The 144,179-nt window shown below is 45.0% G+C and overlaps 1 protein-coding gene and 1 long non-coding RNA gene across 4 annotated transcripts; one reads left to right on the top strand and one right to left on the bottom strand.

The window, feature by feature from the left end:
* Positions 1–16,310: 16,310 nt before the first annotated feature.
* LOC115466317 lies at positions 16,311–23,218 on the bottom strand. The gene is made up of 3 exons (XR_003941533.1): positions 22,998–23,218; positions 20,820–20,946; positions 16,311–16,352 (listed from the first exon to the last, which is right to left on the bottom strand). It is a non-coding gene; the product is annotated as an uncharacterized LOC115466317 (long non-coding RNA).
* Positions 23,219–56,275: 33,057 nt separating this feature from the next.
* On the top strand, positions 56,276–126,431 carry LOC115466315 (histo-blood group ABO system transferase 1-like). 3 transcript variants are annotated; one of them, XR_003941531.1, is made up of 9 exons: positions 56,276–56,511; positions 78,815–78,901; positions 84,049–84,078; positions 92,269–92,298; positions 107,143–107,172; positions 107,842–107,877; positions 109,378–109,512; positions 123,842–124,796; positions 125,170–126,431. XR_003941531.1 is itself a non-coding variant. In XM_030197486.1 (8 exons), the coding sequence occupies exons 2-8, from the start codon at positions 78,822–78,824 to the stop codon at positions 124,509–124,511; spliced, it is 1,011 nt and encodes a 336-aa protein (XP_030053346.1). In that variant the 5' UTR covers positions 56,276–56,511; positions 78,815–78,821; the 3' UTR covers positions 124,512–124,976. The 3 variants fall into 3 exon arrangements, 1 of the variants encoding a protein (XP_030053346.1); XR_003941530.1 differs by having other exon boundaries at positions 123,842–124,880; XM_030197486.1 differs by lacking the exon at positions 125,170–126,431 and having other exon boundaries at positions 123,842–124,976.
* The last annotated feature ends 17,748 nt before the right edge of the window (positions 126,432–144,179 follow it).

Genomic DNA, 144,179 nt, shown 5'->3' with positions numbered 1-144,179 from the left:
CAATGATACCAGGGAGACAGAAGATATCATATACACTTTATTCCTCAGATAAAATGATGACTCAACACGGCACAGTATTTCAGCTAAAGCGCCTGCCTCAGTCAGGAGTCTACAAAGTACAAGTAAATAAAAAAAAAAAAGTGAACATACATACATAGAACATAAAAAATAATAACTTAAAAATACAATACAATATAATATAAATACAATATAAATATGGATAAACATGTTAAATGAAAATAATTTCAGCCAATAATCATAATATAAATATGAATAAAACATAACCTTTAGAACCAGAAAACCATATATAAACATAGAAATATGTGTATTATATTGTTAAAAATGTAAAGTGTTATGGTAAAAAAATATGTATAAGAGCAATATCTATATATATAAAACTCACCCTCAACGTTCTATTGGCTTCTGACGTCACTGAAGCCAAGGTTCATATGTTCGAAGCTCTGAAGCCTCGAAAATCACAGTCTCTGGGCCCTGCCCTCGCGTCAAACGATATGACGTTGAGGGCGGAGGCGGAGCAATTCACCGCCCTCGCGTCAAACGTTATGACGTTGAGGGCGGAGGCGGAGCAATTCACCAACATCGACGACGGGTGGGGGGGGGCCAAAGGAAAGCCTTGCTAGCGCCCGTTTCATTGGCTCCAGAAACGGGCCTTTTTTTACTAGTATTATATAAAAATGCATATAAATGATATAAACAGAACATGACAACCAGGTGTTTTTGTGGCAAATAAATAGAACTATATCTCAGAGTGAAAAGTGTATAATTCACATATCTTAATGGAAAGAAAACAAATCCAAAGGGAAGAAAACAAATTGGCCTAAAAAATAATGGACCTTATGTTTTAGATTTATTTACTTTCCAGTAAAAAAAGGCCCTTTTCTGACCACAATGAAACGGGCGCTAGCAAGGTTTTCCTTGGAGTGTGTATGTTTGAGAGAGTGTGTGCGAGAGGAGTGAATGTGTGAGTGTGTGTGTGTGTGACAGAGAGAGAGTGAGAGTGGGTGCGAGTGTGTGTGTGAGAATGAGAGTATGGGCCACAGTATTCCCCTCCCTCCCTCCCAGTAGCAGGGTATTTCCACCCCCCCCGCCCCGCCCCCCGGTCTGTGTCACAGTTGCAGGTCCCCCCCCCCCCTCCTCCCTCCTTCCCTCCCTTTTTCGCTCCCTTCCTATTCCAGTGAATACATTTGTTGTCTGAGAAATTTTTTTTCTATTGGAGTCAGAGAGTGTAAAGTGTAGGTGGAACAGACTCATGTATCCTGCAGCCCTCGGACCCCTGTCCTCCCCACTCTCGGTGAATCTGAACGTACTCCCCCCCTGGTCCCGGCCATCCTTCCGTCTGAGTCATACCTGAGCTCCCTCTGCAGCGAACCCAGCGCCACCGTTTGCCTGCTGTTCCGCCCTGCCCCCGGCTTCTCACAGGGAACTTGGGAGGAGGAATGAAGCATCATGGGGGGGGGGGCGGTACACCTAAGGAGGGATGCGTCACGGTGTTGGATTGATGACAGAATGAGTTAAGAGGCCAGTGCCATTGTTCCGCCCTCAACGTCATCACGTTGTGACGCGAGGTTGTGGCAGACATATTTTGGTACCACCCTTGACACGCCCAAAACACGCCTAGACCAAGCCCCTTGCCATAGGGACATACAGCACTTTCAGTCATCCATATCCTGGGTTTTATAAAATTGGGATCTGAACATCCATGCAGTATGAATGTCTAAATGCTGGTGTTCAGAGTTTTTAAAAGACCACCTTTGTCAAGCAAGAAAAGGCCAATTCAGGGGTCCTTTTACAAAGCCGTGGTTAAAAAGTGGCCTATGGTAATGTGGTGCTGGGCCACTTTTTAACATGGCTGGGGAAAAGACCATTTTTAATGGGCCAGGAAACAGGCATGTGCAAAAATTAAAACTAATAACATACAGGGGCATAATCGAAAGGGGTGCCCAGGTTTTCCTAAGGACGTCCTCGCAGGATGTCCTGGCGAAGGGGCGGGGAAACCCATATTATCGAAACAAGATGGACGTCCATCTATTGTTTCGATAATACGGTCGGGGATGCCCAAATCGCGAAATTTAGGTCGACCTTAAAGATGGTCGTCCTTAGAGATGGTCATCCCCAATTTTCGGCGATAATGGAAACCGAGGACGCCCATCTCAGAAATGACCAAATCCAAGCCATTTGGTCGTGGGAGGAGCCAGCATTTGTAGTGGACTGGTCCCCCTGACATTCCAGGACACCAACCAGGCACCCTAGGGGGCACTGCGGTGGACTTCAGAAATTGCTCCTAGGTGTATAGCTCACTTAACTTGGGTGCTGAGCCCCCCAAACCCCACTCCCCACAACTGTACACCACTACCAAAGCCCTAAGGGGTGAAGGGGGGCACCTACATGTGGGTACAGTGGGTTTCTGGTGGGTTTTGAAGGGCTCACATTTACCACCACAAGTGTAACAGGTGTGGGGGGGGGGGGATGGGCCTGCTTGCCTGAAGTGCACTGCACCCACTAAAACTGCTCCAGGGACCTGCATATTGCTGTCATGGAGCTGGGTATGACATTTGAGGCTGGTGAGGCTGGCAAAAAATATTTTAAAAGTTTTTTTTAGGGTGGGAGGGGGTTGGTAACCACTGGGAGGAGTAACGGGAGGTCATCCCCGATTCCCTCCAGTGGTCATCTGGTCACTTCAGGCACCTTTTTGAGGCTTGGTCGTAACAAAAAATGGACCAAGTAAAGTCGGCCAAGTGCCCTTCTTTTTTCCATTATTGGTCGAGGATGCCCATGTGTTAGGCACGCCCCAGTCCCGCCTTCGCTACGCTTCCAACACGCCCCCGTGAACTTTGGTCATCCCTGGAATAGACTTCCTGAGTCAGTACATCACGCTCCATCTCTGGCCGTCTTCAAATCTAAGCTAAAAGCCTACTTTTTTGATGCTGCTTTTAACTCCTAACCCTTATTCACCTATTCAGAACCCTTATTTTATCATCCTCACTTTAATATTCCCTTATCTGTTGTTTGTCCTGTTTGTCTGTCCTAATTAGATTGTAAGCTCTGTTGAGCAGGGACTGTCTCTTTATATTCAAGTGTACAGCGCTGCTTACGTCTAGTAGCGCTATAGAAATGATAAATAGTAGTAGTAGTAATTTGTCAGGAAACAATTTACTGAGGGCCCCTTTTACTAAGCAGGGGCTTACCGCTCACTAAACAGGAAGTATCGCCAGGCTATCGCAGCAGCCTGGCAGTACTTCCCACTCCTAGCTCACCGTCATATCTGGTGTACCAGCAGTAATCAGGTAGTGCTGCACGCTGCCCAGTTACCGCCAAGTTAGCACGAGAGCCCTTACCGCCACCTCAATGGGTGACAGTAAGGGTTCCCCCCTCCCCCGAAATGGCTACGCGGCAAGTGTTTTACTTGCCACACAGCCATTTCCTGCAGGAAAGAGAGACTTCCCTTTTACCTGCTGCGGTAAAGAAAGCCTCGGCGCGCGTGAAAAACACGTGCCGACGCCAGCGCAGGCCCCCCCCCCTTTTGCCGCAGCTTGGTAAAAGGGCCCTCAAAGCGGTGTACAGTAAGAATAGATCCAAACATAAGCAATAGACAATTACAGCAGTAAAAATATTCAAATAACAATACATATGGCATAGTATGCTACTTACAATGTCAACACAATACGTAATAAAACATTTTAATAGGCATCTTAGGGTATAAGCAAAGATGGAACACTTTATAGATAGGTAAGAGAGTAAGAGGAGTTAGAAAATAAGGTGACTAATTTAAAGAAAGTTGTACATGAGGTCAGAGAGATGATTAAGTGTTATCTCAGCTACGGTAGAAGTGGATAAATATGGCCAATCAGCTGACCTTCTGCATGGATTTGTAATCTAACATACTTCCTGTCAGTTTGTAACTCTTACACACTACTTTGCAGTCTTACCGTGTTAGCAATAGACATGGTGGAACCAAATAGTGATCCTGAAGCAGTGAAAAGAATTGCACTTATGACAAGGCTAATAGCTCTTCTAGATCTAACATGTTTTTATTGCATGGGCTGGACAATTACCTTTTCAGTTTAAAATCTGCCAGTTTTGATTTGTTTTAGAAATGGATGGAAGCCCGTGCAAGCCTATAAGTGCCAGTACTGAGAAACAAATGTGTGCGAATCCAAGCAAACCCACACCAGCAATAAATCAATGAAAAGAAACATAGGGGCCCTTTTATTAAGCCGCGTGCCCAAAACCCGCGCCTACGCTACCTGCTTGTAAAAGAAAGCGGCAAATCTCCTCGTCGACGTTGCGACGTTGCGTCGGGTCTTCCCTCACTGGGTCCCGCCTCCGCGAGGGCGGGACCCAGTGAGGGAAAACCCAACACGACGTTGTGACGTCGATGAGGAGGTTTGCCGGCGCTTTCTTTTACAAGCAGGCAGGGCAGACACGAAGCATGCCTGCCATGCTGCTTTTCAGATTTTTCTTTAAGGCACAGCAGGCTGGAGGCAGGAGACGCGGGCTGCCTGCAGTGCCGACGGAGCACCCCCCCACCCACTGACACCCGGGGCGGACCGCCCCCACCTTGGTACGCCACTGCTAAGGTGCGCTGAAAAATGGCCTGCGCTGGTATAGACGCATGTATTGGACGCACGCAAGTCCATTTGTCAGCATGCCTGCAAAAAAGGCCTTTTTTGCCGAAAACGGATGTGCGGCAAAGTAAAAATTAGCGCCCGTCCATTTTGGGCCTGAGACCTTACCGCCACCCATTGACTTACCAGTAAGGTCTCAAACGTTAACAGGGCGGTAATCGTGAGCATGCATACACTGCCAATTACCGCCCAGTTAGCGCCACGCAGTAGAAAATAGAAATGATTTTCTGCCATGCATTTTGGTGTTTCTATTCTCATTTATAATATCATACCCTTTCAAATTACTTCCTCTCAATCAGACGTCAATAGGTCTTTCTCACTGAAACTAACTATACTTAACATATATGCCCCCAATTGTGAAGACCCTGAATTCACTTACACCTATATCACAATTGTTGCTTGTTCTTCATGATAGCTAGACTTTAATTTACCAAATGATCATACTCTTGATAGAAGTTCTAAAACTAAATTCTACAAATCTAAGGCGAGGAAAGAATTGACCAATATGATTGAATTATTATCCCTGTCAGACCCCTGATGATTACTGGCCTCCCACATAGCCATCTCTCTCCTCTTCAATCAGTCCAAAACTCTGCTGTGCGATTCATTTTCTGCCAGAGTCGCTATGCTCACATTAGCCCTCTCCTCAAGTCACTTCACTGGCTCCCTATCCGTCTCCGCATTCAATTCAAACTTCTCTTACTGATCTATAAGTGCATTCACTCTACTGCTCCCCATACCTCTCCACTCTTCACTCTCCCTACGTCCCCCCTCGGCTACTCCGTTCTGTAGTTAAATCTCTCTTATCTGTCCCTTTCTCTTCTACTGCTAATTCCAGACTCCGGTCCTTTTATCTCGCTGCACCTCACGCCTGGAATAGACTTCCCGAGCCTGTAAGTCTAGCCCAGTCTTTGGCCATTTTCAAATCCAGGCTAAAAGCCCACCTCTTTAACGCTGTTTTTGACTCCTAACCACTATTCACTTGCCCTGTACCCTTTTATCACCCACCTCTTGAATTCCATTACCTCTTAGTTGTTCTGTCTGTGTGCCTGTCCTATTTAGATTGTGAGCTCTTTGAGCAGGGACTGTCTTTTTTCATTTATGGTATGCCTTGTAGCACTATAGAAATGATAAGTAGTAGTAGTAGTACTGCATCCCACTGATGGTGATTACACATTCTACTCCTCCCCACATGATTCATACTCAAGAACTGATTTTTTTCTTATCTCATGTACTTTGTCCACTCATATTTTAAATGCTCAGATTCTACCAATTATATTATTGAACCATGCTCCTATCTTAATCTAGAAAAAGTACATTCTCCACAATGGAGATTTAATAATTCTCTTTTACTAGAGGATGATTTCAAACCCTGCATTTACAAAAGAATTTTTACAACACAATCGAATGTCCCAATACAATACTATATAAATTTATCTTCTTGGGCAGACTGGATGGACCATGCAGGTCTTTTTCTGCCGTCATCTACTATGTTACTATGTATTCTCCTCTGGGAGGCCTACAAAATATACCTTAGAGGGGAAATACTAAGTCGCATAAGCGTCTATGTGCGCCCAACGCGTGCCACAATGGAGTTACCGCCCGACTACCATGTGGCTCGCGGTGCACTGTGTCGGCTGGAGAGTGATTTCACCTGCAGTGATTTCTTTCACTCTAATTATAGTCACTAACCAAAAACTCTGAAATGCCCTCCAGGAGACTTGAGATTTCTTCAGCTTAACGCAACTGCATTCTAATGACTTAGTATTACATATTAAGTGGTGGGTATTCAAAGTGATTTAACCGGTCAGGAGAGGCTCCTGCCCAGTTAAATCATGTGTGCAAGGTGATCTGCTGATATTAAAGGGCAAAGCAGGCAATTTTGGGGGGCAGACTGGGGGCAGAGTTGGCATTTAACCGCTTCAGTTAGCCAAACAGGACTACATAAAGCAGAGCCCTATTTCTGTCCAATTTAACTTATGCCCTTTATTGGATAACTGACAGCCGGCCACACATAGCCAGACACTCAATGCCGATACCCAGATATGGCCTGGCACTGAATATTTAGGGGCCCTTTTACTAAGCTGCATAGACGTGTACGTGCATCCTATGTGCATTAGTTGGTAATTTCATTTTTTACACGCATCCTGCACGCTGCGGAAACCGGGCAATAATCGTCATTCTACATGCACAGACAATTACCACAGGGTAACCGTGTGAGACCTTACCGCTAAGTCAATGGTTGGTGGTAAGGTCTCAGACCCAAAATGGATTTGCGCCATTTTTGGCAAAAATTTTAAAAAGGCCTTTTTTTTACAGGCACGCTGAAAAATGGATCTGTGTGCGCCCAAAACACGCACCTACACTAGCACAACCCATATTTCATGCACCTTAGTAAAAGGACCCCTTATTTATTTATTAGCATTTATTTTCCACTCTACCTTAAAATTCTAGGCTGATAACAAAATACATAAGTAATCAATAAAACACAACATTAAAACAACTAAAATCAAATAAGACAAAAAGCAAATGCAGAAACAACATCACCAAACAGCTCATATCTTCTACAATTAAATTATTAAATTATTGGTTGAATTAATTAAATTATCATGCAATGCAGTTCAATTCTGTGCTTCATAAATTTTCATCTCATAAATAACCATTAGTCGATCAAATTAAACAGTATCTTAAGCTATCTCAATTCATAGTTCCATAGGCAACCTGAAATAACTGTTTTCAATGCAACCTTAAAGTCTTGGGCATAACGCCAGCAGCAGCCACAGAAACACTGACCATCGCCAGCTAAATTTTTACCCCTACAAATGTATAATCAAGTAATAAGATTCACCCTGAATCAGTAAAATTTGAAGTACAATCACTGTTTTATTTTAAATGATTTTCTTGCTCACCCCTCTTGATATTGGTATCCTTGTCTCCTCCCTCTAGCTGGTCCCAAACGTGAAGCTGTTTAACTTTCAGGGTATCCACTGTGGGGTCAGGACTGTACCCTCTTCTGCCTGTTAGAAAAAACAGGAAAATCTCTTCAGTTTTTAAATGCTCTTGGATATTGACTGAAATAAAACATTTGGCTAAAGTGAGATAATAGGAATCCTGGTGCTCTGGAAACTGTTTTTGAACTCTTTATCATGGAGGAACAAGAAAATCCCAAGTATCACATCAACATCATCATAGGATACAATAAGGGTTATTTCAGAAGCTTTATTCATGATTTCCAAGGAGGTCTGATGGACAGGAGACGGCATGACATCGCAAGGCTGAAGCCTGTCCACCCAAGGAGATTTTAATTCTCCCCAATGCAGCAGCAGCAGCAGCCGCCATGTTGGTACACTCAAAACAATGTAATTGATAGGGTGACAAACTCTGCCTACTTGCTTCAGGCCAGAAAATGGGTCAAGCATTCTCCTGTTGTTACAAGAAATTCTACCCACTTCTCCAGCAATTAATATGTTGGAAGAAATGATTTATTTTGGGGAAAATGGCTCGAGAGCAACTCGCCACTGCTTATAATTTAAGAGCAGGTGCTGTATTTATATTGATTTCTCCACCAATCACCAAAGGTGATAATTGCAATAAATTAAATAAATTAAGTATACTCAGAACACAAAGAGACCGTATTTTTAGCTTCAAAAAGGTTGATTTAATATACAATTGCACACGAGAGGTAGGTTTTAAAAGGAATCTTTACAGGTAATCTGTGCGTAAAAATAGAACAAAGTAGCAGGTCCAAGAGAGGCAGGTTTCCAGAGGAGGCAGGTCCCAAGAGAAGCAGGTTCCAAGAGAGGAGGCAGGTTTCAAGAGGAGGCAGGTTTCAAGAGAGCGAGCTGGGCTGTTTCCAGGCCTTTTATAATGTTAGCAGAGAAGCATGGTGTGTGCATGTCTTGGATATTTTGCAAGGCATTATGGTTAATGTAGTCTCATGTCTGCACACGACCCCTGAGTTGGTCTCATGTCTTATGACATCACGAGACTTAGTCTGGATTTTGCTGGCAAATGTCTTTTGATGTCCTGTTCAGTCTCTGGGGCAGATACACATTACAAGTCCTTCCTTTCTGCACATGTCTGGAAGCTGATGGGAGGGGCAGGTATACCTTTGACAAGCAAATGTCCTGTTTATGGTCCACCCTCTGAAGTCTTTGTTTTATTCAGGTGTCCACCTTAGTCCATCTTTTGTTAGGTGGGAGGGCAGAGGAAGCTCTTTTGTGTTTGTTAAGTGTGTGTAGTTAAAAAGGAATGGAGAGAGAGAGGCTTGAAATGAAACTATTCTCCAAAAGCTGCACAAACATATATCTTCAAAAGATACACAAATATATTGGTGTATATATAATCCAGCAAACATGCTACATATTTCAGTAATAAACTGATACCATTACACTGTTAATCAAACCTCCTTGAGGATTTCTATGGGGAAATATCAGCATTCGCTTAAGTATATCATACACACATGAAAACACTATTTCCGAAAATCACTATTTACATATGGAAATCCAGAGGATGTGGTTTAGGTACGACTTGGACAGGATTATAATCCATGTTGATCCCCCATTTCACAAAGACAATACATATACATAGGGAAAACACTCTACAGCCATTTACTGCCTAAGCCCTTAATGCCTACTATTCAGGAGGTGGTAAGTGCTCATGCATTGCAGTAATCAGTCAGCACGCACCTACAGCGCAGCCCTGCGCTAGAAAATAGAAAAATATTTTCTGTCACAGGAAATGGCACGTGGCAAAATCAGAGCTACCACCGGAAGCCTGGGCACATCCGGCAGTAGTGCTGATTTCCCTCATGCTACCCACGCAGTAGCCCTTCCGCCCTTTAATAAAAGGGCTCCTAAGTCTCTCCACATCAGAAGGTAGTGATGAGTCCAGCCACAGTCCGAGCAGGCACAAGACTGAATCCCACTACCATTGCTGATTTCCACTCAGTGTTGGCGCTAATGCAGCTCACACGTGGAAAAAAATAACATCAGTCATGAAGATGGGAACCTGTTCGCCCACAGCCTCGCCAACACATAGGATTACTCCCCCTGATATTCAGCCCATGGTGGTCAGTGTTAAGCCTACTTTTGGTACCAGACTAATTATCCAGGAATGTTTCAGCCGCTAAAAGTTATCTGGTTGTGGCTAATATTCAATGACAGTATCTGGACGATTATCTGGATAAGTTAGGACCACTGCTCCGTCTAAGCTAAGTTCTATCTACAGTCCTGCCAGTGGGGGGGTGCTGTTTCACTATCACATTTTCAATAGTGAAGGAAAGGTGAGATCTGCAGGCTTCCAGGGAATCTGTCCCTAGTTCCTGAAAACACAATATTGAAGGACCACCCCCTACTGGTAACAATGCAGTTGGAGAACACCCGCTGAGCTTAGAGGGAACAGTGGTTATGACTGCTACTTGTGCGGTTCTGCCTACCTAGATGGTTATTCAATACCAATGCTCGGATATCGGTGGTACCCAAGTAACTTCTGGACCACTCTGGCAATATCCAGAGTGTGCTTTGGAATTTTCTGTCTCGCTCTCTTAGAGCTGAATCCTCTTATTCTTTGTTTTGTACAGCCCTTAAGACTTACCTTTTCACCTGATACGTCTAGTAGCGTTATAGAAATGATAAGTAGTAGTAAGTAACATAGTAGATGACAGCAGAAAAAGACCTGCATGGTCCATCCAGTCTACTTTCCTATCCCCAAGATTTTGGAGTTCCTTTCATTTTTTGATTTTGTCATCATCTTTGTAAACCGCTCTGATTGCGTACAATATCCTTGAATGACCAACGCATACACTTATTTATTTAAAAATGTATAACCCGCACACCTGCAGTCCTGAGAAGGGAACAATAAACAGTGTTGAAGGCAGCGTTCAGACATTTCGGACATGGATCGAAATCAAGTATATCTTACCATTATACAAAAGTTTTGAAGTTTACTCTTTAAGGGGGAGCTCATAGGCTTACCGGAAAAGAACAGATTTTAGAGCTTTTTTGCGTATGGCTCAGAGCTGGTCAGGCAAAGAGTTCCACGGTTTAGGTACAGCAATGTGGAAGATCGAGTTCCTGTATTTATCTAGAAAAACCTTGAAAGAGGGATCATCGAGCAGATTAGAGGATGCAGACCTCAAGGACCTAGAGGATGCAAACTTGTTGAGATCACCAGCCACCGCTAGGTTAGAGTCTGTAAGACAGTCTGCTTTTTACTGCACTGCCCCGTCCCTGTAAAATTCTCTTCCACCCATGCTCCACCTCCAGCTTGCCTTTCTCACGTTTAAGGCAGCTCTCAAAACCCACTTCTTGAAGTTGGCTTTTAGTGAAAATTCATGACCTCTCCCCACTACCAGGTTGCATGTGCTACTGTCCCCTCTAGTTTGGTCTCTCTACCTCCTTATACCTATGAATGATTGTTGCAGTCCTATTGAACATTGGTGTACTTTTCTAGTTCCGTGATTTTAATTTTATTGTAAACCATATGAGCGGTATAGCAAGTGTTTAATAAACGATAAACGGTGGTCAGAGCAGATATTCAGCAGCGCTTTCCAATAAATGTCGTTGGATATTTGAACTCGGCACAGACAGAGCAATTTAACCATGTAGGAATGACTCAGAATATCAACCCTAGTCTAAATTTGGACTAAAAAAAGGGAGGGGGGTGGGTAATGATATGTTGCGAGGATCAAAGTAATGCAGCTTATAGTGTCTGCTTTTATCTATCTTCTGGTTTGAATGTAAAAGGCTAATAGCACTGTGACGTGTGACCGCAGCTAAAACAATGAAATGCTTAACAAGGCATCTTTTTTCCAGCAATGATGAGGATCCTTGTGAATAATACAATGAGGGCTGGCTGCCCTCATCTTTCTTCAGCGAAGTGGGAGGAGGATAGGAAGGGGAGGGTGTTGCATTTGGGAGACTGGGGAGAGGATCAGAAGGTGGAGCAGGGGGCTCTGGACCTGGGCAGATACAATTATGCGGGTTCTGGTTCAGCCAGGGCCTGCATAAGCACTGGCAGCACCTAAAGAATTAGCTCCAGATTTTCAATGCTATTGGCCGGACATGGCCCGGCATTGAATATCTGGGGCTAATACTGATCACCACATGCTGAATATCGACTGGATAGATTATAAAATTATTTAATTTGAATGCATATAAGTAAGCTAGGAACATCAAAAGACCATAACAATATTTAAAGTAACAAAAACAAATATACTAAAAAATACTTATATATATATTATATATATATATATATATATAGGGTAGTGCTCAGAATCAAGTGTATGTGATCCACCAAAGACTGATAATCACTAAATCAATCATCGCACCACAATCCTAACCCAGAAAAGCATTGTGATCACAATTCAGGCAACAATTCACATGGAAAATTATATCCATTTATCTGTGCTGAAATATCAAAACTAACAGCTTTCCGAGTAGGGTGGCAGTCTTTTATGTTGAAGACCAGTCCAAAGTATTCTGTGATGTGTCCAAACTCATAGGAAACCCAACAACTTCAATTATATTAATCCAACACTTGATAAAGACAAGAGTTCATAGCCCAATATTTTCCAATCCTTGATTCTGAACACTACCCTACTCACAATTTTTTTATGTTTACTTTTATTTGTTGTTTTTAATTTTTTAGTATATTTGTTTTTGTTACTTTAATAAAGCTGTTTGAATATTATTATGGTTTCTAGGTTATATTTTGAAGACCTATATTATAAATATTGTTCCCCCCTATACTTTTTATTTTTGCAAGTATACATATAAGTATACATAACATGTATTCCAGCCATGAAACTGATTTAAGTACCAGGGCCTACATGTGTGCATGTTCTTTAATCTCGTATTTCGGTCTGTCTGTGGTGATGCTTCTGTTCTTATGTTCATAACATGGGCGTAAAACATACACCACTTTATAAAAATTAGCTTATAAATGGTGCAGACAATAAGATACAATGTGCATACATGTGGAAATAAATGTATGCAGAAAGGCATCAAGCAGATATTAAACAGGGCAACAGAAAATGCGGAACGTTATGGAACACCTTCTGGACAGCAAAGATTAGATATTTGGTCCTTGATCATAAACTTCTCATTCTTGCTGTGCCTGGTCCAGAAATATTTGTAACAGCCTATGACTAGCGTTAAACCAAGCTACGTCACCTGCTTCATGCAGTTCTTCGTAAGTGCCTCTGATGGTAAGGCTTCCACTTTCTTCAGATCCCTCGGGCTCAACCCCAAATTCCTCTTGCTTAAATCGGATTACAATTTCTGGCTTGATATTAGAGAAGCCTATTAGGGGAAAAGATGGTTACAATGTACTCAATATTCAAAGGCCTTTGTTTTAAAATTAGTGACACTTATATGGATAACTTTTGTGCATATAAGAGAGGAAAAGAGTTTGGGCAGAGACCAGCTTAATTATCTGAAGAGCTACAAAATTCACAGGCCAATGCTCAGAACCCATACCGCTGTAACAGCGCAGAAAACTAGCTTGCCCAGGGCCACCGACGGGGTCGGGCAAAATTCCCCGGGCCCGCACCTCCAAGGAGGGCCCAATGCCGGGGTCTCTCTCTCTGTCCTGCTCCTGACAGGACCCGAGTGATCGCGTCCCGACAGGAGCAAGAGAGAGAAAACTCCAGTGTCCAGGCCCCCCTTGGAGGCTGGGGAGGACCCGGAGGAGCAGACACTGCAGGTCTTCCTCCAGCGCTGCTCTTCTGCCCATTGCTTGCTGAGCAGCTGCTTTTCCTCTGAGATGTGCATGCTTGGTTTTGAAACCAAGCATGCCCTGAGAGAAAAAGCAGCCGCAGGAGCAGGCAATCAGCAGAGTGAAGAGTCAGTGCTGGAGGAAGACGTCTTCTGCTGGAAGGGCCTTGGGATCCTCGCCAAGGTATTTGAATTGCGGCAGCGAACTGGGGAGGTAGGGCAGCAGTGGACGACGATTGTGGGGGGGGCCCTGCCCCGGTTCAGTCTCTCAGCAACCCTGAGCTCGCCAATGCTCAAAGGAAATTGTATTCAAATTATGTGTGTGCTGTTAAAGCAAAAGCAAGGGGGGATGTGTTTGGTACATGCAAAGGACAGTTTTGTGGTAAGGTCAAGTTGTTTGCTTGTTTTACTCGGAAGACTTTTATTTAAGTGCAGGAGACAGGCAGGCGCCAATCTGTGCTTTCACTTTCGGGATTCGTCTATCACCACCAACGCTTAGGGATTTGCATGGGCTTCTTTCTGCTTCCAAATTAAATTTTAAAAAACAGTAGATTTCAAAGAAAGAATCAACATTTTTTAAATCATATCATTTTTTTCCGTAAACTTTTCTTAAAAAGCTAAGAGTTGCCTTCCTTGAACGTTTCAAGAAATTTATGAAAAAAAATATATGATTTTAAAAATGTTGATTTGAACATAACTAAATGGAAAAGAAGAAAAGTAATACAGAATGTTTCCGACTAATCAGGAAGCAGCTTAGTAGCTGCTTTAAAACACAAGTGCGCCGGGAGCTGATAGGCACAACGTTTCTGAAGTCTTTTCCTCCATTAGTGAATAACATCTATTAAGCAATAATTCAAGCAGTTTTTCATTACTGAGTTCTTACTCTCTTTGTATTTTGTACTGTTGCCTACAGCAAGTCCTGGGACATTTAGTTTGAGAATTACAATTAATAAGAGCACAAGTTAATAAATTGAACTATCAATACAATCCAGAAATTATTACAGAAACTTCTCAAATAACCATATTTTGAGAAACTGTCTAAAACGCATAAAATTATCAGAAAGCCTAATAAATGCAGGAAGATCATTCCAAAATTTAAAAGAAGGCAAATGCAGGACTAATCTATTTCTCAATTTTATTATAGGAGCATAAGATGGGAAAGATAACAATGAAAGCATATACACTGGGGCAAGACCATAAAGAGGGTCATTTTCGATATGACATCTAAGTCCAACTTTGGAAGTTTTGCTGAAAATGTCAAAAAATCGAGTGGTCAAAATGACCATTTTCCAACCAGAAAAATCTTTTTTTTTCCCCAAAAATGTCTGTTTGCTAGATGTCTTTGTGCTGTATGTGTTTATCTTTGTGGTCCATTTTCAAAAAAAAACAAAACACATCAACATGAAAATTACACAAAGTCAAGTCACTGGGATGTAGGAGGAGGAGCCAACATTCTTAGTAGACTAGGCGGACAAACATCCAAGGAGAGCAGTGGGGGTACCCTAGGGGGCACTGCAGTGGACTTCACCTAAAACTCCCAAGTACACATCTCACTATAACCCCCTTATACTGTATGGTGAGCCCTCTGAAACCCACCAAAAACCTACTGTACCCAACTGTACACCACTACAATAGCCCTTATGGCTATTGGTGTCACCTATATTTATTTTCATTTTATTTTTGTTACATTTGTACCCCGCGCTTTCCCACTCAAAGCAGGTTCAATGTGGCTTACATATTATATACAGGTACTTATTTGTACCTGGGGCAATGGAGGGTTAAGTGACTTGCCCAGAGTCACAAGGAGCTGCCTGTGCCTGCAGTGGGAATTGAACCCAGTTCCCCAGGACCAAAGTCCACCACGCTAACCACTAGGCCACTCCTCCACTCCACTCCTCCACTATATGTGGGTACAGTAGGTTTTTGGTGGGTTTGGAAGGGCTCACACTTTCCACCACAAGTGTAATAATTAGGATGGATTACGGGCCTGTCTCCCTTCTCCACAGTGCACTGCACCAACCACTAGACTATTCCAGGGACCTGCTTGCTGCTTTAATAGGACTGGCTATAACATCTGAAGCTGTCATAGAGGCTGGTATGTACTGTTTCATTTACATCTTTGCAGGGTGAGAGGGGGGGGGTCAGTGAACACTGAAGGAGTAAGGGGCTATCATTCCTTTATTCCTCCAATAGTCATCTGGTCATTTAAGGCACTTTTTTTTTTTGGCTTATTCATTCTGAAAACAGGTCTAGCTCAAAACATCTTAGTTTTAGTCCTGGATGTTTTTATTTTGTTCCATTACGGCTGAAAAAGTCCCAAGTCTTAGAAACTCCCAAATCCTGCCCTTAACACGTCCCCAACACAAGCCTTTGAGATTTGGACATACTGAAGACAAACAGCATAGAAAAACGTCTAAAAAATCGGTTTCAAAAATACTGATTTGGACGTTGTTGTGAGAAAAATGTCCAAATGCTGCTTTATTCCACTTTTTAGACGTTTTTCTATTTTGAAAATGAGCCTCAAAATATCTTAAATATCAAATAAGGGAAACAGACACTGCAGGCAAGACAGAGGATCAAGTTGTCTTGCTGTATCAGTGTCAGAATCCAAATAATGTCAGCCAACCTTAATAAAGGAGTGCAAGAGAAAATTTACACTTGAGTCACTGTTCTTAGTACCACTTTCAACCCATTTAATGCTCAGTGAAAACACAGATTATACAGTCGGAAGACCTGTTTTATATTTACAAGGATACACTGAGAACCCACTAATGGTTTCCTAAAATAATTTAATTCTCCAGAGGTTTGATGTCAACGGCTTCTCTTCTGTGATCTCAAAATGTAAAAACCCTCTGAATTTAAAACATTTACTTACTCTTGGCGGGGTCATTCATGTTTTCTTTTCTCTCCCACTTATAGTGTTGAAAGAAATATTTCTCATCTTCCCTTTTAATCTTGAATATAACATCAGGATTAACGATTGAATAACCTGTCATTAAGAAATAGCAAAATGACATTTATACTGTATTTGTACATCCCTTAGAGCAGGTTGCAAATCAGGAAGCCAAATTCCAATTTCCTCCACCGACTCTCCTGGAGATCTTGAATAAATCCATCGTGTCAGGTACAAACTCGGGACCCTATTTACTCAGCATTTTTCCCCCAGACACCAACCCCCAAATTCTATATATGGCGCTATGGATTATGTGTGTAAATTTCTGAACACAATTTAACTCAATAACGAGTCAATGCCGATTAGGGATAATTGGCTTTAATTGAAATTTAGGGGCTTGGATTTGCAAGTAAAATAATTTACGTGTGGCTCCAAAAAGGGGGTGTGGCCAGGGGAGGGTCATTCCTCCAATTTACACGCACAGTTAGAGAATAACGAGGATCCACACCAGGTTTCAGGTGGTGTAAATGCTCGCACATAAAGTTAGTCACAGGTCTGGGAGTAAGCGCGATTCTATAAACGGTGCATAAGCACCTGTCACGGCCGTGGCCTTGTCCCCGCATCCCGACTCACTTTTTCTTCCGGTGATTGAGCTCCGTGGTTTCTCCAGATTGTCTCCCTGCACTACGTCCCTCCTGCGCTGATGCCTCAGCTGCCTGTTTTCCTGTCGGAATTCTATAAAGATGCGCGCGTAAATTTTTTCACATGGGTCCGAAAGGGGGGCATGGCCATAGAAGGGGCATGGGCGTTCTGAGAATTTGCACACAGTGTTATAGAATAAGGTACATCCGTACCTAATTTAATTTAATTTTTATTTTTGTTACATTTGTACCCCGCTCATGGCAGGCTCAATGCGGCTTAGATATTGTATACAGGTACTTATTTGTACCTGGGGTAATGGAGGGTTAAGTGACTTGCCCAGAGTCACAAGGAGCTGTCTGTGCCTGAAGTGGGAATCGAACTCAGTTCCCCAGGACCAAAGTCCACCACCCTAACCACTAGGCCACTCCTCCACTTCACGCAAGAAGTTACACCAGGTTTCAGCTGGCACTAAGCGCTAATATATAAAAGGAGTGTTTAGGGCTCAATTTTTTCGGCACCTAAATTTGAGCGTCATTTACACAATCTAGTCAAATGCGTGTATCTCTCGCAACTAGGAACATGCACCGACACTGGCTCTATGTCTTTTGTAATTGCTCACGCCTAAGCATATTTGTGAATATATACCTGGTTACTCTAGTATTCTATACTGGAAAGTAAAAATAAGCTCCTAATAGGTGCCCTCTGGGCGCTTAATTATAGTTGCTGATTTTCCTCTTGGGGGTAATTCTATAACATGGTACTTAGGGTAAGAGATATTGAGATAGACATGGGGAAAGCCACTGCTTGGCATGGAATCGGTAATATGGAATCTTGCTACTCTTTGAGATTCTACCTGGAACCTTGCTACTCTTTGGGATTCCGCGTGGAATCTTGCTACTCTTTGGGATTCCACGTGGAATCTTGCTACTCTTTGGGATTCTGCTTGGAATCTTGCTACTCTGAGGTTCTGCCTGGAATTTTGCTACTCTTTGGGATTCTGCGTGGAATCTTGCTACTCTTTGGGATTCCGCATGGAATCTTGCTACTCTTTGGGATTCCGCATGGAATCTTGCTACTCTTTGGGATTCTGCGTGAAATCTTTTTATTGGGGATTTTGCTTGGAATCTTGCTACTCTGAGGTTCTGCCTGGAATTTTGCTACTCTTTGGGATTCTGCGTGGAATCTTGCTACTCTTTGGGATTCTGCGTGAAATCTTTTTATTGGGGATTTTGCTTGGAATCTTGCTACTCTGAGGTTCTGCCTGGAATTTTGCTACTCTTTGGGATTCTGCGTGAAATCTTGCTACTCTTTGGGATTATGCAAGGAATCTTGCTACTCTTCGGGATTCTGCATGGAATCTTGCTACTCTTTGGGATTCTGCGTGGAATCTTGCTACTCTGAGGTTCTGCGTGGAATCCTGCTATTCTTTGGGATTCTGCATGAAATCTTGTTATTTGGGATTCTGCTTGGAATCTTGCTATTATTTGGGATTGTGTGGAATCTTGCTACTCTTTGGGATTCTGCGTGAAATCTTGTTATTATTTGGGATTCTGCGTGGAATCTTGCTACTCTTTGGGATTCTGCATGGAATCTTGTTACTCTTTGGGATTCTGCGTGGAATCCTATTCTTTGGGATTCTGCATGAAATCTTGTTATTATTTGGGATTCTGCGTGGAATCTTGCTACTCTGGGATTCTGCGTGGAATCTTGCTACTCTTTGGGATTCTGCGTGAAATCTTGCTACTCTTTGGGATTCTGCGTGGAATCTTGCTACTCTTTGGGATTGCTACTCTTTGGACTGTGCTCACTAAACTTCCTCTTTTGAAACAAATTACATTGGTTAAGATTAGAAGCACATATTCAATTTAAGATTGCTTGTCAAGTTTATAAATTAACTCAAAGACGTTTTAATAGCTCGGAGTTTATGTACATAAGAATATAAGAGTAGCCATATAAAGGGTCAGATTAATGGGCCATCTAGCCCAGTATCCTGTTTTCCAAACAGTGGCCAAGTCAGGTCACAAGCACCTGGCAGAAACCCAAGTTGTGGCAACATTCCATGTAGAACCCCAAAGAATAGCAAGATTCTGGAATCCTAAAGAGTGACACGATTCCGTGTAGAACTCCAAAGAGTAGCAACATTCCATACTACCAATCCCAGGTCAAGCAGTTGCTTCCCATGTCTGTCTCAATAGCAGACTATGGACTTTTCTTCCAGGAATTTGTCCAAACCTTTTTTAAACCCAGATAGATACACTAGCTGCTATTACCACATCCTCCGGGAAAGAGTTCCAGAGCTTAACTATTCATTGCATGAAAAAAAATATTTCCCTACTAGAGCATTAATCTGGTATTCAAAAGGGGAACCGGCACAATATGAAACAGATATGGTGGACTGTTGAGTTAGTCATCGAGCACACAGCACTTGTATTATGATGCATACAGATGATTGGAGGTGGCGTATTTAATCAGCCAACGGAGGGTCAATAGACATACAGTATTTTCCATGAAGTGCAGTCATCCAGCGTTTATGTGGAAACACCTTTACAGCGTCCAAGCGGAAGGCGTGGCGTCTGTAGGAAAAGGACTATCTAGCTAGCAGGACTGAGTTCTGATCATTTGTGCATGATATAATGTATAAGTATGGTAAAACATATATAAAATAAGAAACAGCATAAGTATGCAGTATAAAATGTAAAACCAGTTGTTTTGTATTCAAATACAGGTGGTGCAAGGTGAGTGGAGGAATGAATGTGTGAGGTTTTAACATTAGGTAGCAGTGCTGGTGAGGTTAGTGGGCAATGCAATACAATAAAACGTTTTTGTGATATGAAAAAAATACTGGAGTCTTTGTGTAATAGATTCAAAAGTAGGACCAGAATCCAAGATTATTCCAAGCACTTTATCGACCATCAGTCTTGTACATTTGTGCATGTAAGGCACAGATTAATGTAAAGGACACTTTTTCAAGATGGGCTTTTTACGAGTCTGTCCAACTCAGACCTCTGCATGTGCTGTAGATATGTTGCTCTGCTTATACATGCATGCCCATCTACATGTCTAAAGTGTGTAAATGCTGCCTAACCATTTCACAACCACCTCTAAAAGTCTGATATTAAATTACAGAGCAGCATCTTTTGCCAGGCCTGCAGCAGCAGTGTTCGTCACTGTCTATTTATTCATTGGGATTTATTAACCATCTTTATGAAGAGATTCATCCAAGGCGATGTACAGCAGGTACAGTTTAACATCAAACTTACAATTTTGTTAACAAAATAGTGATGACCTTAGACACCTTAAAGGTGTGTAAAGGGCTAACTGTGTCCTGGAGAGCCACAACAGATAGACTTGGGTTGACATCAGGAAGCAGATCATCAATTTCAGGCATCCTATTCTCCTCCCTATTTAACGTCTTTAGTTATCTCTATAGGTCAGTTCTTCCCTCTCCTAAATGGGCCTATTACGAGCACACACAAGATGTGCTGCCTTTTTCTTCATTGCACCAAAATTCTGGAACGATCTTTCCCCTCCTTTGAGATCTGAACTTTCCTTCTCCTGGTTTAAATCTTTGTTGAAGACTCATTTTTTTTTCTGCTTTGTTTTAGGCCCCTCCCCCTAGGACCCCCGAAAGGCAGGGGACATGTGACCTCAGCAGGAAGTTTTTCCACATGTTGGACTGTTTGGATGACTGCTCCTATGCTTACATGACCTCTTCTACCTTACTTTGGCGTTACTTTCCTGTTTTTATTTTTAGACTGTATAAATCGCTTTGACCTTGTCTAGAAATGGCATTATATTACATATAACAATATACATAAACAGACATCTGGCATAAGGGATTTTTTCAACCCTTATAAAAAAACGTCAGCTCTCACCCACAATATACTTGTGGGAGTCAGATGACAACAAATGCATATTTACCCCGAGACACGAGGATGTCATGAATCTCCTGGATGACTCTCTTATATATCTCTTTCTGCCATTCTTCCAAAACGTTCCATTCTGTTTCCAGGAAATAAGCAGCGACATCGTTGAATGTGATCGAGACCTGCAACAGCAAACAGGGCATCCTCAGCTACAGTTTCATTATGAGTTTTGTGTAACACACTATGCTATGTGACTTCTCTATCCAGGGCCACATTAAGCCATCTGATGCCAGGGCCGCCGAGAGACTGGGCCGGGCCCGGGACAAGGCCGCCCCCTGGGCCCCGCCCCCACTGCCACCCCCCCCCAGTTTGTCACTGCCCCCCCCCCCCTCCGAGGGGAGTCCGGTGCCACAGTCCCACCTGCCTCCGCCACCGGGCCGGGCCCCTTCCATCCGAACCCCCGCCAGCAGAAGTGCTGTCTTCTGACTCCGGCGTGCACGGCCCACACAGACGCGCTCCTCTCAGCTGATCTTCGCTATACTCTGCAGGGCTTCTGTGCGTCTGACGTTCTGCACGTGCAAGACGTCAGACGCACAGAAGCCCTGCAGAGTACAGCGAAGATCAGCCGAGAGGAGCGCGTTTGTGTAGGCCGTGCACGCCGGAGTCAGAACAGAAGACAGCACTTCTGCTGGCGGAGGTTCGGGTGGAAGGGGCCTGGTGGTGGTGGCGGGTGGGACTGTGGTGCCGGGCCCCCCATTGGAGGCCCGGGCCCCGGGAATTTTGTCCCCCCTGTCCCCCCCTCTCGGCGGCCCTGTCTGATGCCCCTTGGCCCTTCTGTTGCTTAACTGACAAGACATTAAGACTTAATCAGTACTAACAAATGTCATTATTGTACAGAACAAAACATTGTATATATTTATAATGATTAGAAAAACACTGAATATCATGTTGTATCCAATGGTGTGGCAGACAGCAGTGAATGAGTTAGGGGCATGATAGCTGAGGGAGAAAAAAAAACTCTGTGGTGCCCCCTCCCCTTCCCTTAGTGCTTATTTTGCTTAATGGTTAATCCAGGGCTGACTGTATCCAGCTCTCCACTACATTATAACATGAAGAGAACTCTGTTCTCTTAAATATTCAGTATTTTCTGTGGATTCTCTGGTCTGTACAGAAGGCAATCTTGGGTGCTGGCTGATTTCGCAGTTGAAAGGAGGAGACTGTGTCAAAACACCGGTGGCATAGTCAAGGGAGGGGGGTGGGATTGGGGAGCTCCACTTTAGGCTCAAGCCTTTGAAAACCGCTCGCCTCCTCCTCATGCTGCTGCCGTAAAGACAGTCGGCAGCGTGACGCCTGGATGTCTCGCATATGCGCAGCTCTTACGTGAACTCAGCAGGCATGAGGAGTTTCGGCATCAGTGGCTGGAATCACACCGCTGCCGCCAACTTGCAGGAAGAGGAGGGAAACGGCTCAGGCAGCAAATTTCTTTGCCTTGTAGGGCTTTGGCATCCCCACCAGCAAAGGTAATATTTTTATCGCATGGGGGGGGGGGGGGGGGGGGGAGAAATGGAAGAAATACAGTGCCTCCCCTCAATTCACCCTCAAAAACAGAGGGCTGGCTATGTCCCTGAAACACACTAGGACCTTAGACAAGAGAAGCAGACAGCAGCCACATCAGCTGAGCAGGTGAGGGTAACAGGGATGATACCTAGATGCAGAAAAATTGACAGTGTTAGGGTCAGACCTGGGGAATAGAAGGAGAAAGAGTGTTGTGTATGTTTTATGTGTAATATGGTATTTGTTTATTTAAAAATTTGATATACAGCCCAAACTATAGGTAGACCTAGGCGGTTTACAATTCTAAAAATTAGTTACAAATATGATTGATAGAAGAAAGGAACTACAATGTTCAAATAAAAGAAATAAATAAATTATGGTATTTGTGCATTAGTATGGTTGTGAAAATCATTTACATGTGAGGGTGCACCATACATGTTTGTATGAAAAGCAAGAGTATGGTTATAGGTGTGTACCTGTGAAAAAGTCTGCATGGCCTCCCCTCCCTCGATCCTGCTCTGCTGATCACAGGGTAACCAAAACAAAGCTGCCCAGACATGCAATGATTTTTGAAGTGTGCAGTGAGGAGAGAAGGCTGGAAGACTGAGCCCCACAGGAAAAAGTTGTCTTTTTACTACTGATGAGCTATAAAAAAAGAGGAGAAAGAAGAATTTCTTACCTAATCAGAAACCCGGGCAGACATTTCCCTCTGGACGCAGCAATGGAGATTAAGATTTCCCTGTTCTCGAAAAGATAAATCCGACAGGAGGAGACTGGGCTGATACCTTAAGGATCTCAGATAAATTCTGTCCTCTCACCTCTCTGCGGATTTAGGGATTTCCAGTACTGGGAAGGGAGAAAGTTTCTGCTTTTGATCTTGAGTCTTTGCAACCCAACCAACACAACAGAAAGACAAAAGCAGCAGAGCATGCGCAAAGCTCCGTCCTGGGGGATCCCACCTCCTTAAGGTGGAATTTCGAGATAGGGTGAGACACAAGGAACAAGCAGAGATCTCTTTATTCCAGCTGCGGTTGGGTTCAATATTCACCTTCAATCAATATGTATATTCTGCAGGGCTATCCATAATAACAGAACTGTTAAGTTACCATTCCAGAGGCAGATTTTTTTTTTGGCTGGTCCTGGATCTGCCAACCTCATACTGGGGCATTATGGGATCCGCAGCACTGATTTCAATTGGTAGAATTATGGACTACAAATACTACACTGCTTTGGGATGCAAGTTTAAAACCAGGACCAGCCAAAAAGTCTGCCTCCTGTAATAATAGCAACTCTATATATACATCAGGGGTTCTCAACCCCCAGCCCTCAGGACACAACCAGCCAATCAGGTTTTCAGGCTACCCACCACGAATATACATGACATAGATTTGCATAGAATGGTGGAGGTAAGAGGCATCAGAGATGCCAAGTTACCCAGTTCCAGGCTGGAGACTTTTTTGGTCTGTCCTGGTTTTGAACTTACATCCCAAAGCAGTGTGGGATTTGTAGTGTCTGATCCTGCCCATTGAAATCAGTGCTGCAAGTCCCATAATGCACCAGGATGGGGTGATCAGAAATCTAGGACTGTCCCAAAAGCTCCATCCTGGAATTGGGTAACTTGGCATCTCTCAGTGCATGCAGATTTATCTCCTGCTTATTCATTGTGGATATCCTGAAAACCTGACAGGCTAGGTGTATCCTGATATACATGAATGAGATGACCTTCAGAGCCGTAGCGAGGGGAGCTGACACCCGGGGCGGTTCGCGCTGCGCACACCCCCCCCCCCCCCGGGTGCAGCACGGCACACCCTCCTCCCGCTGGAGCGCTCCCCCCCCCCCGGAGCGCATACCTCCCCCCCCCCAGAGCGCATACCTGCGGCGAGGGACGGGCGGGAGGGCCAATCCGCCCCGACTGCACATTGCTGGGGTGTGTCGGCTCTGCGCTGGTTCACTGCTCTCTCTGTCCCGGAACAGGAAGTAACCTGTTCCGGGGCAGAAAGGGCAGTGCACCAGCGCGGAGCCGACACCCCCCAGCGGCGTGCACCCAGGGCGGACCGCCCCCCCTTCCTACGCCACTGGTGACCTTATCGGCATTATCCCATGTAGCAGGTTAATATGATTGCTCAACAGATACAGACCAACATTAAAAAGAAGTTATATCTTCACTAGCAGTCAATGAATGTCTAGCTTTATTATCCATTGATTTTTTTTCAAACTTACCTAATGGCGTTTATGTTCTGGGTGCCACCTAGGCAGTCACCTAGCTTGTACTTGGAGAGTGACTAACCTTGTGCGTGACCAGTATTTCTTAAAATTGGGGAGCAGGGCTGGGACTGGTATTCACCAGGAGGCCAGATAAGCAGCTTTCTCAGACTTTTATATAATCCACATACTCAATAACTCAGACTGCCAAATCGCGCATGCAACCTAATTGTTTAACAAGCTAATCAGCGCCAATAATTGGCGACTAGCAATGAATTACCGGCACTAATTGGCACTAATTAGAATTTATGTGAGCAATTTTCTAAGCGTATTCTGTAAAGTGCAGCATCTAAATTCTAATGCGCAAATCATGAAAGGGGTATGGCCATGGGCAGTTTGTGTGCTGCTATGGAAAACGCTCAATCCGCACCTGTTAGGTGTGAGCATTTACACCAAGTTTTTATTGGTGTAAATGGCCATGCCTAAATTTTAGTCACGATGACAGGCACTACACGTGTTCTATAAATTGTGATTTATTAGGTGCCCTTTATAGAATTTATTTCCGAATGTACATCCGAGCATTTTTTAGAATGTGGGCATTGCATGAATGAACTTGTGGGCAGAATATTAAGAGGTGACTTTAAAACAGTGGTTATCAACCACTGTGTCACCAATAGAAAGCAAGCCTGTGCCTACTGTCTATTGTAAGCCACATTGAACTCAAACATTTGGGATAATGTGGGATATAAATGTCACAAATAAATAAATATAAGCTGAGGCGACCAGAAATCCAGAGAGTCAAGCACTTGAAATCTCTTTAACTGGTCCCCATTTCTACTTCTCGGCTAACCCCAATAATAGCTGCTGCGACCAGACCCAAATGGAAATGCAAGAGAGAGTCCGAGGAGTAAGGCAGATGGACTCTTCCAGAAAACCAAGGGAGACATCAAAACGCCTGCATCAGGAGTCTCGTATTGTTCGTTGTACAAAGGTAGGCAAGTTCTGAGAGAAGAGGACATTTCTCTGGATCTACTGTGTTGATCTAAAGTTACATAGAGGGTGCCCCCGTTCAATTATGCCCCATCTATAAGGGCGGCCATCTCTAATGATGGCCCCGTTAAGCGGCGTACCCGACTGTATTATCGAAACAAGATGGCCGGCCATCTTTCGTTTTGATAATACGGTCAGGGCTGGCCAGATCTCAACATTTGGGCCGCCCTTAGAGATCGCCGGCATTAGAAATGGCCGCCATTGGTTTTCGCGATAATGGAAACTAATGGCAGCCATCTCAAACCCGGCCAAATCCAAGCCATTTGGTCGTGGGAGGAGCCAGCATTTGTAGTGCACTGGTCCCCCTCACATGCCAGGACACCAACCGGACACCCTAGGGGGCACTGCAGTGGACTTCACAAATTGATCCCAGGTGCATAGCTCCCTTACCTTGTGTGCTGAGCCCCCAACCCCCCCCCCCAACCCACTACCCCCAACTGTACAACACTACCATAGCCCTTAAAGGGTAACGGGGGCACCTAGATGTGGGTACAGTGGGTTTCAGGTGGGTTTTGGAGGGCTCCCATTTACCATCACAAGTGTAACAGGTAGGGGGTGATGAGCCTGGGTCCACCTGCCTGAAGTGCACTGCATCCACTAAATTCTGCTCCAGGGACCTGCATACTGCTGTGATGGAGCTGGCTAGGACATTTGAAGCTGGCATAGAGGCTGGCAAAAAAATGTGTTTTAATTTCTTTTATTGGGTGGGAGGGGGTTGGTGACCACTGGAGGAGTAAGGGGAGGTGATCCCCGATTCCCTCTGGTGGTCATCTGGTCAGTTCGGGCACCTTTTCAAGGCTTGGTCATGAACAAAAAGGGACCAAGTAAAGTCGGCCAAATTCCATTATCGGCCGAGGACAGCTATATCTTAACCACACCCCCTTCCCGTCTTTGGTACACTGCCGATACGCCTCCTTGAACTTTGGCCGACCCAGTGATGGAAAGCAGTTGAAGCCGGCCAAAATCGGCTTTCAATTATACTGATTTGGCTGGCCTTAGGAGAAGGCCGGCCATCTCCCGACTTGTGTCGGAAGAAGACCGCCCTTCTCCTTCGAAAATAAGCAGAATATTGCTTTGGAAACGCTGCCTACCTTTGTACAACGAACAATACAAGACTCCTGATGAGGGCGTTTTGACGCCGAAACACAGCAGCTGTGTCAAGTCTTTTAAGTTGTTTCAATAAAGATCGCCTTGTTGAACCAACGTCTCCCTTGTTTTTCTGGAAGAGCCTATCTACCCTACTCCTTGGACTTTCTGTTGTTGCATGTAGGGTCTTCATGTGCCTCTACTTTGTGTGGTTCTCTCCAAATGAAAATGCTACTGATCTGGTGTCCATACGTTCTGTTTGCTACATAGTTTCCAAGTAGCATATTAGCAGGGTTTTGTGTTACTTCAAAGTACCCGGCAGTAGAAGGATTCTGTGCTGCTATGTTAACATTAACATCCTATATAATAAAACTCACCCTCAACGTTCTGAGGACACTGACGTCACTGTCAGGTCCTCCAGGCACTTCCTTCCAGTTCGAAGCCTTTGTGGTGGTGAAGCCACCGAAAACACTGTGTTGAGGCCCCGCCCTCGCATCAAACGTGATGACATCGAGGGCAGAGCAATGGCGTCACTGGCTTCACAACCAACGACGCAGCAGATTGAAGGTGGCGTGCCAAGGACCACAACAATGGCACTCAGTGCCTTCAGAACGCCGAAGGGGTGAGTAGGGAGGGGGGGAGGTATGGAAGGAAAACCGTGCTAGCGCCCATTTCATTTCCGCACGAAACGGGCGTGTTTTACTAGTTAACAATAAATCTTGTATTCTGCCATATACCTCTCGGTTCAATGCAGATCACATCAACAAGAAACTGGACATTTGCAGGAAATACAAAAACAGATCTAATTTTTAAAAATTAAATTATGATATTGGCAAGATTAACAGATTTATTAGTTGTTATTATCAAAAACAAATTTTCTAAACAGATAGGGGGTCTTTTACTAAGGCGCGCTCATGTTTTTGACGCACACAAAACGTTAGAGATGCCAATGCATTCCTATGGGCGTCTCTAACGTTTAGTGTGCCCACAGTTTTAGCAAGCGCTAAAAACATGAGCGCGCCTTAGTAAAAGACAGCCATAGGGCGGGCCCTGTTTTTTTTTTTTTGTTACATTTGTACCCCGCGCTTTCCCACTCATGGCAGGCTCAATGTGGCTTACATGGGGCAATGGAGGGTTAAGTGACTTGCCCAGAGTCACAAGGAGCTGCCTGTGCTGGGAATCGAACTCAGTTCCTCAGGACCAAAGTCCACCACCCTAACCACTAGACCACTCCTGTTTACTAAGCTGCGCTAACACACTTACTCCCCAGGTTAAAAAGCCGTGCTAGCGGCTGCCACATGGCATTGCCGACATAGCCCATTCAAAGCGAATGAGCTGTATCGGCATTACCGCACTGCCAGCCGCTAACGCGGCTTTGTAAACAGGGGCTTTAATATTAAAGATTGAACTATAAGCTGAAAACATTCTTGATCATAATACTTCCGTATTCTTCGTAGGTTACGCATCAAACGGAATGATTTTTGAGTAAGATGGAACACAAAAAGGTCAGCACGCACATACCTGAATCTCCATTACCCCAGCTGTAAAGGTCTAAAATACAAATCAACATATGCATCCAGCTTCTCCTACATAAGCACACAACTATGGAATGCACTAACAAACATCATGAAAACAACGCATGAACTAGCAAACCTCCGGAAATCACTAAAAACCAATCTGTTCAAAAAAGCATACCACAATGATCCATCCTAAACACCAGACAATGAAACTTATACCAGGACTGACCAAAACTGAACTCTTTATACTTGACTGCTTAATTTACTCTGTCACTTATGAACTTTAATGCAATACCACTCTGTATTTCTCATTCCGGAAATGGCGATCACTATTACGGCATCATGTAAGCGGAAGGTGGTGGAGATGAAAACGGTAACGGAATTCAAACATGCGTGGGATAAACATAAAGGAATCCTGTGCAGAAGGAAGGGATCCTCAGGAGCTTAGCCTAGAATGGGTGGCAGAGCTGGTGGTTGGGAGGCGGGGCTAGTGTGGGCAGACATATACGGTCTGTGCTGGGGCTGGTGGTTGGGAGGCGGGACTAGTGCTGGGCAGACTTATACGGTCTGTGCCAGGGCTGGTGGTTGGGCGGCGGGGATAGTGCTGGGCAGACTTATACGGTCTGTGCCAGAGCTGGTGGTGGGAGGCGGGACTGGTAGTTGGGAGGCGAGGATAGTGCTGGGCAGACTTATACAGTCTGTGCCAGAGCTGGTGGTGGGAGGCGGGGTTGGTGGTTGGGAGGCGGGGATAGGGCTGGCCAGACTTATACGGTCTGTACAAATAAAAAAGTAGCATATATGAATTTATCTTCTTGGGCAGACTGGATGCACCGTCATCTACTATGTTACTGTGTTACTATGTAATAAATAAAATAAATAAAAATAATTCATCTGATGATCTAAAGAAAGCACATTGTCCAAAAGTACTCCTAATTCTCTTATAACAAAAGAAAATTTACAAAGAGTTTGGTTTAACTTCACACTAGTTACATTCTCATCTTTGGAGTGGCTAACCAACAAAACTTTAGTGGCCCTTTCACTAAACAGGAAGTACCGCCGGACTACTGCAGCAGCCCAGTGGTACTTCCCACCCCTAGAATGCCGTCATATCTGGCACTACAAAAATATATTTATTTTTGTAGCACCGGAGTGAACCCTGGAGTAATCAGGCAATGGGTGGCAGTAAGAGCTCCCCCCCCCCCTTGAAATGGCCACACGGCAAGTGCTTTACTTGCCACACAGCCATTCACTGAAGGAAAGAGAGACTTCCCTTTTACCCGCTGCGGTAAAAGGGGGCCTCGACGCCAGCGCAAGTCCCCTTTTGCCGTAGTTTTTTTTTAGAGTAATTTAAGTTTATGTTTTCGCAGCCATGATTCTAAAGTATCAAGAATATTAGAAAGTAGATTTGAGTGAAGTGAAACCTTAGTTAATGACACCAGAATCTGAAAGTATATTTGTTTTGTATGATAAACTGTATAGACTCTAGAGCAGCATTCTTCAAAGCAAGGCCCAGGGGCCAATGGTGGCCCCTGGAAACCTCTGGCTCCCATCTTCATTCTGTTTTTTTTTTCCCTGCTACTCTCTGCCTCTCTACTTAAGCTCAGGACGGAAAGGGTGAAGAGAATGGTCGGAGAAGCCGCATGCTTGAAGGACGAGGTATTTCTCAATAGAGAAAGAGAATGCGTTTGAAAATACAAACCTTCTTGAGGATGCCACCAGTAAAGAGTTTGATGACAGGCTGGATGTCATGGACACATACTGGCTGAGGTGTCACAGCCCTATAGAAAGATAGTCAGCAGCTCTCCTTCAGCTCCTTTGAATCCAAAATAGCCCTGGCTTGAAAATTAAAGACCACTTCGCTGGAAAGTACAAACATTTTTTTGGTGTTTACTGTGAATTTGCCTATCATTCATTTCCGTATGGAACAACTGCATCCAGCACATCAGTGGCAGATTTCTCATCGGCAAAGTAAGTGAAGATTAAAACTTTTCTGAAAAAAATAACTTTTAACAAATTTAGGGGCCTTTTTATAAAGCAGCAGTAAGCACTAAAGCATGCTTACAGAACGCTAATAAAGGCAATATCACGGGATGCGTTTAGGCGGGGGAGTATTTGCAGGCGGAGAGTAGGCATGTCCTCTGGGCAAGTCACTTAACCCTCCATTGCCCCATGTAAGCCGCATTGAGCCTGCCATGAGTGGGAAAGCGCGGGGTACAAATGTAACAAAAATCAAACATATAAATGGCAAGAGGTGTACTCACTCGCAAATGCGCAGTAGAGACCCTCTCTGTCCCGCCCCCGCGTCAATACGTGATGACGAGGGCGTGACAGAGAGGGAACCTGCACACCTGCGAGTGAGGGAACCGCCGTCGCCACTGCTCCCCCCCCCCCAGGGTTGCCGCTACCGCTCCCCCCACCCACCCGGAGTCCACTCCGCCACCCCTTCACCCGGGCCGGGTACCTGGCTTCACTATTCAAACCGCCGGAACGCAGCACACAGCTCATCTGAGCTGCCGTTGGCCTTCCTTACCTTCCTGTGTCCCGCCCTCGCCGACGTTACGTCACACGAGGGCGAAACACACGCAGAGAAGAAGGAAGGCCGACAGCAGCTCAGATGAGCTGTCTGCTGCGTTCTGGCGGTTTGAATAGTGAAGCCAGGTACCCGGCCCGGGTGGAGGGATGGCGAAGGGTACTCCGGGGGGGGCGGCGACCTATCCAAGGGGGCCTTTCAACCCCCCTTCCTTTACTAGCCCGTTTTTACGGGCTCAAAAGCTAGTAAAAAAATAAATAATCAAGTGCCTGATTAGCGGGGGGTTAGCACAGGAGACCTTACCACCTAGTAAATAGGCAGCAAGGGCTCATGCGCTAATTGGTCATGTGCTAATTACTGCAAGGCCATTAAGGGGAAACTAGAAATTGCAGGCATTTTACTACTGTGTTAAAAGTGACCACATAAGAAAATAAGCATTGCCATACTGGGACAGACCGAAGGTCCATCAAGCCCAGCATCCTGTTTCCAACAGTGGCTAATCCAGGTTACAAATACCTGTCAAGACCCCAAAACAGTACAATACATTTTATGCTAATTATCCTAGAAATAAACAGTGGATTTTCCCCAAGCCCATCGTAATAATGGCTTATGGACTTTTTTTGTTTTAGGAAGTTATCCAAACCTTTTTTAAACCCTGCTAAGCTAACTGCATGGGAAACCCACACACTAAAAATAGTGCAGGCCACTTTTTAGTGCTGCAAAAGGCTCTTTAATTTTAACAATAGGTTTTAAAAAAAAAAAAGTAAATTCCTTTAAAAATATTTTATATTTCCCTTGCATCATTTTTAACATTTTTAAGATTTTTTTTTTTTTGTTCAGCTGTGAATTTTAGTTGTCAGTACGTCGCACACATGAGCATGAGCTACCGGCTTCTGGTGCGGTAATGCCATTCACTTTGAGCTCCATCGGCATTGCAGGAACCACTAGTGTGACTTGATAAAGAGGCCCTAAAACAATCTAGGAACATAAGACCTTTGAAGTTAAGCTACCTGACATGACTTTACAAGGATCTAGACTTACTATCTTATTATAAACCGTAAAATTATTCTGCTTTCTCACGTTCTGATTATCCAAAACCATAAAATTATACTGCTTTGTCACGTTCTGATTACCCATCCACTTCTCCCTGTTCTCACTCCTTTCCCTCGAGATTTTCATCGGAATGCTTTTCATGTTTCAGTTGTCACCTTTTGTTCATACTTGACCTGAGGAAGATTATCACGGCAAACACATTGCATATCAGGTTGAAATCACCCTCCTTTACAATAAAAGAATTTGTGAAATTATTCATGTAAGCAGTATTTTATTGGTTGGGGCTGAGGGTCACCACTAAGCTGTGTACATAATCAATCTGTATTGTCTATAACCAAAATGAACTATAATACTCTTCACTCTCAACCTCACAGCACACAGACTGTTGAGGGTCCCCTGCACAGATTCTCATGGCCACTGAATCTCTCTGGGTGGCAATGAATGCTGGTCATTTCATTTCTCTGTGCTTTAGAAGTCACTTCTAATATAAGCTCTTTAGGATAGGGATTCATTATACTTCTATGAATAGAGAGAAGTGGTAGCCGTGTTAGTCCACTCTTAAAGGTAATCAATAGAAATAGAATAAAATAAAACATGGAAAAGAAAATAAATATGATACCTTTTTTATTGGACTAACTTAATACATTTTTGATTAGCTTTCGAAGGTAGCCCTTCTTCGTCAGATCAGAAATAAGCAAATGTTGATAGATGATAGTGTATATAAGTGAAACATCAAAGTATTTCAGTGACAGTCTAACAGGATGAGGGTGGGTTAGATGAGGGACAGGCAGATATGCATGGTGATAAGAGGGTGACAAAGCAGTAGAATTTTATGATTTATAATGGGCTATAAAATTGAAGTCTTGCTCCTGATTGGGCTCCTCTCTGTAGTTTTTATGGTATCAGAGCACTGCATCTTCATACACACCAACACTGACAGTTTCTTCTTACAAGAAATGCACTTGGGTCCAACCTAGAAGTCTGTCAGGATCAATGTTGATTAATCACATAGCAGGCCTACTGAGAGAGAGAACAAGGGGAGGCGTTGCCGGCTGAGAACAAGGGGAACTCATTTCAAATCCCCCCTATCGCTCCTTGTGTCCTTGGTCAAACAGTGGTGTACCAAGGGCAGAGCAGTGGGGGTGGTCCGTCCCAGGTGCACACTGCAAGGGGGTGCAGGGAGCAGCCATGCGGTTCCCTGCCCCTCCGAGTTACTTCCTATTCTGGGGCAGGGAACCGGCGGAGCCGACAGCCGCACCACTGCTCCCTGCACCTCCAGGAGGTGATGCGCCAAAGGGGGGTGGAGGCGATGCACCGGTTGGAGGCGATGCACCAGGGGGGTGATGCGCCAGGGGGGGGGGTGCATAGTGACGAGCCACCCCAGGTGGCAGCTGACTTAGAAATGCCACTGTGGTCAAATCATCTAACCCTCCACATCCTCAGATACAAACTTACCCCCCTCCCCTTTTACAAAGCCGTGCAGCAATGCTGACACGGCCCATTCAAAGTGAATGGGTTGTGTCGGCATCACCGCAGGGGCAGGCCACTAGCACAGCTTTGTAAAAGCCGGCCTTAGATTGTGAGTCCACTAGGGAATGCAACTTGCCCTGAAAAAAGGTGTGAGGTAAATGCTTAAATGAAAAATAACAGAGCCTCTCCTGCACAGCTCAAAACCTATCTGTCCACCTTAAAGGCAGGGGTCTTGTATAGTATATATTTCATTAATATTCATTATCAAGCAGTATATGCATTTTTTCTGTTTTTCTCAGCACCTTTCAGAATATGTTCCATAAAAGTTATAAATGGAAAATTTATGGTTACAAGGCACCTGTAAGTTAAAATTCCAGAGAATACCAGATAGTACACAATCCTTGACCTAAGTCTAACCTAACTCTGAATTAACCTAGTTTCAGAAATCTGGTTATGCAGGAAGCAAATCTGCTGGTTTGACAGTTCCAGGGAGCCATCGATCTCAAAACAAGTGGATCTGCATTCAAAAAAGGACTATTTCAGTAACAGGTGAAATGATCAAAAATTATATGCATTTGGCCTTTTTTATTTAAATAACAACTTAGGTAGGAATAGAGGAGAATTTACTCAAATTACTGGTAATTTAAATAAATAAAATTTCCTCCAAAGAGCTAACTCCATAGAAACACAGGGCTGCAATCCGTTGCACGACTAGGACATTGCACCATGGAGCCACAGGGAACAGAACCTTCCCTTGTGAAAAATCTGTAAATGACCAGGAGATGGCGCCAGTATCCCATGAAGGACAGAATTTTCTTTGGAAATGGTTTTCTCTATTTTCCGTATTTATTTATTTATTATTTATTAGAATTTATTTACTGCCTCTTTGAAAATGACATTTCACAAATGCTATTGTGCTCTTATCCACTGGACCCAGCTTTACGGGACAGGTCTCTACCAAGGTCATAGAGGAAAAGGAAGGGAAGACCTGAAAATAGAAGGTCTGACACTTGCAGGATTGTCCAAGTTGCAATTGGGCCTACGGCCTTGGAACCACAAGCAAAGTCCACAACCGACTGTCCTCGAATCACATCAACAACATACACTCACCTTCATGCATTCACACACTAAACGGCACAGTTACCAGTCGACTGGATACACCCTTGAGAAAAAGAAGCAGAGCATAACTGGGTACCATATCATAAACACCCACGAATTCATATACCCTCTTCCTTCATCATTCTCATACTTTTACACGCACACTCCTTCTTTACTTCACGAACTTAGTCCAAATAAATCCAATTCGACATACAAACGACAACTAATAAAGGTTCCCACTTTCACTATTACGGAAGATCCATACCTTACAATTCAAATAGGTTACTACAATGCCAGATCAACAGTAAACAAAACAGAAATTATAAAAGATTGGATCACATCAGAAACCTTAGATTTACTCTTCATCAGCGAAACCTGGATCCATGACCAAAAAGATCCCATAATACTGGACCTTTGCCCTCTGGGATACAATATTACACACTGGACCAGAATAGGTAAAAGAGGCGGAGGCATTGCTATAATCTGCAGATCCCATCTCACTTTAGAAACCACTGCTGAATCAATCACACCTCAACTAGAAATTGCCTCAATCAGATTGCAACATAAAAGTGTAGCTGGCAATCTAAATTGCGACCTATTCTACAGACCGCCAGGCACTTGGAGCGAAGCATATATAACCCTAATGGATTTCATATCGGCCACTTGTACATCTAACTCAAACATACTAGTCATTGGGGACATAAACCTTCATTTAGAAGACCCAAACTCAACTGGTGTCCAAGATTGTAAGGAATTCTTCCAACTATGGGATTTCGAATGGCCACATCCAAATGCCACCCACAGAAAAGGCCAAACACTTGACCTGCTAACCCATAAATTCGCATCAGACCAAATCATTAAAGTCATTGACCACAAATGGAAGGAAACTCCATGGTCAGATCACTTCAAATTAAATCTGACCCTACACTGGCTGAAGAATGGGCAAAAATCTTACCAAACCAGAGGTAAAGTGGACACAACTGCATTCTGGCAATCAATTTACAACAACAATTGGTCTATTCCATCTGATTCCATCAACTATCTTGCAGATTGGGAATCAAGATGTATCACCATTCTAAATGAATTAGCTCCTTTACGAACAAAAACCATTCACAAACCAAACAGGACCCCATGGTTCAACAAAAATGTGAAACAATTAAAATCTAGAACCAGACAACTCGAACAAGCCTGGAGAAAAAACAAAAACGATCAAAATCTAAATGCTTGGAAAGAATCACATAGAAAATACAAATATAAAATCAAAACATCCAAACGGAACTACTATAATGAACAACTAGGTTCTGACTACAAGTGGCGTTCCTAGCCTGGATGACACCCGGGACGGATCACCAATGCGCCCCCCCCCCCGGGTGCAGTGCGCCCCCCTGCGAAATGACATCTCCCCCCCCTGGTGAAATTACACCCCCCTGGGTGCACGCCGCTGGGGGGGGGGTGCCGCGGCACGCGCCTGTCAGCTCCCAGTTCGCTAACTTCGCTCGTTCGCTGCAGCTCCCTCTGCCCCGGAACAGGAAGTAACCTGTTCCAGCGCAGAGGGAGCTGCAGCGAATGAGCGAAGTTAGCGAACTCGGAGCTAACAGGCGCGTGCCGTGGCACCCCCCAGCGGTGTGCACCCGGGGCGGACCACCCCCACCGCCCCCCCCCCCCCTTGGTACGCCACTGCTGACTACAAAGACATGAAAAAGTTATACAAGCTACTGAATAAATTACTAGACACAAAACCAGTGTCCTCAACAAAATCAGGAATACCAACAGCAGACGATCTTGCTAACTACTTCAAAGGCAAAATTGTCTATCTACGCAAAAGTATGTCACAGAACTACACCAACCTTGATACCTTCCATAATGAGCTAGACCCACGCTCAGAAGAATACCCAACCGACCGAACTTGGACAAATTTCGCCCAGATCACACAAGAAAACATAGCACTAGCAACCAATAAGATCTCTACAGCCTACTGTCAATTGGACACCTGCCCCAGTTATCTAATGAAATCCCCCTCCCCCGCTCGATTCATCACTGAAGTTACCTTCCACCTCAACTTATTGTTCCAGCATGGCATATTCCCCAAAGACAAAGGTAATATACTACTCACATCATTACCACAAGAGTGGAGGAGCGGCCTAGTGGTTAGGGTGGTGGACTTTGGTCCTGGGAAACTGAGGAACTGAGTTCGATTCCCACTTCAGGCACAGGCAGCTCCTTGTGACTCTGGGCAAGTCACTTAACCCTCCATTGCCCCATGTAAGCCGCATTGAGCCTGCCATGAGTGGGAAAGCGCGGAGTACAAATGTAACAAAACAAAAAAAAAGACACCAAAAAGAAAACTAACGATATCACCAACTACCGACCTGTGGCATCCATCCCACTTACAACCAAACTGATGGAAAGCATTGTAGCTAAACAACTTATTGAATACATCGACAATTTCTCAATCCTTCATAAATCACAGTCGGGCTTCAGATCTCTCCACAGTATGGAAATCGTCCTGGTAACTTTCCTAGCCAAGTTCAAAAAGGAAATCGCATTAGGTAAAAACATACTCCTCTTGCAATTCGACTTGTCAAGCGCATTCGATATGGTTGACCACTATATACTATTAAGAATACTCATAAGTACATAAGTAATGCCATACTGGGAAAAGACCAAGGGTCCATCGAGCCCAGCATCCTGTCTACGACAGCGGCCAATCCAGGCCAAGGGCACCTGGCAAGCTTCCCAAACGTACAAACATTCTATACATGTTATTCCTGGAATTTTGGAGTTTTCCCAAGTCCGTTTAGTAGCGGTTTATGGACTTGTCCTTTAGGAAACCGTCCAACCCCTTTTTAAACTCTGCTAAGCTAACCGCCTTCACCACTTTCTCCAGCAACGAATTCCAGAGTTTAATTACACGTTGGGTGAAGAAACATTTTCTCCGATTTGTTTTAAATTTACTACACTGTAGTTTCATCGCATGCCCCCTAGTCCTAGTATTTTTGGAAAGCGTGAACAGACTCTTCACATCCACCTGTTCCACTCCACTCATTATTTTATATACCTCTATCATGTCTCCCCTCAGCCGTCTCTTCTCCAAGCTGTATAGCCCTAGCCTCCTTAGTCTTTCTTCATAGGGAAGTCGTCCCATCCCCGCTATCATTTTAGTCGCCCTTCGCTGCACCTTTTCCAATTCTACTATATCTTTCTTGAGATGCGGCGACCAGAATTGAACACAATACTCAAGGTGCAGTCGCACCATGGAGCGATACAACGGCATTATAACATCCTCACACCTGTTTTCCATACCTTTCCTGATAATGCCCAACATTCTATTCGCTTTCTTAGCCGCAGCAGCACACTGAGCAGAAGGTTTCAGTGTGTTATCGACGACGACACCCAGATCCCTTTCTTGGTCCGTAACTCCTAACGTGGAACCTTGCATGACGTAGCTATAATTCGGGTTCTTTTTTCCCACATGCATCACCTTGCACTTGCTCACATTAAACATCATCTGCCATTTAGCCGCCCAGTCTCCCAGTCTCGTAAGGTCCTCTTGTAATTTTTCACAATCCTGTCGCGATTTAACGACTTTGAATAACTTTGTGTCACCAGCAAATTTAATTACCTCACTAGTTACTCCCATCTCTAAATCATTTATAAATATATTAAAAAGCAGCGGTCCTAGCATGGACCCCTGAGGAACCCCACTAACTACCCTTCTCCATTGTGAATACTGCCCATTTAACCCCACTCTCTGTTTCCTATCCTTCAACCAGTTTTTAATCCACAATAGGACATTTCCTCCTATCCCATGACCCTCCAATTTCCTCTGTAGCCTTTCATGAGGTACCTTGTCAAACGCCTTTTGAAAATCCAGATACACAATATCAACCGACTCCCCTTTGTCCACATGTTTGTTCACTCCTTCAAAGAATTGAAGTAAATTGTTCAGGCAAGGTTTCCCCACACAAAAGCCATGCTGACAAAATTACAGAGCACATCCGTAATCCATGTCCTCGGATGTGCTCTGTAATTTTGTTTTTGATAATAGCCTCTACCATTTTCCCCGGCACCGACGTCAGACTCACCGGTCTATAATTTCCCGGATCTCCCCTGGAGCCTTTTTTAAAAATGGGCGTTACATTGGCCACCCTCCAATCTTCCGGTACCACGCTCGATTTTAAGGATAAGTTGCATATCACTAGCAGCAGCTCCGCAAGCTCGTTTTTCAGTTCTATCAGTACTCTAGGATGAATACCATCCGGTCCAGGAGATTTGCTACTCTTCAGTTTGCCGAACTGCCCCATTATGTCCTCCAGGTTTACCGTGAAGTCAGTAAGTTTCTCCGACTCGTCCGCTTGAAATATCATTTCCGACACCGGTATCCCACCCAAATCTTCCTCGGTGAAGACCGAAGCAAAGAATTCATTCAGTCTCTCCGCTACGTCTTTGTCTTCCTTGATCGCCCCTTTTACCCCTCGGTCATCCAGCGGCCCAACCGATTCTTTTGCCGGCTTCCTGCTTTTAATATACCGAAAAAAATTTTTACTATGTTTTTTTGCCTCTAATGCTATCTTTTTTTCATACTCCCTCTTGGCCTTCTTAATCTGCGCCTTGCATTTGCTTTGACACTCCTTATGCTGTTTCTTGTTATTTTCAGACGGTTCCTTCTTCCATTTTCTGAAGGCGTTTCTTTTAGCCCTAATAGCTTCCTTCACCTCACTTTTCAACCAGGCCGGGTGTCTTTTGGACTTCCGTCTTTCTTTTCTAATTCGCGGAATATGTATGGCCTGGGCCTCCAAGATGGTATTTTTGAACAGCGTCCACGCCTGTTGTACACTTTTTACTCTCTCAGTTGCCCCCCTAAGTTTTTTTTTTACCGTTCTTCTCATTTTATCATAGTCTCCTTTTTAAAAGTTAAACGCTAACGTATTTGACTTTCTGTGTACAGTTACTTCAAAGTTGATGTCAAAACTGATCATATTATGGTCACTGTTATCAAGCGGCCCCAGTACCATAACGTCCCTCACCAGATCATGCGCTCCACTAAGGACCAAGTCTAGAATTTTTTCTTCTCTCGTCGGCTCCTGCACCAGTTGCTCCATAAAGCTGTCCTTGATTTCATCAAGGAATTGTATCTCTGTAGCGTGTCCCGATGTTACATTTACCCAGTCTATATTTGGATAATTGAAGTCACCCATTATTATCACATTGCCCATTTTGTTCGCGTCTCTGATTTCTTTTATCATTTCTGTGTCTACCTGCTCATCCTGGCGAGGTGGACGGTAGTACACTCCTATCACCATTTTTTTCCCTTTTATACATGGAATTTCAACCCACAGTGATTCAAAGGTGTGATTTGTGTCCTGTTGAATTTGTAATCTATCTGAGTCAAGGCTCTCGTTAATATACAATGCTACCCCTCCACCAGTCCGGTCTACCCTATCATTACGATATACTTTGTACCCCGGTATGACAGTGTCCCACTGGTTATCCTCCTTCCACCAGGTCTCAGTAATGCCTATTATATCCAATTTTTCATTTAGTGCAATATATTCCAACTCTCCCATCTTATTTCTTAGACTCGACAAGATAGGCATAGGAGGGAATATACTCAAATGGATCAAGGGTTTCCTAACCACGAGATCTTATCAAGTAAAAGCAAACTCAAACATATCACCATCATAGAGTGCTGATTGCGGAGTACCCCAGGGTTCATCTCTCTCACCCATATTATTTAATCTGATGATGATCCCCCTTGCTCATGCCCTATAGAAGCATAATCTTAATCCTTTTCTGTATGCGGATGATGTCACCATTTACATTTCGTTCAACTCTAATCCAACAGAAATCACTGTTGCAATAAATACTAGATTAAGCTTAATGGATGCCTGGGCATCGGCATTCAAACTCAAACTGAACAAGGAAAAAACTGACTTCCTTATTCTCTCTTCTCACCACAAAACAAACCTCCCTTCATCCATAAAAACCCCGGAACATACTCTCCCAATATCGGACAAACTGAAGATCCTTGGAATTACTACTGACACCAACCTAACCCTGGAGAGCCAAGCCTCTGCCACCATGAAGAAAATGTTCCATGCAATGTGGAAACTCAAATGGATCAAACAATTCTTCCCAAGGGAAACTTTCCGTAACATAATTCAAACAATGGTACTATCACATGTTGACTACTGTAATGCCGTATATGCGGGATGCAAAGAACAGATCTTACGGAAACTCCAGACTGCGCAGAACACGGCAGCTAAACTCATTTTTAGAAAGACAAGATTCGAAAGTGCTAAACCCCTACACGAAATACTGCACTGCTACCAATCAAGGAACGAATAGCCTTCAAAATTTGCACTCTGGTCCACAAAATAATCCATGGTCTGGCCCCAACCTACATGACCGAACTTATCGACTTACCAACTAGAAACATCATTGAATCATCAAGAACGTTTCTAAATGTATTCTCTTGTTACTATGTAAGCCGCATTGAGCCTGTGATGAGCGGGAAAGCGCAGGGTACAAATGTAATAAATAAGTAAACCTGCATTACCCAAACTGTAAAGGACTAAAATACAAATCAACATATGCATCCAGCTTTTCCTACATTTGCACCCAGCTTTGGAACGCTTTACCTAGAAACATTAGAACTTCAAACACCCATCTAAAATTTCGAAAAGACCTCAAGACTCAAGCCTACCCAGCAGACCCGAACTAATTCATGAACAATGCATCACATCTTTTGATCTAAGAAATGAACAATACCCCTTCCACATAATCCTATTACTTCAAACTATATGAATTTTACCACTCCAGTTATACTTAAGTATACTTCTACCTTTATCCTACTCTGTATTGCTCACTAGAAGCTGTAGTCCCATCCCCGGAGACTTATCAGCCTCATTGGGATTACTTTTTTATATATGCTACTATATATTCGTCCCAGAGTTGTATTCTCTTTTCCGGAACCTTATCAGCTTCCTTGCACCTACTGTTACTCTATTTTCCACTCTGTATATATTCCCGGAGTTGGTACTCTCCTCTCCGGAACCTGTAAGCCACATTGAGCCTACTGCTATGCGGGAAAATGTGGGATACAAATGTAATAAATAAATAAATAAATGTATTGCTTGAGATTTATTAACCGCCTTTATGAAGAGATTCACCCAAGGCGATGTACAGCAGGAGCAGTTTAACATAAAACTTACAATTTTGTTAACAGCATAACCGTAGTAAAATGACCAAATATAAACAAACACAAAAATTTTGATATGGGTACAGGAAATATCTACCCAGCAACTCCCTTACCCCACTGAATAGCTATTTGTCTTATTTTATCAAGGCATTTCTTTCTAAAATACACAGAATGAGATTTTTTTTAAACCCACTTGAATAAATTAAGGGCCATGTTTACTAAGCTGTGCTGTAGGCAGGCTAGCGTTTTTAGCGCACGCTAAAAATGCTAGCTCACTTTAGTAAACAGGGCCCTAAGGTTGCTCTAGGCTAATTACTAGATAACTAGGGCATTTATTCTTAGCTTTTACAAACTGTCAATTTAGGTGTTTATTTTCAAGCTAATTAGGGGTTATTTGAGACTTCAAAAAATATATTCAGCTGGAGGCGGTCAGCGTTTTTTGGCCACCAACAGCATTCTGCATGAATATTCAATGCTGGGCCATGACTTGCCACCAGCATTGAATATCCGGGTTGAAGAACATAAGAATAGCCATACTGGGTGAGACCAATAGTCCATCTAGCCCAGTATCCTGCTTCCAACAGTAGCCAATCCAAAAGATAAAGTCCTAAAGATAGTACTTTTAGCCAACTTGGAAGGATAGGGTTCAAGTGAGAGGGCCAGATTCATTGAAGACATTATTATTATTTTTTTTTTTTAGTGACTCCAAAGTAGGGAGATAAAAATTACACCGTTGATAGTTTGGAGATGTGGTTGGGGTGATGGGAAGGGCAAGGAATATTTCAATGTTGAAAAAGAAGATTCCAGCTAATTTCCCTATATCCTACAGGCCCAAAGCCGCCCCAAAACTAACTGTAACAATCTCAGTAGCAACAGATGTATACAATAAAGAGAGCAAAAAAAATGATTTCTACTTGCTGTCCACTTTTTAAAAAAATAAGCATAATGGGAGCTGCATGGTCATTCTAGACTTTGTTGAGAATTCAGGTGAAATATTTATTTACTAGTAAAAAAGCCCCGTTTCTGATGCAAATGAAACGGGGGCTACCAAGGGTTTCTTCTGTGTGCATGTGGGAGTGTGTGTGTCTCTGCCCTCTCTCCCTTCCCCTGTGCTGTCTGTCCCCTCCCCCCCCCTCGGAGTCGAGTCCTTCAGTGTTGTTTCCTGCTGTGCTGTGTTTGTGTTACAGAGATAGTGAGGGCTTCTGCCCTCTCTCCCTTCCCCCCTCTGAGTCCTTCACTGTTACAGAGAGAGCGATTTGATTTCGTGCTTTGCTGTGTTTTCCTTCACTGTTTGTGTTACAGAGAGAGTGAGGGCGGGGCACACTCATGGGGAAACCGGATATCTCTCCCCCTTCACACTTCCGGCTGGAGGCTTCATTTAGAACATTGGTGGTGCCTTTTATATATAGAGATTTTATTTTTATTTGTTACATTTGTATCCCACATTTTCCCACCTATTTGCAGGTTCAATGTGGCTTACATAGTGCCGGAGATGTGTTTGCAGACTCTGGTGTTAACAAATACAGAGTGATGTTGAGATAAGAAAAAGTTCATGTGGTACAGCCACACAAGATCATCGTGCAGCGGGAGAATTGTGTTTTGTCCATTCCGGAATTACTGCGCACTCATCAGAAATTTAGTGTATAAACTGTTGATCTGATATATTTTATTATTTGGATTTGTCTCAGATCTTTTCTGTAGTAGCTTAAGGTGAGTTACATTCAGATACACTGGGTATTTCTCTGTCCTAGGAGGGCTCACAATCTAAGTTGGTGCTTGAGGCAATGGAGGGTTAAATGACTTGCCCAGGATCACAAGGAGCAGCAGTGAGATTTGAACCGGCCACCTCTGGATGTCAAGACTGGTGCTCTAACTACTAGGCCGCTCCTCTGCTCCAAAATGCTTCATGACACCAGGGGTGCAGCCAGACCTTGGCGGGAGGGGGGTCCAGAGCCCAATGTGGGGGGCACATTTTAGCCCGCCTCTCCAGCTGCCCCCCCTGCTGCCAGCGCCCCTCCCCCGCCACTTTCAACCCCCGCCGCCGCAAGGTACCTTTGCTGGTGGGGATTCCAAACCCCCGCCAGCCTTAGTCTTCTTCAGCGCCGGTCTCCGGCACGTTCACTGATTTGTGCTGTGAGTCCTGACGTCGGGCCGGTGCTGAAGAAGAATAAGGCGGCGGCAGGATCAAAAGTGGCGGGGGAGGGTCAAAAGTAGAGGGGGCCAGGACTAAATCTGTGGGGGCCCATGCCCCCGTGGCCCCTCCTAGCTACACCCCTGCATGACACTGCTCACAGTTATACAAAATGCAAGATGATGATTGGAAAGCACATCTGTCGGTGTAGAAAACAGATGCCCCTGCGACCCAAAGTTGCCCGGTAAGCTTCAGGGCAAGTTACTTTAGGATATTTAAACTAGTTTTTGAAAGTCGGAGCCTGGAATAGTAAAAACTAGATGGCTGACTGTCACTTTATTCCACATCCTCAGCACACCTCTTATTAGTCAAGAACACAGCTCAGAGAGCAAATAACTAGAACAATGCTTCAGAGCAACTATTTGCATAAATTATATCCATCAAGCAGGTACAGGCAAGTTAACTAATAACAGTGGGATTTTGTAAGTCTAGTGCTTTGAAAATCCTCTGTATTTAATTACTAGGCTCAGCGTAAAGGTGGCTCTTTGACAAGAATGTCTGGTGTTTTGGCATCTTCTGGTACTCTCCCTAGTTCCTGCTCTCTCCTCTGTCTGATTACGAAGCGCCTCTTTTCCTTTATCCTTTACCTTTCTCCGTAGGGGGTGATGGTGGACCGGTTCCCTGTTCTGGTGTTCACCTAAAGCAGTCCAGCAGCTTTCTGAGCCCTGCAGCTGGTTCCTACACTCAGTAGCTTGTGGTCAGAGACTATGCTGGTCAGAAACCTTTTTTCAGTAGGTAAGAAGATGCTGTAGCTGGGAGGTTAATATATTCTATTTCCTTGCTTTGGTGTTCAAGGAATGGCCAGGGACTGGGTGCTAAAACCCTGGTCCCCTTGCTGACTGGTGCAGCAACCAGGAATCTGGAGCCAAAGGCAGGACACCCCCTTCTTTGGCCTGGGTATTTATGCTAGCCTAAATTTCTCTCCAAGGTATGTATCTTCCCACTCTATCATTCAGGAAGGAAGACACGGCCCCTATCCTAGAAACTGTGAGGTAAGAAAGTAGTGCGAGGCTGCCACTAGAGATTGTGGCAGCCATTTTGCAGAGGCAGCCATGACAGGCAGGAGTGAGTGGGCATCGCTCCTGCCCGTTCTCCCACTAATCCACCTGGGATTGGGCACAAATAGGCCTGAAAGGATCTTGTGGGGACGGTTGTGGTTGTTCGGGGGAGAATGGAGGAGGATCAAAAGGAGCTTGACAGGTGGGGGGGGGGTGGAGGGAGGGGGATTGGAAAGGTTTGAAAGGTGTTTTGGGGGACAGTAGGAGGGAGGGAGGGGATCAGAAGAGGCTTGACAGGTGCTTGGGGGGCAGTGGGAGTGAAGGGGAATCCTGAGGGAGAGGGTTTCATGTGCTTCCAGGGACATAGGAGGGAGGGATGGGAGATTGGATCAGGGGGTTCAGGATATTCTGGGAGGGGTAGGAGGGAAGGGGCAGCAATAGGCCAGGACCCAGAAGTTAACTGGGCAATGGCTGATATTCAGACCAGTGCTTGGTTAACTTGCTGTGTAAAATTAGGACACCTATTTTGCAGACCTAACTTTATGTGGTTACATAGCCAGCAGTGGTGTAGCTACGGGTGGGCCTGGGAGGGCACAAGACCACCCATTCTTAGCTCAAGCCCACCCAGCTCTAGCGGGAAACGATGTCAGCGAAGGCAGGATGCAGGACCCTCTTGCTGCCACATCTTCTTTAAAATGGCTGCCGAGACTTCTACCAGTGGCCTCGCGAGACTTAGGCCACCGCTGGAAGTCTCGGCAGACATTTTTAAAGAGCGATGTGGCTGTCAGCATCAGCAGCAGGCAGAAAAGACCAGAGATCTTTCCTGCCCCGAAGACTCCACTAGATCACCAGGGTGGCTTCAGGTATGTGCCAGGAGGGCACACTGCGGCTCGGGGAGGACAGGCAAAGAGTCATCGCATGAATACGAAGAAGCAGGAGGGAGCGCCGCGGGGCCTCTGGAAGCACAGGGCCCTGTGCGAGCACCCTTGTTCCCCCTGCCTAAGACCAGCCCTGACAAGAGCCTTCTGGAAATCTTTGCAATCCTCTGCCTTTTTAATGATTTTGAATAGTTTTGTGGCATTGCTTGTTACTGCTTTCTCCAAATCATTTATAAATACAGTACAGACTTGATAATATGGAAAACCCCTTAAAAACGCATGGAAAACATACTTTATACATAAAGATCAGGCATAAGATATCTGTATTTATAATACAGTATTGTTTATTAACATTAACCAGCACAGTCTTAGATCAAACGTGGCTTCCTGTTGCAGCACATGAAGCCGTAAAACCTGCGCACTTCTTAACAGCAACGCGATGATGTCACCGGGTGTGTCTGTCAGATGTACTGGATGGTCAGATTAGCAAAGGTCGGCTAATCGAGACTGTACTGTATGTTAAACAGCCAAGGTCTGTCATGGCTAGGGCCGTGCCCTTTTGTCCAGACCTATTGTTTTTCAGTGTCTGGCTCTGTGACATCTCCAGACTGCCCTTTCTCTGCTGTTGGTGTCCCTGAAGCCAAGCCTCCCTTTGGTCTCCCTGCTTCTGCTTCATTTCCTACTTGTGACATCATCAGCCAACTCCTTTATAAGGACCCGAGAACTTTCATGCGGGACCTTTGCAACAGGTCTATTTTCCCTTTTCTTGTTGTCCTCTTCTTGTTGTTTGATTCTGAGGGAACTGGTTGTCTTGTTAGCTGTGCCTTTGGGCACAGCCCTGAGCCCTGCGTGTGTGGTTCTGGTTTGAATCTGTATGGATTACTTTCCTGTTAGCTTTCCTCTCATGCAAAGCCTTGTTCTGAGCCCTGTGTATGTGGTTCTGGTTAGAACCTGTATGAATTACTTTCCTGTTAGCTTTGCTCTCAAGCAAAGCCCTGTTCTGAGCCCTGTGTGCAGGGCCAGTCTTAGCAAGTGTGGGGCCCTGTGCAGACCAATTTGGTGGGGCCCCATCCTAACCCCGCCCCCCTAGCTCCACCCACCCTAGCTCCACCCCATTGACAATTAATACCTTTAATTAAATTTAGATATTAGATATGTATCACATGTCAAAAAATAAAGTGGTTGCTCAAAGCATATACTAACCACAATTGCTCAATTGCAAAACACTATGCACAAATTTGTGCAAAAACACACTCAGAACCAGTAGCGTTCCTAGGGGGGGCGGTGGGTGCGGTCCCCCCCGGGTGCACGCCGCCGGGGGGGGTGCCACGCGCGCCTGTCCTCCGTTGTTCCATGCTTCTTCTCTGCCCCGGAACAGGTTACTTCCTGTTCCGGGGCAGAGAAGAAGCATCGAACAACAGAGAACAGGCGCGCGTGGCACCCCCCCGGCGGTGTGCACCCGGCAGGTGGGGGTTCTTTCGCGGGGGGGTCCTTTCACCGGGGGGGGGTCCGTGCTGCATTGGGGGGGCACTGCACCCGGGGGGCGGTGCGCATCAGCGATCCGCCCCAGGTGCCAGCCCCCCTAGGAACGCCACTGCTCAGAAACTTACTGTACCATAAATATTACACTGGGCAGACCCTAATACATCAATATACCGCCCATACGGAAAATGCAGACCGTCAACAATATGAAACAAGGGATCATATCACAATTCTCATGTAGAGCCACAAAACACCTTTTTAGGGTGGATAGTGTTCACAATGAGCTCCTTTTATTAATGACCATATGTAGATCCTTCAAGAGGTAGTGTGTCATGATTTAGGCTCTACACCCTTTCTGATGTTTTGGTGCCACCTCAGTAAGGCCAACACACAGTCTCTCCACTGCAAAACACTATACACAAACTTGTGCAAAAACACACTCATAACCTTACCAAATCATAACAGCACTAATTCCAAGGACAGGACGTGCTACAACCTTATGCGTGGAAAGGCAGCACTATAATTACACCAGGCTCTAAAACACCAGTACACAACCTAGTGAAACAAAACAAACAAACAAAAAGGCTGCAAATACTGCAAGCTAGCAGAATACTGCACCTTGATCACACATGAAAAACACATGACACAACAGATATGAAGGCAAATTTCTGAACTGGAAAGTTACCTCAAGAAGTCAGACTCAGCATGCAGCAATACTAGAAAAATTGAAACTTACATGCAAAATATCACAGATGCACATTTCCAAAAGCTGACATATTCCAATTAATAAATTCTGAATTAAAAAATGTTTTCTACCTTTGTTGTCTGATCATTTAGTTTTTCTATTCGCTTTGGTCCCAGTGTCTTCTGTTTTATGCAGTCTTCTTTCCATTTGATATTTTTTCACTCACCATGTCCACCATCCTCCTGTGTCCTTATGTTCTCTCCCCCTGCCCTCCCCTCATCCATGTCCAGCAATTTCCTCTCTCCCCTCCATCCATCCATCCATGTCCTGATGTCCAGCAATTTCCTCTCTCCCCTCCCCTCCCCTCCCCTCCAGCGATCTGTTCTCTCCCCCCCCCCGCCCTCCTCTCCATGTCCAGCAATCTGTTCTCTCCCTCTCCCTGCCCTCCCATCCCATCCATGGCCAGCAATTCTCCCTGCCCTCCCTCAGCGCCCCTCTCCCTCCCATCCCATCCCATCCATGGCTAGCGATTCTCCCTGCCGTCCCTCAGCTCCATGGCCAGCAATTCTCCCTGCCCTCCCTCAGCTCCCCTCTCCCTCCCCCTGCCCTCCCATCCCATCCATGGCCAGCGATTCTCCCTGCCCTCCCTCAGCTCCATGGCCAGCAATTCTCCCTGCCTTTCCTCAGCTCCCCTCTCGTTCCCCCTGCCCTCCCATCCCATCCCATCCCATCCATGGCCAGCGATTCTCCCTGCCCTCCCTCAGCTCCCTGACAGCCCTCCGAGTCCTCTCCGTTCCCCCCCACCTCCCCACGCACACGAGTGTGTTGAACCTGTCCTTTTTCTTTCAGTAGCAGCGAGCGATGTGAAGGCACTGCGAGCTCGCCAGCTTCAAGTTCTCCCTTCCCTGTCTTCACACAGTGTCCGTCCCGCCTTCACGGAAACAGGAAATACGTCATCGTAAAGGCAGGATGGACACTGTGTGAAGAGGAAAGAAAGAACTTGAAACAGGGTCTTCACGTTGCTCGCTGCTACTGAAAGAAAAAGGCCAGGTTCAACACTCTTGCTTGGGGGGGGACGGAACGGAGGGGAAGGGAGGGAGGGAGGGATAGAGTGCAGGAGGGCTGCCGGTCGGGCCGACGCCAAACTGAGGGCGGGAAGGAGGCGCGCCGTGCGGGGCCCCTTAGAGTGCGAGGCCCTATGTGGTCGCACCACCCGCACCACCTTAAGACCGGCCCTGCCTGTGTGTGTGGTTCTGGTTTGAACCTGTATGGATTACTTTCCTGTTAGCTTTCTTCTCATGCAAAGCCTTGTTCTGAGCCCTGTGTATGTGGTTCTGGTTAGAACCTGTATGAATTACTTTCCTGCTAGCTTTGCTCTCAAGCAAAGCCCTGTTCTGTTTCCCTGTGTGTATGGTTGTAGTGTGTGTGTGTGTGTGTGTGGTTCTTGTTTGTACCTGAATGGACTACTTTTCAGTTAGCTTTGTTTTCAAGCTCTGCCTGTACTGTCTCTGGGCATGTGTAGTTCTTGTCTGTTCTGAGAGTCTGTAGAAGCTAGCCTCATTCCTGATTACTTCATTGATGTGCAGCTGTGTCAGCTTCTCTCTCTCTCTGCTTGCCTTCCCTTTCCCTACCCGGCTGTGTGTGCTGGCTGAGTTCTGGTAAGATTGTTCTTTCTTTGTTTGTTTTACCTTTTGTCTGCAGTGGTTTTGAATTTGGCTCTTGTGAGCACTTCTCCTTTGCTGACTTGTGTATTAGAAGCAGCTTTTCCCTTTAGTTTGCTTTAACCCTTTGTGTGCTGTATTTGTTACCTGGATCTTATGAGCACTACTCCTTTGCTGACTTGTGTATTAGAATCAGCCTTTCCCTTTAGCCCATTTTAACTCTTTGTCTGCTATGTTTGTTTCCTGGCTCTTGTGAGCACTTCTCCTTATCTGACTTGTGTATGTAAAAGCAGCCTTTCCTTTTTGCCTGCTTTTTCCCTTTGTCTCTAGTGTCTGTTATTTGACTCTGTGGTACAGCCTTGTGTCTTCCTTTGAGTGGCATCCCTTTATCCTTGGGTGCTGTATGGTACAGCCTAGAGTGTTCCTATGAGTGGCTTCCCTCTTCCCTGAGTGCTGTATGGTTCAGCCTAGAGTGTTTCTATGAGTAGCTCGCCCTTATCCTTGAGTGCTGTGTGGCACAGCCATGAGTTTTCCTTTGTATGGCTGTGTTGTTCGGTCTTGTTACTTCCTTGTATGCTTTCTGTTTGGGTCCTCTCTGTGAGGTTTCTGTTTGAGTTTGAGTGGGTTGCTCTTCTGTTTAGCTGTGACTACTAGCACAACCCTGAGCAGCCTCTCTGTGTGGCACGAGTGGGTTGTTCTTCCGTTTAGCTGTGACTACTAGCACAGCCTTGAGCATCCTCTCTGTGTGGTTCTGTTTGTGTTTGAATGGGTTGCTCTTCTGTTTAGCTGTGACTACTAGCGCCGGCCAAAGATATACCAGGGTTTAACGCTGCCAAATATGACCGCCAAACCCAGCTTAAAGATCAGTGTGATGGCCAGTTATATTCTATGATATAACCAGTTATCCGCCTGCCACTAACTGCGGATATTCAGCAGAGGATAGTCGGTTAAGCATCCATTGTAACAGGTTAAATAGTGCTAAATATCAGGCAGAATATGTCTATGATCCAGCAAAGACATTCTCGAAAATCCATGTTTTGAGAATCTTATAATTCTCGTAGCTCGTTAAACTGCTCACTCTGCAGGTAAAGAGTTCCATAACAGAGGACCAATGGAACAAAAAGTTCTGTTTCTCGCGGAAGTTAATTATACAGCTTGGAGCGACGGAAGCTCTAATAAACAACACTGAGATGAACGCAACATTCAAAAGTACTGAATTTGTTCCTTAAAAACACTGGTACTTCCTGATAAAAAGCTTTAAACATCAAACATAGCATGTTAAATGTAATCCTGGCTGAAATTGATAGCCAATGCAATCAAAACAGGTGTTATATGATCAAACTTCTTGCCGTCTGTCACCAAACGAGCTGCTGTGTTCTGAACCAATTGAAGTACCTTAAGATCAAAGACCGTGATATAACATATTACAATAATCAAGCCTGCAGGCTGGAAAAGCATGTACCAACGACCAGATTACTTTGGGGGGGGGGGGGGGGGGAGGCTTCAACTGGTGAATCTTTCAAAACAAATTCCTGGAGGCAAAGTCCAATAACCTTTACTGCTTATCCCTGGGGGTACATAGCATGGATTCTTGCTGCTTTTTAATATTCTGCCAGGCATGGCCACTGTGAGCAACAGGATACTGGGCTAGATGGATCTTTGTCCCAGAATGTCTGTTCTTATGTTCAACTTTTGGAGCATCAGCTAAAATCTAGAGTGTCCTTAAACTAAGTTGTGGTAAGCACCGCAGCATAAACCCTCTAATACTAGAAAAAGCACTTAAAATTGCACGTCCAAATTTGGACACATACCCAAATTGTGCACATAATTTAATTGAATAATGAGGCAATTAGCACCAATAATTGGCTTTTTAACAAATTATTGGTGCTAATCGAAATCAGTTAACATGTAAGCTCACAAATCTAGGCATGTGATCTGTACCTAAATTTTACCCACATCTTGGAAAAGGAGGTATGGAAATGGGAGGCTCACAGGCGTTTCGGGGCAGAGCATGGGTGTGGATTCCAGTTACGTGCGCAGTTATAGAATTAAGGGGGTTATGTGCGTAAATTAAGTAAAGCCATTTGCACCACATTTTCATTTGTGCTAATGGACATGCCTAAATTCACGCACGACCCCTGCGCTCAACAGCCATTCTATAAACTGAATCTAACTCTAGGTGTGGCTTATAGCATAACACTTAAGAATTTTTTTCCATGTCAATTTTTTAGGCGCCGTTTATAGAATTTACCCTAAATTACCTTACCACAGGTCATGCTCATGTATCCCACAGTAATTTTGGCATCGATGCACGCTTCCCATGTATCACAAAATAGATTTAAATTTTAGCGCTGGGGTGGGTTGGCAGGTGGCGAGTAGGCATGTTCTGCGCTAATCAGCACAGCTACATTGCCATGCACTACCCAGTTTACATGTATTTAGTGCATTCTTACCGCCTACAAAATATCTGGTAGAAGGGGCTCATGCACTAGTGGGATAATTAGCATGTGGCCATTAATTCAAAAATAGAAAAAAATGGCCATTTTTCCCCAGATTCTATATAGCACGCCTAGGGTCCATTTTACTAAGTCGTGTAGGCACCTACGTGCGCCCAACATGCGTCAATTTGGAATTACCGCCTGTCTACCATGTAGCCCGGGCGGTAATTTCATTTTATGCGCGTGTCCACTATGCGCGCCAGAAAATAATTTTTATTTTCTGGCGCGCACGGTGCTACCGGGCATTCTACGCGTGTAGACCATTACCGCCTGGTTAACGCACGAGAGCTTACTGCTAAGTCAGTGGGTGGCGGTAAGGTCTCAGACCCAAAATGGACGCGCCCCAATTTTCATTTTGCCGCACGTCCATTTTCATCCGAAATGTTTTAAAAGGCATTTTTTTACAGGTGCGCAGAAAAATGGATCTTCGCGCGTACAAAACATGCGCTTACACTAGCGCAGACCATTTTTCAGTGCACCTTAGTAAAAGGACCCCCTAAGGATTTGCACTGAAATCCAAGCATATTCTATAACAATGTGTATAAATTAATTGGCTTAACAAGCTAATCAGCATTGATATCAGTGCTTAGCAAGCAATAACGAGCACTAATTGGTACTAATTAGAATTTAGGCGTACAACTCGCTAAGTAACATAGTAAGATAGTAACATAGTAAATGACGGCAGAGAAAGACCCGCACGGTCCATCCAGTCTGCCCAAAAAGATAAACTCATATGAGCTACTTTATGTGTATACCTGACCTTGATTTGTATCTGTCATTTTCAAGGCACAGACCGTAGAAGTCTGCCCAGCATTAGCCCCGTCTCCCAACCACTAGCCCCACCTCCCCCCACCGCTCTGCCACCCAATCTCTGCAAAGCTTCTGAGGATCCCTTCTTTCTGAACAGGATTCCTTTATGTTTATCCCACGCATTTTTTAATTCCGTTACCGTTTTCATCTCCACCACCTCCCACGGGAGGGCATTCCAAGTATCCACCACTCTCTCCGTGAAAAAATACTTCCTGACATTTTTCTTGAGTCTGCCCCCCTTCAACCTCATTTCATGTCCTCTAGTTCTACCGCCTTCCCATCTACGGAAAAGGTTCGTTTGCGGATTAATACCTTCCAAATATTTGAACGTCTGTATCATATCACCTCTGTTTCTCCTTTTCTGTAATGCAGTGTGCCTAACTTCTAATGTGTGCAGGCAAAAAGGGGCATGGTTATGGGTGGGGAAATGGGCATTTTGTGGGCGTTCCAAAATTTAGACAAGCAATTATAGAATACGGCCCATCGTGCCTAAGTCTACACACCGGGATTTACGCCACATTTTCATTAGTGTAAATGGAGGCACGTAGTTTTAGGCACCAGGATGCGAACTAATCATATTCTATATACTGCGCCTAACTATAGGCGCCACATAGAATACGCTTAGTCGGCACTGATTTCTGCACCAGTTTTTTTCGGTACCATATATAGAATCCCCCCCCCCCCCCCCCCCGTTACCCATGCTGGGAAAATGGCTTAAGCGTGTGGGAAAGAACCATGGAAGGGACCCTTTTACAAAGGCACATAGGCGCCTACGTATGTCCAATGTACGTCAAATTGACACTACTGCCCGGATACCTTCTGCCCTGGGCGGTAATTCCAGTTTTGGCGCACACCTACAACACGCGGTAGAAAAATATTTTCTATTTTCTACCACAGTGCACTTACCCAGCGGTAATCAGCAGTTGGTACGTGCTGGACGCTTACTGCCCAGTTAGTGCATGAGACCTTACCGCTAAGTCAATGGGTGGTGTTAAGGTCTCGGGCTGAAAATGGACACGCGCTGGTTTTCATTTTGCTGCATGTCCATTTTCCTGCACATTAAAAAAAAATCCCATTTATTTTTACAGGCATGCTCAGGAAATGGACCAGCGCTCCTCCACAAAACATGCCTACACCAGCGCAGGCCACTTTTGGGCCTGCCTTAGTAAAATGGGCTCTTGGTAAGGCCACTTTTTACCGCAGTTTGGTAAAAGGGCCCTAGGTTTTACTGAAATTACGTGGAGGGGCAAATCGAATGGGGATGGCCATGTCTAAGGGTGCCCATCTCTAAGGACGTCCCCACGAAGGGGCGAGGAAACTGCTATTATGAAACAAGATGGGCGTCCATCTTTCGTTTCGATAATATGGTTGGGGACGCCCAAATCTCAACATTTAGGTCGACCTTAGAGATGGTGGACCTAAATGTTGAGATGGTCAACCTTAGAGATGGTCGTCCCCTGTTTTCGGCGATAATGGAAACTGAGGATGCCCATCTCAAAAATGACCAAATCCAAGGCATTTGGTCGTGGGAGGAGCCAGTATTCGTAGTGCACTGGTCCCCCTCACATGCCAGGACACCAACCGGGCACCCTAGGGGGCACTGCAGTGGACTTCACAAATTGCTCCCAGGTGCATAGCTCCCTTACCTTCGGTGCTGAGCCCCCCAATCCCCCCAAAACCCACTACCCACAACTGTACACCACTACCATAGCCTGAAGGGATGAAGGGGGGCACCAAATGTGGGTACAGTGGGTTTCGGGTGGGTTTTGAAGGGCTCACATTTACCAGCACAAGAGTAACAGGTAGGGGGGGTGGGCCTGGGTCCGCCTGCCTGAAGTGCACTGCACCCACTAAAACTGCTCCAGGGTCCTGCATACTGCTGTCATGGAGTTGGGTATGACATTTGATGCTGGCAAAAAAAAAATGTTAAAAATCTTTTTAGAGTGGGATGGGGTTGGTGACCACTGGGGTAGTAAGGGGAGGTCATCCCCGATTCCCTCTGGTGGTTATCTGGTCAGTTTGGGCACCTTCTTGAGGCTTGGTCGTGAAAAAAATGGACCAAGTAAAGTCAGCCAAATGCTTGTCAGAGACGCCCTTCTTTTTTCCATTATCGGCCGATCTCTTAAGCATGCCCCAGTCCCGCCTTCGCTACGCCTAGACATGCCCCTGTGAACTTTGGTCATCCCCGCGACGGACTGCAGTTGAGGACACCCAAAATCGACTTTCGATTATGCCGATTTGGGCGACCCTGAAAGAAGGACGCCCATCTCCTGATTTGTGTTGGAAGATGGGCGCCCTTCTCTTTTGAAAATGCCTCTGCTAGTAACATAGTAGATGATGGCAGAGAAAGACCTGTACGGTCCATCCAGTCTGCCCAACAAGATAAACTCATATGTGCTACTTTATATGTAAACCTGACCTTGATTTATCCTTGCCATTTTTGGGGCACAGACCGTAGAAGTCTGCCCAGTACTAGCCCCGCCTCCCAACCACCGGTGCTGCCACCCAATCTCTGCTAAGCTTTTGAAGATGCTTTCCTTCTGAACAGAATTCCTTTATGTTTATCCCACGCATTTTTGAATTCTGTTACCGTTTTCATCTCCACCACCTCCCACGGGAGGGCATTCCAAAATTACAGCTGTACTGCGTTCTTCCGCTTATGCTTCCTGAGCTGTTCAAAGGCATTTCTTCCTCATTGCTTGGCTTTGATTTACTGTATAGGTGCAGTGAGGATGAGGTGCTCGTCTAATTATTTGAGTGTCCTAAAATTCTCAAGTGTTGCATTTTGTGTTTACACGGTTTTAAAATAATAAAACAAATGTAAAAGTCCTATGTAGAGAATGACACAGGGACGGGGACCCGCAGTAACCACGAGGATGGGGATGGGGATAGAGCCCATAGGGATGGGGTGGGGCCAGATCCTGCAGGGACAGGGACAAACTTTGTCCCCATGTCACTTTCTATTTCGAAGCCTGTTAATGAACTGGACTGTTATTTATGTTTGATTGATGCAGACAATATTTTTATTTTTTGGAAAAACAAGCAAACATGCTGGCCACAGCTATTGCAGGAGGAACTGTGGAAGACAGGAGAGCTAGACTGAATCCCGAGATTGTTGATGATTTCTTATTCATCCACAGATGAAAAAATCATAACAGTGCTTCACAGGGCATATTTCTCCCCTCTAGGGCATACAGAATGGGTTGTATTTTATACTCCTGGACATTCTAACAGTATGAATTAGGATTCCTTGGTGTAGTAGAAATCAGCTATTGTTGAGGTAGTAGTGGGAAGGAGGGTTATTATAGCTGCTGTTATTATTGTTTCCTATTTGTAATTTATACACAACAGTTGCACAGCATATTATTCCTTTTTATACTTTAATAAAAAGATTTAAATATAAAATCATATGTGTTCGAGGCTTCTGCAGATGAGAATTGAGTCCACGGGGCGGGGGCGGGGACAGAACCTATGGGGCGGGGACAGAGATGGGGCCTGAGGGGGTGGGGTGGGGTTGGAGATAGATCTCACAGGGACAGTCTGGGGACAGGAACAAATTTTATCCCTGTGTCGATCTCTAGTCCTATGTTCCTAAAATAAAATAAAGGAACAAGCAACCAGTAATACACTGGAAAGCGAGTAGTTAAAAACTCACCCAGAAAGAAGAAAAAAACAAACAACATTTTTTTCCCTTGATGCAGGGGAGGGTTATAGTAGGAGATTTGTCTGAAGTCAAGGTGGAGACACAAACTGTTCAAACTTCAGGAGTTTCCTACAAGAAAGGTAAGCCTTATTTTTGTTAAATTATGATGAAATCAAGAAAAAGGTATTTTAGTGAAAGGGAAGAGAATCAAAGAACTAAATAAAAAAAACAAAACCTGACAGACCTCCCTCTCTTAGGACTAGAAGCTGAAGAGGAGAAAACCTAAAAGCAGAAATGCATGACAGCATGGAAGAAAACTATGTACCCTTCAAATCTGAATCCAACTTAATCCTAAACTAAACCCTGAAACCAAATCTAAATGTTTTGTGTGTAAGGGGGGGGGGGGGAGAGAACCTTAAATGGGGCAGAGATGGAGAGCACATGTAATATGCAGGGGAAGCTATGGATTCCAGTCATTTGTATAGAGCTACACACGTATGCAATACACAATATTGTCAGTCTCTGTTTCTTAAGGTTTACAGTTGAATTAAGACAGGCGAGTAGAGACAATGTGGGAAGCTCAGGCAATATCGCAGTCAGCTGAAAAGACTGTCTAAGAGTTGGGATAGGGCGTAGAGTCCAAAATATAAAATAAAAATCCAAATTACAGTCATCCCAAATGAAGCTATGAGCAGGTCTTTGAAATACATGGAAATTAGAAGCCTAATTAACGAATTTATTTTTAACCTAGGCTGCAGAAGCTGTATGTGGAGGCAGCCTCACAAAAGAGCTGGCACCATCATTTACAAAATATTATTTGGTATGTCTCCAGATTATCTGTTAGATATGATCAAACTATCTCCAAGAAACGCAAGCCCTGAAACCAAAAGCTACTTACTTCTTCACCTACCCAAGTGTAGAAACATAGAGTGGAGGAGTGGCCGCCTAGTGGCTAGAGCACTGGTCTTGCAATCCAGAGGTGGCCGGGTCAAATCCCACTGCTGCTCCTTGTGATCTTGGGTAAGTTGCTTAACCCTCCATTGCCTTAGGTACAAACTTAGATTGTGAGCCCTCCTAGAACAGAGAAATATCCAATGTACCTGAATGTAACTCACCTTGAGCTACTACTGAAAAAGGTGCAAGCAAAATAAAAAAAAATAACTTACAAGTCTCTTACTAAGGTGTGCTGAAAAATGGGCTGCAGTAGTGCAGGTGCAGGTTTTGGGCGTGCACCTGTAAAAAAAGGCCTTTTTAAAATTTTGGCTGAAAATGGATGTGCGGCAAAATTACCTAAATGTAAAAACTCATGCAGTAACTGGGCAGTAATAACCTATGCGCGTCAAATGACACTTGGCGCACATCCGTGCGTATTGGACGCATGTCAAAAATGAAATGGCCGCAAGAGCCAGGCGGTAACTCCATTTTGGTGCATGTTGGGTGTGCGTGGACGTTTACGCGGCTTAGTAAAAGGGCCCTATAACTTATAAGTCTATCTACATGGCTGGATTTAGTTACCTAGGTTTCAAATGGTGGAACTCGATACCAGGGGCATAGCTATGTGGGGCCACAGGGGCATGGGCCCCCGTAGATTTGGCACTGGCCCCCCCACCGCCAATCCCTTCCCCGCTGCCACCGTCGCCGTTGGGTAGCTTTGCTGGCGGGGGTCCCCAACCCCTGCCAGCCAAAGTCAGACATCAGACTCACAGAAACAGAAGCCTTGCAGATCAGCAACGCGGCTGCGCCGGAGAAGAGGGGATCCCCGCCAGCAAAGGTATCTGACGGCGGTGGTGGGGGAGGGTTGGCAGCGTCTGGAAGGGGAGTCGAAAGGGTTGGCACCGGGGGGGTCAAAGGTGGTGACGAGGGGAGGTCAAAATGGCAGGGGGGGGAATCGGCAGCACCGGGGGGGGGCTAAAGTGTGCCCCCTCACCTCGGGCTCTGGACCCCCCCTCCCGACGAAGTCTGGCTATGCCCTGCTCGATACCAGAGATCAGAAGTAGCTACCGATGTCCTTTCCGCTTCCAAATTTGTAAACCATCATTGTAATTTTCAACCAGAATGTAAAAATTGTAAGACACTTTGAACCGAAACCTGTTTTTGGATAACAGTGGGATACAAGAGTGCATATCGATCTACCAATAAGAAACATGACTAGAACAGCAAGAACCTACCTAACCCTTCACTACCCCAATTGCAAAGGTATAAAATACTACGCATACAAATAGCAAGTGAATCTCTCTCAAATTAGATATTATTTTAAGGAGGAAAAGACTTTGGATGCTCAGCATTCACTTGTTCAGTGTGAATGCCTGGCTGCCTGGTATCCACAATTGAAGATTAGTTTTCTTCATGTGAATATCATGCGAGCTTCCTCATGAGTCAAAAATAGAACTTTTCACATGCCGCCAGCCTCTCGTTTATAGGCACACAACTTTGGTACTCACTTCCCAAAGACCTGAAACTCACAAAAACTACCTACAATTCAGAAAAAAAACTGAAAACACATCTTTTCAAGAAGTCTTTCCCCCCTGGATCTGCCTAATCCCACACCATAAGTACATAAGTACATAAGTAATGCCATACTGGGAAAAGACCAAGAGGCATATTTTCAAAGCACTTAGCCTTCCAAAGTTCCATAGAAACCTATGGAACTTTGGAAGGCTAAGTACTTTGAAAATATGCCTCCAAGGGTCCATCGAGCCCAGCATCCTGTCCACGACAGCGGCCAATCCAGGCCATGGGCACCTGGCAAGCTTCCCAAACGTACAAACATTCTACACATATTATTCCTGGAATTTTGGATTTTTCCAAGTCCGTTTAGTAGCGGTTTATGGACTTGTCCTTTAGGAAACCGTCCAACCCCTTTTTAAACTCTGCTAAGCTAACCGCCTTCACCACTTTCTCCGGCAACGAATTCCAGAGTTTAATTACACGTTGGGTGAAGAAAAATTTTCTCCGATTTGTTTTAAATTTACTACACTGTAGTTTCATCGCATGCCCCCTAGTCCTAGTATTTTTGGAAAGCGTGAACAGAAGCTTCACATCCACCTGTTCCACTCCACTCATTATTTTATATACCTCTATCATGTCTCCCCTCAGCCGTCTCTTCTCCAAGCTGTATAGCCCTAGCCTCCTTAGTCTTTCTTCATAGGGAAATCGTCCCATCCCCGCTATCATTTTAGTCGCCCTTCGCTGCACCTTTTCCAATTCCACTATATCTTTCTTGAGATGCGGCGACCAGAATTGAACACAATACTCAAGGTGCGGTCGCACCATGGAGCGATACAACGGCATTATAACATCCTCACACCTGTTTTCCATACCTTTCCTAATAATACCCAACATTCTATTCGCTTTCTTAGCCGCAGCAGCACACTGAGCAGAAGGTTTCAGTGTGTTATCGACGACGACACCCAGATCCCTTTCTTGGTCCGTAACTCCTAACGTGGAACCTTGCATGACGTAGCTATAATTCGGGTTCTTTTTTCCCACATGCATCACCTTGCACTTGCTCACATTAAACATCATCTGCCATTTAGCCGCCCAGTCTCCCAGTCTCGTAATGTCCTCTTGTAATTTTTCACAATCCTGTCGTGATTTAACGACTTTGAATAACTTTGTGTCATCAGCAAATTTAATTACCTCGCTAGTTACTCCCATCTCTAAATCATTTATAAATATATTAAAAAGCAGCGGTCCTAGCACGGACCCCTGAGGAACCCCACTAACTACCCTTCTCCATTGTGAATACTGCCCATTTAACCCCACTCTCTGTTTCCTATCCTTCAACCAGTTTTTAATCCACAATAGGACATTTCCTCCTATCCCATGACCCTCCAATTTCCTCTGTAGCCTTTCATGAGGTACCTTGTCAAACGCCTTTTGAAAATCCAGATACACAATATCAACCGACTCCCCTTTGTCCAATATACATCACGAAAAGTTCAGAAATGGAAAACAATTTAACCTCTCTCACAATATGCTAAAATATATCAATCTAAGCATTTATTGTACTTCTGTATTATGTACTAGACTTCTACAAATCTAAATTTTGTAACCGCCTTTTTAGCAATATGTAAGCCAGATTGAACCTGCCATATGGTGGGGAAATATGGAATACAAATGCAATAAATAAATAAATTAAATAAAGCACACGAGTCTGAGGCAGCAAATTATTTCTTTGGGATTTATTAATATTTTTTGTAAGAAATTCACCCAACGAATAAGTCGAATATAGGTAATAGACAATTACAGCAGAAAAAAAATATTCAGATAACAGTACAGCATAGTATGTAACGTGGAGGGGCATAATTGAAAGGGGTGCCCAAGTTTTCCTGAGGACGTCTTCACAGGACGTCCCGGCGAAGGGGCGGGGAAACCCATATTATTGAAACAAGATGGGCGTCCATCTTTCGTTTCAATAATACAGTCGGGGACGCCCAAATCTTGACATTTAGGTCGTCCCTAGAGATGGTTGTCCTTAGACTTGGTCGTTTCTGATTTTCGGTGATAATGGAAACTAAGAACGCCCATCTCAGAAACGACCAAATGCAAGCCCTTTGGTCGCGGGAAGAGCCAGCATTCGTAGTGCACTGGTCCCCCTGACATGCCAGGACATCAACTGGGCACCCTAGGGGCACTGCAGTAGGCTTCAGAAAAAGCTCCCAGGTACATAGCTCCCTTACCTTGTGTGCTGAGCCCCCCAAAACCCACTACCCACAACTGTACACCACTACCATAGTCCTTATGGGTGAAGGGGGGCAGGGCCGTGCCTAGGGTCTCTGGCACCCCACTGCAGACTATCAGTTGGCGGGTGTGCGCCCCTCCCCCCGGATCTTTAAATTTACCTCGCTCCGCCTCCGACGTCTGCGCAGCGTCAGTGAAAGCGCTGCCTGTCTAACGTCTCTCCACCAGCCTTCCCTTCACTCGTTCATTCCCTCTGTGTCCCGCCCTCTTCTGACGTCATTTCCTTGAGGGCGGGACACAGAGGGAATGAACGAGCAAAGGGAAGGCTGGTGGAGAGACGTCAGACAGGCAGCGCTTTCACTGACGCTGCGCAGACGTTGGAGGCGGAGCGAGGTAAATTTAAAGCGCTGGGGAATCTGGGATGGAATGGAGGAGTAAGGGTTTTTTTTTAATACAACGCGACGGCGTGGCGCCCTTGAAGGCAGGCACCCCCCTGTGGCGCTTACCGCGCTTACCGTGTTGGCACGGCCCTGAAGGGGGCACCTACATGTGGGTACAGTGGGTTTCTGGTGGGCTCACATTTACCACCACAAGTGTAACAGGTAGGGAGCGGAATGGGCCTGGGTCCACCTGCCTGAAGTGCATTGCACCCACTAAAACTGCTCCAGGGACCTGCATACTGCTGTCATGGAGCTGGGTATGATATATGAGGCTGGCATAGAGGCTGGCAAAAAATATTTAAAAAAACTTTTGTGGGTGGGAGGGAGTTAGTGACCACTGGGAGAGTAAGGGGAGGTCATCCCCGATTCCCTGCAGTGGTCATCTGGTCAGTTCGGGCACCTTTTTGTGGCTTGGTCGTAAGAAAAAACGGACCAAGTAAAGTCGGCCAAGTGTTCGTCATGGACGCCCTTTTTTTCCATTATGGGTCGAGGACGCCCATGTGTTAGGCACGCCCAAGTCCCGCCTTAGCTACGCCTCCGACACGCCCCCGGGAACTTTGGTCATCCCTGCGACGGAAAGCAGTTGAGGACGCCCAAAATCAACTTTCAATTATACCGATTTGGGTGACCCTGTGAGAAGGATGCCCATCTTGCGAATTGTGTCGAAAGATGGGCGTCCTTCTCTTTCGAAAATAAACCTGATAGTAACACAGTAAATGACGGCAGATAAAGACCTGTATGGTCCATCCAGTCTGCCCAACAAGATAAACATCAAAGTTCCTTAAAATTTACACTCCAGCTCATCCCACAGGAGGCTCTTGAATAAATTTGACGGACTGAAGATAGGACCCGACATGGTGAACTGGATTAGGAACTGGTTCATGGACAGACGCCAGAGGGTGGTGGTAAATGGAATTCGCTCGGAGGAGGGAAAGGTGAGTAGTGGAATGCCTCAGGGATCGGTGCTGGGGCCGATTCTGTTCAATATATTTGTGAGTGACATTGCCGAAGGGTTAGAAGGTAAAGTTTGCCTTTTTGCGGATGATACTAAGATTTGTAAGAGAGTGGACACCCTGGAGGGAGTGGAAAACATGAAAAAGAATCTGTGGAAGCTAGAAGAATGGTCTAAGGTTTGGCAATTAAAATTCAAAGCGAAGAAATGCAAAGTGATGAACTTAGGGAGTAGAAATCCACGGGAGACGTATGTGTTAGGCGGTGAGAGTCTGATATGTACGGACGGGGAGAGAGCTCTTGGGGTGATAGTATCTTAGGATCTGAAGGCAACGAAACAGTGTGACAAGGCGGTGGCTGTAGCTAGAAGGTTGCTAGGCTGTATAGAGAGAGGTGTGACCAGCAGAAGAAAAGAGGTTTTAATGCCTCTATATAAGTCGTTGGTGAGGCCCCACCTGGAGTATTGTGTTCAGTTTGGGAGGCCGTATCTTACTAAGGATGTAAAAAGAATTGAAGCAGTGCAAAGGAAAGCTACGAAAATGGTATGGGATTTGCATTACAAGATATATGAGGAGAGACTTGCTGACCTGAACACGTATACCCTAGAGGAAGGGATATGATACAGACGTTCACATTTTTGAAAGTATTAATCCGCAAACGAACCTTTTCCGGAGATGGGAAGGCGGTAGAATGAGAGGACATGAAACGAGATTGAAAGAGGGCAGACTCAAGAAAAATGTAAGGAAGTATTTTTCCACGGAGAGAGTGGTTGATACTTGGAATTCCCTCCCGCGGGAGGTGGTGGAGATGAAAACGGTAACGGAATTCAAACATAAACATAAAGGAATCCTGTTCAGAAGGAATGGATCCTCAGAAGCTTAGCTGAGATTGGGTGGCAGAGCCAGTGGGGGGAGGCGGGGCTGGTGGTTGGGAGGGGGGGCTAGTGCTGGGCAGACTTCTACGGTCTGTTCCCTGAAAATGGCAGATACAAATCAAGGTCAGTTATACACAAAAAGTAGCACATATGAGTTTATCTTGTTGGGCAGACTGGATGGACCGTGCAGGTCTTTTTCTGCCGTCATCTACTATGTTACTATCTATTCAGTCACGATCAGGACATAGACTGTAGAAGTCTGCCCAGTATGCTATTGATGTTGTCATAATAATCTCTCTATATAAAAAGCAACACCAACGTTCTATGAAACCTCCAGCCGGAAGTGTGAAGGGGGCGAGATATCCGGTTTCCCTATGAGTGTCTGCCCCGCCCTCTCTGTAACACAGTCAGTGAAGGAAAACAGCAGAGCACGAAATCAAATCGCTGGCTCTGTAACAGTGAAGGACTCAGAGGGGGGAGGGGAGAGAGGCCAGAGGGCAGGGACACACACACTCCCACATGCACACAGAAGAAAACATTGCTAGCCCCCGTTTCATTTGCATCAGAAACGGGGCTTTTTTACTAGTATACAATGAAACATTTAAATAAACAGCATAGGGTGCAAACAAAGGTGGAACATATAGACAAATAAGACAGACTAATAGGAGTTAGAAAACAAGGGGACTGCTTCAAAGAACGTTGCACAAGAAGTCAGAAAGGTCAGCTAGGGTAGGGCTGGATATGCAAGACCTGCTACAGTATGTGCGACCAGCAAGTAAACTGCATCTTCCATTATAAGTTAGTCTTGCCTTGACTAAAGTATTTCAGGGAGTGCATTCCAGAGAAGGCTCGCTGGCTGATACATTATATAATGTCATTTTGAGAGGGTGTGGTTAGGTTTACTCCTTAAATAAAACTAATAGGAATTCAGGAAGAGCAGGTTCTTGTTTTTTTTTTAATTTCTTACAGATAATAAAGCTAAGAATTTGTAAAGGTTTCTCTCAGGGGTAATATGTTCAAACTTGATCATTTTGCACATGCCATTACAGTAATGGACGTCACTGCTAAGCCAGGGTGTGTGAAGAGTGATCTTATTCTCTCAAATTTCCTGCTAACACTCACCTTGCATCGTGCCAAAGACAGCTTCCATCTGAGGCTCGTAAGATGTAACGTGGTTAGGCCAGAGGTGTAGTTGGAAGGAAGTTTTGGGGTGAGACAACAAGTAAGTTGGGTTAGCGCTCATGTCTTCCACCTTCTTCCCCTCCCCCATAAAATTTAAACACTAAGGAGGGAAGTTATTAACAGTAGCGATCCTTGGTCAGCTGCGCACCCCCCCCCCCCCAGGTACAGCACGACCCCCCCCCCCCCCCTCAGCGCATCAACACCCCCCCCCAAGTGCATTCTTACCTGCTGGGAGCAGCTGCGCAGCTGTCGGTTCCGCTGGTTCCCTGCTCCCTGTGCCCCGGAACAGGAAGTAACCTGTTCCAGGGCAGAGGGAGCAGGGAACCAGCGGAGCTGAGAGCTGCACGGTTGCTTTCTGCACCCCCCCAAAGGCGTGCACCCGGGGCAGACCGCCCCCACCGCCCCGCCCTTGGTACGCCACTGGTTATCAATGAGGGCTTATGTTGAGCTAGGTTATTTTACTGTTAGTCCAGGTAATTAGTACTAGGTCTGATTATTATTATTTATTACATTTGTACCCTGCGCTTTCCTGCACATGGCAGGCTCAATGCGGCTTACATAGTAACAATATAAAGAATTACAAAGTCGTAAATGAAATGAGCATTAGGAGGTAGGCGTAGGGAGATGGAGAGGAATAGATATGGGATAGCAAAGGATTATGGGAAACATAGTCAATGTATAACAGTCGTCGGTAAAAATCATGTGGACAGGCTTTAGTAAGTTGAATCATTAGGGTAGGCTTTCTTGAAGAGATGGGTCTTCAAAGCTTTTCTAAAGGGCAAAAGGCCGTTGATTGTTCGGATGGATCTTGGTAGCGCATTCCAAAGCTGTCTACCCACAAAGGAAAAGTTGGATGCGTAGAAGGATTTGTACTTAATACCTTTGCAGTTGGGAAGGTGTATTTCATTGCATAAAACAGTAGCTGACATTGATAACTATGCCCCTAAATACCTTAGGGCCCCTTTTACATTATGGCCATCACTCTTCCGGGACTATCGTAGACCCAATGCGGCCGCCGGCAGCTGTGGCGTTCTGTGGTTCACTGCCACCCAGGGCGGATCGCTGCTGCGCGCACCCCCCCCCCCCCCCCCGTGTGACATGGCGACACGGCACCCCCCCCACGACCCAGTCCCCACCTGTCTATCAGATCTGTCCACCCAGCGCCTCGCGCGACTCTGCACTGCTGTAAAAGAAGAAAATCACCTCGTCGGCCCTTCCCTCACTGTATCCCACCCTCTGATGTAACGTCCTATTTCCTCGGGGGCGGGACAGAATGAGGGAAGGGCCGACGAGGTGATTTTCTTCTCTTACAGCAGCGCAGACGTGAGGTGCCGCACCACACAGCTGCCGGGTGGATGGAGCTGGTAGGGACTCGCCAGCAAAGCACCCCCCCACCCATTGACACCCAGGGCGGACCGCCCCCACCGCCCCGCCACTGGCCGGCGGTAGTCCCACCCCGAGTGCACACCATTTTCGGAGGGAAAACGAAAACCCCTGGAAATGGCTTGTGTGTCGGTAACCCAGCGGTAATAGGGCATCGCCCAGCACTGCCCAGTTAGTGCGGGAGCCCTTATCGCCACCTCAATGAATGGGTGGCAGTAAGGGCTCCCCGCCACATGTCCACGTGGTAAGAGTTCTCTTACCGCATGGCCATGTGTATCTGAGGGCTTTTCTAGCCACTGAAGTACAAAAGGCCCTGGGTGCTCGGGAAAAATGGACTCTGCCGCTAGTGCAGGGGCCTATTTCCCGCAGCTTGGTAAAAGGCGGTTAGCTTGGCAGAGTTTAAAAAGGGTTTGGACGGTTTCCTAAAGGACAAGTCCATAGACTGCTACTAAATGGACTTGGAAAAATCCACAATTTCGGGAATAACATGTATAGAATGTTTGTACATTTGGGAAGCTGCCAGGTGCCCTTGACCTGGATTGGCCGCTGTCGGGGACAGGATGCTGGGCTTGATGGGCCTTTGGTCTTTTCCCAGTATGGCATTACTTATGTGCTTATGACCCCTCAGCTTGTGGGAATCCCCAAGCCCAGCCAGCGAAAGCTCATGTGTGAACTCAGCATGCAGGAGAATTGAGTTTGGCTGCTCATTGCACCGCTGCTGACTGCCATGGTTTTCTGACTGGGGTTTGGTGGGCTGCAGATGAATTCAGCTGGCAGAGCTTGGCAGGTTTCAGTCTGGTTTCCCGGCAGGGGTTAGTACCGAGACGGTGGTGAGTTCACTGATAGAGCTTGGGAAAAGTTATTTGTCGCTCGGTCATAACAGTTTGATTTATCAAGTGTGTTTGACCTTGTCGATCATGAATTGCTATTGAGCATTTTGGAGTTGATAGGAATTTGTGGGTCTCTTTTAGCCTGGTTCCAAGGTTTTCTGACCAATAGAGACACAGGATAAATTATTCCAACTGATTCTGTACCACGCATCTTGTTCCCATCATATATCTGCTCTTGGTCCCTCAGGTATATGGTAAGTCGTATTGTAGAAAATCTTTAGCATGTTAGTTGAATGCACGTCTCATATTCCGCCAGAACCGATATACTCATATCACCCCTCTCCTCAGGTCACTTCACTGGCTTCCGATCAGATACCGCATTCAATTCAAGCTTCTCCTTCTTACCTACAAATGCACTCAGGCTGCTGCCCCTCACTATCTTTCTACCCTCATCTCCCCTTACGTTCCCGCCCGTAACCTCCGTTCACAGGATAAATCCCTCCTCTCAGTACCCTTCTCCACCACCGCCAACTCCAGGCTCCGCTCATTCTGCCTCGCCTCACCCTATGCTTGGAACAACCTTCCTGAGCCCTTACGCCAAGCCCCCTCCCTGCCCGTCTTCAAGTCTTTGCTTAAAGCCCACCTCTTCAATGCTGCGTTCGGCACCTAACCCTTACCGTTCAGTGAATCCAGACTGCCCCAATTTAACTGCCCCTATCGGACCGACCGGTCACTTGTCTATTAGATTGTAAGCTCTTTGAGCAGGGACTGTCTCTCTTTGTTAAATTGTACAGCGCTGCGTAACCCTAGTAGCGCTCTAGAAATGTTAAGTAGTAGTAGTAGTAGTAGTTAGTTGAATGTTCTAATGCTGCTTATTAGGTGTATCATTATTATTATGCTAACATTGTATTATATCTCTGGTATTTGAATTCCAGTGCTGTTAAATGTGTATATTTTGGATACTTTTCACAGTAGTTCTATTATTAGGTTTCAATTTACTGTTTTCAAGTTTACCTCATTTATTGTATTTATGTTTATTCTTGGTTATTTTACTATTGTTATGCTGTTAACAAAATCATAAGTTTTATGTTAAACTACTGTACTACTACTACTACTAGGGTTACGCAGCGCTGTACAAAATAAACAAAGAAGGACGGTCTCTGCTCAAAGGAGCTTACAATCTAAGTAACGAAATGTCAAGTTGGGCAGTCTAGGTTTCCTGGGCAGAGGTGTAGAGGTTAGGTGCCGAAGGCGACATTGAAGAGGTGGGCTTTAAGCAGAGATTTGAAGATGGGCAGGGAGGGGGCCTGGTGTACACCGCCTTGGGTGAATCTCTTCATCAAGGCAATTAATAAATTCCAAAAAATAAAAATAAATATTACCTAAATTTTGGAAGCTGCCTTGTGCTGTGCCTCAGGGTTCGCCGCTTTCTCCAACCCTGTTTAATTTACTGCTACAACCACTGGCAGAGGACCTGGATGAAATTAACGCATTTATATATACAGATGATATAACGGTGTTTTTTCTGTTATTAGCGATCGGCAGGAATGACACTGGTGCTCTGCTTAATTATTTGAACTTGATTGAGTCAGAGGTTTCCTCCCACAGGCTAAAATTGAATATAAACAAATGTAGGAGTCCTTTTACTAAGGTGCAATGTAAAATGGCCTGCGGTAGTGTAGGCGTGGGTTTGGGGCTAGCGCAGAATCATTTTTCAGCACATCTGTAAAAAAAGGCCTTTTTTTATTTTTGACAAAAATAGACCTGCGGCAAAATGAACATTGCCGCGCATCCATTTTGGTTCTGAGACATTACCACCAGCCATTGACCTAGCAGTAAAGTCTCACGCAGTAACCGGGTGGTAATGACCTATGCGCACCAAATGCCACTTGGCGCGCGTCCAATACGTGCAGCGGAAAATAAAATTTTTTTTTTTTTGGACATGCGTATCAGACCACGGCAAAATTGAAATTACCGCAAGAGCCGCATGGTAGCTGTTCAGTAACAATTCTATCTACCTAGAAAGTTTGAACTTATTAGTTTGCGGGTGTCTCTCATCTGATATATTATTAAACAAATCGGAACCTCAAATCTCCAGAAAGGGGAAATACCAGTGTATCAAGAAGCCCCTATCTATATAGGAGTCCGTTCATATCATTGGTTCCATAAAGGGAAAAGGGAGAAAAACCAATCAATCGCAAAAACTCACAGTGAGTGAAAAAAACGATTGATTAAAAAAAAAACCCTTATCGCCTTATTAATCACCTAGTGAGGGACACCAAACACCAAACTACCTAAGACTGAATCAAACTCAAGTATGTATTGAAGACTGCATCAACAACCCCCTAACTCCATTTTTTCACACATTGGGTGTGTGTAGACGCAGCAGCTTAATTACCCCTTTTTTTATAGTTAGGAGATGTTAGAGTTAAGCTTGAGGAATCATCTCGGATATTGGGGGTTGACATAGATAGCCAGTTTACTATGCTATTAAGGGCCCTGTTTACTAAGCCGCACTATAGCTGCGTTTGAGCTAATGCTAGAGACAAGCAAAGGAATATATGAGTGTTAATCCGCAAATGAACCTTTTCCGGAGACGGGAAGATGGTAGAACTACAGGACATGAAATGAAGTTGAAGGGGGGCAAACTCAAGAAAAATGTCAGGAAGTATTTTTTCACGGAGAGAGTGGTGAATACTTGGAATGCCCTCCCGAGAAAGGTGGTGGAGATGAAAACGGTAACGGAATTCAAAAAAGTGTGGGATAAACATAAAGGAATCCTGTTCAGAAGGAATGGATCCTCAGAAGCTTAGCGGAGATTGGGTGGCAGCACCAGTGGTTGGGAGATGGGGCTAGTGCTGGGCAGACTTCTACGGTCTGTGCCTTGAAAATGGCAGATACAAATCAAGGTCAGATATACATATAAAGTAGCACATATGAGTTTATCTTGTTGGGCAGACTGGAATGGATCGTACAGGTCTTTTTCTGCTGTCACTTACTATGTTACTATGCTTCTAGTATTAGCGCACCTAAAATGTTAGGGGCCCTTTTACAAAATGGTGGTAAGCCCAATGTGGGCTTACTGCTCGCTAACAAGGAAGTACCGCCAGGCAACCACAAAAGTCCAATGGTAGTTCCCATCCCCAGCATGTCGTCATAACCGGTGCTACAAAAAAATGTTTATTTTTGTAGTGCTGATGTGTACCCAGTGGCAATCGGCAAAATATATTTAAGGTTCTTTATGCTTATTATGACATGAGGAAGGATCTAGCAAAACTTGAAGAATGATCCGATAATTGGCAACTAAGATTTAATGCTCAGAAATGCAGGGTCATGCACTTGGTTTACAAGAATCACAGTACAATATCTTGCAAGCTCCGTAATACTTTGTAAGGACTGAGATGTACATGCTTTGTAAAATATACATTTTTTTCTTTTTTCTATTTTTATTTTGCAAAGTACAGAAGAAAATGAATTTCTGTTTCTCTTTTACCAATATTGCAGTGAGTCTAGCTTTCTTGGGCAGAGAAGAGAGGTTTCTATTTCAACTTTTGTCTACATGTGGCTCCCTATTCTGTATTAGATGACGGTCTGTCCATGTTCTGCATGTGCGACTGAGATGAAGGATTCTGCTAGCATGTATTGTTTGTGTAGGAATGTGTAACGGTGCAGCTTGTTCCATTTTCCCAATAACTTTCGCAAATCTCTGAAGACATATTTCTTCAACAAGGCATACAAAGAGAACCCATAACCATACTAATCCACCTCACCAACCACCCAGTTATGAAAACCTACCTTCTATACTTACCCGCTTAACACTCTCCTTCTTTCTCCCCTTCACTTAATCTTTGCACATCACTAATTGTATCTGATATCCTGTATGACAATGTCATAACAAAACTATGTAAGCCACATTGAGCCTGCAAATAGGTGGGAAAATGTGGGATACAAATGCAATAAATTAAAAAAAAAATAATAGTAGGTATATTGGTGCTCTAGAGCCCAGGGTAATATATATATATATATATATATATAGCACAGTCTTTTCATAGGTTGGTTAGGGCTGTTATGATGTGTTAAGTTTGGTGTTTTAGGGCAGTGTTTCCCAAGTTAGTCTGGAGTACAAGGGGGGCAGTCAGGTTTTCAGGCTATCCACAATAAATATGCATGAAATTGATTTGCATATACTGCCTCCATTACATGCAAAATTAATTGCGGATAGCCTGAAAACCTGAATGGCAAGGGGGTACTCCAGGACCACCTAGGAAAACAGTGCTGTAGGGCCCAGTGTAATATTTGTAGCACTGTCTTTTCAAAGGTGGGTTAGGGCTGTTATGGTGTTTGTAAGGGTTCAGTATAGGTTTCGGGTGTCATTTTGCAGGGTTTTGAGTTATTTCACAATGTGCCTGGCCCTATTTGAAAGTAGGCTCTGGGGCAAGGGCCGCCTTTGGTAGCCCTTGTCATCCAAAATAAAAATGCTCAGGACTAGTGGTCTTGTAGAGTCACCACACAAACAAAAGTCCATCTGACTTAGTGTTTACCAGTGGAAGGAATGTGTGTGCTGTTCCTGAGGTTGCCTGCTCTGGCCAGGCCAGGGACCTCTTCTGCATCCTGCCTCCTGATGGCTGGTTCAGAAAAAAGTCATAATTTCTTTTAATTGATCTTACAAAACTAGTTAATGATTGGCATAGTCAGTCCTAACACCAGTTTCTCAGGCATGAAGATTATTTGCATAGCTAACCCTCCCACTCACCAAGCCTTTTACTCTGAGATGATAACAAAGTTCAGGCCAGTAATATTTAACCATTTCTCTGACCTCATGTGCAACTTCCTTTAAATCAATCACCTTACTTTCTAACTCTTCCTACTTTCCTACGCTTCTATATGTTACATCTTTGCTTTACCCTTCGTTATCAATTATAATGTTCTATTACATATTGTGTTGGCATTGTAAATAGTATACCATGCCATACTTACTGTTTTTGAATATTTTTACTGCTGTAATTGTCTATTGCTCATGTTTGCTCTTTTCTTACTGTACACCGCCTTGAGTGAACTCCTTCAAAAAGGCGGTAAACAAATCCTAATAAATAAATAAATAACACAGGGACAAGGGCTTCTCCGTTTTTCTGGATGCAAGTAGAGAGATGTGGATGCAAGGAAATCAATCAATAAGACTTTCTTCCTTCATCTACCCACCACCATTATTCAGGTCCTCATCTTTTATAATAAACCCAGATGATGGACTCCAATGGGGGCTCCACCCTTGTCTATGTGTCCTAGGGCATCCGATGATGTGATAGTAAACAATTCTATGGAAAGTCCAGGGGAGGAAAGTTTATTCAGATATCTTGTCAGTTTAACATTGGTCACTTCAAATGGGTTCAATCCCCCTTTTCAGAACCTTCTATTGGTCCAATTCATCCGTCTCATTAGCTTATCTTAGGGCACTCTGGGCTGAATATCCTTCCCAAGGATCTGGGTCAGCCAGGCCTAGGAACCTCTGCAAATACTCCCTGTAGAAATGCAAACATTGCTTACATGAATGCAAACTTAGCCCTGGTTCTTCTCAAAAAGGTGAGTTTTTCAGTATCCAACTCAAATAACATGACTTAAACTAACATCCAAAAGTGAATTAATGGGGAACCAGCTAAGCCCTGTATCCTGTGGCTTATCACTGTGTAATCATGTCAGAGAAACCTGGCTCCCCTGTCTTCCATTTTACAATCCTATGTTAGGCTAAGTGTCCCTTGTTATCCCATGAAATCTTTAATAAATTTCATTCCTAACAACCCATTATTCTGTAGCAATGGGTGCAAATTTTTGGAACGCCCCTGACACATCCATACTCCTCCTGTAGCCACGCCCATTTTGAGAAAAGCGATTCCTTTTGCCACATTTCCAATCCTGCCACATTAGGGGTCATCTTCTGGATCTGTTGGCTTACAGAACTATGCATATGGAAAATTTCTACTTGAGAGACCCCGCTTTACTGGAGGGAAGTTACTAGATCTTTTCAAATCCACTGTTACCTCTCCTTCTTTTAAATTGAGAGGCAGAATTGATCCTGTAAAATTCTGGTCTGGAATCTTTGATAGTTCAAAACTTCCAGGCACGGAGAGCAAGGATTTCTGGTGTAACTGGGATGAGTCTTTGTACTTCTACCCTGGACAGTATAACTCCCATCAAACTCACCCATAGGGTGTTACCCTGGTACAATCAGTATATTCTCCTCCTGAAGAGGCAATATAGAAAATTAGAGAGGAAGTGGTCCAGACATAAATCTGACGAGATTAAAATGCTTTGGAGGAAAGCTATCAAGGATTATATGAAAAAGATTGTAGAAACTAAAACCCTCTACTACCCTCTACTAACCACTTAAACACCCATACGCTGTTTAACCTTGTTAATAAGCTTGTATTGACTGAAACTTAACACCAGTAACTGTAGCCACTCCCTCTGCTAATCAATTAGCTACGTATTTCGAACAAAAAGTAACTAAAATTAGGAGGGGCTGTACTGCAACTTAAGGCCACTAGTGGTCAATCTCACTTCAAGCAGCCTAGTCCGAACGCTGGTATTGCAGCAGACCGACTATGGTCCTCCTTTCTGTTACCCACTCAAGAGACTGTCAAATCCCTTCTCACAAAGAATTCTTCCTCATAGTAACAGAGAGGGGCATAATCGAATGGGGGTGCCCGTCTATAAGGGCGGCCATCTCTAATGATGGCCCCGTTAAGCGGCGTACCCGATAATACGGTCGGGGCCGGCCAAATCTCAACATTTGGGCCACCCTTAGAGATCGCCGGCGTCAGAGATGGCCGCCATTGGTTTTCGCCGATAATGGAAACTAATGGCAGCCATCTCAAACCCGGCCAAATCCAAGCCATTTGGTCGTGGGATGAGCCAGCATTTGTAGTGCACTGGTCCCCCTCACATGCCAGGACACCAACCGGGCACCCTAGGGGGCACTGCAGTGGACTTCACAGATTGATCCCAGGTACATAGCTCCCTTACCTTGCACTACCCACAACTGTACAACACTACCATAGCCCTTAAAGGGTAACGGGAGGGCACCTAGATGTGGACACAGTGGGTTTTGGGTGGGTTTTGGAGGGCTCCCATTTACCACCACAAGTGTAACAGGTAGAGGGGGTGGGCCTGGGTCCACCTGCCTGAAGTACACTGCAGTACCCACTAAAAACTGCTCCAGGGACCTGCATAGTGCTGTGATGGAGCTGGGTATGACATTTGAGGCTGGCATAGAGCCTGGCAAAAAAGTGTGTTTTAATTTTTTTTTTTGGTGGGAGGGAGTTGGTGACCATTGGGGGAGTAAGGGGAGGTGATCCCCGATTTCCTCCGGTGGTCATCTGGTCAGTTCAGGCACCTTTTCGAGGCTTGGTCGTGAACAAAAAGGGACCAAGTAAAGTCAGCCAAATGCTTGTCAGGGCTGGCCTTCTTTTTTCCACTATCGGCCGAGGACAGCCATCTCTTAACCATGCCCCCGTCCCGCCTTCGGTACACTGCTGACACGCCCCCTTGAACTTTGGCCGGCCCTGCGATGGAAAGCAGTTGAAGCCAGCCAAAATCGGCTTTCGATTATACCGATTTGGCCAGCCTTAGGAGAAGGCTGGCCATCTCCAGATTTGTGTCGGAAGATGGCCGGCCTTCTCGTTCGAAAATAAGCAGAATAGTAACATAGTAGATGACGGCAGAGAAAGACCTGTACGGTCCATCCAGTCTGCCCAACAAGGTAAACTCATATGAGCTACTTTACCTGTATACCTGGCCTTGATTTGTATCTGCCATTTTCAGGGCACATACTACTACTACTACTACTACTTAACATTTCTAGAGCGCTACTAGGGTTACGCAGCGCTGTACAGTTTAACAAAGAAGGACAGTCCCTGCTCAAAGGAGCTTACAATCTAAAGGACGAAATGTCAAGTTGGGGCAGTCTAGATTTCCTGAATAGAGGTATGGTGGTTAGGTGCTGAAGGCGACATTGAAGAGGTGGGCTTTGAGCAGTGATTTGAATACCCTGGTATTGCGGCTGACCAACTATGGTCCTCCTCTCTGTTACCCAGGTTTCTATCTATTGATGAAGTATCTTAGATTGCAACTGGCCATCAAAGGTCTATATTTAATATTTTGTTTATGGTTTTGAAAACCTTGTCCGTTGTTTATTTACTGTTAGCCACGTTATCCCGAGTATATTCGGGATAATGTGGGATATAAATGTCAAAAATAAATAAATGTAGACGTACTGCCTTATAGAATAGAGTGCAGCCAGATGTGCATGCAAATATTAATGTGCCAATTAACATCAATAATTGGTTATTAGTACCCAGTTATTGATGCGATTAAGCGTGTTAAACAATTAATTTGCACATGCATCTTGGGCTTTCAGCTCTGGGATCCATATATAGACTCTGGGGGTATATTTATTTATTTAAAAATTTCTAGTCTCCCTACAACTAGGCGGCATACAACGCCAAACATACATATTCATAAAATGACAAACAAAAGTCACTGATCGTACTCAGTCCGTCACGAAGGTATCAACCCCTTTCTTTTACAAACAGGTTTTCAAACCCTTGGCAAACTGCTCTAAATTGTTGCACAGTCTCAGATAACCAGGTAGAGCGTTCCAAATCTGTGGACCAGCAATCGAAAAGGAAGTTTCTCGCGTTACAAGTCGTTGGTGAGACCCCACTTGGAGTATTGTGTTCAGTTTTGGAGGCCGTATCTTGCTAAAGATGTAAAAAGGCTGGAAGTGGTGCAAAAAAAAAGCTTCAAAAATGGTATGGGATTGCTGACCTGAACATGTATACCTTGGAGGGAAGGAGAAACAGGGGTGACATTTTATTTTTGTTACATTTGTACCCCGCGCTTTCCCACTCATGGCAAGCTCTATGCGGAGGGCAATGGAGGGTTTAAGTGACTTGCCTAGAATCACAAGGAGCTGCCTGTGCCGGGAATCAAACTCAGTTAAACAGTTCCCCAGGACCAAAGTCCACCACCCTAACCACTAGGCCACTCCTCCACTCATGATACAGGCGTTCAAATATTTGAAAGGTATTATCTATCTACTTATCATTTCTATAGCGCTACAAGGCATACGCAGTGCTGTACACCATACACAGAAGTCAGTCCCTGCTCAAAGAGCTTACAATCTAGATAAGACAGGTAAACAGACAGAACAATTAAGGGTAAGGGAATAAAGAGGTGAGGATAAAGGACAGGGTAAGAGAGTTAGGAGTCAAAAGCGGTGGTAAAGAGGTGGGTTTTGAGCCTGGACTTGAAAACGGCCAAGGACGGGGCCGGACGTACAGGCTCGGGAAGTCTATTCGAGGCGTGAGGTGCAGCGAGATAAAAGGAACGGAGTCTTGAATTAGCAGTAGAAGAGAAAGGGACGGACAAGAGAGATTTATCAACAGAATGGAGTACTCAAGGGGGAACGTAGGGGGAGACAAGAGTGGAGAGGTACTGGGGAGCGGCAGAGTGAATGCACTTATAGGTCAATAGGAGATGTTTGAATAGAATACGGAAACGGATAGGGAGCCAGTGAAGTGACTTAAGGAGAGGGCTAATGTGGGCATAGTGACTTTGGCGGAGAATGAGTCGCGCAGCAGAGTTTTGGATTGATTGAAGAGGAAAGAGATGGCTAAGAGGGAGGCCGGTGAGTAGTAGGTTACAATAATCAAGATGGGAGGTGATAAGAGTGTGGAAAAGGGTTTTGGTATTAATCCGCAAATGAACCTTTTTCGGAGACGGGAAGGCGGTAGAACTAGAGGACATGAATTGAGGTTGAAAGGGGGCAGACTCAGGACTAATGTCAGGAAGTATTTTTTCACGGAGAAGGTGGTGGATATGTGGAATGCCCTCCTGTGGGAGGTGGTGGAGATGAAAACGGTAACGGAATTTAAACATGCGTGAAATAAACACAAAGGAATCCTGTTTAGAAGGAATGGTTCCATGGAATCTTAGCGAAGATTGGGTGGTGACGCCAGTAATTGGGAAACAAAACGGGAGCTGGGCAGACTTCTAAGGTCTACGCACTGATTGTGACTAAATAGATATGAATGGGCTTGAGTGTAAACTTTAAGGAGCCTCGACATTAGCTTCAGAACTTTTAGTACAAGAGTGCTGGGCAGACTTCTACGGTCTGTGCCCTGAGAATGGAAAGGACAAATCAAACTCGGGTATACATTTAAAGTAGCACATACCATGTAAAGTGAGTTTATCTTGTTGGGCAGGCTGGATGGACCGTATAGGTTATTTACTATGTTACTATCCAGCTCATTTTTGAAGGAGATCGCCGGCTATCTTCCGACACAAATCGGGAGATGGCCGGCGATCTCCTGAACCCGGCCAAATCGGTATAATCGAAAGCCGATTTTGGCCGGCGCCAACTGCTTTCCGTCGTGGAACTGGCCAAACTTCAAGGGGGTGTGTCGGTAGGGTAGCGAAAGTGGGAAGGGGCAGGATGGGGGCGTGGTCAGGAGGCCCTGATGAGCATTTCACCGGCTTCACTTGGTCCCTTTTTTTTCAGGACCAAGCTTCAAAAAGGTGCCCCAACTGACCAAATGACCACCAAAGGGAATCGGGGATCACCTCCCCTTTCTCCCCCAATGGTCACCAACCCCCTCCCACCCAAAAAAAGTTTTTAAAAAACCCTTTTTTGCCAGCCTCTATGCCAGCCTGAAATGTCATACCCAGCTCCCTGAAACCAGTATGCAGGTCCCTGGAGCAGTTTTTAGTGGGTGCAGTGCACTTCAGGCAGGTGGACCCAGGCCCATCCTCCCCCCTACCTGTTACACTTGTGGTAGAAATGGGAGCCTTCCAACCCCCCACAAAACCCACTGTACCCACATCTAGGTGCCCCCCTTCATTCCTAAGTACTATGGTAGTGGTGTACAGTTGTGGGGAGTGGGTTTTGGGGGGCTCAGCACACAAGGTAAGGGAGGTAGGCACCTGGGAGCAATTTTTGAAGTCCAATGCAGTGCCCCCTAGGGTGCCCGGTTGGTGTCCTGGCATGTCAGGGGGACCAGTGCACTAAAAATGCTGGCCCCTCCCACGATCAAATGCCTTGAATTTGGCCGGGTTTGAGATGGCCGGCATCGGTTTCCATTATTGGCGAAAACCGATGCCGGCCATCTCAAACCCGGCCATCTCTGACATTTGGCCGGCCCCAACCGTATTATTGAAATGAAAGATGGCCGGCCATCTTTTTCGATAATACGGTTCGGGACCGCTCTTTGCGGCGCCGGCCATATAGATGGCCGGCGCAGTTCGATTATGCCCCTCCACGTTACAGCATACCTTGCCGTGTTTAGTTTATCATTTGCTAGTAGCATGGACTTTTCTGAACGTAAAGCAAGTGGCACAAAAATCTAGGCACATGTTTATAGAAGTGCCTCCATATACTTTTAGCTAGATTGTAGAGAGGCCTTCCTTGGATCATGCTTAAGACAGGGAGAAAAATATCCTATGTACATGATATTTCCTTAGTTGATTGCATAAATTAGCAGGTGCAAAGTATGTGGGCCATGTTATGGTGCCAAGTTTTATGCTGATTTTCAGTGCAAAGTATGTGAACCATTTTATGTTGCAAACTTTATGCTGATTTTCAGTGCAAAATGTGTGAGCCATTTTATAGTGCTGACATTATACTAATTTTCAGTGCAAAGTATATGAACCATTTTATGGTGCAAACTTTATGCTCGTTTTCAGTGCAAAGTATGTGGGCCATTTTATGGTGCAGACTTTATGCTGATTTTCAGTGCAAAGTATGTAAACCATTTTATGGAGCAAACATTATGCTAATTTTCAGTGCAAAGTCTGTGGGCCATTTTATGTTGCAAACTTTATGCTGATTTTCAGTGCAAAGTATGTGGGCCATGTTATGGTGTAGACTTAATGCCAATATTCAAAGAGCAAATACCTGAGTGGCTTCTCTTTGAAAATTAAAATAAAATGTATAGATTAAAAGCACTAAATACTGTGCTACTACATTGACTATTTGAAAATTGCCTTCTGAATGCCATCTTGTAGTTGAGGTTTTTTAACCTAATGTGAAAGAATTCTTTATTTACAGATTCAAGATGTTGAATAAAAAAGCCAGGGTGTACTTCTCATGTTTTATGCTGATCCTGGGGACCCTGATTGGATTTTTACTCTCAAAGTAGGTACAATTATGCTTGGGGGGGGGGGGGGGTGTCTCCATTTACACTAATCAATTCATTCAGTCAGTCGCATAGCCCATTACCCTCATTCATCACCACTTCTGTTCTGTTGGATTTGGATTTTATTGCTATTTGCAAAGCTGAGCTCAGTGGGGTACATCAGTTATTTCCCTGGCCCAAAGAGCTTACAATTTATATTGTACTTGAGGGTGAAATGACTTGCCTAAGCTCATAAAGAGCTGATATCTTTCTGTATTATTTCCTCCCAACTTTCAACCTTTCCATGTTTTTAATTCTCTTATCTTTAGCTTAATGTTCTTTTTTTTTCTATCTCTTAATAAGTTTGTTAATTATTTCTTTCATTCTGATGGGCTGATGCAGAAAACGTAACACCGGTGCTAGGGGCGATTAGGGCCGGACTAACACCGGCATTAGTGAGCGTAGAATGTTTGGAGGAATCTAATGCAGGACACAATGGGTGTTTTTTAGTAAGGAGCGCTCACGCTTTTAGCGTGCGCTAAAATTGTGGGCATGCTAAACATTAGAGACGCCCATAGGAATGCATTGGTATCTCTAACGTTTAGCGCACCTACAACTGTAGCGTGCGCCAAAAACGTGAGCGCGCCTTAGTAAAAGACCCCAAATGTGCGTGCAAAAGATTAGCACAAATGTAGTCAAACGGGTCAATGAGGTCATTTCCTATTCCCTTCCAATGCTTAGAGAACAGCGCACAACCAGAAACACATTTCAATCATCACGAACGTACCTAAACTTGCACTACCCAAGCTGCAAAGGACTCAAATACAAATCAACTTACGCATCCAGTTTTTCCTATATAAGCACGCAACTGTGGAACGCACTGCCAAAAGCCTTGAAAACCACGTACGACCATCTACACTTCCGGAGATCACTTAAAACTTACCTGTTTAAAAAGGCATAACCTACCGATCCAACATAAATGCCTGATCTCTGCACCAAAACCCCCCCCCCAGAAATGGACATAACACAACCTTCTGAGTACAATTCCCTTATGTGGCTATACCACATGAACATTATCTTACCACAACTTCACTATGTATTTGTTTACACTGGAGTCTGCATTCGCCTCTCTGGTACTATGTAAGCCACATTGAACCTGCGAATAGGTGGGAAAATGTGGGATACAAATGTAACAAATAAATAAATAACTGCTGGTTTTGATTTCTTTTTGAAATGGAAGAAAGCCCATGCAAGCCTGTAAGCGCTGGTACTAAGAAATAAATGTGCCCGAGTCTGAGCAAACCTGAAAGTGAAAGCACACATTGGCACCTGTTTCCTGAACTTAAATATATGCTTTCCAAATTAAAAAAAAAAATTGATAAGTTTATATTTAAAGGCGCAGAAAACAAGCACTATTGTGTCCTTTGCTTTTGGGTTTGCCTGGTGTATGCTCACAAGAACTGAGCTTCACGGTTGCCAGGTGGGCGGTTTTCCCGCCCAAGTGGGCGGTTTTCCGCGACCTGCTGCTGGAAATTTTTATCCGCTGCGGGTTGCGGTTTTTTGGGCTATTTTTTGGGGTTTTCTGCTGTTTTTTGTGTGGTTTTTCGGGCCGCGGGGGGCAGGGCTAATGACGTTTTGGGCGGGGTTTGATGATGTTTTGGGTGGGGTTGATGACGGAGGAGGTGGGGTTGATGACGGGGGGGGTTGATGACAGCGGAGGCGGGATTGATGATGGCGGGGGTGGGGTTGATGACGGCGGGGGCGGGGTGTGAACTTTTTGGGTGGGTTTGGGGACCGGGTAACTGGCAACACTGCTGAGCTTACTGCAAAACTCTTCTGTGCATGCGCCAGGCATGTTTCCTCTGTTGCTTTCTCTTTTACAGCATGCGTATAATATCAATACTATTTCCTTTGAGCATTGGCAAGCTAGTTTCCTGCACTGTTCCAGCGGTATGGGTTCTGCTCTGTTGACTTTACCACGGGTGTCTGAGTATCAGCCTGTGACAATCTAGAAGTAATGAACAGAAGGAGGATGTGGTAACAGCGGTTAGCTTATCTGGGTTTAAAAAAGGTTTGGACAAATTCCTGGAGGAAAAGTCCATAGTCTGCTATTGAGGTAGACATGGGAAGCAACTGCTTGCCCTGGGATTTGTAGTATGGAATGTTGCTACTCTTTGAGATTCTGCATGGAATCTTGTCACTCTTTAGGATTCCAGAATCTTGCTGGGGTTCTATATGGTCTTGTTACTCTTCAGGATTCCAGAATCTTGCTATTCTTTGGGGTTCTACATGGAATGCTAGCACAATTTGGTTTCTGCCAGGTACTTGTGACCTGGCTTGTCCACTGTTTGGAAAACAGGATACTGGGCTAGATGGACCATTGGTCTGACGCAGTATGGCTACCCTTATGTTCTTATGTAAATAAAAAGTTAAGATGATGCATTCTTTGACTATCTATCGAAGGCCCTGGGAAGACGTTGTGGCAGCCATTTTCAAGAAGTTACTACTATAGGCTGGAGCAAGGGGGATATACTTCTGCTTCTATTGCCCCGGTGGACCACCAGGGAGATCAGGTGGTCCCCAAGGGAGGGTCCTATCCTGACCGGGAGGTGGAGGTGGGATAGGGCTGCTGCTGAGGTGGATGTTGTTGGGGGGCTCAGCCCGTAAGGGGTGTGGGGCAGGGCAGAGTAGAGCGGGGATGTTGTTGGAGAGAGGGTGCCCTGGGGGGCTGTTGTTGGGGGCTGCGGGAGGGGGAAAACAAATTTTTTTAATGTGGGTCCTGGCCCAATATTCAGCCAGGGCCTGCATAACTCTCTTATGCAGGCTCGGCTGACTATCAGCCAGGCCCGCATATGCTCCAGCAGCATGCCCGCCCAAAAATATCCCCCAATCTTCAAGTCCAGTTCCTGGAAATGGCCCAGCACTGAATATTGGGGGATAATTTAGCCGGTGACGAGCAGCATTTTAAAAAACACTGACCGCCGCTGGCTGAATATTGAGGGGACTATTCATATTCAGCCGAATAGTGATTTAAATTTGAATATGAATAATCCGAGGCTCTACTGTGCTAAATCCTACTGAAATAAACACTTGATCTCTGATTTCACTTTGCTTCTTTTATTATTCGTTATGTTAAAACTCAACTAAATGCCCATTATTCGTATTTGGTATTCTTATTCAGATGAACAATATTTTTCATTATTCTTATTCGGACAAATAGTAAAATATGCCATTCGGTACATGACCGAGGAGTAAAAGGGGCGATCAGGGAAGACAAAGCTGTAGCGGAGAGATTAAATGAATTCTTTGCTTCGGTCTTCACCGAGGAAGGTTTGGGTGGGATACCGGTGCCAGAAATGGTATTCAAAGCTAACAAATGAATTCTCTGTAAACCTGGAGGATGTAATGGGGCAGTTCTACAAAATGATGAGTAGAAAATCTCCTGGACCGGATGGTATTCATCCCAGAGTACTGATAGAACTGAAAAATGAACTTGCAGAGTTATTGTTAGTAATATGTAATTTATCCTTAAAATCAAGCGTGGTACCGGAAGAGTGAAGGGTGGCCAATGTAACTCCGAATTTTAAAAAGGTTCCAGAGGAGATCCGGGAAATTATAGACCGGTGAGTCTGACGTCGGTGCCGGGCAAAATGGTAGAGACTATTATAAAGAACAAAATTACAGAGCATATTCAAAAGCATGGATTAATGAGACAAAGTCAACATGGATTTAGTGAAGGGAAATCTTGCCTCACCAATCTACTACATTTCTTTGGAGGGGTGAACAAACATGTGGATAAAGGGGAGCTGGTTGATATTGTGTATCTGGATTTTCAGAAGGCGTTTGACCAAGTACTTCATGAAAAACTCCAGAGGAAATTGGAGAGTCATGGGATAGAGGTAGTGCTCTATTGTAGATTAAAAACTGGTTAAAAGATAGAAAACAGAGAGAGTAGGGTTAAATGGTCAGTATTCTCAATTGATAAGGGTAGTTAGTAGGGTTCCCCAGGGGTCTTGCTGGGACTGCTACTTTTTAACATATTTATAAATAACCAAGAGATGGGAGTAACTAGTGAGGAATTAAATTTGCTGACGACACAGTTATTCAAAGTCATTAAATCGCGGGAGGATTGTGAAAAATTACAAGAGGACCTTAAGAGACTGGGAGACTGGGCATCTAAAGGGCAGATGACGTTTAATGTGAGCAAGTGCAAAGTGGTGCATATGGGAAATAGGAACCCAAATTATAGCTACGTCATGCAAGGTTCCATGTTAGGAGTCACGGACCAAGAAAGGGATCTAGGTGTCATCGTTGATGATACGTTGAAACATTCTGCTCAGTGTGCTGCTGCGGCTAAGAAAGCAAATAGAATGTTAGGTATTATTAGGAAAGGAATGGAAAACAAAAATGAGGATGACCTTGAATATTGTGTTCAATTCTAGTCACCGTATCTCAAAAATAATAGTAGAGTGGAACGGGTAGATGTGAAGCGTCTGTTTACGCTTTCCAAAAATACTAGGACTAGGGGGCATGCGATGAAGCTACAATGTAGTAAATTTAAAACAAATCGGAGAAAATATTTCTTCACTCAACGTGTAATTAAACTCTGGAATTCGTTGCCAGAGAATGTGGTAAAGGCTTAGCGGAGTTTTAAAAAGGTTTGGACAGCTTCCTAAAGAAAAAGTCCATAGACCATTATGAAATGGTCTTGGGGAGAATCCACTATTTCTGGGATTAGCAGTATGGAATGTTTTGTACTTTTTTGGGATTTTGCCAGGTATTTATGACCTGGATTGGCCACTGTTGGAAACAGGATGCTGGGCTCGATGGACCTTTGGTCTTTCCCAGTATGGCAATACTTATGTACTAATGTAGCTCTAATTATTACACACGTAATTTCCAACATAAAATTCACATTTAACACATATCATGCTGGCACTTAGCTTTAGGTGACCTGTGCAGAATCACCCCCTACACTAATTTGGGCAGGGAAATCACCCATGTATCTAAATGTGCAGCTCACCCTGAGCACAGATTCAGAAAAAGGGGAGTAAAATCTAAAGTTCCAATCCAAAAAAAGACTTTTATCACAGAGAATTGTTGTTCCAGTGAAGGTGGTAGGAGTCAGAACAGTGAAATAATTCAATATATTTCTTTTCTTGCACAGGTGGTCAGAGATTGGATCTCTCGGATGGAGGTCAGTATACTTTCTCAAACTTGGGTCAGATCAGACAAAACTTCTGGGACCTTTCATATATCTTTGAATGTGCACAATCTTGTCATTCCGGTTTTAACCTTACAGCAATTCTCAAAAATCAGTGCATATTGTAATCTGTACTTGAGGCAGGGTTTTATCTACTGTACTAAATTATAACTCACTTTGACAATGAAGTTGGAAAGATAAATAAGCGACCCATTTACTAAGCTGCATAAGTGTCTATGTGCACCCAACGTGCACCAAAATGGAGTTCCTGCCCGTCTACCACGTGGCTCTTGCGGTAATTTCATTTTTGGCGCACATTCGAAAAATAATTTTTATGTTCGGATGTGCGTATCAGACTCATGTCGTGGCATTTGACGCTCGTAGGTCATTACCACCCAGTTACCATGTGAGTCTTTACCGCTAGGTCAATGGCTGGCAGTAAGGTCTCAGACCCAAAATGGACGTGCGCAATTTTCATTTTGCCGCATGTCCATTTTCAGCAAAAATTTTAAAAAAGGAATTTTTTGCAGGTGTGCTGAAAGATGATTCTGCGCACACCCAAATCATGCGATTACACTACCGCAGGCCATTTTTCAGCACACCTTAGTAAAATGACCCCTAAATCTAAATGGGATTCTGTAATACTTTACTTTGTAGGAGTCTACTCTATATACATGCAAACTTCACGGGAAAAATGCTTGTACTCAATTCTAACCAGGATGTTTCCATGACAGGTCATTATGTTTTCACACTGGTCGTTCCGTGCCGATGTTTATAATAATTAACAACCCCTGGGAAGATTCACAATAATTAGTCACACATATATATTGCCTCTATTACTTGACTAATGCACTATCTTTAAATATTTAAATATACTACAACCATATCAATGTGTGCAATAAATTTTTACAATTTTATTATGAAAACACCACTTATCTAACAATAAAACACTCTCTGCCCCACACTCTCACAGTGATCTCTCCTTATTGTACATTTCCCAAATCGTTCATCCCCCGTACCATTAACAAAATCAGCTGTAGTTCATCGTACGTTATTCCAGATATCCAAGGCGATGACCCATTTCAACGCGGGCCATGTTTCTTTTAATAACCCTCAATGTCTTTTCCGTTCCAATCTCCACAATCGGAAATGTCACACCTTGATAAATACTTCCTTCAGCTTGCTTTTAAATCCTTATTGGTTTCTGAAAAGAACTCATTGGTCCAAAGGCACTTGATTATCCACCACATCTTACAAATCTTCCTGTGTCATACTTTCTCGATCCCGTGTTTCTTTTAATTACTTCATCAGGAGACCTTTTACAATAAATAATGCACAACATTACAATCTTATCACCACCATCATCATAACTCTAATATAAAAACAACCTTTCTCTTACCATATCCGACCTCTAAACTCTGTTTGGTATACCTCACGGAGCTCCACAGACTCCAACACTTCTACCGTGTTTCCTGTTTACACCTGATAGGGTGACTGACTGCCTGGCTCTTTTTAGTGGTCATCAATAATGACCAATCAACCTCTTTATTTAGTCCATAGGGATCCCCAGTGTTCCAATGATATATCTGTTCCTTACAAACCAAATGTTTTTCAATATTGCCCCTCCCACTCTCAATTTGAAACAATACAACAAACTGCAACTCCAAAATTGAATGATTATGCATCAGCCAATGATTGACCAAAGGAGTATCCCTCTTCTGCCATCTTATATTGCTCAAATGTTGTGCTATTTGCAGTTTTATTTTCTATGATTAGTGATGCCATTTGCATCAGTAGTTGAATTAACGTACCCGATAGAATTATTTTACGTTTTCAGATCAGTACTTCTTGCAGGTGAGTGGGGTTGCCATGGGAGCCATGGTGGCTCCCAAGGTAGCCTGTTTATAGTACAAAATTTGAGCAATATAAGATTGCAGAAGAGGGATACTCCTTTGGTCAATCATTGGGGAAAGAACCACAGTATTGGCAGGAAAATGAGAAGGGTGGGGAAGGATGGGGGACTGCTTGACTGGTCAGGGCCGGTCAGACTCACCTGATGAACAAACCAGGCCAAAAAAAGAAAAGACCTATGAATAAACTGGGATAGGTATGTTTGAGAGCAGAGAGATTGGAGCAAGTTATTCCAATGCATCTGGCCCTGTACTGAAAAAATGTTCCTCCTGGTATGCTCACGTTTAACGTCTCAAAAGGAAGGTATCACTAGCTTATTTTGGAGGGAAGAACGTAGGGGACACAAACTTGTATAAGGGATCAGCAAATTGGAAAGATCTGAAGGCTCACCGGAAAGGTAAGTCTTAAAAACCAGTAACAAAATCTTGTAGATTATATGGTGAACTAATGGAAGCCAATGTGCTTCTCTGACATGATCGTATTTCTTTCTACCTGTGATCAGTTTGATAGCAGTATTCTGGACGATCTGCAAATGTCAGATGTCTGTTATTTTCAAGCCTTTGTAAAGCGAGTTACAGTAATCAAGTCCACCGATAACGAAAGAATGAATAAGAATATTCATGGCGGATGGGTCAAGAAAGGACCAAATAGAGCGAATTTGCTGAAGTCTATAAAAGCAATTCTTGACAACTGCTGAGATTTGCTGCTGAAAAGTTAACAAATCCAGGAAAACACCTAAAGTTTTATGTTGCTGTTGCATAATGGCAACAGAACTGAGAAAAATAGACAGAGAAAGAACAGTACCCAGGGAATTTGCAAAATGAACACAGCCTGATTTTGCTGGGTTAAGAGCTTATTGTTTTCCTGGAACCAATCAGTTATCTGCTTAAGATCAGAATTAATGATGGAAAGAGACTGAGTATCAAAAAGATCTATAACACGCAACAACTGGATATCATCTGCGTAGATGTAGGCAACAAAAGCCAAAGAGTGGGTTAGGGTCAGCAGAGGAGCTAGGAAGATATTAAACAACATAGGCGACAAGATCGAACCCTGGGATACCCCAGAGGCAAGGGAGAATGGAGCTGACAGACTATCATGAAAGTGAATATCGTATGAGCGATCTGAGAAAATTTTTTTTTTAATTTTAGTTACATTTATACCCCGCGCTTTCCCACTCATAGCAGGTTCAATGCGGCTTACATATTGTATACAGGTACTTATTTGTACCTGGGGCAATGGAGAGAAATATGATTTAAACCAAGTATGAGCCAGGTCCCAGATTCCTATCTGATAGAGCCTCGGCAAAAGTAAAGTATGATCGACTAGATCAAATGCTGGAGAAATATCTAATGACAAGAGTAAAAACGAACTCTTGTGATTCAGATGAGAACGGATGTACGTAGTGAGGCCTAGCTGTCTCAGTGCTGTGATGTTGCCTAAACCCTGTCTGATTCAGGTGAAGTGCATCTTTCTCTGCTAGAAAGTATTGAAGGTGTGAGCGAATGATAGTCTCTACTCTCTAGTATCTTACCGAGAAAAGGTAGATTTCCAATGGGACAATAGTAATTTATATCCAATGACTTAGAAGCATCCTTAGTTTTTGGTCATAAAGTTGCAAACTTCAGCCATAGGGACCTCACCACAGGAAAGAGAGGACACAATCATCTGGGAAATAAATGGAACAAGGTCCCCTAAAGCTTACAAATCCAAACAGAATAGGATCATGGGAGGCTGTAGTAGCCTTCATACCAGGGGCATAGCCAGATCTCGAGGTAGGAGGGAGCCAGAGCCCAAGGTGAGGGACACGTTTTGGTCCCCGCCCCACTGCCACCCCTCTCCGCTGCCACTCCCTTCTGCCGCCTTGCCAGCTCCTCTCCACCACCCACTGCCGGCGCTGTACATCTTGGCTGGCGGGGGTCCCCTACCCCCGCCAGCTGAAGCACCACCGCTGCAAATACCTTGGCTGGCAGGGGTCCCCAACCCCTGCCAGCTGAAGACTTCGGTCAATGCTGCTCTCCGGAGCCGCTGCATTGCCTGCCCTGCTCTCTCTTCCCCTTACGTCCAGCATGCTCCTTTTAGTGAAACCGAGCATGCTCAATTTCACTAAAAAAGAGCGTGCCCAACATGAGGGGAAGAGAGAGCAGGGCAGGCAATGTGGCTGATCCGGAGAGCAGCGTTGGCCGAAGTCTTCAGCTGGCAGGGGTTGGGGACCCCTGCCAGCCAACCAGGGACCCAGAACAAACTTGGGGGGGGGGCATAGGCCCCCATGGCCCCACTTACTCTGAATGATACCAAGATCTTTCTTCTCCAAATACTTTCTTCCAAACTGTATCTAATGAAAATATTGTGAAATTTAAGGCTTTTATAGATCAAGTTCAAGCATCGAAGAAAAGCAGAACAAACATCATCTTAATTCAATGATTTCAACTTTTTTCATCTCGTGGCACAATGACGAGGAGCAAAAATTGTCAAGGATATATATTTTATAATTTAATATACGAGCATTAAGATTGTGTTTAAAGTTCAATAATTACATTTTTCATTCTATTTTTATTATGGTTGCTTTTCAAATAATATAACAAAAATACGACTTTGTTACAGAAAAGGTATGAAGATAAAGCAACTAACAATAAAGGAAACTGAAAACTTGTCATAAAGAAAACAATTCGCCCCTTAAGCAACAAAGTCCAAGATCACAAATATGGAGGAGAGACAACAGTAAAGTAGGAGATGTTGTTAAAAGAATAATACACCAGTAACATAACTGAAATAAAAGTGACTAGGTAGAAACATTCTAATTTTATACCGTTGAATAATTCTAGCAACACCAAGATCTTATCATTCAGAAGGATTGGGTAAAGCAACATCTTTCTTTGAATCCAGAAATACTTTCAATTGTTTAGGATCCCAGAAAACATAAGTCTGATCATTAAAGGCCCCTGTTTACTAAGCAGCACTAAGGGTGCGCTAGCGTTTTTAGCACACACAAATTTTAGCGTATGCTAAATGCTAAAGACACCCATAGGAATATATGGGTGTCTCTAGCATTTAGCGCACGTTAAAAAATGCTAGCTCGCCTTAGTAATCAGGGCCCTTAGTTTTATCATACATTTAGCAGGAAAACACAGGAAAAACAGACCATCAAGTGCCAGTATTTCCTGATGCACAGAAAGGTAATTTCTTCTTTTTTCCTATGTCTGCCTAGAGACATCTGGAAACATCCAAATTCTTTGCCCCCAAAACACAACTTGTTTCTTATGAAACAATCTAAGGTGAAGGAAGCCTTTTACTAACCCGCATAGGCGCGTACGCGCAACAAACGCGCATCAATTTTGAGTTACTGCCCAGCTACCGCATGGCCCTTGTGGTGATTTCATTTTTGACGTGCGTTCGCTACATGTGCCAGAAAATCATTTTTATTTTCTGGCACGCAGCATAAACTGGGTGGTAATCGTCATTCTACGCGCGTAGATGATCACCGCACGGTTACCGCAAGAGACCTTACTGTTAAGTCAATGGCTGGCGGTAAGTTCTCAGAATCAAAATGGACGCATGGCCATTTTCATTTTGTCGCACATCCATTTTTGGCAAAAAATTTTAAAAGACCTTTTTTTACAGGCACGCCAAAAAATGGATCTGTGCACGCCCAAAGCACGCGCCTACACTAGCGCAACCCATTTTTCGGCGCACCTTAGTAAAAGGGCCCCTAAGTACTGAGTCTTTATCCGACTCAAATGCAAAGGTAATAAGAACAGTAACTCTTTCTTTAACATCATCTAGAGACGTTTCCAAAAAAGTTGTTAAATTCAAACTATCTGGGGAGGCGTTTTCAGTCACTCCTTGAGCACCAACTTTATCCTTCTTCCTTTTATAAGGCAAATAAAAGATCTTATTAAATGGTAGAATAGCCTCTTCTACAAGTCCACATTCCTCACAAAGACATTTCTTAAAAAGTTCTTTAGCTGATATCATCGGGTCTACTGGAAACCTGACCATTCTCAAATTCAAAGTCTGCAGCTTATTCTTCATAACTTCCAACGTATCCCGCTGCACCATAAGATCTTTAACAAAAGTGGCTCTCATGGTCTCAGTCTGTTTAATCTTATCTTCCGTGTCCCTCAATTGTACTCTGTGGGCTGGAGTAATTACTTCTGAAGTCCTCACTCAATCCTCCATTCTCCCCATAGATGCCTCCTACTCACAGTCTGCTCTAAAGATACCAAAGCAGTGAAATGGAATTAAGAGTTACCTTTTCTAGGCTTCACCGTCTTCGAAGAGCACAATGTTGCAGAGGGTCTCACTGGGCTAGAGTGTTGTAAACTTCCAGCGTCCCCCATTCGAAGTGCTGAAATCTCCACTTCCGTCACCACATCCTGTGCAACAATCCCTCCACAGCAGGAGTATCTGGAGTCAACCGGCATTCAGGGAGTAGACTAAACTTGCTACTCCCTTAGCCTCAGATTTGCTAAGGGCATGAACGGAGTCCCCGAAAGGTGTTCCGGATTGCAGAGGTGGGTGACGGCCCTTAGGGTTCAAAATGCCTAAAGTTGGGAAGAGTCTCCCTGCTCGATGCCGACAGTGAGGGACACACCCAAAGCTGAAGCTGCTGTCACTGAGGCACGAACCAACTGAGGAATTGACAATAGGGTTTTCAGTTGAGGGTTTAGAAGTATCTACTTTGCTCCCCCCTTCCTCTTCCCCATCCTGACAGCGTTCCAAAGGAAAATTCTGCAATCGGGTAAACCAGAGGTAAGTGCCCAGTGCAGCACTTCCTACTCAGTTGACTCCATCTTGCCTCTCGCACCCAATAGTTATATTTTTAATCATTGTGTTATCTTTATAGTTGAATATTTTTATCAAAGACACAAGTTGGCAAAAGGGCAACAATACACTTCAAAGATAACGAAATAGCCACAAATAACATGCATTCCAAAAAGATGGACGGCACCATTCAAAAAATATTCCAATTCTCATGTCATCTGAGCTATAGCAAAATAAAAGTCTCCACTACTAAGCACATTGTGAAATACAAAACCTGAAAAAAATCCTAACATTCATATGCAAATATGTCATACAACATGATTCAAAGAGCAAGAACCCTACGTATGAATAGGCAGCACTACAAATATTACACTGGGCCCAAAAACACCAGTACACTTCCTTCTATTGGTAAAACAGAGCAAGTGGGAAAGCTACAGGTCTCTACATAGAAGCTACATGCCCATAGAATACCATTCTTCAATCACACGCAAAACACAGACAGACCCTCGCCAAATACAGAATGGGATCACAAATTAGAAATAGGGGGAATGGGATATATAATCTTTTTGTAGTTTTTGCAACTATGTTCAAGGCAGTTTACATAGTATATGCAGGTACCTATTTGTACCTGGGGCAATAGAGGATTAAGTGACTTGGCCAAAATCACAAGGAGCTACAGTGGGAATCTAACCCAGTTCCCCAGGGTCAAAATCTGCTGCACTAACCACTAGGCTACTCCTCCACTCCAGATTTTCATATGGACAATTTTTCATCTGGTGTGCGCAGTGGCTGCTCCCCAGGTGTGCCATGAGCTGCTGAACACCGTCCAAGAATCCAGAGCACCAAGGGGCCCAGTGCCTTCTTGAAACAGCATTTCTACCACTCTCCTCCCTCCCCTGCCCCGGTCTACCTTAAACTGTGGCTTCCAAGGAGGTCCCGTCCCATCCCCCCCCCCCCCCCCCCCCCCCCCCCCCCCCCCCCCCCCCCCGGATGTGAAAAGCCTCTCTTCTGCCACGACTTGCCCCTTCTAACACAACTTCCTGTTTATGCAGGGGCAGACCGGGACAGAAGAGAGGCTCTGAGCAGGCTGCATATAGCAGCTGTGATTTATTGCTGCTGCCTTGGAACCTCCTGGAAGATGCAATTTAAGATAGATGGGGCGGGTGGAGAGGGAAAGGAAGAAAGAGACGTGCTAGAACCATGAGAAGGGAAAGGCTAGGGAGGGAAGAAACAGAAAAATGCTGGACCTATGGGTGGGGGGGGGGGGGGGGTAGAGAAAGAGAAAAATACTGGACCTGGGGAATGAAGATGAGTTAGGGAAGAAAAAAAAGCCATCTCCACCTTTCCACTGTTATTTGTTTTGCTACTTTCCACATGGGATTCCTTTCGGTTTTCTTCTTCTCTTCAAAGAAAAAGCAATATCATTGTACTGCATTTTTATAAAGCACTGTAAGCTATATCGATTATGCATTCTCCTTATTTGTATCTAAAATGTGTTTCTTTATGCAGGGAACCGGATGTCATAACTCTAACAGTAAGGTCAGTATATTCTGTCAAGTATGGAGGGGAAAAACGATGGCAGCAGCGTAATGATTTCAGTAAGACTTGGACTGAAAATGACCATCTCATGCACAGCTCAGTCAAGAAGGATCCATCCTCTGTTTGGAAAGAACTTGGAGCCTTTGTGACAGTGCAGTAAATAAATACTTAAGAACAATTCTATAGGGTGCATCTAAATGTATAGAATAGGTGCACTGATTATTATTATTAACATTTGTATAGCGCTATCAGACGCACGCAGCGCTGAACACCTGACATAGAGAGAGATAGTCCCTGCTCAATAGAGCTTACAATCTAAATGCACATAACTGACGTCGCTAATTGACATTTACGCAGATAATTGCTATTCTGTGAAATTCTGGTCGCTGTATCTCAAAAAAGATATAGCGGAATTAGAAAAGGTTCAAAGAAAAGCTAACAAAATAATAAAGGGGATGGAACTACCCTCATATTATTATTATTATTATTAACATTTGTATAGCGCTACCAGACGCATACAGCGCTGAACACCTGACATAGAGAGAGACAGTCCCTGCTCAATAGAGCTTATAATCTAAAAATAACACAGACAGACAAGACAAGGGCGAGGGAAGTACTGGGTGAGAAGGAACAAGGGGGAGGCAATTGAGTAGTAGTAGCTAGGAGCCAAAAACAGCAGTGAAAAGGTGGGTCTTCAGCATAGATTTGAAAACAGGTAGAGATGGAGCTAGACATACAGGCTCAGGAAGTCTATTCCAGGCATAAGATACCGCGAGGGAAAAGGAACAAAGCCTGGAGTTAGCAGTGGGGGAGAAGGGGGACGACAAGAGAGATTTGTCCAGTTCACGGGGAGGAATGTAGGGAGAGATGAGAGTGGAGAGGTAATGGGGAGCCGCAGAATGGATGCACTTAAAGGTCAGTAAGAGAAGTTTGAATTGTATGCAGAAGCAGACAGGGAGCCAGTGAAGTGACTTGAGGAGTGGGCTAGTGTGGGTATAACGATTTTGGCAGAAAATAAGTCGTGCTGCAGAATTTTGGACAGATTGAAGAAGAGAGAGATGGCTGAGAGGAAGACCAGTGAGAAGTACATTGCAATAATCCAAATGAGAGGTAACAAGGGTTTGGATAAGGGTTCTGGTAGCATATTCAGAAAGGAAGGGGCGGATCTTGCTAATGTTGTAGATAAAAAAACGACAGGTTTTGGCGATCTGTTGAATATGTGTAGAGAAGGAGAGAGAGGAATCAAAGATGACTCCAAGGTTACGAGCCGAGGAGACAGGGAAGATGTGAGAGCCATTAACAGAGATAAGAATGGGGGAAGAGGGGAGGTGGATTTAGGGGGAAAAATGAGAAGTTCAGTTTTAGTCATGTTTAGCTTCAGATGGTGTTGAGACATCCAAGCAGCAATGTCAGACAAGCAGGATGAAATTTTGTCCTGGATTACGGTTGAGATTTCAGGGGTGGAGATGTAGATCTGAGAGTCATCTGCATAAAGATGGTATTGAAAGCCATGAGATGAAATCAGGGTACCAAGGGAAGAGGTATAGATGGAGAAAAGGAGGGGTCCAATCACAGAACCCTGGGGGACACCAACTGAAAGTGGGATGGAAGTTGAAGAGGAACCACCAGAGTGAACACTGAAAGTGCGAAGTGAGAGGTAAGAGGAGAACCAGGAAAGAACAGGGCCCTGGAATCCAATCGAGGATAGCGTATCAAGGAGTATGGTGTGGTCAACAGTGTCGAAAGCAGCAGATAGGTCAAGAATGATAAGGATAGAATAGAGACCTCTGGATTTAGCCAGCAGCAGGTCATTAGAGACTTTGGTAAGTGCAGTTTCAGTGGAGTGAAGAGGGTGGAAACCAGATTGGAGTGGGTCAAGAATAGGTTGAGAAGAAAGGAAGTCAAGACAGCGGCGGTGAACAGCGCATTCAAGTAATTTGGAGAGGAAAGGAAGAAGGGAGATGGGGCGATAGTTGGAGGGACAGGTAGGGTCAAGTGAGGGTTTTTTAAGGAGTGGAGTGACAGCAGCATGTTTGAAGGCCATAGGAACAGTTGCAGTGGAGAGTGAGAGATTAAGAATATGACAGATGATAGGGATGATAGTAGGAGAGATAGTGCTAAGTAGATGAGTGGGGATGGGATCAGATGAACAGGTAGTACATTTAGAGGAGGAAAGAAGAAGGGCAGTTTCTTCAGTAGAAACTTCAGAGAAGGAGGAAAAAGAAAGAGAGGAAGGAGAGTAGGGGGTGTGGATTAAGGGAGAGAGAGGTGGGGAGGGTTTGGATGAAAATTCAAGGTTAATCTTACTGATTTTATCATGGAAAAGCTCAGCTAGGTTCTGAGGAGAAAGAGAAGGGGGAATTGGGGGCGGAGGCACTTTGAGAAGAGAGTTCAGTGTGGCGAAGAGAAGTCGAGGGTTAGAGCCAAGGGAATTTGTCAATTGAGTGAAGTAATCTTGTTTGGCCTGCAAAAGGGCAGACCGGAAGGAGTTAAGCATGAATTTAAAATGAATGAAGTCGGCAAGGGTGCGGAATTTAAGCCAAGATCATTCAGCAGAGCGGGCACAGGAACGAAAGTAGTGGATTTTAGAGGTTAGCCAAGGCTGGGGTTTGGTACGCCTAGTAGGACGGGGCATGGGGGGGGGCAAGAGTGTCCAGAGCAGAGGAAAGAATAGTATCATAGGAAGAAACAGCTTCATTGTCAGATTTAGATGGAGTGGTGGAGGAGAAAAGGTTAGAGAAACAAGAGGACAGAGTAAGGGGTCAATAGCTTGAAGATTCCTAGATGTGGGGGTTGAGATTGGGTGGGACTGGGGAGGAGGGTGCTTAAGTGTGAAGGTTAATAGGTGATGATCAGAAAGGGGGAGAGCTGAGGAACAGAAGCTGGAGGGGAAGCAGTTGGAGGAGAGGATAAGGTCGAGACAGTGACCATTTTGGTGGGTAGGTGCAGAGGAGCATAGCTGAAGATTGAATGAGGATGTTAAAACAAGGAATTGGGAAGCATAAGAGTTAGAGGATTCATCAATGTGGATGTTAAAGTCACCAAGGATGATGGAGGGGGATGTAGGTTCAAGAAAGAAGGAAAGCCAGGCGTCAAAGTCAGTGAGAAAGGATGAAAGTGCCTTATCAGGGGGACGATAAATGACTGCCAATCGGAGAGGCAGTGGAGTGAAAAGGCGGATGGAGTGGACTTCAAAGGACAAAAAGCAGTGAGACTGGGGTGGAAGAAGAGGTTGGAATTTGCAGGAGGGAGAGAGTAGCAATCCAACGCCACGGCCGGCAGGGCGAGGGGTATGAGAAAAAAAGATAACCACCATGGCAAAGGGCTGCAACAGAAGTAGAGTCATCAGGGGAGAGCCAAGTTTCAGTTAAGGCAAGTAGATGGAGGGAACGAGAAATGAAGAAGTCATGAATGTAGGGAAGTTTATTGCAGATGGAGTGGGCATTCCATAGGGCGCAAGAGAAGGGTAAGGAGGAAGGGGGAAGAAGAGGAATAGAGATGAGATTAGAGACGTTATGATGTGGCTTGCATAAGTAGGAAGAAGGCAGAAAAGGAGGACCAGGATTGGGATTGATGTCACCAGCTGAGAGTAAGAGAAGGAGTAAAAGAGAGCGGAGGAGAGTAGGAGAGGTGTGGCCACTAAGGCGTCAAAGGCGAGAGGTACTCAGGTAGAATGGGGAAGGCACAATGGAGGGAAGAACAAGATGAAGATTAAAAGCTGAGAAGGAGGAAGGGGGTAAAAGTGAAGGTGAGGTGATGAAATCAATGGATGGGCAGTGAGTACCTGTAATGGACAGTGGTGGGGGGTGAGGGAAAAGATTAGGAAGAGATAGGGCTAGGAAGAGAACGTGTATAGGGGTCATGAAAAGTCTGATGAACAGACGATGCAGGCTGGATCAGAGGGTGCAGCCAGGAACAGACGATGCAGGCTGGATCAGAGGGTGCAGGCAGGAACAGATGATGTAGGCTGGATCAGAGGGTGCAGGCTGGATCAGAGGGCGAAGGCAGGAACAGACGATGTAGGCTGGATCAGAGGGTGCAGGCAGGAACAGATGATGTAGGCTGTATTAGAGGGCGCAGGCAGGAACAGATGATGTAGGCTGGATCAGAGGGTGCAGGCTGGATCAGAGGACGAAGGCAGGAACAGATGATGTAGGCTGGATCAGAGGGCGAAGGCAGGAACAGATGATGTAGGCTGGATCAGAGGGTGCAGGCAGGAACAGATGATGTAGGCTGTATCAGAGGGTGCAGGCTGGGGCAGATGACGCAGGCTGCCCAGGGCAGATGATGCAGGTCGGAGCAGATGATGTAGGTTGGGACAGATGATGCAGGTCGGAGCAGATGATGTAGGCTGCGACAGATGATGCAGGCCGGAGCAGATGATGTAGGATGGAGTAGGTGACGCAGGAAGAAGCAGATGACGCCGGCTGCCCAGGGCAGGTGATGCAGGTTGGGACAGATGGTGCAGGCTGGAGTAGGTTATGCAGGCTGAAGATGACGCAGGCCGAGACAGGTGACGCAGGCCAGAGCAAGTCAGGCCACAGCAGACGACGCAGGCCAATCTGTAGTCACCAGGAATGTAGAACTGGGCTTTGTCCAGACAAGGAGAGAAATCAGGAACAGGGTCGCGCAGAATCCCCAGTGCAGGAACAGGGTCGAGCAAAATCCCAGTGCAGCAGTAGGAAAGAAAGTTCAGTAGCTCCAAGCCACGCTGCCAATCTGTAGTCACCAGGAACACAGGACTGGACTTCGTCCAGACATTGAGAGAAACCAGGAACAGGGTCGCGCAAAAATCCCCAGTGCAGGAACAGGGTCGCGCAAAATCCCCAGTGCAGGAGTAGGAAGAAAGTTCAGCAGCTTCAAGCCACGCTGCCCCGTCACACCAACCCGACAAACTTCCCACGTGGCGTTTAGGCCCCGATCCTACCCTCATATAAGGAAAGGCTAAAGAGTTTAGGGCTCTTCAGCTTGGAAAAGAGATGGCTGAGGTGGGATATGATTGAGGTCTTCAAAATCCTGAGTGGCGTAGAACGAGTAGAAGTAAATTGATTTTTTACTTGTTCCAAAAGTACAAAGACCAGGGGACACTCGAAGAAGTTACACAGAAATACCTTTAAAACAAATAGGAGGAAACATTGTTTTCACTCAACAAATAGTTAAGCTCTGAAACTCATTGCCCAAGGACGTGGTAACTGCGGTTAGCGTGTCTGGGTTTAAGAAAGGTTTGGACAAATTCCTGGAAGAAAAGTCCATAGTCTGCTATTGAGATGGACATGGGGGAAGCCACTGCTTGCCCTGGGATTGGTAGCATGGAATGTTGCTACTCTTTCAGATTCTGCCTGGAATCTTGCTGCTCTTTGGGGTTCTACATGGAATCTTGTTTCTCTTTGAGATTCTGAATGAAATGTTGCTGCTCTTTGGGGTTTTACATGGAATCTTGCTACTCTTTGAAATTCTGCCTGGAATCTTGCTGCTTTTTGAGATTCTGCCGGGAATCTTGCTACTCTTTGAGGTTCTGCATGGAATCTTGCTACTGTTTGAGGATCTTGCTGCTCTTTGGGGGTTGTGCATAGAATGTTGCTTCTCTATGGGATTCTGCCAGGTACTTGTGATCTGGATTGGCCACTGTTGGAAACAGGATGCTGGGCTAGATGGACCATTGGTCTGACCCAGTATGGCTATTCTTATGTTCTTAATTTCTTAAAACATCTAGTAAGTAAGTGCAAGGGGGCATAAACATGGAAGGAATATGGGCGAGTCATGGACATGTCTCTGAGATACGTATTTAAATTGTATAATAGTATAAGTTACAAGCACTTCAGCGCATACTTAGGCACCTACAGTTATGACTGCCATTGACTTAGTATAACTGTTGGCACCTACTTTTAGGCATGCCAATGCCAACTTATTCTAATATTCCATAATGGCATCTTGGCATCAAGATGCCATTATAGAATTTGTGCTCAGCACATGGCATTCAAGCACCTAAATCTTGGTGCCAATTTATAGACTTACCTTAGTGTCCAGATAATCCGCCACAGGCGGAGAACTCGAACGCCCCACGGGAGAATGCAGGTATGGAGGAAAGTGGGATGTTTGACTGCGGCAAACCAAAGACTGGACAAATGAATTCTTAAAAACAGTTGTTTTATTGATGAAAAAAGACTTTTTCATCAATAAACAACTGTTTTTAAGAATTCATTTGTCCAGTCTTTGGTTTGCCGTGGTCAAACATCCCACTTTCCTCCATACTTACCTTAGTGTCAGCAGGCTTTCCTTACTACTAGCACTCACCAGTTAGTGCAGAGACAATCCAATTGTCAGAGTCTAGGAGAAGCCTGGCATTATGCAGGCACCAATGATATTTAGTTCCAGTGTCCACATAGCTAACCAGGCAAGAAGGACCCTATAAATACCTGACTGACATTGAACCCTTTTTAAAAAGTAGGATAGGGTATTGGAAGGGATACTTTCAGGCAGCCATATTTATTTATTTTATTTATTTATTAGGATTTATTTACCGCCTTTTTGAAGGAATTCACTCAAGGCGGTGTACAGTAAGAATAGATCAAACATGAGCAATAGGCAAATACAGCAGTAAAAATATTCAAGTAACAATACAAAATATGGCATGGTATACTACTTACAATGACAACACAATACGTAATAGAACATTATAATTGGTAGTGAAGGGTAAGGCAAATTTGTAACATATAGATGAGTAAGAAAGTAGAAAGAATTTGAAAGTAAGGTGATTGATTTGAAGAAAGCTGCACATGAGGTCAGAGAGATGGTTAAATATTATCTCAGGGTAGGGGTGGATAAATGTTTCCTGCTGCAGTATGTGCAGCCCGAGTCAATCCTTGTGTGTGTGAGTGAGACTCACAAGTTAGTTACTTCTTCCATTAAAGGCTTGGTTGAAGAGCCAAGCTTTCACCTGCTTCCTGAAGTAGAGACAGTCTTGTGTTAAGCGAGCCTTTCAGGCAATGCATTCCAGAGTGTGGGGGCTACTCCGGAGAAGGCTTGCTTGTGGGTATCACATCGTGTAATGTCTTTTGGAGAGGGTGTAGTTAGTGAAAGTCCTTGGGAGGACCTTAGTGTCCTTGGCGGTGTGTGGAGGATCATCCTATTCTTCAGATACTCGGGGACATTTCCTTTCAGTGCCTTGAAGATCAGAGATAGAGTTTTAAATTTAGTCCTATATTGTACTGGTAGCCAGTGAAGTTTTTGCAAAAATGGTGTGATGTGGTCACCTCGCTTGCAACCTTCTATGAGTCTTGCCGCTGCATTCTGAATCAACTGGAGCTGATGCCATAGCTTATGATTGTGGGGGTGTGGGAAGGGAAAGCAAGATGCATGATTGCTTATTGCCCCAGGCACAGGAGGTACCAGTATACCTCACTTGAGGGCAAAGTACATGTGCTTAATTATATCACTGCAATTACAACAGCAGTAAGAACAGGTCTGAGGATTTAGACATGTAGTTACAAGCTGCTTTCTCACAAGAGGAAGACGTTAGCTAGCCAATGGTGTCATCGGAGGGACAATCCCTGTTGCTGGCCACATCTCTGCTTCAGCTCTCTACCCCTCAGCCTGCCTGGGGCCTCGGTAGGCCCCGTGACAGGCATATATGCAGGGTTTAGGGCCCGGGCATCTTCTAGTGTAGTTAAAGAGTGGGAGAGGGATCGGGGCATTCTATATATATTTTATTTCAATGTTTAGCACTGATTTTCAAACTAAATGCTGCTATGTTACCCAGTTATTTTGAGTCTCACTGGGGCTGCTAAATATTTACTTTGTTGGTTGTTAAGAAGTTTTGCCTTGTGACAAATCTGTGTTTTAGGAAGCTCTTTTGTTATTTAGAGAATGTGTGTTGGGGGGGGGGGGGGGTGAACGAGAGAGGCCGCCTGGTATGGGCTCAGTTGAAGGGCTAAGTACTGCCCTGTGGAGGACATGAGTTTAATTCCTTGGCCTTGTCTGATCCAATGAACAGAAACAAGGCATTGCAGTTTGACTCACAGCTGGCTGCAGGGCCTCACAGAAAAAGCCAGATAAGGGGTAAGAGTAAACAGAAAAAATTATTTATTACTATATTCCATTCTTCTGAATCCTGTTGCATCACAGCATAGTATAGTCCCATCAATGCTTCTTGCAAAACCATAAGAAAACAGTCTTATCAGGGCCACCCAACGTTGCTGTTCCAAACAAACACAGATCAACACAGGCTTCCGCTAGCCTGGATCTGATTATTCAAAGTGGTTACAGAAACTTCCTACCTTGAAAGTTTTTCCTATTTAGACTCTGGAGGCAGAAGCTTGAGGGTCACACTGCTTCCCTGAGCCTCTCCTTAGGTACTATGGTCCAGTTTAGAACACCTGTCTTATTCAGGACCTCCCTGATCTATTACCCCAGGGCATTTAATCACCTCCCTGCCTGGGCCCCAACCCTTTGACTCAGCAGATTAGTGCCACCTGCTGTAAGGTGGCTTAACTTCAACACCAGTGAGGAATTGTTCCTAAGGAAACCTGCTGCTGTGCCATTCACTCCCTTGAATACCCTCCCCCTCAGCTCAGCCCCAGAGGTTGAGTGCTTGCCATTCTGAGGGACACCGACTCCTATAGGCTGAAGGCAACCATCCCATAAGATACCCAGGACTCCTTCCACCACTAGGAATTACTGGGACCACCCCTGGCCCAGAACCAAAACACCACTTCAGACCTGCCATGCCTCAGCCATTGGGCCCTGTCACACACCAATGGCCATGGACTGTTCAAATCCCCATCACAGGAACACCGAGTCCAGGATGCAGCAGGACATGGACTCCAACCATGGGCCATACCACAACCTGAAAAGGGTTGTTACTTGTAGAAGACAGCGATTTCTCGTGCACAAGTGTCCCACTTCTCCACTTCAACACTTGATCACTTTTCATCATCCGCCAGGCAACGCACAGTTGGTTTGAATCACTGGGAAGCCCCCTTGCTTCCATATCATTAGGATCTCTATAGCTGACCAGATTCGGCTCCAGTATTTCCTGTGTCCCAACGATCCCCATAACTGGGAATAAGAATAGAAGCATCACTCTCAATGACCTTCTTAAACGCCCACTGTTATCTTCTTCCTTTTGGTAAACACTCCACATGGTGGAGCCTTTACCGTAGAGCCATAATTTTGAGCTGGGGCTGAGCTGGAGGGTCAGTGGACTGTTCTTCCTTCATTATTATAATTCTCAACACTTACTCTGGAACCCACTTCTGGGCTACTTGACCCCTGTGGGGAGCATTCATGCTGCACTAGCAAGGAACCTCTGTCACCGTCCCTGGCTATGAGCTTTTTGGCATCTCTATCCACAGTAATGGTACCCTGGTCCCTAGGCTCCAGGTAAACTTCTAGCATCAGGCTCACAGGACAGCCACTCCTTGAGAGATTCACAGTCATACCTGTCACCTGTTTCACAATGGTGGCATCATATTCCTGAAGTACACCACAAATCAACATTCTTGGTAACTGTTGTCCCCAAATCTGGGGTTATGGATTGATCATTCTTTTTAGTGTCACTCTTCCCAGCCTGACCTGGCTCCAGCATCATATTCTGCTCTTGGGGTTCCCAACACACCAGTTCATTAGTTGTCTGGAGTCCAGCTATTTGTTCTAATTTACAGCATTCTTGAAGCACCGCATTCTCCTAGCAGCTAATCTGAAAGGCTACCCCCCTCCCCGGACTTTGAGCTCTTTGGCTAGTGGCCACTTAAAACAGTCTACTGTATGAATCAGCTCCCTCTGACTGGTCCTTGTTTGAGCCTGATGAGTTTATCATTGAATAGTTGTTTCTCCTCCAGCAGCATCAGGGCACCCTTACGCCGGGCTTCTATGCAATGGGACTGTTCTTCCAAAGAATCCCTTGCTTGAGAGGCCTCTTTGAGCTGGTTAGCCAACTCCTTCAGCTCTTTTCCCATCTCGCTCCTGGTGTTCCTGCATGCTGAAAAACTCAGTAATCCTACAAACTTCTGCATTCTTCTCCAATAGCCAGATACATTCGTGTTGGGTTATTGCTTCTCTTTTACAGGACTCCTACTCCTGAAGACACATCTCCTGTACTTGACTCTGGAGCACATTCATTGACTTACTACTTCTGTAACCTGAGGCTCAAATCCTAATTACCGATCTATGATAATTCCAAGGCATTTAAAGTATGCTATTGAAAGAATAGGTGGACCATGAAGTAGAGGAGTTAAAGTTGGACAGTAATGTCTACCTGTGATCCAGCAGGCCAGTGTTCTCGATTAGGGACAGTACCGGGCAGACATCTACAGTCTATGGCAAGGACAAATCAAGATCAGGTATACATATGAAGTATCACATCATACTTTGTGTAATGAGTTTATCTTGTTGGGCAGACTGGATGCACGTAGAGGTCTTTATCTACCATCATCTACTATGTTACTATCAGGCTCATTTTCAAAAGAGATGGTCATCCATCTTTCGACATAAATCGGAACATGGACGTCCATCTCCCAGGGACGTCCAAATCGGTATAATCGAAACCCGATTTTGGACATCTCCAAATGAAGTCTGTCGCAAGGACATCCAAATTTCAAGGGGGCGTGTCGGAGGTGAGGTGAAGGCGTGCCTAAGACTTGGACGTCTTTGAGCCATAATCTAAAAAAGCAAGGGCGTCCTAAAGTAAAACTTGGATGTTTTCACCCGGACTTGTTTTTTTACGAATAAGGCACAAAAAGGTGCCCGAAATGACCAGATGAGCACCAGAGGGAATCGGGGATGACCTCCCATTACTCCCCTAGTGGTCACTAACTACTACTGCTACTACTACTACTACTTAACATTTCTAGAGCACTACTAGGGTTACGCAGCGCTGTACAATTTAACAACAAAGGACAGTCCCTGCTCAAAAGAGCTTACAATCTAATGGGCGAAATGTCAAGTGTCAAGTTGAGGCAGTCAAGATTTCCTGATTAGAGGTATGGTGGTTAGGTGCCGAAGGCGACATTGAAGAGGTGGGCTTTGAGCAAGGCTTTGAAGATGGGCAGGGAGGGGGGCCTGGCGTATGGGCTCAGGAAGTTTATTCCAAGCATGGGGTGAGGCGAGGCAGAAAGGGCGGAGCCTGGAGTTGGCGGTGGTGGAGAAGGGTACTGAGAGGAGTGATTTGTCTTGAGAGCGGAGGTTACGGGTAGGAACATAAGGGGAGATGAGGGTAGAGAGGTAGGGAGGGGCTGCAGATCGAGTGCATTTGTAGGTTAATAGGAGAAGCTTGAACTGTATGCGGTACCTGATCGGAAGCCAGTGAAGTGACTTGAGGAGAGGGGTGATATGAGTATATCGGTCCAGGCGGAAGATAAGACGTGCAGCAGAGTTCTGAACGGATTGAAGGGGGGATAGATGGCAAAGTGGGAGGCCAGTGAGGAGTAGGTTGCAGTAGTCAAGGCGAGAGGTAATGAGAGAGTGGATAAGAGTACGGGTGGTGTGCTCAGAGAGGAAAGGGCGAATTTTGCTGATGTTATAGAGGAAGAAGCGACAGGTCTTGGCAATCTGCTGGATATGCGCAGAGAAGGAGAGGGAGGAGTCGAAGATGACTCCGAGGTTGCGGGCAGATGAGACTGGAACGATGAGGGTGTTATCAACTGAGATGGAGAGTGGAGGGAGAGGAGAAGTGGGTTTGGGAGGGAAGACAATAAGCTCGGTCTTGGCCATGTTCAGTTTCAAGTGGCGGTTGGACATCCAGGTAGCAATGTCGGATAAGCAGGCCGATACTTTGGTCTGGGTTTCTGCAGTGATGTCTGGTGTGGAGAGATAAAGCTGGGTGTCATCAGCATAAAGATGATATTGGAAACCATGAGAGGCGATTAGGGAGCTCAGTGAAGAGGTGTAGATTGAAAAAAGAAGGGGTCCAAGGACAGATCCCTCCCACCCTCAAAAAACATCTTTAAAATTATTTTGTGCGAGCTTCAGATGTCATACTCAGGTCCATGACAGCACATGCAGGTCCCTGGAGCAGTTTTAGTGGGTACTGCAGTGCACTTCAGACAAGCGGACCCCAGCCCATACCCCTCCTACGTGTTACATTTGTGGAGGAAACAGCAAGCCCTCCAAAACACACCAGAAACCCACTATACCCACATATAGGTGCCCCCCTTCACTCGTATGGGGTATGGTAATGGTGTACAGTTGTGGGTAGTGGATTTTGGGGGGGCTCAGCACACAAGGTAAGGAAGCTATGTACCTGGGAACATTTTCTGATGTCCACTGCAGTGTCCCTAAGGTGCCCGGTTGGTGTCCTGGCATTTCAGGGGGACCGGTGCACTACTAATGTTGGCTCCTCCAACGTCCAAATGGCTTGCTTTTGGATGTTTTAGACATGGGCGTCTTTGGTTTTGAAAATCGCCGAAGGTCAGACGTCCATGTCTAAGGACATCCAAATCCAAGGATGTCCTTGTTATTTTCAAAACAAAAGATGGACGTCCATCTTTTTTCGAAAATACGCCCCCCCCCCCCCCCCCCACACCCATTTTTGGATGTTTTACAAAGATGTCTATATCCCAACTTGGACGTTTCTTTCGAAAATGTCCCTCTATGTTACTATGTAAGGATGAGACAGTTGGAGCATAGCAAAGAGGAGATGGTATCTAGTCCAGTTTGAAACTGAGATAGGTCAGGATGAAGTGGATCAATGTAATGAATAATAAGGACATCATTTGCATAATAAAAAGCAATGATGCCAAGATCTTGAATAAGTGTTGTTAGTGGACTTAGAAAAACGTTGAGCAAGAGTGGGGCCAGTATTGAACCTTGAGGCACACCACAGTTTAAGTTACAGGAGATGGAAGTGGAAGAAGATAGAATAACAGTAAAAGTTTAGCCAGTCAAAAAAGATGAAAACTATTAAAGAACCATCTTGGTAATATGAATAGAAGCCAGTCTGGTGAGTAAGAAATCACAATAAAGAATCATAGATTTCATCATCTTGAAACAAGCCCCGGGATACATGACAGACCTGATCGACATACGAACTAGAAACACATCCAAATCAACACGAATGTACCTAAATCTGCACTACCCAAGCTGCAAAGGACTCAAATATAAATCTACTTACGCATCCAGTTTCTCCTACGTAAGCACACAACTGTGGAACACATTACCAAAAGCCTTGAAAACCACATACGACCACCGAAACTTCCGGAAATCACTAAAAACATACCTGTTTAGAAAGGCATACCCTACCAATCCAACATAAATAACGATCTCTGCAACGCACCAAAACTAAAGTACATAAAGGACATGACTCAACTCTTCCGTTGTATGATTCCCAAATGTGGCTGTGCCACATGAACTTTATCTTATCACAACATCACTTTGTATTTGTTTACACCGGAGTCTGCAAACGCAGCTCTGGCACTATGTAAGCCACATTGAACCTACAAATAGGTGGGAAAATGTGGGATACAAATGTAACAAATAAATAAATATAAACGTTCACGGTTGGGACAATTTTCAAAGTGATTTATTTAATTTAAAAATGTTTTATCTGTGTTAATCAGTTGTCTGAAAACTGCCTTACCTCAAAGGAGCAAAAAAAACCTGTGTTAGTTAATTAGTTCCACAAATTGGAAAAGAGAGGGTTCCAAAGTCAACAAGAAACCAAAACAAACAAAAAGCACAAATTGACCTTCAGGAACAGGACAAAAGGAACTTTAATAAGAAAGACCTGGCGCGAGCCGTGTTTCGGCAACCCAGCGCCTGCCTGTGTCAGGGGTCAAAGCAAGTACAGCTGTTTATGTGTGGTTGACTCACACAGCATTTCGAAAATACGTAGGTCCCGCATAGAGTCGGGAAACCAAAACACTTTTGAATAGATCCTCCAGTCCTGTGTTGAAAAAGCCATTATCCAAACAAGTGTCAAATGTAAAAAATGTAAAAAAAATTGACTGTTGTTTGGTATGGAGGAGTAGCCTAGTGGTTAGTGCAGCAGACTTTGATCCTGGGGAACTGGGTTCAATTCCCTCACTTAACCCTCCATTGCCCAAGGTACAAATAAGTAGCTGTATATAATATGTTAACCACTTTGAATGTAGTTACAAAAACCACAGAAAGGCAGTATATCAAGTCCTATTTCCCATAATGGCTTTTATAACACAGGACTGGAGGATCTATTCGGAAGTATTGAGTTTTCCCGGCTCCATGTGGGACCTATGTATTTTCAAAATGTTCTATAACAGTACCAATACTTTGTGAGTCAACCACACACGAACAGCTATACTTGCTTTGACCCCTGACATAGGCGCTTGGTTGTTGAAACACGGCCCATGTTGGGTCATTCTTACTAAAGCTCCTTTTGTCTTGTTCCTGAAGGTCCATTTGTGGTTTTTGTTTGTTTTAGTTAATTAGTTAAAATGTCTCCTCTCAGCATAGCATTGATGTGGAACACAACAAAGGTTTTTTGTTCCATATCAATACCACACTGAGAGGAGACATTTCCAGGAGTGTGTTAAGGTCAAGGAAAGAAAACGATACATGTAGGTGGCATTTTCAAGTCTTTGTACAGACTTTTCCAGCAAAAGTCTACCTGCAGAAAAAAAAGCAGATAAAGGTGACCATCGGTATAAAGCCCACAGATTAAAAGTATGCAACGGGGAAGTTTGAAAATTGCCCCCTCATAGATCAGTGTATATATGAACCTTTTGCTGGAAGTAGTTAAGTCTACAACACAATTTGAAATCAAATTAAATACAGGGTTATAGCGATAGAAGAAATGATGAAAAGTTGATCAATTCTTTGATGTTGGATAACCTATAAGTATGCCAATGTATTTCTTTTTTTGACAATTACTAGAATGCCGGAGAATGGATCTTTACCATCGAGGTGAGTATCTACTCTATAAATTTTATGTCAGTGGCATTTTAGAATAATTGATCCGCTACCCCTGATGGTAGACCTGTGGCCCTTGACTGTTAGGGTCACCTAGTTTCAGATCAGTAACTAAGCAACTTTCTGTGCTGGAATTCTACCCCACATTTTCCTAATACCTCACAGTGCAGATGCTGGTCCATTTGGGTTATTCATGTGGTTAAGAGTGTTTGCTCTGGTGCCTTGGCTCAAGCATTAGTGATTTTCTTAGAATGGTTTACTGGAGCAAATTTCATAAATGGGAAGCATTCACTGATTTGCATAGCTGACAAAGAAATAAAATACCTTCTGAAATCTTGGAGACAGTAGGTAAAGATGGCCTCCATAGTACCTCAGAAATATGGACAAGTTCCATTTAAGGGAATTAAATTAAGGACCACTAATTTTCAGACCATTTCAATAAAGTCGTCTTCATGATGGCCAGATAAACAGGGAACTACAGTTAGGTTGCAGCTATCATTAATCAATTATAAATAGTTTTTACCTATGAAAAGGCAAAGGTTTATGCAGGATTTGAATCATTACCTCTGAACATTATCTTCCCTAGTTAATGCCTTAGACACCAGAGGTGTTTTCCTGTTTAAGCACTGTAACTCATTTCCTACTTCTCCTCTGACTTTGCAGAATGATTTATGGCAAACCCGATATAGCAAAAGCTCCGTGAGTACTCTTTTATAATTAATACATCAAGGATCTAATTCTGTTTACCGTGCCTAAATAACTGGCGCCGATTGAAAACACGCTTAGGCATATTCCATAAGCCACGCCGTTTATAGAATATGCCTGAGTCCGTTCAGATGACTAGAATTTACGCTCAGCAAATTATGCCAATGAAGATTTGGTGCAAATGCCCACGCCTAACTTTATAATTCAAGTTTAGTGTCCCAAACACTCATCAGTAGAATACTCTTATTGAAAAATAACTTATCCACAGTAAACGTTTATCATATCTAAAGCTGCATTGCAATATCAATTCACACTTGTATGAATTTTTCTAAAGGGGATCATCAGAGTGTCCTGCAGCACACACCATGTGGGAACTAAGTCCCTTTGTGGTAATGGTATGGCGCAAATCGTCATGGATCCGCTAATATAGTAGTTATTATTTTTTTATATTTTTTTGAAAAAAATTATATCTTTAGCTTTCATATTCTAAAGCCAACAGTGCAGTTGAGATAAAAAGAGTATGCACATGTTATAGCGCTTAACTGGCAGCGATTTTTCACCAAGGGAGAACCTCCGCCTAACTTTAGGCATGGAGCGGGTTACTCTATAACACTGTGCGTAAATTTTAGAAATACATACGCCCATGCTTCTCCCATAGCCACGCCCCCTTTTGGGACCTGCACAGTAGAATTTACGCGGACTACATTATAGAATATGCTTAGCAAGCAGTGCGCATAAATTCTGTTTAGTTCCAGTTAGTACCAATAATTGCTTGTTAACATCCAATTATCGGTGCTGATTGGCTTGTTAACCAATTGAGTTGCGCATGCAAATCAAAATATACTTAGATCTGCACATGCAACTCTAGTCACACTATATAGAATCAGAGGGCAAATGCATTTAAGGTTTTGCATTTTTTTCACTCAGAAATGGTAAATTGAACTTTTGCTTATTATACCATCATATTACCTACAAAGATCTTGATCTAGAATTGTATGATATTATACTTATTGTATATTTGTAAACTGCTCAGGTGTTTGTTATGATGGGTGGTATCAAGTCATAGAAGCATAGAAACGTACACAATTATGATACAAATAAACAAAAGCGATTGCGATACAAATGAAGCTTAGTAAAGACCCCAATGTGCTTGGCCTCCAGAGCACCGTTTCCTCTAAGCTGAGCGGGAGTCCTCCAACCGCATTGCTGCCTATAGGGGGTGCTGCTTCAATACTGTGTTTTCAGTCGCTAGGGACAGGCAAGTTCCTTGGAGTTCTGCAGAACTTGAATATCTCTCACTATTGAAAATGTGATAGTGAGACAATTCCCCTCACTGGCAGGACTATAGGTGGAAGACTCTCACTCAGCTTAGAGGGAAAGTGCTCCAGAGACTTTCACGACCAGAGGGTTGCTATGCCATATTTTTCATGCATGATCCTGTGCAATTCATCAAGGCTGTTATTATGATATGACTAACTGCTGTGACTCTTTCAGACGGAGGGACGTAATGGTTCTGTCTCCCTGGCTGGCCCCAATTGTCTGGGCAGGGACTTTTAATCGTGACCTCCTGATGGAAGAATTTCAGCACAAGAAATACAGAATTGGTCTTACAGTGACTGCCATTGGCAAGTAGGTACTCCAAATTCTGGCTCTAGTTAGGGTTTCCTTTTTGGTTCGTTTTTTTTTTGTTATTGTTGTTGTTGTTGTTTTAATTTGTATTTCAATGAATACGTCGAAGGCATATTCATAAGAGATTCCCAAAAATCTAAAATAGAAGAAATCATAAACATAATATCTCAAGAAATGTCCACAAAAAGGAGGAGATAACAGAGCAGTAAATCAATGGAAAGATGAAAAATAAAGGGGAAAAAAACATGAAATAGAGTAAGAAAAATCCCCTCAAATACACATTATTAGACCTGATAACAGTTCCCTGAACCAAAAAACTGAGGATCAAACTGAAGTTGCACCCTTTTCCTCTAGAAAAAAACTTGAGATGGCTCATAAAAAATATACCGAACATTCTGAAAAAGAATACAACATTTGCAAGGAAATCTAAGCTGGAAAGTAGCTCCTAAACCAGTATAAAATAACAAATTAAAACAAAACTAAAAAGTTTAGCAGCCCCAGTCCCCCTCCCTTCCTGTCTCTCTCTGTACTCCTTCTCCCATAGCTCCACCTCCCGGCATCCTCCGCCCCCGTGCCCCGCCCCCCTGAGCTCGTCGCCGCTGCTCCCCCCTCTACTGGACCCCCCCTCCACTTTACCGGCCCGCACAGCGCCTCTCACCTCTGTGTGAAGGCGCTGCACAGGATGGAACAGCTGATCAGCAATCACTGCTGCCTCCTCCGACGTCTCTCTGTTCTTCCTGGGCCCACCCTCCTCTGACGTTAGTTATCTACGTAGGTAACTTACATCACAGGAGGGCGGGCCCAGGAAGAACAGAGAGACGTCGGAGGAGGCAGCAGTGATCGCCGATCAGCTGTTCTATCCCATGCAGCGCCTTCACACAGAGGTGAGAGGCACTGCACGGGCCGGTAAAGTGGAGAGGGGGTCCAGTAGAGGGGGGGAGTGGCGTCGACAAGTTCAGGGGGGCAGGGTATGAGGGCAGAGGATGCCGGGAGGCGGAGCTATGGGAGGAGTACAGAGAGAGACAAGAAGGGAGGGGGACCAGGGCTGCTAAACTTTTTTGTTTTGTTTTAATTTTTTATTTTATACGAGCGGAAGCGGGGAGCAGCGGCAACCGCGGGGGGGGGGGGGGGGGGCAGGGGCAAGGCCATCCATACAGGACGCTCCTGACGAGCGCCCTTGCCCCCTCCCAGTCCTTTTTTGATTTTGTTTTCATTTCATTTGTATTGTATGCAGAGGGAAGCGGGGAGCCACATGTTTGTGTTCTTTATTTTGTTTTTCAACATGCCAGCTTGGAATTTTAAGGTGCAGGGGAAGCAGGGAGATGACAGCTCAGGCCTTTACGACTGCTCTGACCATACGTTTAATATGTCGTGGTAAATGATTCGGTGTAATCTTCGGTATTGTTAGTGCATCCCAAATCGCCCACATTACAATGGTAATTACTCTTTTGTATTCCGTTTTCGTTAGCTGCTTGCTTTGTAGGAAAAAGGCCTTTAATGCATGCAACAGTTAGGAATTTCCTTCGTTAAATGGTTGTTAGAGGGTCGTTAAGGTTTAGTGCATCTGGCCCTATGTGTCTTTATAAAATGCAAGAGTTAAACTGGCAGAAATCACAGCTAGATTGACATTGTGGACATTGGCGGTTGCTAAGGAGAAGGTAGGACATGTGAGATTCACAGCTGCCATGGGGTCCTGATTTTTGAGAGGGAGATTTTAGTACATGCCCCAACCCTGCCCTACTCTGCCTTGATCCCGCCCAGTCTACCTCATGGTTCCACCCCCTGGCACACTTCATCCCACAGCCACTCCAGTTCACTCTATTACAGCCCTATCCAGCATCTATTCCTCCCAGAGGCATAACCGTGAGGGAGCCTCAGCCCTCCCCACCCTTGGTTGAATTGCTGACCGAGATGCTTGATTCTCGCTAGCTGAAGATGTCCACTGCATAAACGCCCTACCATGCTGTTTGAGCAGTACAGCAGTCGGCAGTGTGCTTCAGCTGCTGAAGCCGGCCCTCCTGCATAGGCTCAGTTCCAGGGGCGTAGCTACGGGTGGGCCTGGATGGGCCCAGGCCCACCCACTTTCCCTCCAAGCCTGCCCACCCACCCCACATCCCTCGCATGTCGCTCGCTGCCTTTTCTCTGGCCGCAACGGAAATTCTTGTCCTCCCCACCGGCGCTGCCTCGGTCCCTGCATGCTACCCAGTACCTTCGGTCCCTGCATTCTTTTGTTCGATCATCGCCGGCAGCGCTGCCATTCACACAGGCATCTCCGCTCCCCTCTGCCGCGTCCATCCGTCCCTCTCTGATGCACTTCCTGTTTACATAGGGCCAGATGTACGCGGCAGAGGGGAGCGGAGCTGCCTGTATGAATGGCAGCGCTGTCGGCGACGATCGAAGAAAAGAATGCAGGGACCGAAGGCACTGGGTAGCATGCAGGGACTGAGGCAGCGCCGGTGGGGAGGACAAGAATTTCCGTTGCAGCCGTGGTGGGACGCAGGGGTGGAGAGAGAGGCAGGGAAGGGCATGAAAGCTTGCAGCGATTCCTCAAGGCCGCCACACTACAATGTCCTTGCCCATGGCCTGCCCCATGAGCGGGGGTGGGGTGGAGAGAGTGAGTGAGTGAGAGAGACGGGTAATGCTAGGTGGGGTGGAGAAATAATTGTTTGACATGGGGGAGGGAGAGATGCAGGAGGAAAAGAGACAGAGAATTGTTTGATATGGGTGTGGTGGGGAGAGGAAGGGAAAGGCTGCAGAGGAGTGGCAAAGGACAATAGAGGAAAAAAGTGTTGGACATGACAGTGGAAGGAAGGGAGTGAGAGATAAGAGGGGGAAATATTGAACATGGCTGGAGGGGAGAATAAAAGATGTTAGACCAGGGGCTCAAGGCAGGGAGAGACAGAAAGAAAGAAAGAGATAGTGGACAATATGGGAGAGATGTTGGACATAGAGGTGGAGCAAAGGGAAGGAGAGATGCTGCACAAGAGAGGGGGAAGAGGGAGATATTGGATCCAGGGGCAGAAGGGCGATATGCTGGACAATGGGTAAGAGAGAGAAATGCAGGACAATGGAGGGAGGGGAAAGGCATATGCTGGTGGGGGGAGGGGGTAAACAGGAGATGTCAGGCTATGAGAGTGAAGAGAGGATAAAGACAGAGGGGAGATGGTAATGAAATGAATGACAGGATAGTGATTACAGGTGGTAGAAATATGGTAATGGTGCGTAGATTGAAGATGGAAGGGAATGGAAGGCTGGGAAGGAGTGAGTTTGGATATGGGTGAGGTAGTGGGTGAAAGGAGATGGAAATTTGATAGATATCTGAAAAATAAAAAGAAGGAAAAAGTTTAGAAAGAGAGTTAAATTTGAGTGGACAGAGGCAGAAAAGAACAAAAAACAGAAAGGAAAGAGCTAAAATGGAAAGATCAATATTTCAGAAGCAGTTGTAGTGAGAAAATGGAACGAGAGGAGAGAAAAGACAAATGGACAACAGTTGCTTGAAGAATTAGCAGAAGACGACGGGAAAGTGGGAAGGAGAAACTGAAACCAATATGATAGAAAAATAAAATGTCCAGACAACAAAAGGTAGAAAAATAATTTTATTTTGAACGTTTTAAATGGAATATGTTAGCTTTGGGAAATGTTCATAGCAGATGTCTTTTTATTGTGTGCAGTAGAAAAGGACATGCATTTTTGTTTTTATTTCTCCAGTGTTGCAGAGGGCTTCTTTATTTTCTGCCCTGGGCCCCAGCATGGCTAACAGCAGCCCTGACCCTTGCTGTAGCTGGTGGGGATCCCCAAGCCCTGCTAGCTGAGGACCTCCACTGAAGGTGGCCAGAACTCCCTTCTGCTGAGCTTGGCAGATGGGGGCAGCATCCTTGAGCCACTGACAACTAAGCATGCATGGGGTGCCGCTATCGGTGGCTCAAGGAGTTGCTGCTTCCAACCAAGCTTGGTAAAAGTGAATTCTGGCTATCTTTGGTGGAAGTTTTCAGGTGACAGAGCTTGGGGATCTTCATCAGCTAAAGTATTTATCTTTTGAGTTGGGAAATGCTGGGGGAGGGGGTTAGAGAGAAAATTCTTGTGCCCACCCACTGTGGGTTCAGGCCCACCCAAAATTGGCTGTCTGGCTATGCCACTGCTCAGTTCAAGAAAATAAGACAATGCCTTTTTATTAGACTAGCCTAATACCTATTTCAATTAGCTTTCAGAGACCAAAACCTCCTGCCTCAGGTCAGGACATAGTATACTGCTGTTATGGTATCCTCTCCTGACCTAAGGAAGGAAGTGTTGGTCTCTGAAGGCTAGTCAAAAAAGTATTAAAATTAGGCCAGCATAAACCTTATTTTCTATTTGTGATTTATTTGTATTTATTAACCTTTATCAACACAGCTACCACATTACTTTAGCCTACTAAAAATGAAATTATTTTCTGTAACTTTGTTGTCTGCCCATTTACTTTTTCTGATTGTGTTTAGTCCCAGTCTCTTCTTTCTGCTTTCCTCTTAACTCTCTTGCCAGAGTTTCCTATCATTTCTCATTTTTCTCTCTCCTTTTTCTTTCAGTTTTCTTCAATTTATTTTTCTGCCTCTTTGTCCAGATTTAATTCATTCTTACTATCCAGTCTTTAATTTCCCTCTTTTTACTTCATCTACCTATGGCTTTTCATCTTTCCCTCACCCCTGTTCTCCCCTATGTTCCATCCTCTTATTCTCCAGTTTATTGCAAACTCTATCCTTTCCCCCTTTCAATCCAGCACCTCCCCTCTTTCTTTCCCTACCTTTCCGTTCAGTGTCTTCTCTCTTTCTCCCCATCCTTTCCAGTGTCTCCCTCTTTTTCTCTCTGCATGCTTCCATCCGGCATCTCCTCTCTTTCTCCCCCTACCCTTCCATCTCTTCCCTCATTCTCTCCTTACCCTTCCATCCAGCATCTTCTCTCTTTCTCTCCCCATCCTTCCAATGTCTTCCCTCTGCATCCTCCCATCCTTCTCCCCTCTTTCTGTCCCCATCCTTTCAGCATCTTCCCTCTTTCTTTTTGCCTCCTTTCATCCATCATCTCTCCTCTTTCTCTCTCCATCCTTCCAGCCAGGGTCTCCCCATTACTCCCTATCTTTCTACCCAGCATTTTCTCTCTCTCCAGCCTTTTCCATCCAACGTGTCCCCTCTATCTCTCCCCATCTTTCCACTCATCATCTCTCTCTCTCTCTTTTTACCCCTCTTCCATCCAGCCTCCCCACTCTTTTATCTTTTTCCTCCCCTCTCTCCATTCAGCCTCTCCTGCCTCTCTCTCTACACCCCCTCCCCTTCCCCTTTCTTTTTCTCTTCCCTTCCCCCTTACATGGCATCTTCTGTTTCCTGGCCACTTCTTCTTCTTCTTCTTCTTCTTCTGATGAGCAACAGTGGCCGAGGGAAAGCAACAAATAGCAAACGCTAGCCGCGGCTTTCAGGAAACAAACACTGTTGGCTCTGCTGGTCCTCTGCCCCAGAATGGGAAGTTGACATCTCCGTGGTCACAGGATCGACAGAGCTGACAGCTCATGCCTGAAAGCTGCAGCCCTGCGCTTGCTTTTTACTGTTTTGCCATCGCTGCTGTTCACCAGGAGAAGCAGCAGCAGCCGTGGCAGTGTCTCAGCGCAGACCAGGAGAATTTCCCGTTTTGATGGGAGTGTGGGAGATGACCCACCAAAACAGGCGTCTCCCACTCAGTGCAGGAGTCTTGGCAGGTCTGGAGCTTTGGGCATTACCGTTTTGGCATTGCTATTTCAACACCATTGTTAGGGCACTGGAATTATGGCCACAAGAATTTGGGGCAGCCAAATGGCAGCATTGAAAAGTCCTCCTTCCTCCCCCCCCCCCCCCCCCCCCCCCCCCCCCCCCCACCACCACGCACTGACCTCGTGCCTGTTTGCTGCTGTAACTGGGAGTCCTTGAGAAGAAGAGAAATGTGGGCTGCTTCATATGGTGCCTGTGAGGAGGGACGGTTCTTCAGGAAGCCTCTTGTGTCCTCTTTCACAGGCACCACCTGGGACAGCCCACGTTTCCCTTGTGCTCAAGGACTCTGGCTGCAGTAGTGAACAGGCACAAGCCCTGCTCTCGAATACCAGAAGTCAGTGCTTCGGGGGCAGAGGAGGAGGAATACTTTTGGATGTCAGTACCCTAACAGTGGCACTAAAATAGTGACTAATTATATAAAGTACTCCTTACACCTTAAATATCTTAACCTTATTTCTTTATTGTATTACATATGCCTAATACCTCTACCCTCGAAACTCACATTCTCACGTTGCATTCACACATAGCTCACAGTACCTTTGTATATTGCCTTGTCAATTAATCAACCGTTTTACTTCTACATTCACTTCCTAATACAATGCACTAGCTATACAATTGTTTTACTACCTTATTTTCAAACATTTCAAATCAATGCCTCCAGATCTACATGGGGCATCCTTCTTAAGCATCGGTTAAAGTGCCTACTAATGTTTATGCTGATTTTATCAGTTCAGTTCCTTAGGTTCAAAGTCCAAACATCTTTGTACTCCCAAATAGCTGCGGAACCCCGCTGGCTGCGTGAGAAAGGCTATCACTAGGGAGGGACACAAGTCACCAACATTCACTCTTCATTGAAAAGACCTTTTTTAAGCCTTGTAAAGCCAGCTGATATTCTCCTCTAGTTTCTCTCTATGCGAGACCCCATTTAAATATGCGAGACCACATTTCGGAAGTGTCCTTCATCAGGAGGAACTAGCACCCGATATCTGTGTGATGTATATAACAAAAACATACCACTATAAGCACAAGTAATGTAACTAAAATAGTGACACCAAAATGACAAATGATGCCTAGGGCCATGCTCCACCTATTTCTACACCGAAAAAACGCTATTCTATAAACTGCACTTAAATTTAGGAGTTGCATGCTTTGAAAATTAGGCATGCATGGTATAGAATAGGTTGTAAGGCAGGTCCACATGTAACTCCTAATCATGACCAATTAAGTACTTGTTAACACTAATTATTGATTATCACCAATTAAGCCAAGTACTTTGTGTGCGGATCTTTGGTTCACATGCAAAATTGAGCATCTACCTTTGGGCGAGCAATACAAAATCCACCCCCCCCCCCCCCACCTCACACTTTAGTAGATCTCCTTATGAACACTCTGCTTTGGTAATGGTTCTGGAAAATTGTCCTTAATAGTTCTACTCTCTCTGGACCCCTCCTCCAGAGGAGAGCTGCTCTGTAACTCTTAATCGGATCATGAGGTCTCTGAGCCTTCAGGTACAAATACCTTTTAGGTGGTCCCTTCTTTAATGAGCACACAGCTACTAGGATTCTGTTGTTACTTCTCCTCTGGTTCCTTCCTGATCTTTCAGGCTTGATCTTGTTACTCTTTCTCCGCTTAAGATGTAGAGCAGCTTCCCCATTCCAGTTCTCACTTGGTGCAGATGCAGCAACTGTGGGGGACTCTGACCCCCCCTCCCATTAGATGTATTTTAATAAGGAAGAAAAGAGCCAGGCTTGGTCCTTTTGCACTAATGGTAGAATGGCCAGGGAGCAAGAGCCAAAGATCTCGAAATAGTTCTCCTCCTACCACTGTCAGCAGTGGTGTGCTGGAGCCGGCTTGCACTGGCTCGCAAGAGCCAGTTGTTAATTTTTGTGACATTTTGTAAGCCGGTTGTTGAGACAGGGTGAGCCGGTTTGCTTCTCCTCCCCCCCCAAGCCGCAAGGTCCCAGCACATACTTGAAGGCAGCCACCCTGGTGGTCTAGTGGCTGCCAAGACTTCCAGCGGCGGCCTCGCGAGACTTCTGCTGAAGTCTTGCAAAGCTGCCCTTGTAAGTCTCGGCAGCCATTTTAAAGAGTGATCCGGCAGCAGGCAGGAAAGACTGGGGATCTTTCCTGCTGCGAAAAATCCACTAGACCACCAGGGTGGCTGCCTTCAGGTATGTGCTGGGACCCTGTGTCTCAGGGGACTGGGGCAGCAGGGAGGAGGTCTGGAATGGGGAGGGGGGGTGATGTGGGGAGGATACAGTAAAAAAAAAAAGGTTGTATTTTCAAACATGCTGGCTTGTGCATACCGATGTACACAGAGGAAGTATAATAAGGGAATAACTTTTCATAGGTAGAGTAGTAATTTATTATAAATCGTAATCGGTGTGTCATTTGAAGGGGCTGGTTAATATACGGACACCCTAACCCTGTTATATTGGTGCAGAGATCTTTTTTTCTCCTAGTAAAGGGCTTCTAAAATGGGCATCATGTTATGAGAATCAGGTGCTCAACATTCAGAGTTTCTATTTATTTACTTATTTATGGCATTTTATCCCACATTAAACATGAATTAGATTGGAACCTGGAAGCATTTAAATTTTTTTTTCCTGGCGAAAGTAATGCATTGCCCCCCCCCCCAGTCCACCTCTGCGCCCCCCCCCCCCCCCCCACACACACACACAAATTGCAAGGCTGGCTATACCTAGGGAGAGAGCCTGTTGTTAAAAATCTACCAGCACACCACTGACTGTCAGTCATAGTCTGTTCCAAAAGCTGTGAGAGCATTTTAAGTCGAAAGGTGACATACCTATTCCAGTCACCAAAGGTCTCTACTGAGCAATTTATAGATCTAATTAATTGGCCAAAAAAAAATTTCTCTTTTAAAGGACGGGGGTAACCAGGCACAAACAAATTTAAAGAAACCCAATGTCCCAATAACTTACAATACTTTTAAAGCATTCTGAGCAGATTCACTATATAAAGTCAAATACATTGGTGGCGACTCGTTCCACAAGAGCCAGAAGTAGTCTTGGCTCACCTTGTCTCCTCAATGGTCCGTACTGACTTTAAATTTTTACTTAAACTTTACTTAAATTTCATATTAGATGCAATTGTCCAAATGTTTAGCAAACCTTTTTGTATCAGCTTTTTATACGAATCTTATTGACTTTTTTGACTGGGTGACCAAAGAACTGGATGAGGGACGTGCACTAGATGTAATCTACTTGGACTTCAGCAAAGCCTTAGCTATGGTCCCCCACAGAAGACTTGTGAATAAGCTGAAAGGGTTGAACTTAGGACCGAAAGTGGTGAACTGGATAAGAAACTGGTTGACTGACAGATGGCAGAGGGTGGTGGTAAATGGAATCCGCTCGGAAGAAAGGAAGGTGAGCAGTGGAGTTCCTCAGGGGTCGGTGCTGGGGCCTATTCTGTTTAATATATTTGTGGGAGATATTGCTGAAGGGTTGGAAGGAAAGGTGTGCCTTTTTGCGGATGACACGAAAATAGCCAATAGAGTGGATACCCTGGAGGGAGTAGAAACGATGAGAAGGGATCTCCGAACATTAGAAGAATGGTCGAGGGTCTGGCAGTTAAAATTTAATATAACAAACGCTAGGGTATATATTTTTGTCCGGTTTTGTTTGTGTTACCTAAGTATACCTAATGAAAACCTTCGGTTTTTGTTGCTTAACAAGTAAATATACATGATCCTATTGTGCTTAAATTTTTTTCTTTTTTAATATATGCAATAGTGCTCAGTGAAAAGGGCTGTCCTGCAGGACTCTTACACAGCGTAAACTGTGTTACCTTGCCCAATGTGACATCATAGCACTCCAACCGCCCTCTCTATGTGTCATCAATAACATTTACTGGTGCTAACATCCAATTTCATGCTTTAGAGGTAGAAGAGCAAATAGAACACTCTACTTATCTTCGGATGTATTGCCAGTCCTACAGGAGTCCTTATCTCAACATGTGTCCATCCATAAAAAACAGCTGTAAACTCCAGGCACGATGGACTTGAAATACATCAGCTGCAGTTCACAGTACTTTTAGGTTCCCGTTCCCTACATGCGAGCATGTTTCGCGCAAAGGCATCTTCAGGGGAACAATTTGCTGAATCTGTAGCGGGAACCGCACAGTCTCAGCTTACCACCGGCTGAACGCCGGTGCATACGCAAAGGAGGTGTTGATGCCCCTCTACAAGTCGTTGGTGAGGCCCCACTTGGGAGTATTGTGTTCAGTTTTGGAGGCCGTATCTTGCTAAAAATGTAAAAAAAAGACTGGAAGCGGTGCAAAGAAAAGCTACAAAAATGGTATGGGATTTGCGTTGCAAACTGTGCAAGGAGAGACTTGCTGACCTGAACATGTATACCTTGGAGGAAAGGAGAAAGAGCGGTGATATGATACACACGTTCAAATATTTGAAAGATATTAATCCACAAATGAACCTTTTCCGGAGACAGGAAGACGGTAGAACTAGAGGACATGAATTGAGGTTGAAGGGGGGCAGGCAGACTCAGGACTAATATCAGGAAGTATTTTTCCACAGAGAGGGTGATGGATATGTGGAATGCCCTCCCGCGGGAGGTGGAGATGAAAACGGTAATGGAATTCAAACATGCGTGGGATAAACACAAAGGAATCCTTTTTAGAAGGAATGGTTCCGTGGAATCTTAGCGGAGATTGGGTGGTGACGCCATTAATTGGGAAAGAAAACGAGAGCTGGGCAGACTTCTACGGTCTATGCCCTGATCGTGACTGGGCTTCGATGTTAGCTTCAGAACTTAGTACAAGAGCAGTACTGGGCAGACTTCTGTGGTCTGTGCCCTGAGAAAGGCAAGGACAAATCAAGCTCGGGTATACATATAAAGTATCACATACCATATAAATTAGTTTATCTTGTTGGGCAGACTGGATGGACCGTACAGGTCTTTATCTGCTGTCATTTGCTATATACTATATAAAAAAGTAGCGCTAATTAGCTACTTAGCTTATCGTTTTCAAGTTATAGGACCGCTGGCCGAGATGTGGCGTGTTTTGCATCCAGTTGCGTCAGGGCCCAGTCCTCTCTGCGCCAATCCATCAAGTCATCCTGTACTCCTGGTGTTGCAATAAGAGGAAATATTCAAGATGGACTCGCCAGCCCTCATCTTTTAAATAATCGGGTGGTGTTCTTACTCAGTCTGAAAGTTCTGTAGCACTGATCTATAGACAGGCCAATTAGCTTCAATACAGACCAGTGAGGAGGCAAGATGAGCCAAGAATATTTCTTGCTTTTGTGAAATGAGTCGCCACTGAGGTCTTTGACTTTATATAGTGAATCTGCTCGGAATGCATCCAAGGTATTGTAAGTCCTTGGGACGTTTGAGCAATTTATAGAAGCAGGATGTGGTGTTCCTTTTACATATAAGAACCCTTTTCGGCATGTAAAACAGGCTCAAATAAAGAAAATGCTTTAAAATATTATACTCGCTGGGGCAATACTATAACTGAACACCACAACTTAGGCATCAAAATTAAGTTGATACGGCACCTATTCTATTACAGAACTTATGCACATACTTTCTGTTGTCGAATGCTAGCATAAACTGGCATCAATGTGCTCGTTTATATTTATGCTAGGAATATAGCTTGGCGTAAAGGCCCAGATTCTATAAAAGGAGCCTAAAAAATCGGAGCTGTAAACATGTACATAAGCACCTAAATGTTGCCATATTGGGAAAGACCGAAGGTCCATCAAGCCCAGTATCCTGTTTCCAACAGTGGCCAATCCAGGTCACAAGTAACTGGCAAGATCCCAAAAAAGTACAATACATTTAATACTGCTTATCCCAGAAATAAGCAGTGGATTTTCCCCAAGTCCATCCTAATAGTGGTCTATGGACTTTTCTTTTAGGAAGCTATCTGAACCCTTTTTTAAGCCCTTCTAAGCTAACTGCTTTTACTACATCCTCTAGCAATGAATTCCAGAGTTTATTTACACATTGAGTGAAGAAATTTTTTCTCTGACTCATTTTAAATTTACTACTTTGTAACTTCATTGTGTGCCCCCTAATCCTAGTATTTTTGGAAAGAGTAAACAAGCAATTCACATCTACCCATTCCACTCCACTCACTATTTTATAGACCTCTATCATAACTCCCCTCAGCCATTTTTTCTCCAAGCTGAAGAGCCCTAGCCGCTTTAGCCTTTCCTCATAGGGACGTCATCCCACCCCTTTATCATTTTCGTTGCCCTTCTCTATACCTTTTCTAATTCCACTATACCTCTTTTGAGATGTGGTAACCAGAATTGCACACAGTATTCAAGGTGCAGTCGCACCATGGAGCGATACAAAGGCATTGATATCCCAGCGTCTGAAACTATGTACCTCCATTTACACTAATGAAAACGTGGCATAAATCCCTACACGTAGATTTACGCACACTGGGCCATATTCTATAACTATGCACGTAAATGTTGGAATGCCCATGAAATGCCCATTTCCCCGCATATAGCCATACCCCTTTTGAGCTATGCGCAATAGAATTTAGGCACAGTTAATTACAGAATGTGCTTAGCGAGTTGTGCGCATAAATTCTAATTATTGCCAATTAGTGCTCATTATTGTTAAGTGATGTTATCAATGCTGATTAGCTTGTTAAGCCAATTAAGTTACATGGGTTGTTATACAATACGCCTGGATTTTGGCGCGGGTCTCTAGGTGCGCTATATAAAATCCAGCAGAAAATGGTACAACTTAAATGCAACATATATACATGTAATTTATAGCATTCTATAAGTTATGTGTTTAAGGGGGGGGTATTCATCAAGCAGCATTAGGACCTTCGTGCGAATGTTAATTAATATGCACCAGGGGCGTAGCTACATGGGACCACGGGGGCATGGGACCCCGTAGATTTGGCCCTACCCCCCCCCTGCCGCTGCCGACCCTCTCAACCCCTCTCTCGCTGCCAACCCTCCCCTGCCGCCATTGGGTACCTTTTCTGGCGGGGGTCCCCAACCGCCACCAGCCGAAGTCCTCTTCTCTGGAACGGCCGCGTTGCTGATCTAAAAGCAAGGCTTCTGTTTCTGTGAGTCTGACGTCCTGCACATACAACGTGCAGGACATCAGACTCACAGAAACAGAAGCCTTGCTTGCAGATCAGCAACGCAGCTGCACCGGAGAAGAGGATGGCGTGGGTTAGGGACCTCCGCCAGCAAAGGTACCCGACGGCGGGAAGGGGGGAGTCGAAAGGGTTGACGCTGGGGAGGGTCAAAGGTGGTGGTGGTGGTGGCGGTGGCAGGGGGGTCAGCGGTGCCGGGGGGGCAAAATGTGCACCCTCACCTCGGGCTCTGGACCCTCCTCCTGCCGAAGTCTGGCTACGCCCCTGATATGCGCTAAATGCTAAAAAGCCTGTTTTATTCCAATGGGCTTCTTAGCATTAGGGCCTTAACACGCATTGAGGGGCCCTTATACAAAGTTTCGGTAAGCCCAATGTGGGCTTACCCAACGCTAAATCAGAACTACGGTAGTTTCAGCTGAAGCACATGCCATTTCTGGCACACTGTAAAAAACGTTTTTTCTAGCGCGGCGCTAGCCCGGCGGTAATCAGGCATCACCACACACTCTTACTGTGGGAGCCCTTACTGCCACCTCAATTAAATGCCCTACCGATGCTGCCAAACTATGTAAAAAAAAATGTGAGACTGCATTCAAAGTCAAGAACCTAGGCATGAGTCCCTGGGCATAAGTGCTAATCTATAAACCACGCCTAACTTTAAGCGTGACTTATAGAATACACTTTTTTTGGCACTGATGTTTTTGAGCGCCATACACAGAATTCACCCCTAAACGCTAAAGCTCATTTTATACCTATAAGGGACAATATTCAGACCGGGGGAGTTATCCCGGCTAACTCCCGCGTTCACCGCTAAACCGGGATTTTCATTGCCAGGCCGTTTTCGGTTACAGGCATTGAAGATAACCGGCTATGTTGATATTCTGGCAACCGGTTTTCTTCTAACTGGCCAAAGATATCCCTCATATTCACGCTGCCAAATATAGCCACCAAAGTAGGGCTGAAAATCGGCGGACAGCAACTAACCAGGGATATTCAGCAGTGAATAGCCAGTTATCCCCCACTGAATATCAGCAGATAGCTGGTTAAACACTATTTAACCGGTCAGCAGCCATTCTGAACTGAGTGGAGTGGCCTCATGGTTAGAGAACCGGTCTTGACATCCAGCGGTGCCTGGTCCAAATCCCACTGCTGCTCCGTGTGATCTTGGGCAAGTCACTTAACCCTCCATTGCCTCAGGTATAAACTTAGATTGTGAGCCCTCCTGGGACAGAGAAATATCCAGAGTACCTGAATGTAACTCACCTTGAGCTACTACTGAAAAAAGCTATGATCAACATCCATTACATACAGGGGTATTCTATAAATTTAAATATGCACATGTTCTAGAATAAGGGGGAATAGGTATGGATTTTTAGTTCCGACTTTTACACATGCTCTTAATATTTGTTTCTGTTTAACACTTTATTAACCCAAATTTTGTTTTGTTTTTCAAGGTATGTAAAATTACTTAAGAAGTTCCTAGAATCTACAGAGAGATACTTCATGAAAGGAGGAATGGTGACCTACTATGTTTTTACTGACCGCCCCGATAAAGTGAAAGCACTCAGTCTGGAAGTAAACAGACCCCTGAAGATCATCACGGTCCCTAAATACCCTACCTGGGGACACGTTGTTCTGGGTAGGATGGAGATCCTCAAAAATCAAAGTGAAGTGCTATTTCAGCAGGAAGTAGACTATGTAGTCAGTTTAGATGTAGACATGGTGCTATTCAGTCACATAGGAGTGGAGATCCTTGGGGAGTTGGTAAGTGTGATTCATCCTGGATATTACCATAGTCCACGTAAAGATTTACCGTATGAAAGACGCCCAGCCTCTCAAGCTTTTATTCCAGAAGATGAAGGAGACTTTTACTACCAGGCAAATTTCTTTGTTGGGACAGTGCAGAGGATCTACCAGTTGGCAACCGCTTGCTATGAAGGCATCGTGAAAGACAAAGCCAATGACATCCAAGCAGTAGTCTATGAAGAAAGTCACTTTAACAAATATCTTGTCTACAATAAACCTACAAAGCTTTTATCCCCCGAATATATATGGATGAACAACCTTTGGCGGCTAAAGGATATAAGGATTAAACGGATAGTCCATGGAGAGAAAAAATTTTAAAAAATATACATAGAATGAAATAACATTTTTGAAGTTTAAGCAGGGCTGTAGCAAGCTATAACAGTGCCTTGTCCAGTCACACACTATGGTGTCCCCCCCAACACAGTGCTTCCTGTCCCACCCAAGCATACAATGCAGCATCTACACCTGTCCCTTTATTACCCTCTAACACCCCTCCCCCCCAAAAAAAAATCCAAACAGGTGGAGATGCTGCACAGTGTAATGGAGGGAAGAAATGGACAGGTAGAGATGCTGCACTGTGTGATGGAGGGAGGAAAGGGACAGGTGGAGATGCTGCACCATGTGATGGAGGGAGGAAAGGGACAGGTAGAGATGCCGCACTGTATGTTGGAGGGAGGAAAGGGACAGGTAGATATACTGCACTTTGTGTTGAAAGGATAGAGAGGTGTGGTAGCCGTGTTAGTCCACTCTTAAAGGTTATCAATAGAAATCAAACAAAATAAAACATGGGAAAGAAAATAAGATGATGCCTTTTTTATTGGACATAACTTAATACATTTCTTGAACGGCAACCTTCGAAAGCTAATCAAGAAATGTATTAAGTTATGTCTAATAAAAAGGTATCATCTTATTTTCTTTTCCATGTTTTATTTTGTTTGATTTCTATTGATAACCTGTTGAAAGGATGAAAGGGCAGGTGAAGATGCTGCACTATGTGTTGGAGGGAGGAAAGGGACAGGTGGAGATGCTGCACTGTGAGATGGAGGGAGGAAAGGGACAGGTGGAGATGCTGCACTGTGTGATGGAGGGAGGAAAGGGACAGGTGAAGATGCTGCACTGTGTGTTGGAGGGAAGGGGTAGGAAGGAGGCAGGGAGGCTCTTTGTGCTGCAGCCTATTCCCACGATGGGGGCGCAGTTTTAGTACCCCACCTGTCTTGCACCCTGTGCGACTGCACTGACCGCACATACCTTGCTATGGTCCTGAGTTTAAGAGATAAGTGAGTGAAGATACTCAAGGCCTTTTTACTAAGCTGCATTGGGCCTAACACAGCAAAAAAATAAGGTATAATGTGACATGCTACAGCATCACACAGTAATTTTAGAACATATGCGTGATAACCATACACTAAAAATTTATTTGGGTTTTTTTTGAGGGAGCATGTCAGGTTGAGGGCAGGAGTTCTTGAGCTAATTAGTTAGTACATCTATGTTACCACATGCTAACTGGTTAGTGTATGGGTAATGCAGAAGCCCTTACCACCTCCAAAATAGGTGTTGGTAAGTGCTGCTTTGCTAATTTTAAAAAATGGCAACACGTCAATGGCGACATTAACACATGTCAAAAAGGAGTAGCGTATGCAATGGGACGCTTCCAAGCACGGTGAAGGACAACAATGTAGTCAGGCTTGTTCACAGAACAAAATAATCTTTTTTCTATAGACTTGACACATCACCATGTTTCGGCTAAGTTGCTTCAGGATAGATAGATGTCACTAGACGATATATGAGCAAAAATGCATGAGCTGACAGTGCAGGAGTCTTGATAAAGGAGGGATGAGCCAAACAATCCAGCAGTTCATGTTGGAAGTGTCCCGTTCTTCTTCACGTCTGTAGTGTTTCCGTTTTCCCACTTTGATGGGTTTTCATCAGGGACATTAGCAAATGGCCATTAATGCAAAAAATAGAAAATCATAGCACATAGGAAAGACCCACGTAAGGGCACACTTTTTACCACAGAGTCCCTTACCATGAACTAACCATACCCTTTAGTGTCCAATGTTTCCATAATAAGCCATATGGGAAGGGAACAGATTGATGGGAACATTGGACACTAAAGGGTTAATAAATAACCCACTTATAGTGAGGTTAAATCAAGTTTAATGTATAAATGCTACTACTACTACTACTACAATGGTAGCGATTATTTTGTCAACATCGATTTTATTTTTTCAGTGCACTTGAATTTACATAACCAAGTAAGCGAATGATACATACCTGTAGCAGGTGTTCTCCGAGGACAGCAGGCTGATTGTTCTCACGACTGGGTTGACGTCCACGGCAGCCCCCACCAACCGGAACAAAACTTCGCGGGCGGTCCTGCACGCAGGGCACGCCCACCGCGCATGCGCGGCCGTCTTCCCGCCCGTGCATGACCGTTCCTGCTCAGTTGAATGACAAGCAAAGGAATGAGCAAAAACGCAACTCCAAAGGCGAGGAGGGAGGGTAGGTGAGAACAATCAGCCTGCTGTCCTCGGAGAACACCTGCTACAGGTATGTATCATTCGCTTTCTCCGAGGATAAGCAGGCTGCTTGTTCTCACGATTGGGGTATCCCTAGCTCTCAGGCTCACTCAAAACAAGAACCCAGGTCAATTGAACCTCGCAACGACGAGGGCATAACAGAAATTGACCTACGAAGAACAACTAACTGAGAGTGCAGCCTGAACAGAACAAATCGGGTCCTGGAGGGTGGAGTTGGATTCAAACCCCAAACAGATTCTGCAGCACCGACTGCTTGAACCGACTGTCGCGTCGGGTATCCTGCTGGAGGCAGTAATGTAATGTGAATGTGTGGACAGATGACCACGTCGCAGCCTTGCAAATCTCTTCAATAGTGGCTGACTTCAAGTGGGCCACTGACGCTGCCATGGCTCGAACAATATGAGCCATGACATGACCCTCAAGAGTCAGCCCAGCCTGGGCGTAAGTGAAGGAAATGCAATCTGCTAGCCAATTGGAGATGGTGCGTTTCCCGACAGCGACCCCTTTCCTATTGGGGTCGAAAGAAATAAACAATTGGGCGGACTGTCTGTGGGGCTGTGTCCGCTCCAGATAGAAGGCCAACGCTCGCTTGCAGTCCAATGTGTGCAACTGACGTTCAGCAGGGCGGGTATGTGGTCTGGGAAAAAATGTTGGCAAGACAATTGACTGGTTAAGATGGAACTCCGACACCACCTTTGGCAGGAACTTAGGGTGAGTGTGGAGGACTACTCTGTTATGATGAAATTTGGTATAAGTAGCATGAGCTACCAGGGCTTGAAGCTCACTGACTCTACAAGCTGAAGTAACTGCCAGCAAGAAAATGACCTTCCAGGTCAAGTACTTCAGATGGCAGGAATTCAGTGGCTCAAAAGGAGGTTTCATCAGCTGGGTGAGGACGACGTTGAGATCTCATGACACTGCAGGAGGCTTGATAGGGGGCCTTGACAAAAGCAAGCCTCTCATAAATCGAACGACTAAAGGCTCTCCAGAGATGGCTTTACCCTCTACACGATGATGGTAAGCATTAATCGCACTAAGGTGATTCCTTACTGAGTTGGTCTTGAGACCAGACTCTGATAAGTGCAGAAGGTACTCAAGCAGGTTCTGTGCAGGACAAGAACGAGGTTCTAGGGCCTTGCTCTCACACCAAACGACAAACCTCCTCCACTTGAAAAAGTAACTCTTTTTAGTGGAATCCTTTCTAGAGGCAAGCAAGACATGGGAGGCACCCTCAGACAGACCCAACGAAGCAAAGTCTACGCCCTCAACATCTAGGCCGTGAGAGCCAAAGACTGAAGGTTGGGGTGCAGAAGCGCTCCGTCGTTCTGCAAAATGAGAGTTGGAAAACACTCCAATCTCCACGGTTCTTCGGAGGACAACTCCAGAAGTAGAGGGAACCAGATCTGACGGGGCCAAAAAGGCGCTATCAGAATCATGGTGCCGTGGTCTTGCTTGAGCTTCAGTAAGGTCTTCCCCACCAAAGGTATGGGAGGATAAGCATACAGGAGGCACCGAGGCGGTATCCCTCGAACTCCGTGCTCTCTTGAGAGCAGAGTCCACGACCGCTGAGTCATGAGGCAATTGGGGCCGCATCAACTCTGGGTCAGAGTGGATCCTGTATTGGGACTCCGCTTTCTTGGGGATGGTGGGGTTAGATAATGGCTTCAGCCATTTCCGAAGCAGTGTCTCTTTGAGGACATTGTGCAACAGCACCGTGGAAGACTCTCTAGGTGGTGATGGATAGTCGAGGACCTCGAGCATCTCAGCCCTCGGCTCATCCACAAAGACCACGGGAAAGGGAATGCAAATAGACATATCCCTGACGAAGGAGGCAAAGGAGAGGCTCTCAGGGGGCGAGAGCTTCCTCTCCAGTGAAGGAGTGGGGTCGGAGGGAAGGCCCACAGACTCCTCTGAGGAGAAATATCTGGGGTCCTCCTCCTCCCCCCACGAGGCCTCTTCCTCGGTGTCGGACATGAGCTCTTGCAGCTCAGACCTCAACCGGGCCCGTCTCGACTGCGAGGAACCATGTCCTCGGTGATGGCGTCGAGCGGTGGACTCCCACGCCGGCGGGGATGACGCTCCCTCCATCAACGTCAACGGGGACTCCACCTGCGTGACGGTAGACACCGGTGCCGCAAGCGGCGTCGGAGGCCGCGGCATCGGGCTAGAGCACACCGGCGCCTCCATCAACAGCGCCGGGGGTGCAAGCACCCCGGGTGCTGGCAGAGCCTGGCGCATCAGCCCTTCCAGAATCCACGGAATGATGGCTCGGAGGCACTCGTCAAGGCCTGCTGTCGGGAAAGGCAGGGGGGCCGGTGTAGGTGTCAGTGACGGAAGCTGCTCGGGTCCAGGAGATGGTACCGAAGCACCCGCGGACTGACGCAGCGACACCTCTTCAACCGAGGGGGAACGCTCCTCTCAGCACTGCCGCATCCTCGGCATCGAGTCATCTCTCGAGGTGCCGGAGCTGGCAGTCCCGTGCGCCGTGGGCGACCGATGACGGTGCTTCTTGGTTTTCTTTCGGTGTCCGTCATCGGCGCTCGGCGGTAGAGACGAAGAGGAGATAGAACCCCCCCCCCCCCCCCAGCCTCGAGGAATCGGGTCTGACAGGATTCGGTCCCGATGGCCCTGGGTAGAGGGAGTGGCCGGGGCCGATTGCCCGCGCGGCCGCTCACCCCCACCGTCGCCGGCAGGCCGACGGGCCAACAGTACCTGTACTCCTGGGGTCGGTGCCATCGTCGGTGCCGATTTCGTCGACATCAGTACCGGTACCGAAGACCTGGCCGTCGACACCGATGACGTCGACGTCGAGGGACCGGCACAAGTTCCGAAAAGACGGTCCCGAAGAACTTGCCTCGCCACCTGTGTCCGCTTCCGTAAGCCGAGACACAAGGTGCACGTCTTGGTATTATGCTCCGGCCCGAGGCACTGGAGGCACCAAGCGTGGGTATCGGTTTGCGAGATCTGCCGGCCGCACCGACCACACTTCTTGAATCCGCTCAGGACCTTCGAGGACATCGACGGAAAAATCGCGTCGACAAAGTCAAAGTCGTCAATGGTGGCAGTGAAAAGCACACCCAAAAAAGAAACGACCGCGCAGCCACAAGGCCGCAACGAAGCGCCCTCGCGGCTATAAACGACGAGGGGACTCTTTTTTTTTAAAACACAATTGAAAAGAAAAGAAATACGTGAACGCGTACGTAGGAGAAAAAACCCGCGGCTAGGCCGCGATCCGGTTTCCGGGGCTGACAGAGAGAGAGACGATAACACATCTCTCTCCAGCGCGGAATAGAAAAAAACTGAGCGGGAACGGTCGCGCACGGGCGGGAAGACGGCCGCGCATGCGCGGTGGGCGTGCCCTGCGTGCGGGACCGCCCGCAAAGTTTTGTTACGGTTGGTGGGGGCTGCCGTGGACGTCAACCCAGTCGTAAGAACAAGCAGCCTGCTTGTCCTCGGAGAAAACGGCTTATACATGTGATGGGGGAGGGCCTCACTAAAAAAAAAAAAAAAAAGAGGTCCCTGTCTATTTGAGCTTATAAAGAACTGGGAATTAAGCTTACTGGATTTGCTGGTCAGAGCAAAACCTGAAACAAAGACAGTGCAGCATGACTGGGGACTCAAGTACTGCCAGTAGCTAGTTAAGAACAAACCCTGCAGTACATACCTTTGATCTATGTCAGTGAAACCCATAGACAGATATAGCCCCTTCTCCCATCAGTAACAGAGATCATTTCCATTGGCTGTTTTTGAAATCTAGGGGTTTCTGATGCAACAGGGAAAAAATTCAGTTGGCTACAGAGAAGGAGTCAAGGGGGACAGTAAAAGGAGTTAGACTGCAGAGGCAGTAAGGATTCTTAGCCCTTGAACACCAGGGGTTTCAACAAACAGACCTGCCCTACCACAGAGCTTCAACCAAAGAAAAATATATTCAGGGGCGGCCCAAGGCAATCTGCTGCCTAAGGCGAGGGCTAAGATGGCTCCCCCGGCATCTCCCCCCTTCTTTCTTCAATCTCCTTCCCCAAGCCTACCTTTATTTGCGAAAGGACAGCGGCGGCTGCGATCTCCATGGGCTGCCCTGCCACCAGCCTCTTCTCTCTACTGTGACCTGCCTCTGAGGAAACAGGAAGTTATGTCAGAGGTAGGCCGCAGTAGAACGAAGAGGCTAGTGCCAGCGGCAAGGCAGCCCATGGGAACTGCTGCCGCCACCACCTTTTAATAAACAAAGGTAGGCCTGAGGAAGGGGACTGAAAAAGAAAGGGGGGATATGCTGATCCCTGAAGAGTGCCGCCTGAGGCCCCTGCCTCATTTGGCCTAACGGTAGGGCTGCCACTAAATATATTGGCCTGTAGCAGCAAGAAGCCCCTCTGAAATCAGAGGAACTTCCACAGGGGTTCTTCATTATAAAGAAAAAAAAACACGAAAGGTAAATGGTACAACATCCAGATTTGGGAGAAGATTGCCTTTGGAGTCACTCAGCCCAGGAAGAGGCTAATGTCCAATGAAGGGCTCTACAAAGGTTGCTTCAGCCTAGGTTACACAATGACTACAATGGCAGAGAAGCCGTCACATAAATTATTACTCACTATGAGAGCTCTTAAGAAACTGCCTAGAAAACACTAACATCTTCACCATATTATATAAGTGTTCATACTCTGCAGTGTGCATTTTTCATTCAGCCCCCTTTTGGCTGCCAACTCTTACAGCTAGGTCTAACGTTGCAATGCCAGTGTAGCTCTATATGGAAACTGATCACTATGCCTTGTGTCAATGTCTTCAAATATTTGACTGTTTATATTCTTGCAGATACTCTTTCTATACCACTGTGTACAGTGAATTTATTAAGGGGTCCTTTTACTAAGGTGCGCTGAAAAATGGCCTGCGGTAGTGTAGGTGTGTGTTTTGGCCATTTTTCAGCGCACCTGTAAAAAAAATGCCTTATTATTTTTTGGCCGAAAATGAACCTTACCATCATCCATGACTTAGCGGTAAGGTCTCACATGTGAACCGGGAGGTAACGGTGAACGCGCGTTCAAATGCCGATTATTTATTTATTTATTTGTGACATTTATATCCCACATTATCCCAAACAAGTTTGAGTTCAATGTGGCTTACAATAAACAGTATAGGATACTTAATGAAGAATAATGCATAAGAAAGTAATTTGTTGTAAGAATTCAATTTTACAATACAGTATCATAAATATACTGATTACCGCTTGCATGCCGGAAAATAAAAATATTTTCCAGCGTGCGCAGTGGACGCATGTAAAAAATGAAAATACCGCCCGGACCACGCGGTAGCCGGGCGATAACTTGCAATTCATGCACGTTGGGCGTGCGTAGGTGCTTACGCGGCTTAGTAAAGGGCCCCTAAGTATATTCTAGTAAATTTGTTTGTCGTGAACTACAGTCTGTACACCGGAAAGTTCTGGGATGCAATGGGGTTATTCCCAAAGTTCAGAAAGCTGCTGTCTCTTTTGAAACCAGCCCTACATATATTAAACAGCACAGGCTCCAGAACCCTGATTTTAGGTGCAGGACAGCTCATTCCTACAAAATCAAACTCCTCTTACCTGAAGGCAGAGGCGTAGCTACGAGCCCCCACAGATTTAATCCTGGCCCCCTCTACTTTCGAGCCCCCCCCCGCCGCCGACCCTCCCCTGCCACTTTTGATCCCCCCTCCCGCCACCGACCCTCCCCCGCCACCACCGCTGCCTGGTACCTTTGCTGGCGGAGGTCCCCAACCACCACCAGTCAAAGTCTTCTTCAGCGCCGGTCTCCGGCGCCTTTGCTAATCTGTTTCTGTACGCAGGACATCAGGATTTAGGACTCACAGAAACAGATCAGCGAAGGCGCCAGAGACCAGCGCTGAAGAAGACTTTGACTGGCGGTGGTTGGGGACCCCCACCAGCAAAGGTACCAGGCAGCAGCGGGGGAGGATCGGCGGTGATGAGAGGAGGGAATCGAAAGTGGTGGGGGAGGGTCAGCAGCGGGCGGGGGGTCGGCAGCTGGGGGAGGCAGGCTAAACTGTGCCCCCCCCCCCCACACACACACACCTCGGGCTCTGGACCCCCCTCCCGTCGAGGTCTGGCTACGCCCCTGCCTGAAAATATATCAGGGCTTGTCTCCTTCAGGGCATAAGCAGGCAAAAAGTGAACCCCAGGGCTATATACAAAGGGGCTATGTATAACTCGAGACTACCTCTACTTCAGGGAACAGGTGAAAACCTGGCTCTTCTCCCAAGCCTTTAATACATAGGGTGACTGTTCTGCACCTAGACTAGCTTGCTACACACACTGTAACTTAGACCAGTTCCTTATATGTTGTTTTACTGTACAAAGAACTTATCTTAAGCTTAGCCAACCATCACATTATCCCAACTGATTCTGTACCACCCATCTTGTCAAAGTAGAGAAGGAGTGGGTAAGGTTGGCTCTTTCCAAACAGAGAGAAAGAGGTATGATTAAAAAAAATGTATTGATAACATTTAAAAAAGTATGACTCAACATAACCGTGTTTCAGCGCCGGAGCGCCTTCTTCAGGAGTCTACAAAATTAAATATGAAAGAATGAAGAAGGCGCTCCGGCGCTGAAACATGGCTGTGCTGAGTCATACTTTTTTTGATGTTATCAATAAACTTTTTTTAATCATACCTCTTTCTCTCTGTTTGGAAAGAGCCTACCTTCCTCACTCCTTCTCTACTTTGCACTGGACTTTTTTTTCGTGGGGATTAAGTGCACCTCCACACTTGGTGTGGTCTCTCTCCTGCCCACCCATCTTGTCCCCATCTATATATCTGCATTCGGCCCCTCAGCAACATTGAAAGCTGTATTGTAGAAAATCAATAGCATCAAATCTATGGGGCTTTTTTACTAAGCCACGTAAGGCTCTACATGCGCCCAACGCATGCCAAAATGGAGTTATCGCACAGCTACTGCATGGCTGTTGCGGTAATTTCATTTTTGCTGATACGCGTGGCCGAAAAATATTTGGATGCGCGTATCGGACGCGCACCAAGTGGCATTTGGCATGCGTAGGTCATTACCACCCAGTTACCATGTGAGAATTTACCGCTAGGTCAATGGCTGGCGGTAAGGTGCAAAACGGACGCGCTCCGATTTTGATTTTGTCGCATGTTCATTTTCGGCAAAGATTTTTAAAAGGCATTTTTTTTACAGGTGCGCTGAAAAATGATTCTGCGCATGCCCAAAACCCGCACCTACACTACCGCAAGCCATTTCTCAGCACACCTTAGTAAAAGCACGTTTATTAGATGTTTCAATAGTATTATATTTCTGCTATTTGAATTCCAGTGCTGTTAAATGTGTACATTTTTGATACTGTTTCATGGTAGTTCTGTTATTAGGTTTTAATTTACTGTTCTCAAGTTTACCTCATTGATTGTATTTATCTTTATATTTGGTCATTTTACTATTGTTATGCTGTTAACAAAATTGTAAGTTTTATGTTAAACTGTACCTGCTGTATACCGCCTTGAGTGAATCTCTTCATAAAGGTGGTTAATCCTAATAAATAAAAATAAATAAAATAAATACAGATAACTGTGCAAGACAAATCCCCCTCCCTGTTTACTGAGCTGCACTAGCGGTTGCTGCCCAGCAATGCTGACATAGCCCATTAAATGACACTTAACTGGCTATCCAGCAATATTTAGTAGGAGATAATCGACTACCGCCCACTAAAAAATCACCAGTTAGTCCTTAGCAGATAGCCAGTTATGTCATTGGAGTGGAGGAGTGGCCTAGTGGTTAGAGCACCGGTCTTGCAATCCAGAGGTGGCCAGTTCAAATCCCCCTGGTCCTCCTTGTGATCTTGAGCAAGTCACTTAACCCTCCATTGCCTCAGGTTAGGTACAAGCTTAGAGTGTGAGCCCTCCTGGGACACAGAAATATCCACTGTACTTGGATGTAACTCACCTTGAGCTGCTACTGAAAAAGGTGTGAGCAAAATCTAAATAAATAAATATTTAGAGCTTCACTGGCTAATTCTGGTGACCAAATTAGGCCATCAAATTTGGCTTGGTCAGTTAAATTTAAACAGGCCAAAAAACACCCTGGTATTCAATGCTGGTCACTGAAAATCCGGGCTCAGGGCCGACCATGGGAGACAGTCCAGCTACCTCCTGCGGTCTCAATATCATCCCCAAGGTATTGACGTCATCAGGATGGTAATCTAAATTCTCAAGCTCATTTGTTATACTGGCAGTTCATTGAGAGATATCAAGGCATAGCAAGGCGGTTTACAAAATATAAGAACACTAGCCGTTGAGCCCGTAAAAATGGGCTAGTAAAGGAAGGGGGGGTTGAAAGGCCCCCCCGGGGTCCCCTGTACCACCCCTCCACCCGGGCCGGGTACCTGGCTTCACTATTCAAACCGCCGGAACGCAGCACACAGCTCATCTGAGCTGCCGTCGGCCTTCCTTCTTCTCTGCGTGTGTTCTGCCCTCGTGTGACGTAACGTCGGCGAGGGCGGGACACAGGCAGGTAAGGAAGGCCAACGGCAGTTCAGATGAGCTGTGTGCTGCGTTCCTGCGGTTTGAATAGTGAAGCCACGTACCCGGGCCGGGTGGAGGGTGGATGGCGGCGGTGACTCCGGGTGGGTGGGGGGAGCGGTAGCGGCAACCTTGGGGGGGGGAGCGATGGCGACGGCGGTTCCCTCACTCGCAGGTGCGCAGGTTCCCTCTCTGTCACGCCCCCCGTCATCACGTATTGACGCAGGGGCGGGACAGAGAGGGTCTCTACTGTGCATTTGCGAGTGAGTACGCCTCTTGCCATTTATATGTTTGATAAGAATGCAAACAATATATGGGCATAAAGGCAATGAAAGAAAGAGTAAGTATAGCAGAACAAAGTAAACCTAAATTTATTGAACCAGGAGACATACATATAACAGGAGACGTATGGAGGATGGAAACCAAAGGGAACGACAGAAATTGTCTAACAGAACAGGAAATGCTGGCCCTTCCTACATCCCAATGGCTTGATTTTCTACATTTTTCACTTGGACGTTTTTGGGGGGGTTTCGAGAATGAACCAAAAAAAAAAAACACATCCAAAGCACAAAGCCTTGTTAGAAACAGTATTTTCGAAAACAAAAGATAGGTGTTTTTCTTTTTTGAAAATGATTTTTTTTATTTTGATTTTGGATGTTTTTGCAAAACATCCAAAGTTGGACTTAGACATCATATCAAAAATGTCCCTCCGTGCCAGATTTTGTATTGTTATTTCAATATTTTTATTGCTGAAATTGTCTATTGCTTATGTTTGACTTTATTCTTGCTGTACATCGCCTTGAGTGAATTCCTTCAAAAAGGCAGTTAATAAATAAATAAATGTGGATGTCCAAATCTGTATGTCATAAATGGACATCCATTTCTCATGTATTTTAGAACAGGTTCTGCCGACATACAGCCTGTTGTAAAACACATGAGAAATGGATGTCCAGACACTGGCTATGACCAGCATGAACATCCATTTTACAAACTGAAACATCCAAACTATGAACAGGGCAAAACAAGAGCCATGGACGCCGGTTGAAATCCCTCTGCAGCTGTTTCTAACTTTCTTTGCTTAATTTTTTTTTTTTAAGAGTGAGCCCTCCAGGGACAGAAAAATACCTACTGTGACTTCCTTTACGCCATCTAGTGGAGAATTGCTCAATCAGAGCACCTTTCTGTTACCTGGATGTGCCAAGTAAGCAGGTCTAAATATGGATGTCCATCTTTTTAGTAGAGGTCAACCACCAAGGTGGAGGAACAGGATCCAGTACGAAAGTACCAAGTCAGACAGAAGAGTAGCATGACCAACAAAACTCTTCCAATGATACCAGGGAGACAGAAGATATCATATACACTTTATTCCTCAGATAAAATGATGACTCAACACGGCACAGTATTTCAGCTAAAGCGCCTGCCTCAGTCAGGAGTCTACAAAGTACAAGTAAATAAAAAAAAAAGTGAACATACATACATAGAACATAAAAAATAATAACTTAAAAATACAATACAATATAATATAAATACAATATAAATATGGATAAACATGTTAAATGAAAATAATTTCAGCCAATAATCATAATATAAATATGAATAAAACATAACCTTTAGAACCAGAAAACCATATATAAACATAGAAATATGTGTATTATATTGTTAAAAATGTAAAGCGTTATGGTAAAAAAATATGTATAAGAGCAATATCTATATATATAAAACTCACCCTCAACGTTCTATTGGCTTCTGACGTCACTGAAGCCAAGGTTCGTATGTTCGAAGCTCTGAAGCCTCGAAAATCACAGTCTCTGGGCCCCGCCCTCGCGTCAAACATTATGACGTTGAGGGCAGAGGCGGAGCAATTCACCGCCCTCGCGTCAAACGTTATGACGTTGAGGGCGGAGGCGGAGCAATTCACCAACATCGACGACGGGTGGGGGAGGCAACAGGAAAGCCTTGCTAGCGCCCGTTTCATTGGCTCCAGAAACGGGCCTTTTTTTACTAGTATTATATAAAAATGCATATAAATGATATAAACAGAACATGACAACCAGGTGTTTTTGTGGCAAATAAATAGAACTATAACTCAGAGTGAAAAGTGTATAATTCACATATCTTAATGGAAAGAAAACAAATCCAAAGGGAAGAAAACAAATTGGGCCTTATGGGCCAAATGGGCCTTATGTTTTAGATTTTATTTACTTTCTAGTAAAAAAAAGGCCCGTTTCTGACCACAATGAAACGGGCGCTAGCAAGGTTTTCCTCGGAGTGTGTATGTTTGAGAGAGTGTGTGCGAGAGAGAGTGAATGTGTGAGTGTGTGTGTGTGTGACAGAGAGAGAGTGAGAGTGGGTGCGAGTGTGTGTGTGAGAATGAGAGTATGGGCCACGGTATTCCCCTCCCTCCCTCCCTCCCAGTAGCAGGGTATTTCCACCCCGCCCCGCCCCCCCGGTCTGTGTCACAGTTGCAGGTTCCCCCCCCCCCTCCTCCCTCCTTCCCTCCTTTTTTCGCTCCCTTCCTATTCCAGTGAATACATTTGTTGTCTGAGAATTTTTTTTTCTATTGGAGTCAGAGAGTGTAAAGTGTAGGTGGAACAGACTCATGTATCCCGCAGCCCTCGGACCCCTGTCCTCTCCACTCTCTGTGAATCTGAACGTACTCCCCCCCCCCTGGTCCCGGCCATCCTTCCGTCTGAGTCATACCTGAGCTCCCTCTGCAGCGAACCCGGCGCCACCGTTTGCCTGCTGTTCCGCCCTGCCCACGGCTTCTAACAGGGTGCGGAACTTGGGAGGAGGAGCAGGAATGAAGCATCATGGGGGGGGGGCGGTACGCCTAAGGAGGGAAGCGTCACGGTGTTGGATTGATGACAGAATGAGTTAAGAGGCCAGTACCATTGTTCCGCCCTCAACGTCATCACGTTGTGACGCAAGGTTGTGGCAGACACTCATGGCCAAACTGGATATCTCGACCGCCTCAAGTTTCCGGCTTGAGGCTTCATTCAAACGTTGGTGGTGCATTTTATGTGCAGATGGGGCGTGGCTAAAGGGGAGTCTATCAGTGAGGGTCAGTGGTGGTGAGACCCTATAGAGATGGTGCGTGGTTGAGGGCGAGTGTATGAGTCAGTGTGAGTGGTGCTGAGTGAGCTTCAGAACGTTGGAGGTAGGAATTATTTATATAGATAACCTGCTTATCTGTAAGCAGTATACAAAGTTACATACATAAATATAAAAACACAAATCTAAAATCAACTGAACAAAATATAGTAAAACTAATGTTAGCATATATAACAGCAATATTGGAGTTGGATTTCCATATTTTGGTACCACCCTTGACATGCCCAAAACACGCCTAGACCAAGCCCCTTGCCATAGGGACATACAGCACTTTCAGTCATCCATATCCTGGGTTTTATAAAATTCAGTCATCCATGCAGTATGAATGTCTAAATGCTGGTGTTCAGAGTTTTTAAAAGACCACCTTTGTCAAGCAAAAGAAAAGGCCAATTCAGGGGTCCTTTTACAAAGCCGTGGTTAAAAAGTGGCCTATGGTAATGTGGTGCTGGGCCACTTTTTAACATGGCTGGGGAAAAGACCATTTTTAATGGGCCAGGAAACAGGCATGTGCAAAAATTAAAACTAGTAACATACAGGGGCATAATCGAAAGGGGTGCCCAGGTTTTCCTAGACGTCCTCACAGGACGTCCTGGCGAAGGGGCGGGGAAACCCATATTATCGAAACAAGATGGGCGTCCATCTATTGTTTTGATAATACGGTTGGGGACGCCCAAATCGCGAAATTTAGGTCGACCTTAAAGATGGTCGTCCTTAGAGATGGTCATCCCCAATTTTCGGCGATAATGGAAACCGAGGACGCCCATCTCAGAAATGACCAAATCCAAGCCATTTGGTCGTGGGAGGAGCCAGCATTTGTAGTGGACTGGTCCCCCTGACATTCCAGGACACCAACCAGGCACCCTAGGGGGCACTGCGGTGGACTTCAGAAATTGCTCCTAGGTGTATAGCTCACTTAACTTGGGTGCTGAGCCCCCCAAACCCCACTCCCCACAACTGTACACCACTACCAAAGCCCTAAGGGGTGAAGGGGGGCACCTACATGTGGGTACAGTGGGTTTCTGGTGGGTTTTGAAGGGCTCACATTTACCACCACAAGTGTAACAGGTGTGGGGGGGGGGGATGGGCCTGGGTCTGCTTGCCTGAAGTGCACTGCACCCACTAAAACTGCTCCAGGGACCTGCATATTGCTGTCATGGAGCTGGGTATGACATTTGAGGCTGGTGAGGCTGGCAAAAAATATTTTAAAAGTTTTTTTTAGGGTGGGAGGGAGTTGGTAACCACTGGGAGGAGTAACGGGAGGTCATCCCCGATTCCCTCCAGTGGTCATCTGGTCACTTCAGGCACCTTTTTGAGGCTTGGTCGTAACAAAAAATGGACCAAGTAAAGTCGGCCAAGTGCCCTTCTTTTTTCCATTATTGGTCGAGGATGCCCATGTGTTAGGCACGCCCCAGTCCCGCCTTCGCTACGCTTCCAACACGCCCCCGTGAACTTTGGTCATCCCTGGAATAGACTTCCTGAGCCAGTACATCACGCTCCATCTCTGGCCGTCTTCAAATCTAAGCTAAAAGCCTACTTTTTTGATGCTGCTTTTAACTCCTAACCCTTATTCACTTATTCAGAACCCTTATTTTATCATCCTCACTTTAATATTCCCTTATCTGTTGTTTGTCCTGTTTGTCTGTCCTAATTAGATTGTAAGCTCTGTTGAGCAGGGACTGTCTCTTTATATTCAAGTGTACAGCGCTGCTTACGTCTAGTAGCGCTATAGAAATGATAAATAGTAGTAGTAGTAATTTGTCAGGAAACAATTTACTGAGGGCCCCTTTTACTAAGCAGCGGTAAGCCCAACACGGGCTTACCGCTCACTAAACAGGAAGTATCGCCAGGCTATCGCAGCAGCCTGGCAGTACTTCCCACTCCTAGCTCACCGTCATATCTGGTGTACCAGCAGTAATCAGGTAGTGCTGCACGCTGCCCAGGTACCGCCAAGTTAGCATGAGAGCCCTTACCGCCACCTCAATGGGTGACAGTAAGGGTTCCCCCCTCCCCCGAAATGGCTACGCGGCAAGTGTTTTACTTGCCACACAGCCATTTCCTGCAGGAAAGAGAGACTTCCCTTTTACCTGCTGCGGTAAAGAAAGCCTCGGCGCGCGTGAAAAACACGTGCCGACGCCAGCGCAGGCCCCCCCCTTTTGCCGCAGCTTGGTAAAAGGGCCCTCAAAGCGGTGTACAGTAAGAATAGATCCAAACATAAGCAATAGACAATTACAGCAGTAAAAATATTCAAATAACAATACATATGGCATAGTATGCTACTTACAATGTCAACACAATACGTAATAAAACATTTTAATAGGCATCTTAGGGTATAAGCAAAGATGGAACACTTTATAGATAGGTAAGAGAGTAAGAGGAGTTAGAAAATAAGGTGACTAATTTAAAGAAAGTTGTACATGAGGTCAGAGAGATGATTAAGTGTTATCTCAGCTACGGTAGAAGTGGATAAATATGGCCAATCAGCTGACCTTCTGCATGGATTTGTAATCTAACATACTTCCTGTCAGTTTGTAACTCTTACACACTACTTTGCAGTCTTACCGTGTTAGCAATAGACATGGTGGAACCAAATAGTGATCCTGAAGCAGTGAAAAGAATTGCACTTATGACAAGGCTAATAGCTCTTCTAGGTCTAACATGATTTTATTGCATGGGCTGGACAATTACCTTTTCAGTTTAAAATCTGCCAGTTTTGATTTGTTTTAGAAATGGATGGAAGCCCGTGCAAGCCTATAAGTGCCAGTACTGAGAAACAAATGTGTGCGAATCCAAGCAAACCCACACCAGCAATAAATCAATGAAAAGAAACATAGGGGCCCTTTTATTAAGCCGCGTAAGCATCTGCGTGCGCCAAAATGGAGTTACCGCCCGAATATCAGATGTGTGCCAAGTGGCATTTGATGCGTGTAGGTCATTACCACTCAGTTACCACGTGAGACTTTACCACTACGTTAATGGCTAGCGGTAAGGTCTCAGACCCAAAATGGACGCACAGCAATTTTCATGTTGCCACACGTCCATTTTTGGCAAAAATGTTTTTGCAGGGGCGCTGAAAAATGATTCTGCACGTGCCCAAAACCCGCGCCTACGCTACCGCAGGCCATTTTTCAGCACACCTAAGTGAAAGGACCCCATAAACTGAACAGCAAATAGTAGCGAAAGCACAGAAATGCCATGAGTACAACGCAGCTGCAAAATTTGCTGTGCGGAACCAGCTCATCAGCGTATGTTGTGGTATTTGTTTTCTGCACCTTCATTTACAGTGGTGGAAATAAGTATTTGATCCCTTGCTGATTTTGTAAGTTTGCCCACTGACAAAGACATGAGCAGCCCATAATTGAAGGGTAGGTTATTGGTAACAGTGAGAGATAGCACATCACAAATTAAATCCGGAAAATCACATTGTGGAAAGTATATGAATTTATTTGCATTCTGCAGAGGGAAATAAGTATTTGATCCCCCACCAACCAGTAAGAGATCTGGCCCCTACAGACCAGGTAGATGCTCCAAATCAACTCGTTACCTGCATGACAGACAGCTGTCGGCAATGGTCACCTGTATGAAAGACACCTGTCCACAGACTCAGTGAATCAGTCAGACTCTAACCTCTACAAAATGGCCAAGAGCAAGGAGCTGTCTAAGGATGTCAGGGACAAGATCATACACCTGCACAAGGCTGGAATGGGCTACAAAACCATCAGTAAGACGCTGGGCGAGAAGGAGACAACTGTTGGTGCCATAGTAAGAAAATGGAAGAAGTACAAAATGACTGTCAATCGACAAAGATCTGGGGCTCCACGCAAAATCTCACCTCGTGGGGTATCCTTGATCATGAGGAAGGTTAGAAATCAGCCTACAACTACAAGGGGGGAACTTGTCAATGATCTCAAGGCAGCTGGGACCACTGTCACCACGAAAACCATTGGTAACACATTACGACATAACGGATTGCAATCCTGCAGTGCCCGCAAGGTCCCCCTGCTCCGGAAGGCACATGTGACGGCCCGTCTGAAGTTTGCCAGTGAACACCTGGATGATGCCGAGAGTGATTGGGAGAAGGTGCTGTGGTCAGATGAGACAAAAATTGAGCTCTTTGGCATGAACTCAACTCGCCGTGTTTGGAGGAAGAGAAATGCTGCCTATGACCCAAAGAACACCGTCCCCACTGTCAAGCATGGAGGTGGAAATGTTATGTTTTGGGGGTGTTTCTCTGCTAAGGGCACAGGACTACTTCACCGTATCAATGGGAGAATGGATGGGGCCATGTACCGTACAATTCTGAGTGACAACCTCCTTCCCTCCGCCAGGGCCTTAAAAATGGGTCGTGGCTGGGTCTTCCAGCACGACAATGACCCAAAACATACAGCCAAGGCAACAAAGGAGTGGCTCAGGAAGAAGCACATTAGGGTCATGGAGTGGCCTAGCCAGTCACCAGACCTTAATCCCATTGAAAACTTATGGAGGGAGCTGAAGCTGCGAGTTGCCAAGCGACAGCCCAGAACTCTTAATGATTTAGAGATGATCTGCAAAGAGGAGTGGACCAAAATTCCTCCTGACATGTGTGCAAACCTCATCATCAACTACAGAAGACGTCTGACCGCTGTGCTTGCCAACAAGGGTTTTGCCACCAAGTATTAGGTCTTGTTTGCCAGAGGGATTAAATACTTATTTCCCTCTGCAGAATGCAAATAAATTCATATACTTTCCACAATGTGATTTTCCGGATTTAATTTGTGATGTGCTATCTCTCACTGTTACCAATAACCTACCCTTCAATTATGGGCTGCTCATGTCTTTGTCAGTGGGCAAACTTACAAAATCAGCAAGGGATCAAATACTTATTTCCACCACTGTATATGGACCTGTGAATGTTATCTATAGTTATCCAAATTGACTGTCGATTCCTGAGGCAGGCATTCTGCTCCGAAACACAGATCTGCGTCAAGTCCGTTTTATTTATTTGAGGAAATTGTTCAATAAACGTATATGTTACATTTTACCCTTGTGTTGGAATTCCATGGGTTCTCCTCTACTTTTTCTTTTCGTAAAGGTATAAATCACCCCATTAAGGGGGTCTTTTACTAAAGATTAGCTCGAGTTATCTGCAGCAGGGCCCATTTTATCCCTATGGGTCTTGCTGCAGATAACGTGAGCTAATCTTTAGTAAGAGACCCCTTAAAAAATAAAACTTTCTAATTTCTCAAAAGGCAGAAGGCAGATATAATCATGTTGCAGGAAATCCACCTCCCTAATACTGAGGGGTCCTTTTACTAAGGTGCGCTGAAAAATGGCCTGCGCTGGTATAGACGCATGTATCGGACGCACGCAAGTCCATTTTTCAGAATGCCTGCAAAAAAGGCCTTTTTTGCCGAAAACGGATGTGCAGCAAAGTAAAAATTAGCGCGCGTCCATTTTGGGCCTGAGACCTTACCGCCACCCATTGACTTACCAGTAAGGTCTCAAACTTTAACAGGGCGGTAATCGTCAGCATGCATACACTGCCAATTACCGCCCGGTTAGCGCCATGCGGTAGAAAATAGAAATGATTTTCTGCCGTGCATTTTTGTGTTTCTATTCTCATTTATAATATCATACCCTTTCAAATTACTTCCTCTCAATCAGACGTCAATAGGTCTTTCTCACTGAAACTAACTATACTTAACATATATGCCCCCAATTGTGAAGACCCTGAATTCACTTACACCTATATCACAATTGTTGCTTGTTCTTCATGATAGCTAGACTTTAATTTACCAAATGATCATACTCTTGATAGAAGTTCTAAAACTAAATTCTACAAATCTAA

Source organism: Microcaecilia unicolor, chromosome 3, assembly GCF_901765095.1.
Source record: "Microcaecilia unicolor chromosome 3, aMicUni1.1, whole genome shotgun sequence".
NCBI classification, from domain to species: Eukaryota; Metazoa; Chordata; class Amphibia; order Gymnophiona; family Siphonopidae; genus Microcaecilia; species Microcaecilia unicolor.
This window is presented reverse-complemented; position numbering and strand designations above follow the sequence as displayed.

Coding starts and splice junctions, on each gene's coding strand:
- LOC115466315 (XM_030197486.1), top strand. CDS start 78,822: ATGTTGAATAAAAAAGCCAGGGTGTACTTCTCATGTTTTATGCTGATC. Junction 107,173..107,841: donor AATGGATCTTTACCATCGAG/GTGAGTATCTAC, acceptor CTGACTTTGCAG/AATGATTTATGGCAAACCCG. Junction 107,878..109,377: donor CCCGATATAGCAAAAGCTCC/GTGAGTACTCTT, acceptor TGACTCTTTCAG/ACGGAGGGACGTAATGGTTC.